The sequence below is a fragment of the Symphalangus syndactylus genome, chromosome 22 (genome assembly GCF_028878055.3).
Source record: "Symphalangus syndactylus isolate Jambi chromosome 22, NHGRI_mSymSyn1-v2.1_pri, whole genome shotgun sequence".
Lineage (NCBI taxonomy): Eukaryota > Metazoa > Chordata > Mammalia > Primates > Hylobatidae > Symphalangus > Symphalangus syndactylus.
In genome coordinates this window covers 10,940,027-11,081,737 of record NC_072444.2, presented here as the reverse complement: position 1 = coordinate 11,081,737, position 141,711 = coordinate 10,940,027, and the positions used below count along the sequence as shown (strand labels likewise).

The window sequence follows — 141,711 nt, the reverse complement described above, 5'->3', positions numbered from 1 at the left end:
AGTGCTGGGATTATAGGCGTGAGCCCCTGCACCCAGCCCACACCTGGCTAGTTTTTGTAATTTTATTAGAGAAAGAGTTTCCCTATGTTGGCCAGGCTGGTCTCGAGCTCCTGGCCTCAAGTGATCCGCCGGCCTCGGCCTCCCAAAGTACTGGGATTACAGGTGTGAGCCACTGTGCCCAGCCGTCATATGGTTATATTTTTCTGATAGTATAAATGACTTGGCCTCAATGTGCTATACCTGGGCTCCTAGTGGGGTGAGCTTGTTTTCAAGAAGTGTTTGGGATCATTCTTTTTTTTTTGAAATGGAGTCTTGCTCTCTCACCCAGGCTGGAGTGCAGTAGCGCGATCTCGGCTCGCTGCAAGCTCTGCCTCCCAGGTTCACGCCATTCTCCTGCCTCAGCCTCTCCGAGTAGCTGGGACTACAGGCGCCCGCCACCACGCCCGGCTAATTTTTTTGTATTGTTTTTTTAGTAGAGATGGGGTTTCACCGTGGTCTCGATCTCCTGACCTCGTGATCCGCCTGCCTCGGCCTCCCAAAGTGCTGGGATTACAAGTGTGAGCCACCGCGCCTGGCCTTTTTTTTTTTTTTTTGAGATGGAGTCTTGCTCTGTTGCCCAGCTTGGAGTGTAATGGCACGATCTCAGCTCACTGCAACCTCTGACCCCCAGGGTTCAAGTGATTCTTGTGCCTCAGCCTCCCAAGTAGGTGAAATTAACGGCGCCCACCGCCATGCCCAGCTAATTTTTTTGTATTTCCAGTTGAGACAGGGTTTCACCATGTTGGCCAGGCTGGTTTCGAACTCCTGACCTAAAGTGATCCACCCACCTTGGCCTCTCAAAGTGCTAGGATTACAGACATGAGCCACCGCATCTGGCCTGGGTTCACTCTTTGGATGACAATTGAAAGCTTCTCCATAAATAATTCATTTTCTTTTTTTCCTTTTTTTTTTTTTAATGGAGTCTCGCTTTGTCACCCAGGCTGGAGTGCAGTGGCGCGATCTCAGCTCACTGCAACCTCCGCATCCCGGGTTCAAGCAATTCTCCGGCCTCAGCCTCCCGAGTAGCTGGGATTACAGGCGTGTGCCACCTCGCCCAGCTAATTTTTGTATTTTTAATAGAGACAGGGTTTAGCCATGTTGGCCAGGATGGTCTCAATCTCTTGACCTCGTGATCCACCCACCTGCACTTCCCAAAGTGCTGGGATTACAGTCGTGAGCCACGGTGTCCAGTCAAATAATTCATTTTCGGCCGGGCGCGGTGGCTCACGCTTGTAATCCCAGCACTTTGGGAGGCCGAGGCGGGTGGATCACGAGGTCAGGAGATCGAGACCACAGTGAAACCCCGTCTCTACTAAAAATACAAAAAATTAGCCGGGCGTGGTGGCGGGCGCCTGTAGTCCCAGCTACTCGGAGAGGCTGAGGCAGGAGAATGGCGTGAACCCGGGAGGCGGAGCTTGCAGTGAGCCGAGATTGCGCCACTGCACTCCAGCCTGGGTGACAGAGCAGACTCCGTCTCAAGAAAAAAAAAAAAATAATAATAATAATTCATTTTCTACACTTTTCCACACAGATGCTAAAAGCTCAACAACTTGAGTTTGAGTTATTTGCCTTCTCTTTGTTCAGTTGGCATTTATATTATATGTCCCTAAAGAGAGAATTTGATTGGATTGATTTGCCATTACTTAATATTGAGTGCTGCTTTTGAACAGCTATTCTTTGAAGTTCAAAAAATCCTATTGCCTCAGTGGCAGTAGGTAGCTTGCACATAGTGGCCTTTGACTTATGTTTAAGCTACTGGTTAATCAGCTGTGATAGCTGGGTTTGTTTCATTCAAAACAGGTTGTATGAGTCATCTCACTTGAGCAAGAACAGTATCTCACTTTACCTAGAAGGGCGCCATGTACATGGCAAGCCCAGTTGGCTGCATGGACTTCATTCAGCTGTTCCAGAAAAGTGTTCATATCCTTTGTCTCAGTAATTCTACATCTGGGAATCTAATCTAAGGAAGTAATCTTTAGGAGACAGTATAGTAGAGTGGTTAAGAACATACATGTTTGGGCTGGGTACGCCCCCCTCCCCCCAAAAAAGAAAAAAAGAACATACATCCTTTGGAGTCAGACACATTTAGAATCGAATCCCAAATGGAAATGTAGAATAAGTCACTTCTAGAGTTTTATTTCTCTGCTCCTCAAGTCATGCCTATGCAATTTTTTTTTTTTTTTTTTTTGAGACTCAAAGTGGATCTCACTTTGTCCCCCAGGCTGGAGTGCAGTGGTGCGATCTCAGCTCACTGCAACCTCCACCTCCCAGGTTCAAGCGATTCTCCTGCATCAGTCTCCAGAGTAGCTGGGATTACAGGCATGCGCCACCATGCCTGGCTAATTTTTTGTATTTTTAGTAGAGACGGAGTTTCGCCATGTTGCCCAGGCTGGTCTTGAACTCCTGAGCTCAGACAATCCACCCGCCTTGGCCTCCTAAAATGCTAGGATTACAGGCGTGTGCCACCACACCAGACTTAAATATATTTTTAATGTTTTAATGTTTAATTTTTATGGATACGTAGTAAATGTACATATTTATGGGGTACATGAGATATTTTGATACAGGCAAACAAGGTGTAATGATCACATCACAGTAAATGGGGTGTCTATAACCTTAAGCACTCATCATTTCTTTGTGTTATGAACATTCCAATTGTATTCCCTCAGTTATTCTTTCTGTTTGGGGTTTTTCTTTTGAGATGGAGTTTTGCTCTTGTTGCCCAGGCTGGAATGCAATGGTGTGATCTCGCCTCTACTCAATCTCCACTTCCTGGGATCAAGCGATTCTCTTGCCTCAGCCTCCTGTGTAGCTGGGCTTACAGGCACCCGCCACCACGCTCAGCTAATTTTTGTAATTTTATTAGAGACAGGGTTTCACCATGTTGGCCAGGCTGGTCTCAAACTCCTGACCTCAGGTGATCACTTGCCTCAGCCTCCCAAAGTGCTGGGATTAGAGGTGTGAGCCCTTATGCCTGGCCTCCCTCAGTTATTCTAAAATGGAAACAAATTATAGCTGACTATCATTACCCTGTCGTGCTATCAAATACTAGATCTTATTCATTGTATCTGACTGTATTTTTGTACATGTCTTGTTTTTGAAATGTTTCTTCATTGGGAAATAATTCACACACCACAAAATTCACTCATTTAAAGTGTACAGTTTTATTTTTTGAGACAGAGTCTTGCCCCGTCGACCAGGCTGGAGTGCAGTGGCACAATCTCGACTCACTGCAACCCCCTCCTCCCAGGCTCAAGCCATCTTCCCACCTCAGCCTCCTGAGTATCTGGGACGATAGGCACACACCACCACACCTGGCAAATTTTTTAATTTTTTGTCAGAATGAGGGTTTTGCCACATTGCCCAGGCTGGTTTCAAACCCCCGAGCTCAAGTGATCTGCCTGCCTCAGCCTCCCAAAGTGCTGGGATGACAGGTGTGACCCACCGCACTAGGCCTACAGTTTTTTTTTAAAGAGACAGGCTCTTACTCTGTTACCCAGGCTGCTCTTGAATTCCTGGCCTCAAGTGATTCTCTCGCCTCAGCCTTCTGAGTAACTGGGATTACAGGTGAGAGCCACCACACCTGGCTAATGGTTACAGTGTAATAATTTTAATATATTCACAGAGTTGTGCGACTGTCACCACATTTTAGAACATTTTAATCATCCCCAAAAGAAACACCCTGCCTGTTAGTCACTCCCCATCCTGTAGAACCAAATTCATTTTGTCTCTATGGATCTATTCTGGATTTTTCATATAATAGAATCTTACAATATGTGGTCTTTTGTGACTAGATTCTTTCATTTAGCATGTTTCCAGGTTCATCTATGTTACAGCATGGATGAACCAATATTTGATTTCTTTTCTTTTTTTTTTTTTTTCTTGAGACAGGGTCTCATTCTATCGCCTAGGCTGGATGGAGTGCAGTGGCACAATCATGGCTCACAGAAGCCTCCACTTCCCCGGGCTCAAGCAATTTTCCTACCTCAGCCTCCCAAGTAGCTGGGACTACTGGCGCACAGCACCACACCTAACTAATATGCATATATATATATACATATATATATACACATACTATATATATACATATATATATACACATACATATATATATACATATATACACACACACACACACACATATATATATATATATATATATATATATATAGTATTTCTGGTAGAGATGGGTTTTCACCATGTTGCCCAGGCTGCGCAGCTAATTTTTAAATTTTTTGTAGAAATGAGTTTTCACCACATTGCCCAGGCTGGTCTTGAACTCCTGGGCTCAAGTAATTCTGTTGCCTCGGCCTCCCAAAGTTCTGGGATTGGAGGCATGAGACACGTTGCCCAGCCTTGATTCTGTTTTACTGCTGAATAATACACCATTGAATGAATATACCACTTTTATTTTCTTTTTCTTTTCTTTCTTATTTTTTTTTTTTGAGATGGAGTCTCACTCTGTTGCTGAAGCTGCAGCACAGTGACGTGATCTTAGCTCACTGCAACCTCCGCAATTCTCCTGCCTCAGTCTCCCAAGCAGCTGGGATTACAGGCATGTGACACCACGCCCAGCTAATTTTTGTATTTTTAGTAGAGACGGGGTTTTGCCATGTTGACAAGGCTGGTCTTGAACTCCTGACCTTAGGTGATCCACCCGCCTCGGCCTCCCAAAGTGCTGGGATTACAGGCGTGAGCCACCACGCCCGGCCTACTTTCAATGATCTATTTGATAGTTGATGAACATTTAGATTGTTTATAAATAACACTGCTGTGAACATTTATGTACAACTTTTTGCATACACATTTTTCTGTGGATACATGCTTTTATTTTTGTAGAAATACCTCAAAGTGGAATTGCTGGGTCATAGTGTAACTCTGCTTTTAACTTTTTGGGGTATTGCCAAACTGTTTTCCAAAATGCCGCACCGTGTTACCTTACTACCAACAAAGTATAAGGGTTCCAAATTCTCCACATCTTCATCAACACGTCTTTCTTGATTGTTTGTGGGGTTTCTTTGTTTTGTTTTTGTTTTCGAGTCAGGCTAGAGTGCGGTGGTGTGATCACAGCTCCCTGTAGCCTAGAACTTCCTGGCTGAAATGACCCTCCCACCTGAGCCTCAAGTACCTGGGACCACAGGTGTGCGCCACCACATCTGACTTTTTAAAAACTTGTTTTTGAGGCTGGGCGTGGTGGCTCACGCTTGTAATCCCAGCACTTTGGGAGGCCGAGGCGGGCGGATCACAAGGTCAGGAGATCGAGACCATGGTGAAACCCCATCTCTACTAAAAAACAATACAAAAAAATTAGCCGGGCGTGGTGGCGGGCGCCTGTAGTCCCAGCTACTCGGAGAGGCTGAGGCGGGAGAATGGCGTGAACCTGGGAGGCGGAGCTTGCAGTGAGCCGAGATTGCACCACTGCACTCCAGCCTGGGCAACAGAGCGAGACTCCGTCTCAAAAAAAAAAAATTCCAAAACATTTCTGGTCCCAAGCATTTCCAATAGGAAATTCTCAACATGTTTCTGTCTTTTTTTTTTTTTTTTTTTGAGACAGGGTCTTACTCTACCACCCAGGCTGGAGTGCACTCTTATCACTCTTGGCCTGTAAAGCCTAAAGCCTAAAATATTTACTATCTGCTTTTTTCTTTTAAGACACACGTGTGTGTTTACACACACACATACATTTACATACACACATACAGTCTCGCTCTGTCGTCCAGGCTGGGGTGCAGTGGTGTGATCTTGGCTCACTATAACCTCTGCTTCCCAGGTTCAAGTGATTCTCCTGCCTCAGCCTCCCAAATAGCTGGCATTACAGGCACCCGCCACCATGCCTGGCTAATTTTTGTATTTTCAGTAGAGCCACGGTTTCACTATGTTAGCCAGGCTGGTCTCGAACTCCTGACCTCAGAGGATCCATCTGCCTCGCCTCCCAAAGTGTTAGGATTACAGGCGTGAGCCATCCTGCCTGGCCACTATCTGCTTCTCTTTTTTTTGAGTAGTCTTGCTCTGTTGCCCAGGCTGGAGTGCAGTGGTGCAATCTTGGCTCACTGTAACCTCTGGCTCCCGGGTTCAAGCAATTCTCCTGCCTCAGCCTCACTAGTAGCTGGGATTACAGGTGCACATCACCATACCCGGCTAATTTTTGTATTTTTTGTAGAGACGGGGTTTTGCCAGGCTGGTCTCGAACTCCTGCCTTCAGGTGATCTGCCTGCCTCAGCCTCCCAAAGTGCTGGGATTACGTATCTGCTTATTTATTTAAAAAATTTGCTGACCCCAGGTTTAGAGGAGTTAGAGACAGCTTCCTAAAGGGGTGATATTAAAGATGAGACAAGGGGACACCATAGGAGCACTTCTGAAAGAGGTGCAGCATGAGAAAAGGTATGAAGAGATATGTTAGTAACATCCTAGAGAGGAGTCACTTATTGAAGTAAAAACTGCACTAGGTTAACCCCACTCTCCATCACTGCAGCTTACAACTACAGGACCTGAAGCAACAAGACACTGACAGGAAAGCACGAGACACAGCATCAAGATGGTAGCACAGCTCACGGCCCACATCCCCACTCCCCTCCTCCTCACACAAAGCCCCAAAGCAAATCTTTGCATGATGAATTATTACCATTTGTAAACTTTTAGTTAACTGAGTTTTGACCACAACTGAGTTTTGGTTCCAACTTTGATGAGGCAGAGGGCCTGAAGAAAGGATGAGCTGGCCACATGCAGTGGCTCATGCCTGTAATCCCAAAACTTTGGGAGGCCGAAGCAGGCAGATCACCTGAGGTTGGGAGTTTGAGACCAGCCTGACCAACATGGAGAAACCCCGTCTCCACTAAAAATATAAAATTAGCCAGGCGTGGTGGCACATGCCTATAATCCCAGCTACTCGGGAGGCTGAGACAGGAGAATCACCTGAACCCGGGAGGCGGAGGTTGCAGTAAGCTGAGATCGCTCCATTGCACTTCAGCCTGGGCAACAAGAGCGAAACTCTGTCTCAAAAAAACATACATATTTTTAGTACAGACGGGGTCTCACCATGTTGGCCAGGCTGATTTCAAACTCCTGACCTCAAGTGATCCGCCTGACTTGGCCTCCCAAAGTGCTAGGGTTATAGGTGTGAGCCACCACACCCGGCTGGACACTCAATTTTAAATGATGTTACATTTTAAAAATTGGGTACATTGGTTTTGGGGGTTTGCTTGAGACAGGGTTTCTCTGTAGCCCAGGCAGGAGTGCAGTGTCAAGATGTCGGCTCACTGCAACCTCTGACTCCTGGGCTCAAGCAATCCTCCCACTGGCTGACGCCACCACACTGTGCTAATTTTGTAAGTTCCTTTTTTTTTTGTTTGTAGAGACAGGGTCTCACTATATTGCCCAGGCTGTTCCTAAACTCCCTGGCTCAAGTGATGCTCCCACCTTCACCCTTCAAAGTGCTGGGATTACAGGTATGAGCCACCACACCCCACCGGGTACGCTGGTTTTAGTTATGTTGGTTTTATTTATTTAATTAATTTATTTGTATTATTATTATTTTTTGAGACAGAATCTCGCTCTGTTGCCCAGGCTGGAGTGCAGTGGCTCGATCTCGGCTCACCACAACCTCCGCCTCCTGGGTTCAGACCATTCTCCTGCCTCAGCCTCCTGAGTAGCTGGGACTACAGGCATGTGTCACCATGCCTGGGTAATTTTTGTGTTTTTAGTAGAGACCGGGTTTCTCCATGTTGGTCAGGCTGGTCTCAAACTCCCAACCTCAGGTGATCTGCCCACCTTGGCCTCTTAAAGTGCTGGGATTACAGGCTTGAGCCACCATGCCTGGCCTACGTTGTTATTAACTTAAAGCTGAAATAACTTAAAACTACAAATTGGGTCTTTTTTCATATCAGAAAAACAAAAGCCCACTGTGTTTGGAAGCCTCCCCGTAATCTTACCAGGTTTCTAAACTATTTTTTCTTTCTCTCTCTCTCTCTCTCTCTTTCTCTCTTTGTTGTTGACAGATTCTCGTTCTTGTTGCCCAGGCTGGAGTGCAGTGGCCCAATCTTGGCTCACTGCAACCTCCACCTCCCGGGTTCAAGTCATTCTCCTGCCTCAGCCTCCTGAGTAGCTGGGATTACAGGCACCCGACACCATGCCCAGCTAATTTTTGTATTTTTAGTAGAGAGGGGGTTTCGCTATGTTGGCAGGGCTTGTCTCAAACTCCTGACCTCAAGTGATCTGCCTGCCTCGGCCTCCCAAAGTGTTGGGATTACAGGTGTGAGCCACTGCGCTGCACCTTTTCCTGGTTTTAAATGATCCTTTCGCCTTGATCTCCCAAAGTGCTGGGATTACAGGGTTGAGCCCCCTGTCCAGCTATTTAGATTTAGGATTGAAAGGACTAATCGTCTGAAATCAGAAATTAGGAGGACCTAAAAAATAGAAACAACGGAGAACTTTTTATGGGACAGAGTGACTCTGTCGCCCATGCTGGAGTGCAGTGGCACAATCTCAGCTCACTGCAACCTGCGCCTCCCAGGCTCAAGCGATTCTTATGCATCAGCCTACCAAGTAGCTGGGACTACAGGTGCATGCCACCACACCCACTACGCCCAGTTTATTTTTGTATTTTTGTAGAGATGAGGTTTTGCCATGTTGCCCAGGCTGGTTTGGAACTCCTGGGCTCAAGGTAATCACCCTGCTTGGCCTCCCAAAGTGCTGGGATTACAGGCATGAGTCACCGCACCCAGCCAATCAAAGGAGAAGGTTGGTGGAAAAAGTTATATCTAGCTAAATTGTATCAGCAAAAAAGTACTATGTTGGCCAGGTGCAGTGGCTCACGCTTGTAATCTCAGAACTTTGGGAGGCCGAAGTGGGTGGATCGCTTGAGGCCAGGAGTTGGAGACCAGCCTGGGCAACATGGCAAAACCTCGTCTCTACAAAAAATAGAAAAAATTAGCCGGGTGTGGTGGTGCACAACTGTAGTCCCAGGTACTCGGGAGGCTGAGGCAGGAGGATCGCCTGTGTCCAGGAGGCGGAGGTGGCAGCGAGTTGAGATCGTGCCATTGCACTCCAGCCTGGGTGATGGAAATAAAACTCTGTCTCAAAAAAGACAACAATAACAAAAAGAAAAGGACTATGTTAACGTCTCGATTTTCTATAGAAGGTAATTTATCCAACAATTTAGGGTATCAGTAGGGGAATTGAGAATACTAGAGCAATTTAAAAAGACCATTGAACTGCTTGAAAAGCTAATACTATTCACTTCTAGGAAAGACTGTCAGATTCAAAGCCTATTTGCTCTTACTTTACACAAAATGCTAATAAATTTTGTTACCTAGTTTCCTAGGACACAGATTAGGAAGAGAATTGCTAAAGCCAGGCACCCAGGAAGTAGCAAGAGGTATTATCTAATATCTTAACAAAGGAAGGGATAAAACAGAAAGAAAATTATTGGAAGAAAATAAAAGAACTCAAAATCACACTAGCTTTGGATCATTTTGGGTAGGGCAAAAAGCATAGCATATTTTAATATTTCTCAGAGATGCATTACTTTGGAGTTTCGTTCTGAATGCTAATAATGACCAAGAAAATAAGAAGAGTTTAAATTATATTTGCTATACATTTCAAGAAGGCAGGGATCTATTTTATTTAAAATAATTTTTCATTAAAGGCATATTTTAAAACATTTTGTACTGAAAGGGATTAGTTTTAATTATTTAGAAAATGAATTCAGGCTTTTCACATTTTCCAAAGGTGTCAGATAAATGAAACCTTACTAAATTATGATAGCAAAGTCAGAGACATTGCTTAGCAATTGTTTAGAACTATAGCACACATATATGGCATTGCTTAGAACTATACCATACATATATGCTAGAGTTTAAGCGTTTAAGAGGCCAGGCGCGTGGCTCACGCCTGTAATCCCAGCACTTTGGGAGGCCTAGGCGGGCGGATCACGAGGTCAGGAAATTGAGATCATCCTGGCTAACATGGTGAAACCCCATCTCTACTAAAAATACAAAAAATTAGCTGGGTGTGGTGGTGGGCGCCTGTAGTCCCAGCTACTTGGGAGGCTGAGGCAGAAGAATAGCGTCAACCCGGGAAGGCAGAGCTTGCAGTGAGCCGAGATCGCGCCACTGCACTCCAGCCTGGGCAACAGAGCGAGACTCTGTCTCAAAAAAAAAAGAGTTTAAGAATTTAATAAGGTCATGAAATCCATTAATGGTATGGTTATCACTTTGGGACACTTCTGAGGCTCTCAGAGAGTTATTGGAAGGTCAAAGTAAGATGAAGGCAGAGGATTCTGTGAGGCTATCAGCCAAGACCACCTGAGCCCATCTGCTTTTCTTCTGTTTTTTGTTTTGTTTTGTTTTTTGTTTTGTTTTGTATTTTTGAGACTGAGTCTCACTCTGTCGCCCAGGCTTGAGTGGAGTGGCACGATCTCGGCTCACTGAAACCTCCACCTCCCAGGTTCAAGTGATTCTCCTGTTTCAGCCTTCCCAGTAGCTGGGATTACAGGCACCCGCCACCACCTCCAGTTAATATTTGTATTTTTAATTGAGACAGGGTTTCACCATTTCAACGAGGCTGGTCTCAAACTCCTGATCTCAAATGATCAGCCTGCCTCAGCCTCCCAAAGTGCTGGGATTACAGGTGTGAGTCACTACACCCAGCCCATCTGCTTTTCTTCTTTGCTGTCTAAGACAGCAAGGTGTTTCTTGCCTGTTTTACTTAGGGGTAACAGAACTCATCAAGACACACTGAGGGACTCAGCCAAGCATACCACAGGTCTTAGGGCTGCAGTCTACTGTTACATTTCCTTACCTAGAAGCTAAACCCCATGGGAGCTGGAACCTTGTCTGTCTTGTGTACAGCACAAGGCTAGCATGTGGTAGTATACAAACATTTCTCGAATAAATATCATAGAGTGGCAATGAGAGTCAAAGTACCTGGAGACTTAATTTGGAAAGCTTTTCCCAGGAATAAGAGCACGAAGTGGAGATATATGGGCTACTCAGGGAGTTCAGGGTAGTGCATGATAATCTGTAATGGAACTATGCGCCCCAGAATGAACTTTGACAAGGTCCCAGATTGAGGCATGAACATTTAGGGAAAGTATTTTCATTACTATGCTAGTTTTTCTTTGGGACTGATAATTTAAGTATGTTTCTTAAAAATTTGTGTTTGGGTAGCTTTATTTATTCAGGAAGAACATCTTAATTTTTTTGGAGAACAGAAAACCTTTTCCTTGTTTTGCCGTTCAGTAGGGCAGAATGTTTAGACTGATTCTTTTTTATAGAAGTAACTGAAGCATACCCGAATGTCTAAGTATACAGTTGTACCCCTCGATGTGACAAGAGAAGACAATCCAGGTGGAAATGAACAGTGAGAGACGTGTAGGTTCCCTATTCTTTGAGGAGTAGCATAGGGAAATGAAAGTGAACTGAGGAGAGGAAGAGAAGTGGAAGCTGAAGAAACAGCCAAGAGAATCAGGAAGAGAGATTTAAAATCACGCTCCTCTTGAGCTCCAAGTGCATTTGCGCATGCTTCTTTCTCTGCCTCTTGGTTGTTTGAAGGTACCAGGCATGAGTTCCCACACAGCACACCCTCGACCTCTCCTGGTCACACTCTGTCATGAGTCACAACCTTGACTGTGAACACAGCAAAGAGCAGGGTTCTCAGGGAGGAAGACAGTGCCTGACCCACAGTGTCCACTACTTCAAGAAATGGGCATAAGGTGGCAGCACTGGTAGCACCTGCAGGTGTCTTGGAGAGGAAGCTTGGCCAAGGGCCAGCTGCATTTAAGCTGCTAAGTCCCAGGGAGAAAATGGAAAAAAAGAACTCTGCTAAAGTCCTCCTTATTAGGGTAGTCAGTAACGGGAGGAGAAAGGCTTCTCGTAGGGGAGCGATGGTACTCAGGAGCTCCGCTGGGAGGAGTGGGTGAGAGGGTCACATTGCTGTCTGGCACCCACACACCTGTTGGAAGAATATTACCACTTACGAGAAAGGATTGAGACAGGTGAACAGCATGGATGAAACTTGAAAACAGTATGCTAAGTGAAAGAAGCCAGTCACAAAAGACTGCATATTATATGACTCCATTTGTAAAAAATGTCCATGAATACACAAATCTGTAGAAACGGAAAGTAGATATTTTTCTTTCTTTCTTTCTTTTTTTTTTTTTGAGATGGAATCTTACTCTGTCACCCACGCTGGAGTGCAGTGGTGTGACCTCTGCCCATTGCAACGTCTACCTCTTGGGTTCATGCAATTCTCCTGCCTCAACCTCCCAAGTAATCAAGATTACAGGTGCCTGCCACCACACCTGGCTAATTTTTGTATTTTCAGTAGAGATGGGGTTTCACCATGTTGGCCGGGCTGGTCTCAAACTGCTGACTTCAGGTGATCTGTCCACCTCGGCCTCCCAAAGTGCTGGGATTACAGGTGTGAGCCATCGCCCCTGGCGTACAGAAAGTAGATTAATGGTTGCCTAGGGCTTGAGGCTGGGGAGAATGGGGAGAGGAGGCTAAAGGGTATGGAGTTTCTTTTCAGGATGATGAGATGTTCTAAAATTGATTGTGGTGATGGTTGCATAACTCTGAATATGCTGAAACCATTGAATTGTACAATTTGATGGGTGAATTTTAATTATATTTCAAAGCTGTCATAAAAAATGACTGACGAACATTTGTTTAAAAATCAGACAGTAAAGGTTATAATGTGAGTGCATTCTTACCATCTTTCCCCTCCCTGGTCCTATGAATGTGGATGGCCACAATGGGAGTAAGAGGCATCCCTCTTCGTGGAACCACCCATCTTTTTTTTTTTTTTTTTTTTGAGACAGGGTCTCGCTCTTTTATTCTAGGCTTACTATAGCTTTCACCTCCTGGAATCAAGGGATCTCCCACCTTAGCCGCCTTAGTAACTGGGAGGGAACCACCCATCCTTGAGACAGTGCCTCTCAGCTGCGTGCCGTGGCCCATGCCTGTAATCCCAGCACTTTGGGAGGCCGAGGCGGGCAGATCACGAGGTCAGGAGATTGAGACCATCCTGGCTAACATGGTGAAATCCCGTCTCTACTAAAAATACAAAAAATTAGCTGGGCGTGGTGGCGGGTGCTTGTAGTCCCAGCTACTCGGGAGGCTGAGGCAGGAGAATGGCATGAACCCGGGAGGCAGAGGTTGCAGTGAGCAGAGATCACACCATTGCACTACAGCCTGGTGACAGAGTGAGACTCTGTCTCAAAAAAAAAAAAAAAAGACTGTGCCTCTCAAACTATGTTATTTTAGAGACCAGGTCTCTATATAACTGTTGGCCAGAGTAGTCTTAATCTCCCGGCCTCAAGCAATCCTTCTGCCTTGACCTCCAAAAGTTCTGGAATTACAAGCATGAGCCATCACACCTGGCCAGGCTTCAAACTTTAATTTGCAGAAAAATCACCTGGAATATTGTCAAAATGTAGATTCTGTTTCAGAAGGTCTGAAGTGGGGCCTGAGATTGTGCATTTCTAAGATGCCCCAAGGTGATGTTTAACCTGCTAATCCTAGGATCACACTCAGAAATGAGAAGCTCTAAGAGACCCAAAGAAATTATATTCTTTGATTGGGATCAGTACACACACACACGCACACACACACGCACACACACACACGCACACACACACAGATGCTTCTACTAACAGTTAATATTAGTACCTTGAAAGAGTACATTTCTAACATTATTGGATTTATTGCACATTTTTATTGAAAACCTCAGAATTCGGCATTTACGAGAGCTGAGTTTGAATCTTGACTCCATCATTTACCAGTATTGTAACCTTGAATTACATAATCTATATGAGCCTCAGTTTCTTTGCTTATATAGGACATAATAATGCCTCTCATTGGATTTTTGTGAGTATTAGAGACTATATAGCACACACATAATAGTCACTTGTGAGATAGCTTCTATTATTATTATTATTATTTGAGATAGGGTCTTGCTCTGTCACTCAGGCTGGAGTGCAGTGGTGCAATCATAGATCACTGTAACCTCAAACTCCTGGGCTCAAGCAGTTCTGCCTCAGTCTCCCCAGTAGCTGGTTCTGCAGGCATGAACCACCATGCTGGGCAAATTTTTTGATTGTGGAGATTAAGTCTGGCTATGTTGCCCAGGCTGGTCTCAAACTCTTGGCCTCAAGCAATCCTCCTGCCTTGGCCTCCCAAATTGCTGGGATTATAGGCACGAACCACCATGCCTGGCCCAAGATAGCTTCTATCATTGTGGCAAAATTTGTGTGAGATGAAGGATCTACCACGCTTTCCTTTTCATGTTATATTACTCCATATTTTCTTTTAAATCTTCTGAATCTCCCAAATCTTGAAATTTTGGTTGTGTAAGAGATGCTTCCCTAAGATATTTTTTCTTCATTCATTTGAAGACATCACTGTCATTTAGACCTCTAGTAGTATCTATATGGAATATAATTTTTTTTCTTCTGTTGAGATGGCGTCTTGCTCTGTTACCCAGGCTGGAACGCAGTGTCAGGATCTGGGCTCACTGCAACCTCTGCCTTCCAGGTTCAAGTGATTCTCCTGCCTGAGCCTCCCAAGTAGGTGGGATTACAGGGGCCCACGACCACGCCCGGCTAATTTTTGTAGTTTTAGTAGAGATGGGGTTTCTTCATGTTAGCCAGGCTGGTCTTGAACTCCTGATCTAAGGTGATCTGCCCACCTCGGCCTCCCAAAGTGCTGGGATTACAGGCATGAGCCATCACATCCAGCCTGTATCACTTGGAACCAATGTATTATTTGGAACTAATCCAAATAAAAGACAACACACACCTATGTGTGGGTGCGGTGGCTCATGCCTGTAATCCCAACACATTGAGAGGGTGAGGCAAGCAGATCACTTGAGGTCAGGAGTTCAAGACCAGCTTGGGCAACATGGCAAAACCCTGTCTCTACAAAACATACAAAAATTAGTCAGGCATGGTGATGTGTGCCTGTAGTTCCAGCTGCTCCAGAGGCTGGGGTGGTAGGAGCACTTGAGCCCAGGATGTTGAGGCTACAGTGAGCCAATATCATGTCACTACACTCCAGCTCGGGCAACAGAGTGAGACCCTGTCTCAAAAAAAAAAAAAAAAAAAAAAAGGGCCCAGCTGTAATCCCAGCACTTTGGGAGGCTAAGGCAGGTGGATCACCTGAGGTCAAGACGAGCCTGGCCAACATGAGGGAACCCCATCTCGACTCAAAATACAAAATTTAGCCAGGCGTGGTGGTGTGTGTCTATAATCCCAGCTCCTCAGGAGGTGGCAGCAGGAGAATCGCTTGAACCTGGAAGGCGGAGGTTGCAGTGAGCTGAGATCATGCCACTGCACTCCAGCCTGGGCAACAGAGCAAGAGTCTGTCTCTAAATAAATAAATAAATAAATAAAGTGATTCAAAGTAAAAGTTTAGGCCGTGTGCAGTGGCTCATGCCTGTAACCCCAACACTTTGGGAGGCCGAGGCAGGTGGATCACTTGAGATCAGGAGTTCAAGACCAGCCTGGCCAACAAGGTGAAATCCCGCCTCTACTATTTTTTGTAAAAATACAAAAAAATTAGTTGGGCATGGTGGCACATGCCTGTAGTCCCAGCTACTCAGGAGGCTGAGGCAGGAGAATCGCTTGAACCCGGGAGGCAGAGGTTGCAGTGAGCCAAGATCGTGCCACTGCACTCCAGCCTAGGCAACAGAGTGAAACCCCATCTCAAAAAAAAAAAAAAAAAAAACAAAGTAAAAGTTTAGAATATTCAGTAAGGATCCAGTTGCAGTGGTTCACACCTCTAAGCAGGAGGATTGCTTGAGGTCAAGAGTTTGAAACCAGCCTGGGTAACATAGTGAGACCCCATCTCTACAAAAAAACAAACAAAAAAATTAGCCCTGTGTGGTGGTGTGCTCCTGTAGTCACAGCTACTCAGGAGGCTGAGGTGGGAGGGATCACTTGAACCTAGGAGGTTGAGGCTGCAGTGAGCCATGATCACGCCATTGCATTCCAGTCACTGCACTGCAGCCTAGGTGAAAAAACGAGCCCCGTCTTAAAAAAAAAAAAAAAGGCCAGGCACGATGGCTGACACCTGTAATCCCAGAACTTTGGGAGGCCGAGGCGGGCAGATCACGAGGTCAAGAGATTGAGACCATCTTGGCCAGCACAGAGAAACCCTGTCTCTACTAAAAAAAAAAAAAAAATTAGCCGGGCATGGTGGCACTCACCTCCAGTCCCAGCTACTCGGGAGGCTGAGGCAGGAGAATCACTTGAACTGGGGAGGTGGAGGATGCAGTGAGCCAAGATCATGCCATTGCACTCCAGCCTGGGCAACAGAGACAGACTCTATCTCAAAAACAAAACAAAACAAACAAAAAACAAAACAAAGAAAGAAAGAAGGAAGGGAGGGAGGGAGGAAGGAAGGAAAGAAAGAAGGAGAGAAATTCAAAAAGGAATTTTGGTCTCTGATTTTTAAGTGTAAAGCTGAAATAATTCAACAAAATTTATTTTTATTTTTGTTACAAATTCTTTCATACTTAGTTACATTATTGCGGTTTACAGCCTCTGTTGTTTTCCTTTTCCTTTACAGGTACACCAGGCGAGTTCTCCTAATGCCTGGCCCTCAGGGAAGCTTATAGAGTGAGTCAATTTGGAAAACCCTGTTTTGGAACTGAGTTGCTCCTCAATAGCTCCCCATGGAAGAAGGATTCCTAGTACTGTACATCACTGGCACACAACTTGGTCTGGAGTGAGGACTGTGGCTTCCTTCTTGAGGCACTCTGACCCAGGAGATTCACAGACTGGAGCACCAGGTGATCACCCAGGCACCTTGTCCTCCCATGTAATACTTGGGCTAGTTTCCTCTAAGTGTTATAAAGACAGACCCAAGAGGCTGCCCAATTTGTTTGCTTCCATTTTGTTGTTATATTCTTTCAACTTTTAGGCTGACCTTCTCTCCCTGATTTTCCTAGTCTAGGGAGGAAAATGTGACATATACCGTCACAGGCAAGTTTCTAGCACACCATGTTAGTGAAATGTGCTGCTGCTGCTTCTTTTTTTTTTTTTGAGACGGAGTCCTGCTTTGTCACCCAGGCTGGAGTGCAATGGCCTGATCTCAGCTCGCTGCAAACTCCGCCTCCCAGGTTCAAGCTATTCTCCTGCCTCAGCCTCCTGAGTAGCTGGGACTACAGGTGCACACCACCATGCCTAGCTAATTTTTTAGTAGAGATGGGGTTTTACCATGTTGGCCAGGATGATCCACCTGCCTCAGCCTCCCAAAGTGCTGGGATTACAGGGGTGAGCCACCACGCCCAGCCTGCTTCTTCCTTTTTTTATTTTTTATTATTATTATTTTTTTGGAGACGAGTTTCACTCTGTTGCCCAGGCTGGAGTGCAGTGGCGCAATCTCAGTTCACTGCAACCTCTGCCTCCTGGGCTCAAGTGATCCTCCTGCCTCAGCCTCCTGAGTAGCTGGGACTACAGGCACATGCCACCATGCCTGGCTAATTTTTGTATTTTTGATACAGACGGGTTTTTTCACCATGTTGCCCAGGCTGGTCTCGAACTTCTGGACTCAAGTGATCCAACCACCTCGGCCTCCCAAAGTGCTGGGATTACAGGTGTGAGCCACCATGCTGGACCTTGCTTTTTCCTTTTAAAATAATTTTTCAATATACTTTTATAAATTTTACTTCTTGCCAACAACTTTCTATTACTGTGTACCCAGCACTACCCATATGAATGCCTAAGCAGTATAGAAACTTAAGAATTTGTTTTCTTCTCTTTTCTAAATTATTAGGAGTCTAATGCTGTCAACTGGTAAATGTTTAGAGTTTAAGGTAAACATCACATAGTTAACAAATACTTTTACAAATACTATAACAGACAATTGGGTTTGGGGCCAGGCACGGTGGCTCACACTTCCAATCCCAGCACTTTGGGAGGCTCAGGCGGGCGGGTCGCTTGAGCCCAGGAGTTCGAGGCCAGCCAGGGCAACATGGCAAAAACCTGTCTCCACCAAAAATACAAAAATTAGCTGGGCGTGGTGGTGTACACCTGTAGTCCCAGCTACTAGGAGGCTGAAGTGGGAGGATCGCTTGAGCCCAGGAGTTTGAGGCCAGCCAGGGCAACATGGCAAAAACCCGTCTCCACCAAAAATACAAAAGTTAGCCAGGTGTGGTGGTGTTCCTTGTAGTTCCAGCTACTAGGAGGCTGAGGTGGGAGGGTTGCTGAGCCCAGGAGGTAGAGCCTTCAGTGAGCTGAGATCATGCCACTGCACTCCAGCCTAGGTGACAGAGTGAGACCCCATGTCAATTTAAAAAAAAAAAAAAAAGAAAAAAAAAAAAAAGAAATAAAAAGAAAATTGAGTTCGGAGATGCCATTTTTTAAAAACTTTTTTTTTTTGGAGACAAGAGTCCCACTCTATCGCCCAGGCTGGAGGGCAGTGGCACAATCTGGCTCACTGCAACTCCCATCTCCTGAGTTCAAGTGATTCTCCTGCCTCAGCCTCCTAAGTAGCTGGGACTACAGGCGCATGACACCATGCCCGGCTAATTTTTGTATTTTTGGTAAAGATGGGTTTTCGCCATGTTGGCCAGGCTGGTCTTGAACTCCTGACCTCAGGTGATCCTCCCACCTCAGCCTCCCAAAGTGCTGGGATTACAGGCATGAGCCACCGTGCCTGGCCTAAAATCTTTTTCTTTTTTTTAAATAGAGAATTCTGTTGAACACATATTTTCTTTTCTTTTTTTTTTTTTTTTTTGAGACGAAGTCTCGCTCTGTTGCCCAGGCTGGAGTGCAGTGGCACAATCTCGGCTCACTGCAAGCTCCACCTCCCAGGTTCACGCCATTCTCCAGCCTCAGCCTCTCCAAGTAGCTGGGACTACAGGCGCCTGCCACCACGCCCGGCTAATTTTTTTGTATTTTTAGTAGAGACGGGGTTTCACCGTGGTCTCGATCTCCTGATCTCGTGATCCGCCCGCCTCGGCCTCCCAAAGTGCTGGGATTACAAGCGTGAGCCACCGCGCCCGGCTGAACACATATTTTCAAACTTGAAAAATAAAACAAGGGGTCTACATAGTCAATGCAGCTTTGAATACTTAAAATTTCTTCAGGTAACTGTTCTGCTTTGTGTCGCTGCTAGGTGAGGCACTCAAAAAGGCTGAACTGAAGGAATGAACTACCTGAAAGGGACAGCCACACTTTTATGGAGTGAGGAAGTGCTGCTGGTTGCCGGTCTGGGACTTCCCAGGTCACTAATTTTGAAACCCACCAAACACTGATCTAAAGATCAAATTCTAGGCTTTCAGTAGGAAGGATTGAAAGATTGGAAGACTTTATTCTCTTTCCTCATTGGAAGACTTTACTCTGTTTCCTCACCTAGCACCAGGATTCTGTTGGGGAGTCCCAATGAAATGGACTCTGAGTGGGGCTTGCTCTTTCCTTTCTCATCTGTCCAATTAAGGAAATTATTTGATTTGGCGCATCTTAGCCATTCATTTTGGTGGACAGATGTTTCTCTTGTTACAAAGACCGAGGACCATTCTAAACCCAGAGTCAGCTGAATCAGTAGAACAAATATCTCATGATTCCACATAGCTGCCTTAGGAGCACTGGATTTTAAACCATGCAGGAATCCTTGGCATGAGCACTGTTATGTACAGGAGCCTGAGTTTGAGAGCATACGGTGTGGTATAAATTGTACATTGTGGACATTTTTGTGCTATTTAGTCCAAGCGTAATCACCCAGTGTGAGAGCCTAAGTGACCCTGAGACAAAAAAAAAAACAAAACAAAACAAAAACAAGAAAAAGTCCCGGCGCAGTGACTCTTGCCTGGAATCCCAGAACTTTGGGAGGCCAAGGCAGGCGGATCACAAGGTCAGGAGTTCGAGAGCAGCCTGGCCAACATGGTGAAACCCCATCTCTACTAAAAATACAAAAATTAGCCGGGCATGGTGGAGGTTGCAGTGAGCTGAGATCGCGCCACTGCACTCCAGCCTGGGTGACGGAGCAAAACTCTATCTCCAAAAAAAAAAAGAAAAACAAAAAAGAGAAGAGAGAGAAGGACAGGGAAGAGCAGAAGAGGAGGATAAGTTACTTTAATTATCTTATCCTCTACGAGAAAAAAATGACTAATGTGTAAACCTGAGTATCAGAGTAGTAATAATGTTGATATTAATACCTTTGATAATTATGCCAGTGACCTCGAAGTACAAAAAAAACCTCATTATTTTCCTTGTACTCACCAAAATCTCTTTAAAGTCCCATAAAATAGGAGTTGCCATGTCTTCAGTTTTTCCTTGTTTTTCTTCTCTTTGTTCATGGGCTTTCTTGGAAAATGAGGGGTTTTTGTTTTGTTTTGTTTTGTTTTTTGTTTTCAGACTGAGTCTTGCTGTGTCACCCTGGCTGGAGTGCAGTGCTGCGATCTGGCCTCACTGCAACCTCCTCCTCCCAGGTTCAAACGATTCTCATGCCTCAGCCTCCCAAGTAGCTGGGATTACAGGTGCCTGCCACCAAGCCCAGCTAATTTTTGTATTTTTAGTAGAGACGGGGGTTCACCATATTGGCCAGGCTAGTCTTGAACTCCTGACATCAAGTGATCAGCCCACCTCAGCCTCCCAAAGTGCTGGGATTACAGGTGTGAGCCACCGGGCCTGGCCTGTTTTTTTTTTTAAAGATGACATCTCCATGTGTTGCCCAGGCTGGAGTGTGGTAGCTATTCACAGGCACAATTATAGCGAACTGTAGCCTTGGGTTCCAGGCCCCAAGCAATACTCCCACCTCAGCCTCCTGGGTAGCCATGGTACCTGACAAAATGAGGGATCTTGATCTTAGTGCTAGGAACTTATAAACAAATATTGAATCCAACAGGCTTGTACTATTTGGGAGGTATGTTTTTCCTTTTAGGTAGATATCAGCTTATAATGTACTTTAGGGGAGGTACAACGGTAGTGTATATTCAATGTTGTATATCATAGCAGAGTAATTATAAAAGGATCTCCCATTTATAGTAAACTGAATGAAAGGATTGACATCCCAAACCAAAAGTGGAAAATGGCAAACTGGTTTCAAAATATCACAGTGAAGAGATGGCTATTCTACTGGAGGGGACCCTCTGCTCTGATGCTTCTAAGCAGACAAAGTCCTTACAACTGGATTTTGTGAGTCTATTTAAAATCCTGGTTATTACAGTTTATAAATGGATACAGCCATTTGGAAACCTGACTTAGAATGAAAGTCTAGACATTTGTCTCAAAAGTAGAGCTAGCTCTCAAACTATATGCTCCTTGCTTTGAATACTGAGTAGGGCATAAGCCTTGAACTTTCCTTTCCTCATCTCCTACTCCCACTCATTTCCAAGAAGAACACCTCTGTAGAGTTTTCATCTGTCTTTGTAGTACTCCGTTCCTGTAAGTTCCTTCTCCACGTTTTTGCTCTTTCATTTAGTTTGGAAAATGGCAGTGTGGAATATGTTTGGTATAACCTTAATCCTGGCCAGCATCTCTGATCCCTAAAAAAAAAAAAAAGTGTGTATATATATATATATATATATATATATATATAGAGAGAGAGAGAGAGAGAGAGAGAGTGTGTGTGTGTGTGTGTGTGTTTTCTAGGGTTAAAAAGACAGAAGTAAAAACCTTGAACAAAATAGAAAACAAACCTCCCTTATTATCCAGGTCCCCTGCATATTTTTAGTTGTTTAGAAAATGTTTCTCCTGGGTCGGGCACAGTGGCTCATGCCTGTAATCCCAGCACTTTGGGAGGCCAAGGCGGGTGGATTACCTGAGGTCGAGAGTTTGAGACCAGCCTGACCAACGTGGAGAAACCCCGTCTCTACTAAAAATACAAAAATTAGCCTGGCAGGGTGGCACATGCCTGTAATCCCAGCTACATGGGAGGCTGAGGCAGGAGAATCGCTTGAACCCGGGAAGTGGAGGTTGTTGTGAGCCGAGATCGGGCCATTGCACTCCAGCCTGGGCAACAAGAGCGAAACTCCATTTCAAAAAAAAAAAAAAAAAAAAGAAAAGAAAATGTTTCTCCTGTTGTTCCTGTTAAATATTTCTCATATTTTGGCATCACACACAAAAATATGATGCCAGAGGTTTGCGTGCATGTGTGTGCATGTGTGTGGTGGAGATGAGGGGGAGACTTGGTCCTATAGCACGATGTGCAATGGTGAAGAACCTACTAAATTAATCTTCACATTAGCAGATCACTGAGAATACGAATCACTCACAGGCAGTCAAAAGGTGATGTCAGTGAACGGTTATGGCACAGCCTGACTGCTCCTGTTTGACGCTGCATTTAGTCCTAGCACTACTGCTATTGCAGGGCTCTCCTATGAATTTTATTGTGGAATTTCAGAAATTTCTACTGCCAGTTGGGTGCAGTGGCTCATGCCTGTAATACCAGCACTTTGGGAGGCTGAGGTGGGAGGATCATTTGAGCCCAGGAATTCAGATCAGCCTGGGCAATATGGCGAAACCCCGTCTCTACGAAAAAATTTTTAAAAATTAGCTGGGTGTGGTGGCGCATGCCTGTAGTCCCAGCTATTAGGGAGGCTGAAGCAGGAAAACCACCTGGGTCCGGGGAGGTCAAGGCTGCAGTAAGCCATGGTCGCACCACTGAACTCCAGCCTGGGCAACAGAGTGAGACCCTGTCTCAAAAAATAAATAAACTAAAATTCGACTGCCAAGTAGTAGCTAAATGTAATTTCCCCCCCAACCCAAGACACAGTCTTGCACTGGGGTGCAGTGGCACTATCTCAGCTCACTGCAACCTCTGCCTCCTGGGTTCAAGCAATTCTCCTGCCTCAGCCTCCCAAGCAGCTGGGATTACAGGTGCCCGCCACCACGCACAGCTAATTTTTCCATTTTTAGTAGACAGGGCTTCACCATGTTGACTGAGCTGGTCTCAAACTCCTGACCTCAGGTGATCTGCCCGACTCAGCCTCCCAAAGTGCTGAGATTACAGGAGTAAGCCACAGTGCCTGGCGCTAAATGTAATTTCTATAGCATTAATAAGTATTCCAGGAGGTAGTTAAATCAAGGAACAAGGTACTTAATGAAGTTTTAAAATACAGCTTTGGAATGGTTATTATTAGCAATCGTCATACTTTTAATTTCTAGTTGAAAGAATAACAGGCTCACAAAAATTTCAAAGCCTTAGGAGAAGACCGATTTTGGTGGAAATTGGGTCAGAAGAGCATGTGCAACTCAAGGATTGCTGAGGATGAACAAGTGCATAGGGTAAAGTTGCTTCATCATGAAAGGTGAGTATTTAGGGTAGAGACTGTGGTCTTGGTCTACATTACTTGGTTAAGCTTATAAAATGGTTTCTGTTGACCCTCTCTACAATCAGTGACAAATTGTACTAATAATGATAGACTCCTGAAAACCCTCAGTAGCCAATCAGGTTGCAACCTCCTTCACCTTGAAGCTTTTTCCTAGAGAATATTTTCTTTCTGAAGGCTGTGTGGTACCTCCACTCTCCTATGATTCCACCTTGGAAGCACTGGCTACTACTTCATAAAGAACTGGAAGGTACGTGTGGTGGAGTCAACTAGAATTCCTCTTTTCTAAACACTTTGGACTTCCAACTTTATCTGGGCTAAAGGGGCAAACACATTAGCCACAAACTCGGGTTTCTGTTCGACAGAGTATCCATATTTTATTTATTTATTTATTTATTTAATTTTTTGAGACGGAGTCTCGCTCTGTCACCCAGGCTCGAGTGCAGCGGCGCGATCTCGGCTCACTGCAAGCTCTGACTTCTGGGTTCACGCCATTCTCCTGCCTCAGCCTCCTGAGTAGCCGGGACTACAGGCGGCCACCACCACGCCCGGCTAATTAGAGTATCCATATTTTTAAGTAGCTGTGAGTGATTAGGAGAAAACTACTCCAATGAGCTCTTGGGCTTTGTTCTGAAGTCGAAAGGGACTAGTAAAAATGTGTAATCTCCATCCTGGTTTTGGTGTTTGGGGCAAAAATAGTGCCTAGTGTTGCACAGCACTGTGTGCTCTTGAGTGTACTTTGCGGATGAGTTATATTAATGAATACACATTGTGGTAGAGGTGTGTGTGTGTTTCCGTGCTTTTTTTTTTTTTTGGAGACAGAGTCTCATCCTGTTGCCCAGGCTGGAGTGCAGTGGCGCAATCTCGGCTCACTGCAACCTCCGCCTCCTGAGTTCAAGCGATTTTCTCCTGCCTCAGCCTCCTGAGTAGCTGGGATTACAGCTGCCTGCCACCATGCGCAGCTAATTTTTGTGCTTTTAGTAGAGACGGTGTTTCACTATGTTGGCCAGGCTGGTCTCGAACTCCTGACCTCAAGTGATCTGCCACCCTCGGCCTCCCGTGTTGCTTTTAAATGGCTTGTTGGATAGGCTTGATGAAGTGTGCTGGATTATTTCCTCCATTGTCTCCTGTTCCCTCCCTCCCACAGCAAGACTAGAAGAGCAACAACATACTTCTATATAGGTCTCTAGTAGTCTCTTTGGAGGGGTAGGCCAATAAGAACCAACCTGCTGGTCCCTACCCCCAACCCCTCTGGTGACTTCTGAATCCGGTTTCAATATTGTTAAATTTCAGGGAAGAAAGTGATAATGTGGAAAAGTGCCAATACTCAGTCTGATTTTTCCTGGCAGCTTTCCCTTGGTGTCATTGGTAAGTTCTGCATTTCACTGGAGTGGAGTGCCACACTGCTACTATGACTATAGTAGTCACTCCCACGCCTGACTTTTTGGTTTGGTCCATTTTATCTTTGGGAATAGGCATTTTCTGTAGGGATAGATGGGTTTAAACCCTATTAAAGCTAGTCAGAATGTTTTTCATTAGGGGCCACTCAATTCCTGTCTTATACCTAATAGATTTCTTTGGATTTTCTTTGATTCTTATACAAAAACATCCAGTATCATCACGCTGGAGGATTCTCTTGAGGTGGTTGCTTTGCAGAGAACACACAGCACATTTGCTTTTTTAGCCACCTATCCTATTTCATAGGACTGCATGCCAGCCTCCCTCCATTTTGTCTGTGTTTACACTGTTTTTTTCTTCTTTTTCCAACTCTTCTACAGAACTTGTGTTGGAACAAAAGACTCCATTCCAGATCCATTCCAGAGTTGCTGTGAGAAACTTTCCCACTGACTCTTTTTCCTAACTCAGTAAAATGGCAGTGTAAGAAAGCTTTATGCAGGCAAGGGCTGAAAGAAATCTCCACCTAGAATACAGTGTTTGATTTTTCCTTCTGATTTTCTTGTCAACTCTCAAAAACTTCCCTTATAATCATATTATATGTGTGAAATTTCCCTAGGTTGGTTTTAGAGAAGAAAACAAAACAAAGGCAGCCTACATTGGTTTAACATGGGAAGTCCAAGATAACAGACTTTTCCTGTTCCTGGGCAATAGCCTTCTGTGCTAAGATTGGTGACCTTACCTTGGTAATATTGTTGGTGCTTAGCCTTCCAGATCTAAAAACAGCTTAGTGTAATAAGTACCAAGTAAAAAATTGTTACGTTTCTCTTTTGATTGACTATGAAGAGGCTATCAAGATGTTTGTTTTGTTTTGTTTTTTGTTTTTTGAGATGGAGTCTCCCTCTGTTGCCCAGGCTGGGGTGCAGTGATGACATCTCAGCTCACTGCAACCTCCGCCTCCCGGGTTCAACCGATTCTCCTGCCCCAGCCTCCTGAGTGACTGGGATTACAGGATGGTGCCACCACGCTCAGCTAATTTTTTGTATTTTTAGTAGAAACGGGTTTTCACTGTGTTAGCCAGGATGGTCTCGATCTCCTGACCTCGTGATCCACCTGCCTTGGCCTCCCAAAGTGCTGGGATTACAGGCGTGAGCCACCACGCCCGGCGAAAGCCTCTTTAAGTAGGTTTTTCATACAGTATTTTTTGTATTAGTTGGTGAATACAAATCTTCAATGAGCTCAGCAGAAATAAGAAATCCAAATTCCTGATCTGCCCAGTGGTTTTATAAAACCCCAGTCCCGTTTTTTTGTTGTTTTTAAAAAATATATTAGTAGTAGCTTTACTCAGTCTTTTCCACAAAAATAAGCTCACTGGTCAGCAAGCTCACCAGTGAGACTGGTGAGTAAGGCTGTACTTGGGAGAATATGAAAGCCTTGGTATCTTTTTCCTTATATTAGACTGGCCCTGGGTGTTATTTTTGTTTGAAACCTGCCACAAGCCAGACCAGCCTGGACTTTTACTTATTTTATTTTTTATTTTAGTTTTGGGGGAGGTGGTGGTGAGGGTAATTTTTATTTTATATCGAGACAAAATAAGCGGGTTGACTTACGCCTGAGGCTTTTTTCACAGCTACTTTGGGGGAAAAAAGTCTCATTCAGAAATTAACATTTCTCAAAATGTGTTCCTTATTCTGAAATATAAATGACCCTAAATTGCTTAAGAGTTTGAGATGAGTGGGGAAAAGATCTAGAAAAGCATTTATTGTGTGCCCACCAAATTTGAGGCCTCCTGGTTTGCTCCTTTGGGATTCTAGGTCCTTGGCAGGCACAGTTTTACCGCGAAGAGCCATTCCGAGTTCATTCCATTTTTCTCCGTGTGTGGATCCAGTTCGTATTTTATAGCTCCCGTCTGGGAGCCGGTAACATAATGAATTGCCTTGACTCTCGCTTCAATCCACTTTCCTCGCTTAATATGCAGCCCAAAGTTTTGCAGCTCGCTGTCAGATGGTAGTGCTAGACTTTCACACCGATCCCAAAGCCTCCGCTGGGGCTGTTTCTTAACACGGAGTTACAAACTTTGAGAACAGACAGCTCCAGACGGAAATCCACACCAGGCTTTGAACTCTGCTTCTGGCTTCCGTCAACTGACATAGTTGCCCTTTTGCTCAAACTCGCAGCTCCAGTTCGCACTCGAGAGAGCTCTGCCGGGTGTCTGCTGCTGTGCCGCGGCGGGAACGTGTGGGGGCAACAACCTGGCGCTCCAGCGATTCTCCACGCCTTAGTTAGGAACCTAAGCAAACCCTCACTAGGGTCCCTGGGCTTAAGACGACTTCTCCCATAAGGATTGGGTGGAGGAAGGAGCCGAGCCCGATCTTGTTTGTTTTGAGTTTTGTATTTCAGACATTTAGGGGAAGCAAATTGCGAGAGAGGAAGGGCTGTCTTCCCTGCAAACGTTTCCCTCTCCTAGCAAACCCTCCAGGCCTCGGTTCCACATTTTGCAGTTGACTCTCTGGATTTTAATAGGTTGTTCCCTTGTCCTCGGGCCCAATCCATGCACACTGTGCAGCCGGATAAAATGGGAGCACATCCTCTGCCATTTTCAGCCGGTTTGTCCTGGCAGCCCTGCCCCCTTCCTTGGCTGCTCTGCCGCTGGAGTTAATACGCCCAGAAACTCTGCCTGATCCTCCAGGCCGCAGATCCAGTCCGCGTTTGCTAAGTGCCGTGCGGTCGGGGACGGCGATAAGAACTCTCCTGTGAGGGAGAGCTAGCGAGACTTTAGTCCGGTTTCCATGTCAACGATTCAGTCCATATTTGCCATCAGGCTGTTGGCCGAGGCGCTTTCGCGAGGGTAGCGCTGTCCTAGTCCTAGTTCTCCAATCTGCGCCGGGATTCCTGAGCTGCCTGGGTGTGGGGTTAAAAGGCAGGGGCCGTGGGGGAGAAAACTCCACCGAAGGGAGGACCCACTGCCCCCAGCCGGGGTCTCGCTGCTCGGGCCAGCCACGTGCCCAGCTCCTCCCCTCCCCCCCTTTCCCGTTGCCACTGCCCCTAGGGAAAGCTGATGGGCCAGTTTCTAAAAAAAGTTCCCTCAGCCCAACAGTTCCTGGGATTGTGGTGTGGGGCTCTAAAGGTAAAAGTGGAAGAGAACCCTAGTGAATTAAAAAAAAAAAAAAAAAAAGTAGAGAAATTCCACATTATGTCCTCCAACTCAGGTGGATAGATTTTTGTGCACTTTACCTTATTGCTAGAGAAAAATGGTGGCTGTTTTCAAAACAGCTTGCCCACGTGTAGGGAAGGAGATTTTTGGCGCTTTCCATATTTCACAGCCATTGAAGAAAGGGGATGAGGGCTTTCTTTGGAGAGAAATCCATTCTAGCTTCCACATTTTCACTGGGCTCCAGGTTTCCCATTACACCCCAGCTCTGAGGAAAATGGCAGAGTAATTGCGTGTAAAAAAAATCCTCATTTGTGTGCAGGACTCAGGACTGTTTGCCAGCTCAGGGGCAGTTGATTAAATAGCCAAGCTCTATTTATGAGGCAGCCTATAATTTGGTTTCTAGGACCTAATGCACCGGGGAGAGTTTGTTGCCCCTGAGGACTGCGAGTGAAAAGAGGGCACTGGCCCATACCAGTCAGTCGGATCTTCTTGGTAGGCTGGTTTGGTTCTTGGCTTGAGGCCGGGGGAGGGGAGAAGAATAAAACTGTGGGATTTTTTTTTTTTTTAAATCTCATCACTCTTAGATTAACAGGAAGGTTTTGCCTTTTTGGTGTAGAATGCACTAAGTTTTCTTGGGGAGAGAAATGAGTTCAGGCTTTGGAATTATTCATAGTGACCAGGGACATTGCCAGCACTCCGGGGCCCTGCATAATCTAAGATAATGGTCCTGTGGCCACGAAGTCTCCCTTTACAAAATCTGAGGGGGAAAAGAGATGCTGGTGTCTAGGAACACTGGCCTGGGCCTTTCCCAAGGCAGCCTTGGGTCTGGTGAGGAGCTGGAATCCCCTCTGGCTTTTGTAGCCTGTCATATCAGAACATTCCAAGTAAATCTGAGAAAGAAAAGGCTGCTGCTGGGATTTGGTGGGGCCTGTAGATCAGGAGAACACTGGAGCTTTCTGTGTGTGTCGATCTTTTCAGATAAACCTGGTCTTTTACCCAACTCCAGCCCAATCGGGGTCTCTTAAGAATGTAACGGTAAACTTTAAACAATCTTTACGCTACAGGATAGAAAACAAATCTGAGAAGCATCCATTTTCTAAGTGACTTGTTGGACTGTGCCTTTTCTTCAAGGAGAAAATGGTTTCCATTTTCTGCATCTCTCTTCTGTAATGGTTTGAACACTCAGGTTCCTGCAGTCCCTGGAGCCTCTTCTGTGGGTTTTCAGTATTAGAAGGTACTGTCTTTGGAGACTGGGGCTACTGGTCATTGTAGGCTAAGTTTTCTTAAGAGGGAGTGAGAAACTTAGGTTCTGCTGCTGGGTAACTGTTCTATGCTCCTAAAGCAACTTCAGTGGCCTCCATTTTAAGTCAGTGGTGGATGATCAGTTTTGACTTCAAATCCATTTTGATATTCTGATCCCATTGTTGAATGTGCTCACAACTTGACTTTTTTTTTTTTTAAAGGCAAGTAGACCGAAGGCAGCTTTGGTGACTCCACTTCTTTTTAAAGTCACCCTCCTCTGCCCTCTGACTTTAAGTGACAGGCAGTTCCCTCCCCTCTCTTTCAATTCTGTAAAATGGGGATAATCCGGACCTCATGCCCCCAGAGCCTTGTAAGGACCGGCTAATGAGGGCAGGCGAGTGGGAAACGAATCGTCTGAACAATGATCAGTCATTCCTTCGGGCTTGCAAAGAGGGTAAAAATGGTTGGGTCTTTAGCGGGGTCCGTAGAAGGCTTTGAAGACGAAAAGTGCTGTAGAGGTGCTAAGCAGCAGCCAACGGACCGGGCCCGCTGCCAGGGGGTCAGGGCTGGGCCGAGGCGGCCGCGGTCTCAGGCTCTGGCCAATTTTGCAGCCACGGGTAAAGTTCACGCTGCCCGCTCCCCTCGGTACGGCCGGGAGGGGACAGACCTGGATAGGGACGCCGGGAGGGAGGCGGCGCAGGCTCCAGAGATGCGCGGGCTCCGGGCCGGGTTTTCTCCGAAGCCTTCGGCGGCGGCGCTGCCTAGCGAAAGCGGCTGAGGGCCTGCCGCCGCCGCGGCTTGTTCTCTCCCCTCCTCCTTTGTGAGGGGAAGGGAGCGAGTCCGTTCCACGGCCTGCGCCCGCTCCGCTCTCCACTCCGGGTTTGCCACACGGCCGCGACGGCGCTGGGTAAAATGGCAGTGCTGAGCCTCGTGTCGGAGTGAGGGGGACTCGGAGGAGAGTGGGGCGCTCTAGTCGCTCAGTGCGGCCGACCTCTTGCTCGCCCGCCCGCTGCTGCGCAGCAGCCTCGACCCAAGCCGCGGCTGGCGAGGGGAGGCAGGGCGCCCGGCTCGGCCCGCGCTCTGACTCTGGCTCCCAGCGCTCCGGCTGCTGCCGCGCGCCCTCCAGCCCGCCCGTCCCGGGTCCCCCTCCCCCCGCTCCCTCCCTCCCTGCCCCCTCCCCCTCGCCTCCCTCCCTCCCTCCCTCCCTCCTCCTTTCTCCGGCAGCAGAAAGCGGAGAGTCACAGCGGGGCCAGGCCCTGGGGAGCGGAGCCTCCACCGCCCCCCTCATTCCCAGGCAAGGGCTTGGGGGGAATGAGCCGGGAGAGCCGGGTCCCGAGCCTACAGAGCCGGGAGCAGCTGAGCCGCCGGCGCCTCGGCCGCCGCCGCCTCCTCCTCCTCCGCCGCCGCCAGCCCGGAGCCTGAGCCGGCGGGGCGGGGGGGAGAGGAGCGAGCGCAGCGCAGCAGCGGAGCCCCGCGAGGCCCGCCCGGGCGGGTGGGGAGGGCAGCCCGGGGGACTCGGCCCCGGGGCGGGGTGGGAGGGGGGGAGACGACGAAGACAGGGCCGGGTCTCTCCGCGGACGAGACAGCGGGGATCATGGCCGCGCAGGTCGCCCCCGCCGCCGCCAGCAGCCTGGGCAACCCGCCGCCGCCGCCGCCCTCGGAGCTGAAGAAAGCCGAGCAGCAGCAGCGGGAGGAGGCGGGGGGCGAGGCGGCGGCGGCGGCAGCGGCCGAGCGCGGGGAAATGAAGGCAGCCGCCGGGCAGGAAAGCGAGGGCCCCGCCGTGGGGCCGCCGCAGCCGCTGGGAAAGGAGCTGCAGGACGGGGCCGAGAGCAATGGGGGTGGCGGCGGCGGCGGAGCCGGCGGCGGCGGCGGGCCCGGCGCGGAGCCGGACCTGAAGAACTCGAACGGGAACGCGGGCCCTAGGCCCGCCCTGAACAATAACCTCACGGAGCCGCCCGGCGGCGGCGGTGGCGGCAGCAGCGATGGGGTGGGGGCGCCTCCTCACTCAGCCGCGGCCGCCTTGCCGCCCCCAGCCTACGGCTTCGGGCAACCCTACGGCCGGAGCCCGTCTGCCGTCGCTGCCGCCGCGGCCGCCGTCTTCCACCAACAACATGGCGGACAACAAAGCCCTGGCCTGGCAGCGCTGCAGAGCGGCGGCGGCGGGGGCCTGGAGCCCTACGCGGGGCCCCAGCAGAACTCTCACGACCACGGCTTCCCCAACCACCAGTACAACTCCTACTACCCCAACCGCAGCGCCTACCCCCCGCCCGCCCCGGCCTACGCGCTGAGCTCCCCGAGAGGTGGCACTCCGGGCTCCGGCGCGGCGGCGGCTGCCGGCTCCAAGCCGCCTCCCTCTTCCAGCGCCTCCGCCTCCTCGTCGTCTTCGTCCTTCGCTCAGCAGCGCTTCGGGGCCATGGGGGGAGGCGGCCCCTCCGCGGCCGGCGGGGGAACTCCCCAGCCCACCGCCACCCCCACCCTCAACCAACTGCTCACGTCGCCCAGCTCGGCCCGGGGCTACCAGGGCTACCCCGGGGGCGACTACGGTGGCGGGCCCCAGGACGGGGGCGCCGGCAAGGGCCCGGCGGACATGGCCTCGCAGTGTTGGGGGGCTGCGGCGGCGGCAGCGGCGGCGGCGGCCGCCTCGGGAGGGGCCCAACAAAGGAGCCACCACGCGCCCATGAGCCCCGGGAGCAGCGGCGGCGGGGGGCAGCCGCTCGCCCGGACCCCTCAGGTACACAGCTGAGTGGGGGGGGGCTGGGGCGATCGTGGTCCTGGGGGTGGGTGGCGGCTGCGGTGAGCGGGCCACAGCCTTGGGCTCCCCTCAGTCCCGGGCCCCCACTGCTGGGGAGCTGCCATTGTCTGGCTCTTCTCTCTTAAAATGGCTGCCTGTCTGCCTTGCTCTCCTTCCCTCCTTCAGCCTTTGTGTCGGGCTTTCCCAGAGGTGTCTGCTCCTCTTTTTCCTCTCCCCTGGTCCTTTCGAACTCTAGGGGTCTTGGTGGGGTGCAGGGCAGAGTGTGCGGGGAAGGGCCTGGTCCCGGGGGTGAGGGGGTGCTGGGGGCTCAGGTTAGGAGTGTAGGCAGTGGTAGGAGCCCAGGAGTTGAATGAAGGTTCCTTTGCTCACCTGCCGCTCCTCTCCGTCCCCCGACCTTCCTCTGGGCCGCCCCCCATCTGTGCTTTCAAAGAGGGCCCCTAGAGCTTGGGGGGACCTCGAGGGGAGGGCAGGGGACTGCTTGGGAGCTGCTAGAGGCCGGCTGCGATTCACCTAGGGCAGCCCGGGCCATCTCTTGTCTTAGGCTCCGCCGGCCCAGTGGCCTGGGCTTCTCCCTGGAAGTGCTGGTAAACAGCTGAGTGATTGGAGTAGTAAGTGCAGATTGCTTTGGTTTGGGATTTGAATTATGGAGGTAAAATCCTTCTGTCAAAGCCAGGAGACAGTTGGTCTTAGGTTGACATCCTATCTGTGATCTGATTGGCTCCCCATCTCCTGCTCTTGGCCATTTATAATTGCCTCTGATGTAATGGTACAACAATCCTGATGAGCTCATAAACTTTTACACTCTGCTTTTCTGCCAGTGATAACCCAAACCATCGCTGCCACTATCTGCCTTTTATTCCAGAGCTGAAATTGGCTGTGACCTTGAGGAGGGAGGTTTAAGTAGCAATAGTGTATCAGCAGGAGCAAAGCCTGAGACAGCCTGCCCTTGTTACATTGTGCCCGAAACAAAAGAGGAGGCAATGGCATTTTGCTTGTACCTTGGATTTATTTTGCTTGTTATGTTTTATGCAGCCTGAAATGAATTCTGTGTTGTCAGAACAGTAGCTGAGTTTTTTCTCTACAATGGGTTTGCTGTTTGTTTTGGTTTTGTGACTTTCCTGATGGTATAAATGACTTCTTTGATGGCTCTGAAGATGCATTTGTCTTGAGTAATTTTGACACTGGTTGCTTTGCAGAATTGAAATGATTTTACTGGGCTTTTTATTGAGTGGCAAATGTGGGATCTTTATGGGGGGGGAGAAAACAGTTTTTGTTATTTTTTTTTTAGAACTGGGAGCTTTCTGAGGAATTTTGTATTAGGTTCAAGCGTTCTGTTTTAAGGAAGGCTGGCCTCATTCTTTGTTTACATGTTGAATCTTGTTAACACTTTTGTTAATTGAACTTTGGAATAGCAGCTTAATTTAGAGAGAAGCTGGTGTCTTTCATGATCTTGAGGGACTTTCTCCTAAAGGCTTGGTTTGGTGAAATTGTTTTTTCCTGGAATAAAAAAAAAGTCTAGTTTTCTGTTTTGTCATCAGTCATTTTAAAGCTTTGAAATAGAGACTGGCCAGTTTATTCCTTTGCGTTTTAATGTATGTTCCACTTTTTTTCTTGTCTTCCAAGATACGAAGATATGACCTAGAATGACACTTAAGATTTGCTTAGAAATTGCAACTTCTAAGTACCTTTTTATACTATTCTATCTTGTTTTATTTTGTTGCTTTTCTTCCATCTTCATCATGCTCTGTCAGCAGTGCTTTTGGTCAGGGATATTGAGTATTCTGTGGAGTCATACATGTTTTCAAAGAGGGGGAAGCTCCATTCATCCCCTCCCAAACCCCTTGCGCTTTTGTGCTAGGAGGAAATTTTGTTCACTTACTAGCTGTATTCCCAGCCCATCCTAGAGCTACTTTACTACTCTTCCTTTGAGCTGGGCATTTTGAAATTAGCTGTGTTAGATGGTGGGCTTGGAGCTCTGTGCCTAGATTCTACATCTTCCATGATGTTCTGCATCTGGACAAGAAGTAGGGAAATGTTACATTGTTTTTCTAGTGTCTGGAGGAAAAGTTTTGTCTTAAAAGACAGCATCCTCTTGTCTCTGGGTCATCCTATAGTCTGAACCTCTTTCCCCTCATTCCCCTTGTTTTGTTTGGTTTTGGCTGAAAATTTTACCTCTTGAAAACTATTAGAATAAGTCATTTGGGGTGGTAAGTCAGGGTTCATTTAAAAGCAAAATTGATTTGAATTCTGCTGGTTTGGAAATACTTAGTCAAAGTTTTTAAAGAAAAAGCCAACTCTTTTGGTATAATGATTTCTGTTTTTCAGTCATTAAATTATGGAACACTTTCTGTGTAGATGATAGGAGAATAGATACAGTCCCTGTTTGGAAGCCTGTCTGTGCTGCCTTTGCATGAATTTTCTCATTTCTTTTATTATCACTAGACCCACACAACATAGATTCCTAATTAATTTCGGCTCAGTTGTCTACTCCCCAGAGATCCAGGGAATGGGCTGGTGAGCATTCAGTTGTGTAAGAGACAGTGCAGCTTCCAGTTTTATGGACTGCTTCAGGTGTGTGGTAGTAGTTTGGGTGAGAGTTGTAGGTTCAGACTTTGTTCTGAATTCCTCTTTGCCACTTGAGGATAAACCTCTTTTCAGACCATGATGCTCTGCTCTTGAACATTCTTAAATTAAAAAGTCTTGGTCTGTCCCCATCTTTCCCTGGCCCAGTCTTAGATTAAGAATATTTTGTAGAGACTTAATTAACACAGCTAAGGTGATAACGTTTTCATTTGACTCTGCGCTTATGAAATAAAGATTAGGTAAGTGTGTGTATTGTGGCTATGTCTTTTTCACAGGAGCTGGGAAGATCTCAGACAAACTTTTACTTTATTCCTTTTCATAAGTAGTGTATCTCAAGTGTTGAATCCCGGTACTGATGATAGTTTTAGGTTATTTACACACATGAAGTTGATTTAAGGCTTTTTATTGGGACGCTTTTTAGCAATAATACTTTGAGAGTAGTACCAGTTTACCAAGGTAAAACATAAAATACAACAAATAGTCCAGGAACAAGTTGGATTTGATTGTAGAAGTTTGGTTGTTAGTTTCTACTATGGAAACATCAAATGATATTTCTGACTCCTGGGAAACAGATACAGGAATCCTAGATTTATTATGGGAATGCCTACTGGCAGAAATTCTAGGCTGGCTGAAATACAGGACTCTTGGAGCTCTCTCAAGTAGGAGGGACCAGGAAAACCACACTGAGATGGCACTTTAGTTGTGGGGGTTTCATGTTTCTCTACCGTTCATGAGAGAACTGGGGTGATGAGGATTGAGATGGTGGTGTGAGAACAGAGAAAGCAGCCAGGACCAAGTTTGGCTTCTTGTGTATTGGGCCCTGTGAGGACTTTTTAGGTTCCTTTCTTTGTGTGTGACATGAGTAACCATGACAAGCAGCACCTGCTGAAATAGGATGTCTTGGATTGTATTAAACATTAATATGTTGGATTGACTCCTGTAGGTGTAATGTCTACAGTAGGCCTTTTGCAAAGAGGTTAGTGAACTTTTTTAAAATGTGGGAATAAGCTAACAAAGTAATGGGCAGGGCCCTTTCCTGTTCCTGCCCCTCAAAAGGTTGTATTGATTGGCTTCAACTCTCAAAATTCTAGAAGCAACTGAAGCTTGTAAATACGGTAAAAATGTGGTATTCAAATATATTGGCACCGAGTAGTTCTTTTCTGCCAGTGAGCTGTAATACCTGGGGCTTGAATGGAGTCCTGATTCCTGTGGCTTTTATCTCTGGGTTTTTTGTTGTTTAGATTGGTCATTATCATTACTGACGCACACTTAAGTTGTTATTACTGATGCATACTTGAGTTGTGTGTTGCATTAGTGGTAAAGAGCACAGGACTCACAACAGGAGGAGGAAGGAGGAGGTTTAGGTTCCACATACAGCTCCAGATTAAGCTGTGTGACCCTGGGCAGGTCATTTGCTTTCTCTGTTTTTCATTTTCTCCCTCATCAATAAAATGAAGTTGGTCTGCATGACCTTCTCACTCTAAGATGCTACACATCTGTGCTTCCATAGCTGGCTTGTTATGAGGGCAGCTTTCTGTACGTAAATCAGGGGTCTCTCTTCCCCTGGGCTGAAGGAACTCAAAGCTATTTTCTCCTGGGATTCACAGGAACAAGCTCTGAACAGTTGGGTGCCATTGTGGTCTGTGGACCTTTACAGAAAAAGCTCTACCACACTGTTGCCTTGTAACTGTTAATCTGTTTGTCATTAGTCATTCCACCTGGCTGGTGGTTTTAAAACACTAAATAGTCATTGGAAAGTTAGGTAGATGTCATTAAAGCAAAACTTGAAAAATAGTTGCTTCAGGATCCCCAGGAGGCTTTTGCACTTGGGGTTGGGGTGAGGAATGGATATTCATAAGTTCAGTGTTAATATTCTGCTGCTTTTGGGGAGGGGTAGGGAGAGAGAGGCAGCATTAAGCTCTCCAGACTCCCGGTGTTTGGGCAGGTCTGGGTCTGGTTTGGGCAGTTGGTTGTAATCTGAGTGCCTGGACTTGCCCTGTAAGTTTTGCTGAGAGAGAAGCAAAAGTTCCTGAGACTGGAAGAGGAAAAGCTGTGTTTCAGGGTCAATTTTGTAGGTGCATTTGTTGTTTCTCATAGCTATGGTTTAAAAAACTACATGGTGTGCTTTGCACGTGGTCCTGGAAATGCTATTCTTTCTCTTCTCCAGTACACCTGAATTTCTGTTCTTTCTCTTCCTGGCTTAGTAGTTTAGAAGTGTAATTTAAGTATATTAGAGGAAGGAAGCTTCCCTTTATAAAGGAGGGAAAAAGGCAGAGGGAACAGTGTTTGATAATTCTCTGCTTGATACAGCATCTTCTATCGTCTCTGAAGGAACCAAATGTTTCAGAGCTTTGTGTAAATACTTGCTGAGCTGTCAATATGTACCCAGGAGGTTTCTGTAGTAAGATGTAAACTGTTCTATAGAATGTTTGACAGGCAAATTAATGAACAGTTTTTGAGCAAAGATAGTGCTAGCCTCCTCATGTGGTGGAGTAAAATAGCATTGGGGAAAAAGACTTGGGGATAGGAAAAGGGTAGTCTTGGGGGGCAGTGAGTGTGGAGATAAGAAGTGATCTAAAAAAAAAAATTGAAATGGAAAGATGCTGCCCTGGCAGTGAAACCTCTGTGGCCCTGGCTGCATGCTAAGTTCAGGGCATGTGGTATCCTGTTAAAGTCAATTGCAGTTTTGTAGTGAAAATAGAAGTTTGGAAAGAAGATCCTAACTGTCAATAGTAAGGTAAGTATTACCCCCAGACACTTGGCTTATGAGACTTTGAGGTTTAAAGGGTAGTTTGGTGAGATTATTTTTGGCTTGGGTTTGCATTTCTGGAATATTCGAAAGGAGAAAAAAGATACTGCAGCTTGAGTGTCATCTTTATCCTCACTTTTGCTGTTGGACTTGGGATTATAAGTCCACTACCCAATGGCCTGGGTTTATTTACACAGTTTTTATTGGACTTCTGTGCATCACTTATGATAAAATTAATATGCCTTTACACCCTGTTCTTGGGTCAGTACAAAGTCCAAATGTTTGGGGACTCACTGCATCTTATTTGAAGGATTATGTGAGTAGATACAGTCTTTGTTTTTGAAATTGCCATTTTAGGATTAAAAACATATCTGGGCTCCTTCAGTGACACATTGTTTTTATGAAAGAAGAAGAAGAATCTATGAATATTTTAGCTGTCTTGTCTGTGGTCCTCTTCTTTGGTAGCCTTGTGAGATGACCAGATTTGCCTTCTCAGAATGTTTTTTAACTAGATTCATTGACTCTGACACCAGTTTTCTTTATAAGAAGTGTTTTTTAGACCAGAGTCCTGGAAGTGTCCTTTTGACTTAGCTGTTTATATAGTAGCAGGGAATATGAATGTAATTATGGTCCTGACTATGATTTTTAGGTTCAGCTAACTTACTACCAAAGGCTATCAGCTTGTTTTAATACAAAACACAAAAACTTGGATTGGCACTGACATAGGTTGCTTAATATTGCGTGGTCTTTTCCCAGTATGTTGGTAGTGAGGGTATTAGGAACTTCAGACTTATTGCTGAGAGCATTGTTTCTAAGTCAGAGAGATCTGGAAATTCCAATGGGGATGGGAAATAGCCCTGTGTGATTACACCAGCTAGGTACTAGGAAGAGATTTAAAAGGTAGAAACAATATCTCCTTCAGAGGCATTTAGTTTTCTTAGGCAGGATGCTTATGTGCACACATCTGGAAAACTTGAAAAGCAAGGTTTCATAAATGGATATAGACCACACTAAATATGTGAGCTGAAGGAATTAGAGGAAAAAGTTCAATCAGTTTGGCAGGGTTAACCTGGGACAGCTTTTCAGAGGCTTTTTTTGTGAAGCTAAATGTTCATGAAACTTAGAATACTAATTTGCCTTTTCATAATGCTATTCTTAAGTTCCATGGGTTTGATAGAATCCACATTGCACATCCATCTCCAGACCAGTAGTCATCTCAGTGTTCCAATGACTTTGAGAATTTGGAGTCTAATCGTAAAACTCCCTGAAAGAGTGGTTCCAGGGTCTTAGTGGTTCTTGTGGTCAGGTAGAGCCTTTGGTACAGAGTGTTAAGTTCTTGGCTAGTTTAGGGGCACTTTTCTAGTAAATTTGGATTTGGAAGGTCATGTCACCTTCAGAGTTGTGTGCCCTGGACAGCTCTGTAGTAATGGTGGTTCAACTTTGTTGGTGAGTCTGGACCTTTTCTGTCTTGGCAGAGTTAGTTGACCTTTCTTAAAACAAGAGCGATGAAGTACCTGTTGGGACTCTTAGGCTGCTATTTCTGAAGAGCTGGGAGCTGTGCTCAAGTCAAGTTGCTTGTGTTAGACCTTATGTTGAGGTTGATGGGTTAGGTAAGTTACTCACATATGCAGTCTGCCCATTTATTCATAGAAATGGCCTTTAATACTGTTTTTGGCCAGGCGTGATAGCTCATACCTGTAATCCCAGCACTTTGGGAGGCCGAGGTGGGAGGATTGCCCAAGCCCAGGACCAGCCTTGGGACCAGGCTATTGACATAGCGAGACCCCATCTCTACAAGACACAAAAATTGCTGGATGTGGTGGTACGTGCCTTGTGGTCCCAGTTTGCTGAGAAAGCTGAGGCAGGAGGATCGCTTGAGCCCAGGAGATTGAGGCTGTCGTAAGCCATGGTTACGCCAGTGCACTCCAGCCTGGGCAATAGAGCCAAGACCTTGTCTCAGAAAAAACAAAAAGAAAAAATTGTTTTTTATTAGATTACTATGGCCAAGCAGCTAACAAATGCTACTCACCAATGCTTAATCCTTGTGGAGCCTCTGGAATATAGTGATTTTGGTTTCTTTACTTGCTGGTCCATCTATGGTTGGGCCTTGGCACTTCACTGGTCAAGGATCATGAATGGATGCTTAACAGCTGAAGTTGAATGGCGTGTCCAGTGCCAGGCCACTGTAATGCTTCTACCTGGAGAAGGATTGGTTACACTGCTCCAGTACAGAAGTACTGCAGTCTTTTTTTTCTTTTTTTTTTTTTTTTTTTTTGAGATGGAGTCTCACTCTGTCACCCAGACTGGAGTACAGTGGTGCAATCTCAGCTCACTGCAAACTCTGCCTCCCAGGTTCAAGCGATTCTCATGCCTCAGCCTCCTGAGTAGCTGGGATTATAGGCTCCCACCACCATGCCCAGCTAATTTTTGTATTTTTAGTAGAGGTGGGGTTTCATCATGTTGGCCAGGCTGGTCTTGAACTCCTGACCTCAGGTGATCTGCCCGCCTTGGCCTTCCAAAGTGCTAGGATTACAGGTGTGAGCCACCGTGCTCGGACATTTTTTTTTCCCCTCAAATAATAGTCCATGACCTGCTGAAAGTACTGGAGTCTTGGATAAACATTCTAGTTTAGAAATACTGCTTCCACTTTTTTTGCCTTGCCATTTTGGCATTTTGCAAAAGTGGGTTTTCAGTTACTCAGAATTGGGCACCATAGTTAACCTCCTATGGATTACAGGTATTTAGGGGCTTGAACTCTGATCAATCCCAGGTTTTAGAGGAATCCAAGTTTGGGTGAATATTGACTTAATAGCCTTGAGTATTCTTCCTGAAATTACCCCTCCTCTCCATTTAAATGGATGAAATTAGTTTTTTACTGAATGTGAAGGGACATCTGAATGAACTTCTGTTTGTTTTTGTTAGTCACTTGTGCATAGCTGGAATATTATCTTGGGACAGGTTGAGTCTTTATTTCCCAGTGGCTTCTGCATTTTCTAAGGGTGGACTGGAATGGGAAGAAGTCTAATGCCAAGAATGCATTCCAACATGCTGCAGAGTAGGAAATTTGATCCCTAAAATGTTGACTTAGTGTTGGTTATGGTACATATTAGAAATCACCCAGTAATCCAGGACAGATTTTTGTCACCCTCCAGGAAGTTATGTTGATACAAATACTAAGGGGCTTTGGGTACTGAGCTAAGTGCTCTGCAGGCCCAAAGCGCTGCTTGAATTGCTACCCATATGAAGAGGAAATGTGCCATGTGCCTTTTTTTCTCTCTTTTGCATTTGGGCTTCCTTATGGCTTTGTTGCTTTTATGTTCCCAAGTCTGCAAAGTTAGATATTAGACTTCCTCCTCCCTTGGCACTGGCACATTCATGATTTTCCATGGCTCATCACTAGCAGCCAAGATTTTTGTATGCTTTTCTCTCTTAAACTTGTTCGTTTTCAGCTTGCTTGTTTATAGGCATCTCTGTTAAAAGGAACCCTTCTTTCCCCTTAAGATCTAGCACCAGGGGAGCTTGGGGGTTGGTGTGATATCAGTCAATTAAAAGCCCATTTGGAGTGTGCTTGGTGTTTTTATTTTGCCTCATGTTTTCTTTGAGGTCACAACATGCTTGCCGGGCATGAATGCCTTTGGGCCCAGCTGTTTACTCTCAACTGCCGTGTACTTTGACTTTAAGAAAAGTGCAAGTTCAGCCACGTGGTAGAGGATTAAAGGCCACATAGTGTTGGATGCTTCCTTTTGGAGGAAACTGATATATCTTTGGGCTCTTCTTGCCCGGTGATTTCTCCTGTCTGGGGTAGACATTATTGCTTTCTGTTGTCCTTAGAGAACAGGGCAGAAATGCTGGGAATTGGTTTATTACTGTCTCTCTTTGGCAAATATGTATGTCTTTTTCTCTTGCCCTTTGGACCACATTCTGTTCTGGTCCTAAGGTGTTGGAGTTCGCAGGTTGATCTAGCGTTATGTGAAACTCTTGGTAATTTAGGTTTGGATAACTGGCTTCTAGTCTCCAGATTTCTAACATTTTGCTTGTTTAGGAATTTAGGCTGCTAAAGAGAACCATATTACAAAGCTTTTGGAGAACAATTCTGTAGGTAGTTTATCTGTTCTTGGGTCACAGATCCTCACCAGGATCCTCACTTTTTTTTTTTTTTTTTTTTTTTAGACGGAGTCTTGCTCTGTCGCCCAGGCTGGAGTGCAGTGCAGTGGCGCGATTTCAGCTCACTGCAGTCTCCGCCTCCTGGGTTCAAGGGGTTCTCCTGCCTCAGCCTCCTGAGTAGCTGGGACTACAGGCATGCGCCACCACGCCTGGCTGATTTTTTTTTTTTTGAGATGGAATCTTGTTCTGTCGCCCAGGCTAGAGTCCAGTGGTGTGATCTCAGCTCACTGCAACCTCCGTCTCCCAGGTTCAAGTGATTCTCCTGCCACAGCCTCCCGAGTACCTGGGACTACAGGCACCTTCCACTGCACCCGGCTAATTTGTGTATTTTTAGTAGAGATGAGGTTTCACCATGTTAGCCAGGCTGGTCTCAAATTCCTGACCTCGTGATCTACCTGCCTTGGCCTCCCAAAATGCTGGGATTACAGGCATAAGCCACCACGCCCAGCCTAATTTTTTTATTTTTAGTAGAGATGGGGTTTCACCATGTTGGCTAGGCTAGTCTCGAACTCCTGACCTCCGGTGATCCGCTGGCCTTGGCCTCCCAAAGTGCTGGGATTACAGGCGTTAGCCACTGTGCCTAGCAAGGATCCTGACTTTCAAATGATGGCCGCCATGCATTTGAGTACTTATTATGTGCTAAGCATTATGCTTAGTCCTCTTGATGAATTTCCTAATTTAATCTTCAAAACTGTATAGGAGGTGGGTTCTATTATTAATCTTCCTACTTTACAAATGGGGAAATAGAGTAAGATAAGAAATTTGCCCTAGGGAAAATAGCTGGTAAAAGGTAGAGTTGGGTTTGTCTGACAAGGTAGACAAGGTTTGTCTGACTCTTCAAAGGTATTACAGTCTAAAATACTAATTTTGCTTCTCCAAAATAAATTACTCAGGCACCAAGATTGTTTAGGACATTATTTTTACAATAGCCTGAAACTCTTAAATGAGGTGAAAGACTGAAAAGCCATTAGTTAGAATTTGACATCGTGCCTAGAGCTCTGTCCTGTCAGTCCTTTCCATCCCTTCCATTTAGGGTTTTGTTGTTTTGGATTTCTGATGAATGGCCATGGCACTTGGTTTATAGCTGCCTTGTGATTCCATTGGTGAGAACTGGCAGCATCCGGTCCTTTGGTCCCCGGTCCTCTCTTTCTCAACAGGGATCTTTGGGGTTGAGAGTGAGATTCAGGCTTTAAGATACAGTCCTTCACTTTTTTTTTTTCTTTTTTTTGTGAGACGGAGTCTTGCACTGTTGCCCAGGCTGGAGTGCAGTGGCGCGATCTCAGCTCACTGTAACCTCTGCCTCCTGGGTTCAAGTGATTCTTCTGCCTCAACCTCCTGAGTAGCTGGGACTACAGGCGCCCGCCACCACGCCCAGGTAATTTTTGTATTTTTAGTAGAGATGGGGTTTCACTGCGTTGGCCAGGCTGGTCCTGAACTCCTGACCTTGTGATCCACCCGCCTTGGCCTCCCAAAGTGCTGGGATTACAGGTGTGAGCCACTGCACCCAGCCAGAGTCTTTCACTTTGATCTGAGTGAAAGTGACTTGAATTATGAAAATATATGCAGAGTGATATTACTTTTCCAGAAACTTGGAGAACTTGCTGAAGAGGCAGGGATTATTGTCTTTTTTTTTTTTTTTTTTTTTTTTTTTTTTGAGACGGAGTCTCGCTCTGTCGCCCAGGCTGGAGTGCAGTGGCGCGATCTTGGTCCACTGCAAGCTCCGTCTCCCGGGTTCACGCCACTCTCCTGCCTCAGCCTCCCAAGTAGTTGGGACTACAGGCGCCCGCCACCACGCCCGGCTCATTTTTTGTATTTTTAGTAGAGATGGGGTTTCACCATGTTAGCCAGGATGGTCTCGATCTGCTGATCTCGTGATCTGCCCGCCTCGGCCTCCCAAAGTGCTGGGATTACAGGCATGAGCCACCGCGCCTGGCGGATTATTGTCTTAATTTGCCACTTGGGGGAAATGAACACATAAAGTCGAGTGCCACATACAAAGTTTCACAGCAGAGTCATCTCTTAAAACCTAGGTTTAAAGTTCTCTTAGGGCACTATGACTTTAGCTAAGTCACTTCTCTGAATCTGTATTCTCAACTATATAATGAGGAAAAATATATACCTGAAGCTATAGTAAATATTAGATATGTGAAAGTACTATTCGTTTATCAGATACAATTCTAACGTGACTCCTGACTGGTCAATCCCACAACTATCTCTCCCACTCTCCAACCGTCCTTTTCAGAAGCAAGCTTCCAGGAGAGTTGATACCACTATTCCCACCTTCCTCCTATGCATCCACCAATCTACCTCACATTCTCCTCCCCTGCACCCAGCACCCCTGGAATGCTACCACCCTGCTCCAGCCAGGAGGCCAGAAGGGTGACGTAGGAAGATGGCAGCACTACCATGGAAGTTCTCGACAGCACCCCCAACCCAGGACCCCAGGTTCCCACTGGCCCTGCTTCTCAATTCAGGAGAGATAGAATTGAGTGGTTAAAGCTAATATTGGTCTTTACCGAATTCAAAATTTTCCCTAGTTTTTAGCTACATCTGAGTTATTGTAATGCTTTTTTTTTTTTTTTTTTAAACTAAAATTTGTTTAGAGACAGGGTCTTTCTGTGTTTCCCAGGCTGGAGTGCAGTGGCTATCCACAGGCACAATCATAGCCCACTCTCAAACTCCTGACCTCAAGCAATCTTCCTTCCTCAGCCTCCCAAGTAGCTGAGCTACAAGCACGTGTCACTATGCCAGCTATCAGGGCTAGCTTGCTTGCTTTTTTTTTTTTTCCTGAGACAGAGTCTCGCTGTGTCGGCCAGGCTGAAGCGCAGTGGCACGATCTAGCTCACTGCAACCTCCGCCTCCCAGGCTCAAGCAATTCTCCTGCCTCAGCCTCCCAAGTAGCTGGGATTACAGGTATGTGCCACCACGCCTGGCTAATTTTTGTATTTTTAGTAGAGACGAGGTTTCACCACGTTGGCCAGGCTGGTCTTGAACTCCTGACCTCAGGTAATCCACCCACCTCAGCCTCCTAAAGTGCTGGGATGACAGGCGTGAGCCACTGCACCCGGCCTATCAGTGCTTTAAAACACACACACAGGCTGGGTGCGGTGGCTCATGCTTGTCATCCCAGCACTTTGGGAGGCCAAGGCGGGCGGATCACAAGGTCAAGAGATCGAGACCATCCTGGCCAACATGGTGAAACCCCGTCTCTATTAAAAGTACAAAAATTAGCTAGGCGTGGTGGCGGATGCCTATAGTCCCAGGTACTCAAGAGGCTGAGGCAGGAGAATTGCTTGAACCCAGGAGGCAGAGGTTGCAGTGAGCCGAGAATATGCCATTGCACTCCAGCCTGGGCGACAGAGCGAGACGCCGTCTCAAAAAATAATAACACACACACACACACACACACACACACAGCACCTGTTGTTCCAGCTTGAGAAGTGGATTAGTGCAGTGGTTCTCAGTGTAGTCCCTCGCCACCAGCATCAGCATTACTAGGTCCTGTTTAGAAGCGCAGACCCTTGGCCAGTCCTACCGAATCCAAAACTCTGGCAATATGTTATAACAAGTCCTCTAGGCCATTCTGATGCACACTGAAGTTTGAGAACTACTAGATTTATACATTTACACTCAACTGGGCTGCAGAGTATATCCAGATTACCTGAGGGGCTGCTTCTAAGTTATACCATAGATTGATGTTTTATGTGTATGTGCCCTCCCATGAAAAAAGTATTACTGAATGGAGAAAAGGTTAAAATGCTTGAGGCTAGGGGAATGTGTTACTTTGCTTGGACTGCTGTCACAAAATACCATAGACGAGGTGGCTTAAACAACAAACATTTACTTCTTGAAGTCCTGGAGGGTGAGAAGTCCAAGATCAAAATGCTGGCAGATCGGGTTCTTGGTGACAGTCATCTTCCTGGCATGTAGGCAACTGTCTTCTGTCTTCTTGCCGGTCTACCACCCCAATTAGTGCCCTCTTAGCCTCTTATGTCTCTTGCTCTTCTTTTCTTTTCTTTTCTTTCTTTTTTTTTTTTTTTTTTTTTTTTTGAGACAGAGTGTCGCTTTGTCACCCAGGCTGGAGTGCAGTGGCGCGATCTCAGCTCATTGCAACCTCCACCTCCCGGGTTCAAGTGATTCTCCTGCCTCAGCCTCTTGAGTAGCTGGGATTACAAGTCCACGCCACCACGCCCAGCTAATTTTATTTATTTATTTATTTATTTATTCATTTATTTATTTATTTATTTATTTTTAGTAGAGACGAGATTTCACCATGTTGGCCATGCTAGTCTCAAAATCCTGACCTCAAGCCATTTGTCCACCTCAGCTTCCCAAAGTGTTGGGGTTACAGACGTGAGCCAGCGCCCCCTGCTCTTGCTCTTACAAGGGCACTAAGCCCATCATGGGGACACACCCCCATGACTTAATTTAACCCTAATTACCTCCCAAAGGCCCCACCTCCTATTAATAATACCATGACGTTGGAGGTTAGGGCTTCAACATTAATTTCAGGGTTTCAGAAACATTCAGCCAGTAACAGGAGAAGAAAGAAAATACTTCTGAGATGGACCTTTACTATGCAGTGATAAGTTCCAGTCGCAAAACATGTCTGCTTGTTTATAGGACTTGGGGACTCCCTGCCTTCCATTTCTCTTTCTCTTAGTTCTTTGGCAGTATGGCATGAAGATAATCTGGACCTGTGGTCCTGGGATTTTGATGAAGGTGAGAAAGCTATTTTAAGATCTTGACTGGCAGGGCATGGTGGCTCATGCCTGTAATCCAAGCTGTTTGGGATGCTGAGCTGGGCGGATTGCTTGAGCCCGGGAGTTCGAGACCAGCCTGAGCAACATGGCAAAACCGTATCTCTACAAAAACAAAAAAATCAGCCAGGCATGGTGGTGCGCACCTGTAGTCTCACCTACTTGTGGGCTGAGATGGGAGGATCACTTGAGCAAGGAAGGCTGAGGCTGCAGTGAGCCATGATGGCACCACTGCCCTCCAGCCTAGGTGACACAGCAAGACCCTGTCTATATATAGAAAAAAAAAAAAAAAAGGATCTTGACTATGGTGGTCTCCAAGTATGGCCAATACAGTACACTTTTCCAAGAAAGTGATTCTTGAAAATGCCACTTAAAGGTCAGTGCTGGAGCACTAATTAAATGCCATGATGTCCCTTTTGCCTGTGATGGCTGTCTGATCTGAGAACAGGGCATTGGGTGATTTGGTGTTCTCACAGTAAGCCTTTATTGACCTCTCCCTCACCCCCTGCTGCTTACTGGCCAGTCTGAGTTTTGCTGTGAATTCCTTTCTTTGTGTCTCTTGTGAAGTTTTAGTAAATAAACCCTCTAAGTAGGCCGAGAGCAGTGGCTCACATTTGTAATCCCCGTACTTTGTGAGGCTGAGATGAGAAGATTGCTTGAGCCCAGGAGTTCGAGACCAGCCTCGGCAACATAGCAAGACCTTGTCTCTACTGAAAAAAATTTTAAAAATTAGCTGGGCCTGGTGGCATGCACCTATTGTCCCAGCTACTTGGGAGGCTGAGGTAGGAGGATCACTTGAGCCCAGGAGTTAATTGGAGGCTGCAGTGAGACCTGATTGTGCTATTGGACTACATATAGCCTGGGCAACAGAACAAGACCCTGTCTCAAATAAAAATAAAAATAAACCCTCTAAGTAGATTCCTGAACAAGCCACCTCATCTCTGCAGTGAATGAGGACTCTCTGAGGGGTGGACATTTGAGCCAAGACCTGTCTCCGGTTGTATAACGTAATGAATAAGGATTGTGCTTGGCACAGATGTGGGAGTTACAGAAGTGGTCAGGTGATAAATATTAACAGTTTGAAGACCAAGTGAAGAACCAGTGTTCTAATTCATTTGGACTTTATGAACACCTTATGTGGTTTCTCTGTCCTTCCCATTAAAAACAAATATTCTGCTACCAGGCCTCTTTTCCCTCCTGCCTGAGAAGCGTAGCTGTGATCACTAGGACCTAGCTGGCAGTGAAGGCAGTAGTTTCCAGGAGGAGACTACAGTTTAATCTGTGATTTCATATTTGTATGTACAGATGAATACTTTAGTAAGGAATCTTATGTTTGTGTGTGTGTGCATGTGTGTTTTAAACTATCACTTTTAAGCTTTATTTTCTCTGTTCTTGGCTTTTTCTTTTTTCCTTTTTCATTTTCTCCTTTGATGTCTAACTCTGCGTTAGTAGAATGCAGAGCACGTGGAAACTCCAGTAACTACCACACCAGAGCTGGTAAAATGGAGATACAGCCTACACCAGTTTCAGACTAACATCATTTTGGTGAAGATTGATTTTATTTTATTTTTTTTTGGCAGAGTCTTGCTTTGTTGTGCAGGCTGGAGTGCAATGGCATGATCTTGGCTGTCTGCAACTTCCACTTCCTGGGTTCAAGTGATTCTCTTGCCTCAGCCTCCCTAGTAGCTGGGACTACAGGCACCCACCACCATGCCTGGCTATTTTTTTGTATTTTTAGTAGAGACAGGGTTTCACCATGTTGGTCAGGCTGGTCTCGAACTCCTGACCTCAAGTAATCCGCCTGCCTTGGCCTCCCAAAGTGCTGGGATTACAGGCGTGCGCCCAGCCGGTGAAGATTTTTGGTATCTGCTTTCCTTTCTTGGAAAAGCCTGGCTAACTAGAGGGAGGAAATGTCTATGTCTGATTAATAAGTTCCTAAATGGTCCCTACCTCTTCTCATTTCCGACTTTATTGTCTTTGGTCTGGAGACAGATTCCTTCATCTGTTTTTGGGGTTCTGTTGACCCAGGACAGATTTGTAACATTGTTTTTCTTTACAGTTTGTGCTTTCAGTCCTCTGCTTTCCCAGTGCCACTTTGAATTGGCTTCTTTAAAACTCCAACATAAAACCTCAAGTGACCAATATGTGGTCTCATTATGGTATTTTGGGTTAAAATGAAATTAAGATAGCTGGGCTCACCCAGCCAAACACATTCACCAAAGGGAAATTTCGAGGCATCATAGACTGCAAAGGGGGTAGGGAAAAAGAGAGTTAAATGTTGACTAGTTTAGAATGCCAAGTGTCCATCCCAACTTGGTTATCCTGGCCGGAGATGGCAAAGAATAGAGACAATAAGCTTCTGAAAAGACAACTGGTGACTGGTATGGCCCTGTGTACTCCTGGGATAAATCATGAAGTGAGGGTCTCCTGTACATACTTACATAGTTTGTATAGACAGTGGTGTAGATGACGTTGGTATGTACCAGCATACTTTCGGAACTTTGAGAAGAACTATAGAATTTGTAGTACTCTGGTTTTCCATCCAGGGAATTGCTGACCTTAAAACCTAAGGATTTGGATGCATCTATAATCTTTGTTTTGTTTTTTTTTGTTGTTTTTTGTTTTAGACGGAGTCTCGCTCTTTCACCCAGGCTGGAGTGCAGTGGCGCGATCTCGGCTCACTGCAGGCTCCGCCCCCCGGGGTTCACGCCATTCTCCTGCCTCAGCCTCCCGCGTAGCTGGGACTACAGGCGCCTGCCACCTCGCCCGGCTAATTTTTGTATTTTTAGTGGAGATGGGGTTTCACCTTGTTAGCCAGGATGGTCTCGATCTCCTGACCTCGTGATCCGCCCGCCTCGGCCTCCCAAAGTGCTGGGATTACAGGCGTGAGCCACCGCGCCCGGCCTATAATCTTTGTTTTGTTTTGTTTTGTGAGGGAGTCTCGTTCTGTTGCCCAGGCTGGAGTGTAGTGGCGCAATCTCGGCTCACTGCAGTTTCCGCCTCCTGGGTTCAAGCGATTCTCCTGCCTCAGCCCAGCCTCCCGAGTAGTTGAGACTACAGGCGTGTCACCATGCCGGGCTAATTTTTGTATTTTTAGTAGAGATGGGGTTTCACTATGTCGGCCAGGCTGGTCTCGAACTCCTGACCTACCTGCCTCTGCCTCCCAAAGTGCTGGGATCACAGGCATGAGCCACCGCACCACATCTATAATCTTAATAAGGTTGACTATTCCCTGGGCCATTCTTTAACTTATTTAATTGTGCCTGCTATAGTTCAGAGTGGACTTAGGGGGACCTAGTGAAAGACTTTGGGGAAGTAGTCCAAGGCAGCCCTAGGAATTAATGAAATAAACAGTGGCATTGCTGCTGCTGCTTGGTGTTTTTATCAACATACAGTACTTGATTGGATTGATGTAGAAGCATGATGACAAACAGAATCCCAGACTGCATGTAAATTAAGTTCCTACAGCTCAGTGATAGGTCACAGATACCTTCTTTGGCAGGATATAGAAAACTATGTATTAGAGAAATTTAGGATCTTTTTTGTATAACTGAAAGACCAGCCCAAGTTTGCAGTCGTAGATAAAAAGAATGGGAGAAGTTAGAGAAAGGAAACGAGGCTTTGAAGTTTTGTGGCTAGGGGCAGTTTTTACCTTTATTTACTTTGTTTATTTGTTTGTTTTCAGCACTTACCTGCAAATCAGTTTAACATGGAAGAGGGAGGAGTATTTTAGAAACTAGATCAGAAGATGCATTTAGAACAAAAGTTGGAATGTGCATTCCTGTATTCCTCCATGTATTCCTTAAGTGTACCATATCACTTAATGGTAGGTAATGATAAGTAGGGCAGAAAACATCAAAAGGACAGCAATATTCAGTTGGGTATGTGGTCCGTCCATACCAAGGACCTTTGCCTAGTAGAAGCACCAGAGGATGGTCTGTGGGAGGAAGTACCTTTTTCTGATTTCAATCTATATCACCTCACATGGGGAAAAAGTTTCTAATTTTTGAGCATATATTGGGATGCAGTATACCAGTGTGTCTTTGCGTACCATCAAGATTTCTTAGACTTTGATGATATTTTCCGTTTCTCAGGAATTTTTAGGATAAGAGCTTTTTTTTTTTTTTGAGACGGAGTCTCGCTCTGTCGCCCAGGCTGGAGTGCAGTGGAGCAATCTCGGCTCACTGCAAGCTCCGCCTCCCGGGTTCACGCCATTCTCCTGCCTCAGTCTCTCTGAGTAGCTGGGACTACAGGCGCCTGCCACCATGCCCGGCTAATTTTTTTTTTGTATTTTTAGTAGAGACGGGGTTTCACCGTGGTCTCGATTTCCTGACCTCATGGTCCGCCGGCCTCAGCCTCCGAAAGTGCTGGGATTACAAGTGTGAGCCACTGCGCCCGGCCAGGATAAGAACTTTTTAAAGTTCACTTAATTGCCCAGTCCTGTTGTTGAAATGTTGTTTACTTTAAAGCATAAAATATGCTGGGGAGAGTGGCACACGCCTATAATCTCAGCTACTCCAGAGACTGAGGCAGGAAGATCACATGAGCCCTGGAGTTCCAGGCCAGCCTGGGCAATGCAGGGAGACCCGTCTTAAAAAAAAAAAAAAAAAAAACATAAAATAGTTGGGCCTTGCCAATGTAAGAAGTCATATGGCAGAATCTTTTTTGAAAAACCTGTGAGTATCAGGCTGGGAACGGTGGCGCACGCCTTTAATCCCAGTACTTGGGGAGACTGAGGTGGGCGGATCATGAGGTCAGGAGTTTGAGACCAGCCTTACCAACATGGTGAAACCCCATCTCTACTAAAAATAACAAAAATTAGCCGGGAGTGGTGGTGCGCACGCCCATAATCCCAGCTACTCAGGAGGCTGAGGCAGGAGAATCGCTTGAACCCGGGAGGCAGAGGTTGCAGTGAGCCAAGATTGCGCCACTGCACCCCAACCTGGGTAACAGAGCGAGATTCCGTCTCAAAAAAAAAAAAAGAAAAAAGAAAAGAAAAAGAAAAAAAAAACGGTAAGTATCTGCCACATGCTAGATGCTAGTTGCTTACATTAATGCAAAAACAACACTTACTGAGCTTCTACAGTGAATCAGATAGTATGTTATGAACATAGGATTCATAATTCCTGCCTCCATGGAGTACTTTCTAATGGGGAAAAATATGTAAGCCGATAAGCACAAATAACTATAGTTTACAGTTGTAATAAATGCATTGGAGAACCACACAGCTGTTTTTTATTTATTTATTTATTTATTTATTTAATTTATTTTTTGAGACAGTCTTGCTGTCGCCCAGGCTGGAGTGCAGTGGCACGATCATGGCTCACTGCAGGCTCCGCCCCCCCGGGGTTCACGCCATTCTCCTGCTTCAGCCTCCCGAGTAGCTGGGACTATAGGCGCCCACCACTTCGCCCGGCTAATTTTTTGTATTTTTAGTAGAAACGAGGTTTCGCTGTGTTAGCCAGGATAGTCTCGATCTCCTGACCTCCTGATCCTCCTCCCGCCTCGGCCTCCCAAAGTGCTGGGATTACAGGCGTGAGCCACCGCGCCCGGACCTACAGCTGTTTTTTAAAATTTTTATTTATGCTCATCTTGTCTGATGGATGGCTTTGTACTCTTGAGCTCTTAGGATGGGTGCTGGTCAGTTCTGAGTCCCTTTCCCTCTAGGGTCAAGTTTTATAGGAAGTTATCCATTGAGGCATACTGGGCTAGAGTTCATTGTTTCTCAGCAAGGCTCTTCTGTTTTTTTTGTTTTTGTTTTTGTTTTGCGGGGAGATGGAGTCTCACTCTGTCACCCAGGGTGAGGTGCAGTTGTGATCTCAGCTCACTGCAACCACTGCCTCCCAGGTTCAAACCATTCTCCTGCCTCAGCCTCCCGAGTAGCTGAGATTACAGGCATGCACCACCACACCCAGCTAATTTTTGTATTTTTAGTAGAGACGGGGTTTTCCCATGTTGGCCAGGCTGGTCTTGAACTCCTGATCGCAGGTGATCTGCCTGCCTCGCCCTCCCAAAGTGCTGAGATTACAGGGTGAGCCACTGTGCCTAGCCAGGAAGGCTCTTCTTTTTGTGGTGCTATATTGCAGGACATTGGCATCTTGCTCCCCAGGTAATAAATGCCAGCAGCACTATAGAGTTGCTGTGACAACCAAAAAAGGCACTTTCATACATTTATTTCCAAACACTTCTCAGTGGTTGGTATTGCCCCGGTTGAATACTACTGGCTGTGCTGTCAGGATTCTTGGAAGGAGCGTTGAACAAAATCCTCTGGGAGAACAGACTGAAAGTAGGTGGTGCTTGAGACTTGGACTGGCCAACCCTTTTGGTGTCTGACTTGTGTGTTCATGTTTTTTAAGTAGGTATTTTGAAACTGCTCTCAACCCCATTTTGCCATTTCTCTATTGAGGGTGAAGAGAGAGAAGTAATGTCCATTGTGTGTGTACTTTATGAACTGGCACTGTAACAAGCATTTCACGTACTTATCATTTGAACTGTTTTGTATCTTTGTTAAACAGTTTTTAATCCCTGTTTACAGATGGTTCTGGTGCCAAGAGATAAAGTGACTTGCTCAAAGTGGTGTGAAACTATACTTTTTTTTCTTTTTAAAAAAGTACAACCTAAATTTATTTGATTGTCAGTTAACCTCTAGTTGATGACTTTGGGCTTCTGGTCTTAAGTGTATGGGACAGACCTTAATTGTTCTACAAATTTCCAAGCTCTACTGCCAGAAACTTAGCACTTGTGTAGGATGATGATAGCTGACATTCTGGGTGCTAGAGGATACAGCAGTGAATTAAACACACACAGGACACATAGATTAAACAAGATAAATAAGTGAACCATATATATAGTATGCTAGTGATACATGCTTGGGAGAAAAATCAGGAACCAAGTATAGGAGTGTGCAGGGTTAAAATCTTAGATGAGTTCACCAGGGAAGGCCACACTGAAGTGATATTTGACATGAAAGTGAGCTATACTAATATCTGGGTGAAGAAAGTATTCCAGGTGGAAGGATCTGTGAATACAAAGGCTCTGAAGCTAGAGGATGCCCAGCTGATTTGAGGAACAGTTTGTTTGTTTTTGTTGTTACTTATTTTTGTTGTTGTTGTTGTTTCTGAGACAGAGTTTGCTCTGTTGCTCAGGCTGGAGTGCAAAGGTGCAATCTTGGCTCAACGCGACCTCCGCTTCCCAGGTTCAAGCAATTCTCCTGCCTCAGCCTCCTGAGTAGCTGGGATTACAGGCATGCACCACCACACCCGGCTAATTTTTGTATTTTTAGTAGAGACACGGTTTCTCCATGTTGGCCAGGCTGGTCTCAAACTCCCGACCTCAGGTGATCCGCCCGCCTCCGCCTCCCGAAGTGCTGGGATTACAGGCGTGAGCCACCACACCAGGCCGTTGTTTTGTTCTTTATTTACTTTATTCGACCCTGAAGTGTGGTACTACTATCTGTTCTGTTGATAAGGAAACTTGAGAGACAAAAGTTGAAGGCACTGCAGGGGCAGAGCTCTTAAGCCACTGCCTAGAACTGGCCATGTACAGTAGTCCTCCCATATCTGTGCGGGGATATCTTCCAAGACCCCCAGTGGGTGCCTGAAAGTACCAGACCCTATATGTACACATGCGCCTCGGTATCCGTAGGGGGTTGGTTCCAGGACTCCCTGAGGATACTGAAATCTGTGGAATATATAAAATTGCATGGCATTTGCATATAAACCATTAATACATACATTCTCCTGTATACGTCAAATCATCTCTAGATTATACCTCATACAATGTAGATATGTAAGTAGTTGTTATGCTATATTGTTTAGGGAATAATGACAAGAAAAAAGTGCACACATTCAGTACAGGCACAACCATCGTGGGCCTACTAACTACGTTTTTGATCTGAGGCTGGCTGAATCTGTGGATGCAGAACCCATGGATGCAAAAGTTTGGCTGTACTTTGTTTTTCCTATACATGCATACCTATGATAAAGTTTAATTTATTAGGCATAGTAAGAGATTAACAATAACTAATGATAAAATACAACAATTATGCGATTGTGGTCTCTCTCTTTCAAAATATCCTATTGTATGTAATGTTTTCAGATTGTGGTTGACCGTGAGTAACTGAAACCTTGGAAAGCAAAATCAAGGGTAATGTGGGGACTCCTGTAGATCCAAAGCATTTCGGTTCAGCATTAATGGAGAAAGGAATTGCCGGGCCACTAGAGTTTCACTTTCTCTTCTACATTCACCTTTCCTTTCCTGCTTTTGGGCATAGGGGAGCATTTGTTTGTTTTGTATACCTATCTCTATCTCTGCCTACCTGAAATTTATATTCTAGTCAAGGATACAGATAGCAAACAAGATAAATGAGTAAAGCATTAGTATGTTATGATACTTGCCCAAGTGAACCAGAAAAATCTGAGACTGAGTATAGGAATTTGGGAAAGCTTGATTTTGGCTGAAAGTGCTGCTCATTTGGGAATCTGAGGTGCATTTCTAGCTTTTCTCTACTGGCCAGGCACTGCCCTCTTCAGACCATTGTTTGGCTAAGGAAAACGAATGTACATCTGAATTCTAGAGACACTCTGTGCTGGAGATGGATTGGCACTATAACAAGCATTTCACATACTTACCGTTTGAACTATCTCATATTTTTGTTAAACAGTTTTTAATCCCTGTTTACAGATGGTTCTGGTGCCAAGGGATGAAGTGACTTGCTTAAAGTGGTGTGAAACTCTATACTTTTTTTTCTTTTTAAAAAGGTACAACTGAGGCCGGGCACAGTGGCTCACGCCTGTAATCCCAGCACTTTGGGAGGCCGAGGCGGGCAGATCACCTGAGGTCAGGAGTTGGAGACCAGCCTGACCAATGTGATGAAACCTACTAAAAATACAAAAATTAGCTGGGCATGGTGACATGCGCCTGTAATCCCAGCTACTCGGAAGGCTGAGACAGGAGAATTGCTTGAACCCGGGAGGCAGAGGTTGCAGTGAGCCGAGATCACGCCATTGCACTCCAGCCTGGGCGAGAGAGCGAGACGCCGTCTCAAAAAAAAAAAAAAAAAAAAGGTACAACTGGGCTGGGCGTGGTGGCTCACACCTGTAATCCCAGCACTTTGGGAGGCTGAGGCAGGTGGATCACGAGGTCAGGTGTTTGAAACCAGCCTGACCAACATGGTGAAACCCTGTCGCTACTAAAAATACAAAAATTAGCCAGGCGTGGTGGTGCATGCCTGTAATCCCAGCTACTCAGGAGGTTGAGGTAGGAGAATTGCTTGAACCCGGGAGGCATAAGTTGCAGTGAGCCGAGGTCGCACACTGCACTCCAGCCTGGTGACAGAGTGCGCCTCCGTCTCAAAAAAAAAAAAAAAAAAAGTACAACCTTCCAGCTTGGCCAACATGATGAAATCCCGTCTTCACCAAAAATAAAAAAGCCAGGCGTGGTGGCACAGGCCTGTAATCCCAACTACTAGGGTGACTGTGGCAGGAGAATCACTTGAACCCGGGAGGTGGAGGTTGCAGTGAGCTGAGATGGCGTCATTGCACTCCAGCGTGGGTGACAGAGCAAACAAGACTCCATCTCAAAAAAAAAAAAAAAAAAAAGTACAACCTTAATTTATTTGATTGTCAGTTAACCTTTGGCCATGTAGCCCAAATGCTCCCAGACTGGACACGAGAGTCTCTTAAGATTAAAAATACAGATTCCTGGCCGGGCGCGGTGGCTCACGCTTGTAATCCCAGCACTTTGGGAGGCCGAGGCGGGCGGATCACGAGGTCAGGAGATCGAGACCACGGTGAAACCCCGTCTCTACTAAAAATACAAAAAAAAAAAATTAGCCGGGCGTGGTGGCGGGCGCCTGTAGTCCCAGCTACTCGGAGAGGCTGAGGCAGGAGAATGGCGTGAACCCAGGAGGCAGAGCTTGCAGTGAGCCGAGCTCGTGCCACTGCACTCCAGCCCGGGCGACAGAGCGAGACTCCGTCTCAAAAAAAAAAATAAATAAAATAAAAATACAGATTCCTGGCTGGGCGCAGTGGCTCATGCCTGTAATCCCAGCACTTCAGGAGGCTGAAGCTGGCAGATCACTTGAGCTTAGGAGTTGAAGAACAGCCTGGGAACATGGTGAAACCCCATCTCTACAAAAACTGGCTATGATGGCATGTGCTTATAGTCCCAGCTACTCAGGAGGCTGAGGTGGGAGGATCACCTGAGCCCAGGATAGGAGGTTGAGGCTGCAGTGGGCCGTGATTGCACCACTGCACTCCAGCTGGGGTGACAGATTGAGACACCCTGTCTCAAAGAATAATAATAATAATAAAGATTCCTGGCCCAGCCCCCATCCCAGACCTGCTAATTAAGAATCTGGAGGGTAGAATTGGATTGAGTAGCTGAGGAGGTTGAGGTTCAACCTGGTTGATTGTCTTGACCACTCCCTCAGGAAGTTGGTTTGAGAACTGGGATTGGACCCCAGATGTACTTACTGCCTCTCAGTTTACTGCTTTTTGCACCTGGTTGTACTGCTGCCTTTTGAGATAAAAATTTGTAAAGAAGGGGACGTTTAATTTTATGAGATGACATTTTGGTTCTTGTTTCATAGTTTTCTTGGGGTCTTACTATTGTTTTTATAACCTTGGTTTGTTTTTGTTTTGAGACCGAGTCTCACTCTGTCACCCAGGCTGGAGTGCAGTGGTGCGATCTTGGCTCACTGTGACCTCTGCCTCCCAGGTTCAAGTGATTCTCCTGCCTCAGCCTCCCGAGTAGCTGGGACTACAGGCGCGTGCCATCACTCCCGGCTAATATTTGTATTTTTAGTAGAGACCGGGTTTCACCATATTGGCCAGGCTGGTCTCGAACTCCCGACCTCATGATCCGCCCTTCTTGGCCTCCCAAAGTGCTGGGATTACAGGTGTGAGCCACCGCGCCTGGCCTAACCCTGGGTTTTAAGCAGTACCTGAAAGGATTTTTTCCAGAGAAGTTACTTGGTTTCCTTAATGGCTTTTGTAATTTGTTTGAAATAGGGAGAAATTGGTTAAGTTTAGTCTTAGAAAAAAGTGATCTTCATCATTTTAGGAAGAGCATTTTCTCTGGAAATGATGATAGCCACCTGTTACGGAAAATGTGGCTAATGAAAGTGCCCTGGATGAAGAGAGAAGGACTTATCATTTGCTGGGATTCATTAGTTTGATGCTCTAGCTGCTTTATTTGAAGGGCCCTTTCTGGTGCCAAAGAAGTGAAGAAGTATCAGTCACCTGGTTGTGGTTTTTCTGGCATGCCTCTTTTTGGTAGACAGCTGTGAGGTGGTTATTATGGTTGGTTCTCATAATCTGATTGAGTTTTGCTACATGATTCAATGACTCTTCTCCTTTTGGTCTCCTTCTTCTAACCTTAGTGAGTTTTCTCTTATCTTCTGGTCTGGAAGGATAGAGATGGTAGTCTATATATCTCTAAGCCCAGAAGAGAATGAAGCCTTTGTCTTGTTTTACATCACTTTCTAGATGTTCTTGGTTTGACATCTGGTTGCAAGCCCCTTCCTGGAGGTTTGATCAGGCTAGTGCTTCAGGGGATATCACTGGAATGGGCTAAGTCTGCAAAGGGGAATGTGTCTGATCTTCTAGAATGGTTTCTGTAAGCAGAATGGGGTAGATAGAACTTTTCACTGATTTTCGTGGTGGTTTTTTTTGTTTGTTTTTGAGATAGAGCTTCGCTCTGTCACCCAGGCTGGAGTGCAGTGGTGTGATCTCAGCTCACTACAACCTCTGCCTCCCAGGTTCAAGCGATTCTCCTGCCTCAGCGTCCCGAGTAGCTGGGATTACAGGCACGTGCCACCATGCTGGGCTAATTTTTGTATTTTTAGTAGAGACGGGGTTTCACCATGTTGGCCAGCCTGGTTTCAAACTCCTGACCTCAGGCGATCTGCCCCCTTGGCCACCCAAAGTGTTGGGATTACATGCGTGAGTCACTGCGTCTGGCCAATTTTTATTCCACTTGGAAATTTATGGAAGTTTGAAAGAATTTTTAAAAAACAAAACTTTCTGGGGAGTGGTGGTTGCAAACTAGTTGTTGATGATTCCTCTTTCACCAAAGGCAGATGGTCAGTTTGTTTAGAACTTGAATGAACTAGAATGAAGGAATTGTGAAGTAGAAAACTGAGGTATGGTTCCTAGGTTATGAATGAAGAGAATCATAGGTTGAGTGGGTTTGATTCCCTGCGTCAGGTATTGGTATAATCTGATGAGTTTTTTTATTTTCCTGTCATCAGCTTGGCTTCAGGAAATCTTTAGTGTTGTCTCTGTTGAGGCCAAATAGGAGGTTAGAAATCTCTTATTGTCCTAGGTCATATAAACAGTCATGTTTCCCCACTATTTAAAACAAGATGAAGGGAGTCTCCTTATTTTAGGAGGCGGGGGTCTAGGAGTAAAACTTAAGACAAACATGTTTCTGGACAATTTCTCCTCAATTGGGGGCTAGGGGTTCTTGACTAGTCTTCAAAGAAGGCCTGAAATACTAAGGGATAGAGAAAAGACAGGATAAGGGGCATTAGATACAGATGTCTGGCTGGGGAGAGAAGGGACAATGAGAATGATTTATGCTGGTCATTTTATGTACCAGGGTACATAGGGTGATTTTTTTGGTGGAAGCCTAGTCTGTCCTAAGATATTACTCCTGAGATCTAAGTGAGCCACGTGCAGCTGGCAGGAAGCTGAAAGCTGTTGGTTGGGAGAGGCCTTAATTTTTACACTTGCCCCTGCCTGGAATGCCCTGTCACAGGGGAGGGTCCCATACTGGAACTGGATCAACAGCTGCCGCCTGTCCCTGGAATCACAGGAAGCGGAGGACGGGGTGCCTTTGTATAGGGAGCTCTGAAGCCAGACAATAGTTTGTGCTGGCGGGGCCATGTGGCGAGTCATGTGACCTGGGGCTGTTTTCTGCTGGGGTCCTTACCCATCTGTTCTCTCGGCTCTTTCTGGGTTATCAGGCGCCAGTCCAAGTCCTCCCAGGCAGCCAGCTTCATGGCCAGAGATTATGAGCACTAACCTTCCTGGCAGGGGCGGTGTGGCTTCGAGTTTATGCAGATTAGCCATGTGTTTCTCACTTCAAGGCGTTCCACAGGAAAAGCCTTTTCCTGTGTTTGGCTCTCAGTGGGCGGTTCCCAGCTTACTGTACTGGGACTCAGCAAGCAGCAGGCATGCACCAGAGGGATCACAGTACACTGGCCCCCCTCTCCATTCCACCTCCAATGCTACGTCACCACAACACAACCACTCGCGCTCTCATACTGTTGGTGTCATTCATTCGGTGCCAAGATTGCTTTAAAAAATTCCCTTGGCCCCAGTTCAAACAGGAGTACAGCTGGGATGTGTTAGATTTTAGGCAGTCTGCCCTCAATTTGAGATGAGTTATAAATAGCAGTGCCGACTTCCTTAACTACCGCTCTCTGAGGTAAAATGCAGGTTAATTACTGTGGGAATCAATTAGGGGGGTTCTTTTGGTTAAAGAGCCAGGGATGCATTTTTTTATTGTTATTATTAAAAGTCATATAACAAATCTAGCCAGGAATAAATTGAAAGCACAAGGAATAATAATATTTAAATGTCCAAAAGCCAAGGTTATAGTTCTAGGTTTACACTAGCCCCAACTAGTTAGCATTTAGGATGATAAAATGAGTGGTGGTCAAGACTTCTCCTCTCTGATGGACACCTTTTTGGCAGCCCCTGGCCCAACCGTCTCTGTTCTTATTCTTGCTGGCCCTTGGCTTTGTTGAGTACTAAATTTAGCTCCTTAGGGTTGCTGCCTGGTCACTTCTTTCTATATCCTTGGATTGGAACTGGAGCTTTCCTCAGTTGGACTTTTATTTAAATGAAATTATGAAGTTTCTCTTTCCTGGTGCCACTGCCACGTGGTGTGGTACATTTTTGTGAATGGTATATCTCTGCTTAGAAGTTTTGAGTTCTTGGCTCTGTCTTCTCTGCTCTCTCCTCGGTCATGGTCAGATGGAGAGTTTGCAGCTATTTTAATCTGTCAGTTTCACAAAGTGGTTACTTTGGGTTGTAAGACATTTAGCCCAGGTCCACCTTAAAAGTCTAGTCTGTTATTTCAGCAGTTTTTGAGGGTCATTTTGGTTTTCCTTGATGCAATAAGAAGTTGTAAGAGGTTCCAGTAGCCGACTAGTCTGGAGGGTCTTGTAATTTTATTGGCTTGGAGCAAGGGAACTCCCTATGCAAGGGGTCTGTCTGCTAGCTGTTTGTTCTGAATATATTCAGAAGGACAAGCTGCTAGGCATCCTTGCCTTTGATGCCCCTAAACTGCATCTTTTGATACATTTCATTTGGCAGGCAGTTTATAACATGGCCAGTGATCTGGAAGGAGATAAGTGGTAGATGGAGATGAGGAGTTTTCTTATGGCTCTTTCCCCCTTTTTTATTTTTATTTTTTATGAATGCAGGAGAGTATATAGCAGGGGGCCCCACTTTGCTGATCAAGGGGCAGCATTTTCCTCTCAATTATGTGTCTCTGTGGCAGAGCCTTTGCTTTTGAAGTGTAATCACAGTAATCTACTCCTGCGGTTTCCCATTGAAAGGATTTCCTCTGTCTTTCCCAGAGTGGAATCTCTGGCTTTTTGCAGCTAGGGTTTGGAGTTTCCATCCCCTGCCTTGTGCCTGCAGACTGCTGATACTGGCTTTTGTATCTTGAATGTAGGGATTTTTCTGGTCTGAAATTGCTACTTTCCAATAAAACTGATTAGTGAAGATTTAAGGCCGCTTCTCTGTTACGAGAGATTGGGAGATGGCATTTCATCTATAACTGCAAATCACAAATATTTCACGATGGTTTTAAATGTCATAAGTGTGAATTAGGTCCCTGCCCACCTCCCCTTCTGATTTGAGCAGATGTCTAACTTTTACATGAGATCAGAATAATCTGATTGTTTGAACTGAATATGTAGTTTGCCAAATAAGCTGCATATTCTATTGATCATAAGCCTTTTGTGATGGGAGGGAGTCAGAAATCTGATGACCAGAAAAAGGAGGCATACTAATTTTATTTTTAGAATAAAAATTTCTTTGATGTACATTTATTTTTGGTCTACAAAGATTTCCTAAAGTTGAGGTGGGACATTCCTTGAAACCTTTATAGCCCTCATGTAAGTAGCTGTACTCAATTGGGAGTGCAGGTCTCCGTGTGAGAGAGGAAAAGGTGATGTGTCCTTAGCCTTTTGTTTTTAAGCAGTGTATGTGAGGATGCCCCTGCAGTTCTGAAATTCTCTCTGGTATAAACTTTTTTTGTTGTTGTTGAGACAGAGTCCCGCTCTGTTGCCCAGGCTGGAGTGCAGTGGCACGAACTCCGCTCGCTGCAGCTTCTGCCTCCTAGGTTTAAGCGGTTCACCTGCCTCAGCCTGCTGAGTAGCTGGGATTAACAGGCGTGCGCCACCACGTCTGGCTAATTTTTGTATTTTAGTAGAGATGGGGTTTCACCATATTGGCCAGGCTGGTCTGGAATTCCTGACCTCAAGTGATTCACCCACCTCAGTCTTCCAAAATGCTGGGATTACAGGCATGAGTCACCGCACCCAGCCTTGGGGTTTTTTTTTTTTGAGACAGACTCTTGCTCTGCTGCCCAGGCTGGAGTGCAGTGGCGCGATCTCGGCTCGCTTCAGTCTTCGCCTCCCAGGTTCAAGTGATTCTCATACCTCAGCCTCCCGAGTAGCTGGGACTACAGGCATGCACCGCCACACCCAACTAATTTTTGTATTTTTAGTAAAGATGAGGTTTCGCTATGTTAGCCAGGCTTGTCTCCCAACTCCTGGCCTCAAGTGATCCACCTGCCTTGGTGTCCCAAAGTGCTGGGATTACAGGCATGAGACACTGTGCCCAGCCAGGTTATTCTTAAAGTGTACTTGTTCTCCCTTGAATATTCTCATCCTTCTTTCTCCTCTTTCACTTCAGTCCAACTTTTTTTCCACCTTCAAATCATAACCCCTGTGTTAGGGTTAGATTTAGGCTATGACCCTGGCTTTATGGCTAGGTAGTTTGATTTGGGCTTTGTCGCCATAGTGTCTCCTACCCTTTTTTGGAATAGGACAGCATTGCACATTGAACAGTCACTGAGCCCAAGCTCTGTACTTTGGTATTTGGGAGAGCTTTGAAGATAAAACACCTGATCTCTGGCTTCCCAGAAGTCTTGAGAAATGCAGTCAGTTAGTTGGAATAGTTAGCTGCAACCAAGTGTTAAATCTTAGGATGCTAACTGGATTTACAATAGGGCATTTAGAAATATGAGAGATCAAAGTGTGCTGAAGATAGGGGAAGTGGCTTCATTTTGAAAGGTCAAGTTTCTGTTACTAGAAGCTACTGTGGACAGGAGGGCAGGGCAGGGTGCCATTGCATAGAGCTGGGCATGTACAGTGTGTGGGGAATCTTGGAGTGAGACTGAAAAAATGTGGAAAACTGGTTCACATTGTAGAGGGCTTTAGAGCCAGGTAGAAACACTGTTTTATCATTACTGATAATCACTACCATTTATTGGACATTTAAATACCAGCACTGTGTGAAGTGTGTTATGTGCATTTAAAGAACTGATGTGTTCAAGGTAGGATGGTGAGAGAGGTAGGATTTGGACCCAAGTCTATCAAATTACTACACTATGCTCTATGTAGTAATACTGTGCAGGATTTAGTAGTTAGGAAGTTTGGAACTATTATTGACCAGGGAGTGGTGGAAGTGATTTGGGAACAGCATTGTCCTAGAACTGCTCTAACATAATAAGCCACTAGCCACATGTAGTTATGTAAATTTAAATTAATTAAATGTAAATAAAAATAAAAATTTAGTTCCTTAGTCATATTTCAAATGTTGAATAGTTACCCATCACAGAAAATGTTACTGGCCAGTGCTTCTCTAGATCACTGGTTCTTAGCTAATAGTATACACCAGACTCATTCAAAGATCTTAAGGAGGTTGGAGAAGAGCACAAGCCCTTCCAGACCCAGTAAATTGGAATCTCTAGGGAGAGGCCCAGCCATTTGTGAAGCTTCACAGACAATTCTAATCTGCAGCCCTGGTTAATAGCTACTGCTCTAGAAGCTCTATAGTAACCATGGTAATGACTGCCCCTCATGTTGTGGGGAGACCTAGACTGACAGAGATACCCAGAGCAGGCTGATCTCTTTGTTCAACAAAATAGTCTCTCCAGTTGGAGGCCACATGGACAGCAGCTGCAGTCTGTGATGAGATGAGGACCTCAGTGTGATATGTGGCATGATATGGCCATGTAAGGCCCCAAGCTCTTTACAGGAGAGAATGGTGATGTTTTGGCTCCATTGCCAGGTGTATTGGGGAGGACCATATGCTATTTATGAATTGTTGTTAAATTCGAACTTCCTAAGTAACCCTAAAATCTATGTAGCTCTAAAATTATTGGAGCTTCTGATATGGAAGAAAGACTTGGGCAAAAATTGTTTAGTTAGGATTGTTGGAAACAGTACTTTAATACTATTGACATGTAGTAGTGATTTGGGACACAATTTTACTATGATTTTGTACAGTTTAGAAACATGGGGGAGGAGTATTCCCATTATCACTCACTAGTTTAGCTGAGATTTCAGATATAGCCTAAGAAATAACTCTGCTTCTCTTTCTTCCTTTTGATATTAAGAAGAACAGCCTCTGTGGCTTATTGTCTTACCTGTTTTCTTTCATGAAAGCTCTACTTCCTCTACTATAAAACACTTAATAGCATTATTAAAAAATAAACACGGCCGGGCACGGTGGCTCACGCTTGTAATCCCAGCACTTTGGGAGGCCGAGGCGGGCGGATCACGAGGTCAGAAGATCGAGACCACGGTGAAACCCCATCTCTACTAAAAATACAAAAAATTAGCCGGGTGTGGTGGCGGGCGCCTGTAGTCCCAGCTACTCAGAGAGGCTGAGGCAGGAGAATGGCGTGAACCCAGGAGGCGGAGCTTGCAGTGAGCCGAGATTGCGCCACTGGACTCCAGCCTGGGCGACGACAGAGCAAGACTCCATCTCAAAAAAAAAATAAAAATAAAAAAATAAAAAAATAAACACGTACAGAGAACGAATTGTTTGGATGTCCCCTTCCTTTATTTTGGAGGTTTTGTTGTTGTTTAAGGTCTTAACAGCTTAAATTATAGAATAGCTTATTAATCATTGAATAATAGAACTGGAAGGAACCCTAGGGATAACCTAGACCAGTCCTGGGAGGTGGGTTCTAGCAGTCTGTTTTAACAAGCCTTTCAAGTGATTCTGATGCATGCTAAAATCAATGAACCACTGAACTCCTTCATTTGACGGTTAATGGTAGGCCTAGAGTATCAGTATCTATTTCACCCCCAATGTAAGAGCTAGTTTTTAAGTTTTATATCAGACCCATGCCTGCTCTCCATCTTGTGTGTATCTTAAAGGTGCTTAGAGAAACTTCCCCCTCCCCGCACACCACCAATAGATAGATATAGGTAGATATTTCTGGCAGGGGAAAGTGCTCTGGAGCGCCGGGAGGATAAAGGCATATCAAAAAGTGAATGAGCTGATTGAACCTGTTGCTCCACAAAGAGCTGGAAAGAAAGCTGTTTGCATCAAATACCTGTGAATTGAATTTTGAGCTTTCATTACTGGTGCTAGCTGTACCTCTCTGTCTTCTTGTTCTCTTTTTTTTTTAACTTCCATGACAGCCTACCATTGAATCTTCTTGTCTCTCAAAGAGACAAAAGTTCTGTTCTTCTTATATCTTCAAACTCTTGAATATTAAAGGAAATGAGCTTTTCAGTTGAGATGCACAAGGCTCTTAATTCAGAGTTACCATTCCCTCAGCTGTCACTTAACTTCTTTGCTTATTTGGAAGAAAGCATAAATTTAACTGTGCCATAGTGCAAACAGGCTATAGATGTGTAAGGGGAGTTTCCACTATTGGAAGAATAGAAACATCTAGATGTTTGTGTATTTGAATTCCCTGTCATGGTATTGAAGCATCAATTTTGGTGTTTAACAAGGTGATGGCAGTGCATAGCAGCACCGTCCTTTACCAACTGAAGGGCCTTTGTTTACACCTGGCCTGTCCCTTGGATCTCAAGCAGTACCACAGTTACAAAGTAGTTTTTAGCTTTCAAAATGTTTTCACAAATAGGTGGTATTTTCATTTTTCAAATGACAAAATTAGGGTTCTGAGGCGGGTCAGTTGACTTAAAGGTTACTAGATTGGTCTCATTGCTCTTTCAAAGTAACTGGATTTCTTTGTAGCATACAGACTAAAAAAACCTGTGTACTTGGGTTGTATATTCAGTGGCCAGAGGCCATCAAAGCTCAGGTTAATGAAATGCTCTTTATTTTGTAGCCATCCAGTCCAATGGATCAGATGGGCAAGATGAGACCTCAGCCATATGGCGGGACTAACCCATACTCGCAGCAACAGGGACCTCCGTCAGGACCGCAGCAAGGACATGGGTACCCAGGGCAGCCATATGGGTCCCAGACCCCGCAGCGGTACCCGATGACCATGCAGGGCCGGGCGCAGAGTGCCATGGGCGGCCTCTCTTATACACAGCAGGTAGATGGTGATTGTGATTACCTTGATCCTTGTTGCTGTCCAAAATCTGATCTGTGAGCTATAGAATCAGAATGTATCCTTGGCTTCCAAGCCTCTTGACAGGAATGTAGACCTGTTGGCTTAGTTAATTACAGAGTGCTGCTAACAAAGCCAAAACTATAGGCACCGTCCAATGTGTGCTCCAAGGAAAACTACTTACTCCCTGGTCACAGGTACATATCTCTTTTTCTCTTGACCTGACTGGCCAGCTTATACCTAGTGAGTGGTGATCTCTGAATGAGGTGAGATGAAAGGCAGTGGCTGAACACGTAGGCACTGCTACTATTAAGAAAACCATTCGTATCGTGTGCCCTGGGGACGGAAGAGGCCCTTTATGCTTCTCAATACCTTTAACATATTTGCCGTCTGGTTCAAAATGAATGTGACTGGGAGTAGAAGAAAAGGGGAAGATTAAACAGAAAAGATGTTAACAGCATTGATACGAATGTTAAGATTTCCCCTTATCCATCTCCTTTTGTTGAACCATTCACATCATTATCTCTTTATTGTCATTTTTGTATTGATAAAGTTTTCTATCATTTATATTTGAGTGATACTCATACTGAAAATAGTGAGGGAGAGAATATAAAACAAATTTTACTTCTAAGACTTTAAAGCAAAGTACGCCTTTGATATAGAAAATTGTGTCTTTTTTCCAATAGAGGAGAGATGAGGTACTTTTATTTATTTATTTATTTTTGTTTTTTTGCCTGCTTACTAAATGTATCCCCAGTGCCTAAAATAGTGCCTGGTACAAGTAATTGAGTAGGCTGTCAAATATTTTTTCTGAATGAAAACTAAAAGAGAGAACCAAAGTAGCTTAGTGATTTGCACACTGTCTGAATTACTAAACCCTAGGTTTTCAGTTGGTTGAGCCAGGCTGCTATTGACTATTCATTGTGGTTAGGTTACAGATTCCTAACACTTATAAAAACAGTCTAGGCCGTAATAAAAAGAGTAGGCTCACTGGTAGAAACAGCTGCGCTTAAACTTATGTTAGTTGCCCAAATGGTAAATAGTGTAAATTTTCAGTGGATAAATGTAGTCCACTTGTAAACAAACCACCTAAAAACCCAGCTTGGCCATCCTTCCTGGCTCAGTTTAGGCAGGGATGAGAGAAAAACCCTGGGCCTCCTAAGCATGAGGCCTTGCATGCTCGCTTTCTGTACTCATCATCAGTGCATAGCTTCTCACAAAACACTTCATCTTTCCTCATGCAGGAGAGTCAGTGCTAAAAGTATATTTTCCTTTCCTACAGATTCCTCCTTATGGACAACAAGGCCCCAGCGGGTATGGTCAACAGGGCCAGACTCCATATTACAACCAGCAAAGTCCTCACCCTCAGCAGCAGCAGCCACCCTACTCCCAGCAACCACCGTCCCAGACCCCTCATGCCCAACCTTCGTATCAGCAGCAGCCACAGTCTCAACCACCACAGCTCCAGTCCTCTCAGCCTCCATACTCCCAGCAGCCATCCCAGCCTCCACATCAGCAGTCCCCGGCTCCATACCCCTCCCAGCAGTCCACGACACAGCAGCACCCCCAGAGCCAGCCCCCCTACTCACAGCCACAGGCTCAGTCTCCTTACCAGCAGCAGCAACCTCAGCAGCCAGCACCCTCGACGCTCTCCCAGCAGGCTGCGTATCCTCAGCCCCAGTCTCAGCAGTCCCAGCAAACTGCCTATTCCCAGCAGCGCTTCCCTCCGCCGCAGGTAAGATATCCCTGCCTCCTGCCCTTCCCTGTGTGTGACTACAGACAGCTTGGGGATTGGTGTCATGAGAACTTTGCTGTGCAGAGTGGTTCTCTAACGTGCACTTAAAGACCAATTAAACTCTGGGTAAACATGCTAACTGGATTGATTGAACTAATAAAGGCATAACCTCCTTAACTGCATAAAGACCTGTAGCTCTCCTTAATAATGAAGAAATAGGGCAATGGAAAGTTGCATAGATGGATAAGAAATTAAAGATAATAGGACTGGTTTTTTTTGTTTGTTTGTTTGTTTTTTTGTAAATCAACATCAGAACTTGAGCATCCAAGTGAGTTGGTCTTTTTTCAAAACAGTCACTTTGAGAGGCGGTACTGTACATTCACTCCAACTGCCATTCCATTCTGCTATCGCTCAAAATACTTGGATCCCTTCACTGGGAATCGCCACCAGAGCTGATACCACATTCTTTAGAATACTCTCAGTGGTGGCAAATCTTATTTTTTACGGGTGGATTTTGTTTGGGGAAATAGCAAAAATTCATTTGGAGTTATGTCTGGTGAACAAGATGTAGGTAATAGAGCCTAAAATAGCATTTGGGGCTTTATTCTTGTAGAGCCCAAAGAAGAGAGATGACTGAGTGATGACAGGTCCACTAAAAAGTTTATGTATTGGTGGCACTGTTGGAATAAATATCTCATCCCAAGGTGATGTCTTTGAAGGAAGCAGTACTCATTTTAATGCAGAGGTTCTAGCATGATTTTTGTGGTTTCATTGGTCTCAGTCCTTGATAGATTTAACTTGAAGTTGGCCAGACATTAGCATTTAACCCCAAGAAACAGCCCTCTGTAGGTAGCAATAAATGGGTGACAATTCTGTCAGAAAGAGTCCACTGTTGACATTCTTACGAGTCACGGCTTGGATTTTTCTGGCCTTCAGATAATACTTTTCGCAACTGGGCTTTCTCTCACACTCATGAGAGACAGTCCCATAACCCTTTCACAGTGAAGTAAGCTTGCCTGGTTTATCAATACCAGGCCATCACAGCTTTTGTTTTTCTTGTTATAGGAGCTATCTCAAGATTCATTTGGGTCTCAGGCATCCTCAGCCCCCTCAATGACCTCCAGTAAGGGAGGGCAAGAAGATATGAACCTGAGCCTTCAGTCAAGACCCTCCAGCTTGCCTGTGAGTATTTCTGCACCTTCTAGAGAAAGGCGATAGGGGCAGAGAGGAAACCAACGCAAACTAGTTAGTTTCTGGTTAGAAGTTTAGCTAATTTTGACCTAAATGAATAAATTATTTCTTGAATTCAAGGAACTTAAAGGCTGACTTGTAGATGTCTATTCTGTCTCCCTGCCCAGGGAATAGGTTTGTGATCTGTTTAGTTTGTTTTTGTCTTTTTAAGTCTTGTGCTTTTAGACATGGACCCACATGAGGGGCAGAGAAGATGGAGATATCAGAAGCATTGTCTGCTCTCCATCAAAGTTGAGAAAAGTATCAGTTTCTTGACTTTACTCTTACAGGCTTAAGTTTTAGGTTTTTGGCTTAATGTTTAGCTACGAGGTAGGATCCTGGAGCAATTCAGCATGCATTGTCACATTGAGCGTGGCTGGAGCAAAAGCAGTTTTTCTGGTGGTGATTTTGTGTGAATACTTTTTTTTTTTTTTGGTGGAGTACTTGATGCCCAGGTGCTTAGTTATGGAATCAGGTACTTATTTATGGGATGGACTGACCATATCCTGAGAAAGGCAGTATAGTCTAGTGATTAAGAACTTGGGTTCTAGAGCCAGAGTTCCTGGCTCTAGATTCTGCCACCAACTCTGTTTCATAGGGGTGGTGGCAAACATTAAATAGGTTATGAGAGAGCGCACACGAGCACTGCACATTGTAAGCACTCCATAAATGTCAGCCTTTGTAATCATCGCCTCAGAGGGCATTGGAACTGTGCTTTATACCTGAAAGGCAGTTAACACCATACTAGGTGGTTGTAGGAACCTTTACTGTTAGTCTTAGCTCTGTGGGCAATTACTCAGCCTCTGAAAGTTAATCTGCTGGGCACAGAAATAAAATAGGCTACTCTGAAATCTAGTCATCTAGTAAGATGGTGGGTAGCAAACCCACCATGACAAATCCTGCTTCAGTTAGGAAATGGAAATTTAGCCACATACCCAGATAAGAATCTTTTGGAATTTTGACTCTACTTGGACGTAAAGCCTGTGTCTTCATTTATTCTGACCTGAGAGAAATGGTTTCAGGATCTCTAAGAAATAGGCAGAAGGCGGGAGCTCTCTTCACCATGAAGCCTCCCATGGATTCCCCTGAAGGTCTCTGAGACACCTCAATAGGGCAAGGTCTGCAGAGTCCCTTAGTACCTGGTGTTCAGGCTTCTGAGGCCAGAATGCAGATAGGACGTCTGAGACTGTTGACTTTCTCAACTGAGGAATTGAGGGAAGGAAGTGCCTTAATAAAGTGATCACTCTTTGTTCCCTTCTCATTAGTGTCTGTTGCAATCCTTTTCTGCATCCTGAACTTCATTGGAATGTGCTTTTTAACCTGATTCAGTCAGAATGTGTAACCACTCCCTCATCATCTGTGGTCTGTGGCTAAATCTGGGTGAGGTGCTATTGTGTCAAGAACCCAAATCGGTGGATTTCTGTCAGTGCTGTAAGTTGCTTCATTCCAAAAAGTTTTGCTTGCTTCTGGTGACCTTTTGATATATATGTATTTGGCTTTTTTTTTTTTTTTTTTGATCCTGAGAAGGCTTGTATCCAGAGATGCTACATGCCTTGTAAGGGTCGGGAATCTTAAGAACTTCTTATCTGACCCACTGAAGTGAAGGTGAAGGTGTTGGCAGCCTTTTAGGCCCAGGGGATGGTTGTTCCTGGGAAGGCTATCACAAGGAACATTCCCAAGTTTGGGCTTTTTCTAAAGATTCATCCAAATGGGTCATTTGCTCAGTGGTGGAAGCTCCATGTGGGAGGTAAGCTGGCTGGGTTATTGTCATCTTGTTTTTTGAATTGCTTTTTATCCCTTTGCTACTTGGGCAGGCATCAAAAAGTGGTTATTCTTTGAAATTTTGGTTTGATGCCAGATTTGCCTACGCAGGCTAGGAAGCAGCCCCATCTGAAGAAATGAGAAGTTGGATTCCCTACAAGAGCCCTCTCCTTTCTTAACCAGTTGTGTTAAACGATCCCTAGGTTTGCCAGTGCATCCCTTCACTAAACAAATGTTTATGAGGTACCTTTTGGCACCAGAGCAGATTCCAGGCTGGCTGGAGAGCAGCCCCTTAGATTTAACATTGCCCTCCTTACTCATTCACGTTACCTCCCTGGCCCTGAAGGCATTATGATTGTGACCCTTAAATATTACAAAAATTAAATTTTGAGGAGTCTGTGCTCAGCTATTGATGCTAAGCCATTTAGGTGCTATTATCCTGATCACGTTATCCCTATATTTAAACCTCTCAATTATTTTTTCGTTAACCTTAGAATAAAATCCAGAATTTTTTTTTTTTTTTTTTGGGAGAGAGAGAGAGAGTTTCACACTCTTGTTGCCCAGGCTGGAGTGCAATGGCACGATCTTGGTTCACTGCAACCTCCACCTCATGGGTTCAAGTGATTCTTCTGCCTCAGTCTCCCGAGTAGCTGGGTTTACAGGTGCTCGCCACTACACCCAACTAATTTATTTATTTATTTATTTATTTTTGGATACTGAGTGTCACTCTGTCACCCAGGCTGGAGTGCAATGGCACGATCTCAGCTCACTGCAACCTCAGCCTCCCAGGTTGAAGTGATTCTCCTGCCTCAGCCTCCCGAGTAGCTGGGATTACAGGCGCCCTCTACCACACCCACCTAATTTTTGTATTTTTAGTAGAGACGAGTTTCACCAGGTTGGCCAGGCTGGTCTCAAACTCCTGATCTCAGGTGATCCACCTGCCTTGGCCTCCCAAGGTGCTGGGATTATAGGCGTGAGCCACCTCACCCGGCCTAAAATCCAGAATCTTTAATGTTAGACATCAGAAACACAGATTGCTGTTCCCTCTCAGCTCCCATCCCCTGCGTCTTTCTCATTCAGTAGGTCTGGAGTGGGGCCCAAGAATGTGCATTTCTAACAAGTTCCTCTGTGATTCTGTTGCTGCTAAACCAGGGATGGCACTTTGAGAACCTCTACTTTATTCTTTTTTCTCTGCCTTGCTCTTGGCTTTCTTTCGGTTTCTCTAAGGCACCATATGCTATTTTTTGCTTTCAGACCTTTGCACACACCCTTCCCTTTGCCTCATACTTTTCCCCTCAACTCCTCCTGTTCATCTTTCAGACTATATCTTAAAGATTGTTCCTTCAGAAAACTACTACCTAATCAAGCTTCAAGACGCAGCTTAAATAACTTCTATGATGACTTCATTGACTAAAGGCCATTGTTATTTTACCTTTAAAAAAAAGGCCGGGTGCAGTGGCACATGCCTGTAATCCCAGCACTGTGGGAGGCCAAGGCGGGCAGATCACGAGGTCAGGAGATTGAGACCATCCTGGCAAACATGGTGAAACCCCATCTCTACTAAAAATATAAAAAATTAGGCATGGCAGCGGGTACCTGTAGTCCCAGCTATTCGGGAGGCAGAGGCAAGAGAATCACTTTAGAACCTAGGAGGCGGAGGTTGCATCGAGCCGAGATCACGCCACTGCACTCCAGCCTGGGCGACAGAGTGAACTCCATCTCAAAAAAAAAAAAAAAAAAAAAGTATAGCTGGGCGCGGTGGCTCATGCCTGTAATCCCAGCACTTTGGGAGGCTGAGGCGGGCGGATCACAAGGTCAGGAGTTCGAGACCAGCCTGGCCAATATGGTGAAACCCTATCTCTACTAAAAAATACAGAAATTAGCTGGGCGTGGTGGCGGGCACCTGTAGTCCCAGCTACTCAGGAGGCTGAGGCAGGAGAATTGCTTGAACCCGGGAGGCGAAGATTGCAGTGAGCCAAGATTGTGCCACCGCATTCCAGCCTGAGTGACGGAGCAAGACTCTGTCTCAAAAAAAAAAAAAAAAAAAATGACTGGGCACAGTGGCTTGGGAAGCCAAGGCGGGCACATTGCCTGAGGTCTGGAGTTTGAGACCAGCCTGACCAATATGGAGAAACCCCATCTCTACTAAAAATACAAAATTAGCCAGGTGTGGTGGCACATGCCTGTAATCCCAGCTACTAGGGAGGCTGAGGCAGGAGAATCGCTTGAACCTGGGAGGCGGAGGTTGCAACGAGCCAAGATCGTGCCATTACACTCCAGCCTGGAATACAAGAGCGAAACTCGGTCTCAAAAAAAAAAAAGAAAAAATTAATGCCCAGGGTTCACAGAGTTCTGATTTGTTTGATGTGGGGTTTGGGCATTGGTGTGGTTAGCAGCTGTCCCAGGTGAATCTTGATTTGCAGGTAGAGATCTATTCCAGACTATCAGGTTCCTTTCCCATAGTAAACTCTTTTTTTTTTTTTTTTTTTTTTTGAGATGGAGTCTCACTCTGTCACCCAGGCTGGAGTGCAGTGGCACAATCGCAATTCACTACAACTTCCGCCTCCCGGACTCAAACGATTCTCCTGCCTCAGCCTCCCAAGTAGCTGGAATTACAGATACCCACTACCACACCCGGCTAATTTTTGTATTTTTAATACAGACGAGGTTTCACTATGTTGGCCAGACTGGTCTTGAACTCCTGACCTAGGTGATCTGCCCGCCTCGGCCTCCCAAAGTGCTGGGATTACAGGCGTGAGCCACGGTGCCCAGCCTATAGTAAACTCTTAGCACCCATACTTCTTGTTAGTACTTATCTCAAGTATAATTTAAATTACTTACTTAATGCAAGTTCATTGAGGGCTGACCTGCTGTCTTGCTTATTGCTATAGTGCCTGGCATCTAGTTGCTTATTGCCATAGTGCCTGGCATATAGTAGGCTCCAACTTATTGCATAGATGACCCTGAGCAGCATCCATTATAGTGCTCATTCCGGAAGTATACATCTGACAGGAGCAGCTTGACTATATTACCAGAGTCTTGCTCTGTCACCCAGGCTGGAGTGCAGTGGCACAATCTTGGCTCACTGCAGCCTCTGCCTCCCGGGTTCCAGCGATTCTCCTACTTCAGCCTCTTGAGTAGCTGGGATTACAGGTATGCGCCACCACTGCCGGCTAGTTTTTGTATTTTTAGTAGAGACAGTTTCACCACGTTGGCGAGGCTGGTTTCGAACTCCTGACCTCAAATGATCCACCCACCTCAGCCTCCCAAAGTGCTGGGATTATAGGCATCAGCCACTGCGCCCAGCTTCTGTAACTTTTCTTTTCTTTTCTTTTTTTTTTTTTGAGACGGAGTCTCTGTTGCCCAGGCTGGAGTGCAGTGGTGCCATCTGGGCTCACTGCAAGCTCCGCCTCCCAGGTTCAAGCAATTCTCTGCCTCAGCCTCCCGAGTAGCTGGGATTACAGGCACCCACCACCACGCCTGGCTAATTTTTTTGTATTTTGAGTAGAGACGGGGTTTCACCATCTTGGCCAGGCTGGTCTTGAACTCCTGACCTTGTGATCCACCCACCTCGGCCTCCCAGAGTGCTGGGATTACAGGCGTGAGCCACTGCGCCCGGCCCAGCTTCTGTAACTTTTCTTACTAAGACACATTTGTAAATTTAAATTTTGGTCTTGAAAGTATACCTAGGATAGAGTAATGGAAAATGGATACAGGATTGAAAGCTGTGATCTGAAGAGGTTAGCTAGTGCTTCACAAACTTTAGCATGTTAAGAATCACCTGAATTACTGCCTCTGCCTGAGAAATTCTGATTCAGTAGGTATGGGTTGGGACCTAAGAATTTGCATTTCTAACAAGCTCTAAAGTGGTACAGATGCTGCCAGTTCAGAAGACCACAATTGGAATGAGACTGAGGTAGGTAGTAACCTTTTGAAAAGGGAAGGAAAAAAAATTACTAGACTAGGAAGCCACAGCAGTAACTAGAGTAATAGTGGTGATTTACACTATAGTTTGACTCTTGATTATTTGGAAGGCACACTGTGGGTTAAGAATGGTAGAAAGAAAAGAGACTTAAAAGAAACTAGACTGTAGCTGTGGCCTCACTGCAGTTTATTCCTGGGTAGCCTGCCAGTACCACCCTGGGAGCTCCTCTGCTCTATGGTGCTCGTCACTGGATCCCTTCCTTTAGTGGGGCCAGACTTAGTTGGTCACCAAATCTTAGTCTACCACAGAAATGGTTTTTGCTTTTGAATCTGGTTTCCCCTGTCTTTCTCCATGCCTTTTGTTTTTTCAGGTCCCTGTTATCTCTCACCTGGTGTCTTGCCACAAACTTCTGACTGTTCTGTTTCTTTTCTTACTCTTTTCCTTCCAAGTCTGTCCTCAGCATAATCACCAGAGTGATCATCTTAAAAAAAAAAAAAAAAAAAAAAAAAACAAACCTGGCCAAGTTATGTTAATGCTTTAAAACCTGGCTACCTGTTGTCTGTAGATTTAAGTCCAAGTGTGACATACAAGTAAGTTCTTTTGGGATCTGGAGGATGAGGAGAGATGTAGGTAAGTTTCCTGTCCCTGGAGTAAAACCTGGCACCCTTTTTGCTCTGGGTGTTATGTAGAAGACAAACAGACATTTGACAAGGGTTGAACTTGCGTGACTTCTCAGGTCATTTGAACTCTTGGGTCCATGATTCTGAATATGATATGGTTGCTATCCTGAAGGATCCTCCTGTGTTTCATTAGTAAAATAGACATAAAACAGAAGACCATGTGCCTGTATGTTATAATGAGTGCTGTCAGAGTTTGGTGAAGTCACTGATCCATTTATGTCTCAATAGTTGAAGGAAGAAGTCATGTTGACGTTCAGTCAGTATGAGCTAGACGTGGATGTATTTAAGTGGTTACAAAGGGAAAGTCCGGCTTGAACAGAGGCCATGCAGGGATGGGGATGAGGTGCAGTATAGATACTTGGGGGCTGGTCAGCTTCCTGGGGAAAGAAGTAACAGGAAGGAAAGCTAGATCACAGGGATCCTGCTGAGCTTAAGCCATTTAGATCTGATCTTATGGGCTTGCAGATAGGTAACTGGAGCAATCATGTGATAAAACTAATGTTTTACAAAAATGATCCATTAGTTTGTAGTATGCTTTGAAAACAGGAGTCTTAAAGCAGTGGAATAAGTTAAACCGTAAAACTACTTCTGGCAAGAGGTATGGAGTTCTGGTTCTTCTGTCTCATTTGCATAGCCACCTGCTCCCACATGTGGAACATGCAGGAAAGAATACAGGACTGCAAATAAGTGGGTTCTATGGGGTGGAATATTTAAAGAATTTGATTGACTGGTGGGCAGGGGGAGTCTCATTTTTGAGGAAAAGCTAAATTCCATATTTATTTTGTGGAATATAATATAGTAAGATTTCTGAAAACAAATGTCCAGTTGCTAGTTGGAGACAGGAAACTGAAACTTGGGTAAGACCTGAGTCTGGATACAAGTTTGCGAGTTATCTGTGTGGTAGTTAATAGTTAAACCATGGAATGAAGCAGGCCTCCTAAACTGTGGAGTTTAGAGATAGAAGCCAGATGGAGCTCTGGACGATGCCGGAGGCCATCAGGTAGAAGCAGCCATCAGAGAGTTGGAGAGATCGGAGAAGGACCAGGATTGTGTAATATTTCTGAGGGACAGTGTCAAATTTATATTTCAAAGAAAATAGGTAGTTGGATTTGTCATAAAGCATTTTATTGGGATCCTTTTTAGATAAGGAAAAGGCTTGATTTCTGAGAGCTTGAGAAAAGGAAATGAGCAAGGGAAAGGGAAAGAGCACTCTTGAAAGGCACTGAGAAAAAGGAGAGTCTGGCTGAATCAGTCCAATTCCTCCGCTTCATCCCAAAGACCCGCATGTGTATAAGGCAGATGGAAGAGGGAAAAGTGAAGGTGCTGGCAGAATATTAGGAGGGTATAAACAGGCACATCTTTCTGGAGTTGTGAGAAAAAGGAATCAAAGGCATCCACTGGATTAATTTATTTTCTTTTTTTTTTTTTTTGAGACGGAGTCTGGCTCTGTCACCCAGGCTGGAGTGCAGTGGCACGATCTTGGCTCACTGCAAGCTCCGCCTCCCGGGTTCACGCCATTCTCCTGCCTCAGCCTCTCCGAGTAGCTGGGACTATAGGCGCCCACCACCACGCCCGGCTAATTTTTTTGTATTTTTAGTAGAGACGGGGTTTCACCGTGGTCTCGATCTCCTGACCTCGTGATCCGCCCACCTCGGCCTCCCAAAGTGCTGGGATTACAAGCGTGAGCCACCGCGCCTGGCCCACTGGATTGATTTCTAAGGGACACTATACCCTTGGCTGAAAGAAAGGTAATCTTAAAGGCTGTTGTTGAAGATTGGATCATACTCATTTCCTCAGGTTAGGTAGGAGTGAATGTTATTGATGCCAGGAGGGAGGTGGAGAACAGAATTAGGATTTGTAATGTCTATCAAATTATCCCTTGAGTTTCTGAGCCGTTCTTTAGGTTTCATTTAACATCTTAGCTATTACCATTCATATTTTTACTTCTGTAATGCTCTCAGACACTGAGATCTTGGAATTACATTGGTCTAGAAAGAGGAAATGGGAGGGAGCTATGCTGTGCCTGTAGAATCCAAATTTTAGAGGGCAGGATTAAGGCCAGGCAAGGAGCTATAGTCAACATCAGTTATTCTGAAAAGATAGGAATTGGAATGTACAGAATACCCCCCTCCTGTTTTACATATGAAAAACCAAGGGTCAGAATCAAGATTTGAATCTAGCTCTGATATTTCAGGTGAAATATTTCCTCCAGCATCCCACCCAGTAGAGGAAAGACATGGACAATCTGATCCTCTCTTCATTTTTAGGCAAAAGACTCAACTCTTTGCCATTTAGCATTTGCTAGACTTGTCCTAAAAGAAAGAATGTCAATGGATTTCCATTTTACTTCTGTTTTCCGAGACATCCCTGTGATGGAGGCACAGATGAGTTGTGGAAAGAGCGAGTGGTAGGAAAGATAGCCAAACCTATGGGACCTGCTTGGAGGAACTAGCCAACTAAGGAATCACCTCAAACAGTGAACCATTGACTAGAGTTTGGTTATTTGGTTCCTGTGTTGGATGAGAGCAAGCCCTGTTCTGTGTCTGTCTTCTTAGAACACACTGTCCTGGTCAATGCTAACTTTAATCAGTTAGATCCTTGCTACTCAGTGTGGTCCATTGTCTAGAAGCACCAACATCACCTGGAAGCTTGCTAGAAATGTAGATTTTCAGGCCCTATCCTAGATTTATTGGATCTAACTCTGTTAATAAGATCTCTTAAGTGATTCATATGTCTAATGGTTTAGAAGCACAGAGACCCTGAGAGCTGAGAGTAAAATTTTCAAATGAAATATCAAGCTGGTAGGCCAGGCACAGTGGCTCACACCTGTAATCCCAGCACTGTGGGAGGCTGAGGTGGGTGGATCATGAGGTCAGGAGTTCGAGAGCAGCCTGACCAATATGGTGAAACCCCATCTCTACTAAAAATACAAAAATTTAGCCGGGCGTGGGCACGCACCTGTGATCCCAGCTACTCAGGAAGCTGAGGCAGGAGAATCCCTTGAACCCAGGAGGCGGAGGTTGCAGTGAGCTGAGGTCGCGCCACTGCACTCCAGCCTATGTGACAGAGCGAGACTCTGTCTCAAAAAAAAAAAAAAAAAAAAAAATATAAAAAATATCAAACTGGGGACTTTGGAACGTCATAAATTTTACAGATTGTATCCAGTAATATTTAAGTAATCTCTGAGTGTGGGAGACCACCACCAGTTGTTTCGTGCATGTTTTGGGGACCCTAGCTCCCGGTTCCTTACCCAGTTCAGAACCCATAATGGAGCCATCCACAGCTCCCAGCATACCTCTGCAACTTCATCTCCAGCCACTCACTTGTACCTTAAGCTCCTCACAATTCCTGGTCCTCTTGATTAGGATGTATACCTGTTTCTCTTTCTCTCTGTCATGCTCAGCAAACTTCTACTTTGGCTTCAAAATCTAGCTGAAATACCCTCTCTGGGACTTCTTCCCCATTTTCATATTGGCATAGCCTTATGCTGGTACCTCTGCTTGAACTGTATCTGACACCTGTCATGTGCCCAGAACAGGCAGATATTTGTAAACTTTTGTTGAATACCTCCTAGATTCTTGCTACCTAGCTAAGCTTTGGGAGCTAACGTTTTGTTGTTTAGGTTTATTGAGAGGAGTGACAAATCCTCTCAATACATGCTTTAAAAATTAGAACGTTTGGCTGGGCACGGTGGCTCATGCCTGTAATCCCAGCACTTTGGGAGGCTGAGGCGGGTAGATCACGAGGTCAAGAGTTCAAGACCAGCCTGGACAACATGGCGAAACCTGTCTCTATTAAAAATACAAAAATAGCCAGGTGTGGTGGCGGGGGCCTGTAGTCCCAGCTACTCAGGAGGCTGAGGCAAGAGAATCTCTTGAACCCGGGAGGCAGAGGTTGCAGTACTCCATCTCAAAAAAAAAAAAAAAATTAGAACGTTTGAAGGATTTTAATTTTACACAGTTTCTGTTCCCTTTTGTTCATTTCATGATAGAAGGAGAGAGGGCCCACGGTCATTATCTAGGTTTTTGATGGTTGATTTTCAAAAAGATAACAGAAATGTCACTAGCAATTTTGGTAACCAGAGAAGCAGGGTCTTTCTGAGGTTGGTGACCTGTTTTCTTTATAGCTGACCATGTATCTGTGCCTGCTCCCCTTGAATTATAGCCCAGGTGCTCTCTCAGAGTCTCGAAAAGGAAATCCCCACCCCCTCTGTCATATCTGCCCAGACTGCTAAGAGCAGCATGTACCCTGTGCATGTAGCCATCCCTTCTCTAGAACGCTGGTTCTCTGGGCTGGACTGGCCAATCCACTTCTCCATCTTAGTCACACTGCTCCAACCCTGATACTGCCTGCTGCCTGCTTGAGCCTGTGCTGCTTGCAGCAGTACTGTATGCTTGTTCCTGGGCCCATTTCCTGTTTCTATTCTAGTCGCTGGTGGCTCAGCTCTGCTTCCTGCCTGTGTGTCTCACACAGATTCCTCTTGCTGGAACCTTTTGTTTCCTTCGGAACAGCCTCAATCTTTGAAAAGCAACTGAGCCTTACCTCTAGTATGATGGCTCTTGAGTCACTTAGTCCTACAGAGGACTGGCTGGAAGTACCTCCTCCCCATTAAGCACACCATTTGAATTTTACCTTGTTTTTCAGTTTGTCCTCAGCCTTGCTGTAGGAAGCTAAGTTGGGCCAAACTTGTCCTCACTTATTAGTACACAGAGCTGTCAGGACTGGTATGTCCTGATTCTTTTGTACCTGGAGCTTGTAAATGTATTTCCTACTGCTCAAGAAGACACTTGGTATCCTCTCTGGCCCAAGCGTCCCTGAAGCCCAGGTGATACTTATTTTGAGTTGGGCAGGTTATGCCATCCTCAGCAGAATAACAGGCTGCAGAAAACATAGGGATGGAAAAGAAAGCATGTGCTGACTCAACCCTCCATCCTGTGTGAGCAATTCAAACCCCCCACCCACCCCCTCAGAGCTTAGGGTGAGAGAGAGAAAGTACAGTGAGGTTGTAAAAAGGGAAGAAGTGAAGGAGGTTGTCCTGGACAAATGTATTTAAAGGCCTAAGGCTCCCCCCTCTTGCCCATTTCCTACAAAAAATGTGCTTTGTGAATTAATCTTTTCTCTCTTTTACAGCCACTCTTTTGGGATCATTTGATAATACTGAGTCAGAGGATTTCTGTACTGGACCCTAGGTCTAGCTATGTTTAAAAGAGAGAGATTTAATATAGGGAATTTGGGCTTACAACTGGAAGGAGTGAGGGAGCTTGCTCTAGGATTGGCCTCCAAGAAACCAGACCCAGATTTAACCTAGATTTGACCTACCAGGGGAACGTCTATCTCGGAGCTACTATTAGATTGATTGCTCTTGAATCATACCCCTAAACCTGTGATCCAGGATCAGTAAGCTGGAATCAAGAAGCATTAGCTGCTGCTGCCAGTACCAGCACCCAGTTAAGTGGAGGATGGAACCAAAATGCTCCTGCAGAAACAAGTAAAGGAGACAGAAATATGGTCTCTGCTTACTTTGATCTAATCTCATGAGTCAGCTTCTCATTAGCAGAAGCTGAATTGTATCCAAAACCAAGGGATTCTTGGAAATTTCGTTTTTAAGCTTTTTAACTTCTACAATTAGAGAAAGAATAGAATGGAGGCAGCATGAACCAGCCCAACAGAATATTTACAATACTGACACCCCCATTCCTGTCTCCCCTCCCACCCCCGACTTTACATATGAGGAACCTAAGGCCCAGAAAGGGCAAGAGACTTGTCCAAGGTCATTCAGTAAATGAGAACATTGGATTCTGTGACTGCTAGTCCAGTGGTTCTACTGTTGCTTTTACTGTTAGGACCAACTCCTGTACAAGACCAGCAAAAAGATCCTTTAAGGAAAGGAAGGCCGCGGGCGCAGTAGCTCACGCCTGTAATCCCTGCACTTTGGGAGGTCGAGGTGGTGAGATCACCTGAGGTAGGGAGTTCGAGACCAGCCTGACCAACATTAAGAAACTCTTTCTCTACTAAACACACAAAATTAGCTGGGTGTGGTGGCATGTGCTTGTAATCCCAGCTACTTGAGAGGCTGAGGCAGGAGAATCGCTTGAACCTGGGAGGTGGAGGTTGTGGTAAGCCAAGATTGTGCCACTGCACTCCAGTCTGGGCAACAAGAGAGAAACTCTGTCTCAAAAAAATAAAAAAGAAAAGGAAAAATGCCATATTCAGAAAATGGACTTTGCCTTCCGTATTCTCTTTGGAGAAAGGGAAGGAGTTATGAACAGATATGAGGTTGAGATTTCTAGATTTCTAGGCAAAGTTAATGATATTATAGCTTCTGGATTTAGTTCTGTTCTCCAGAAGGATGTAAGAAGCATTTACTCTGAAAGGAAGAATTCTCAAAAACTAGAATGTCCTGATATTCCTTAGTCATCATGGATGAACTCAGTTGTAGTGACAGTGGCCCACCTTCACCTATTCCCCCTTGCCTTTTCTTTTGCCATTGGTGCTTTTCTGTCCAAAAAGATCAACCAAAATCAGAAAACCAGCCCCCATACGTTTGGTTGCCCAGCTGTTTCATGCCTGTCCTTGGGGGAACTTGGGTCTTTTGAACAGGAAATGAGCCAAGTCCACCTAGAAATATTATCTTTGTAGAAACCACTAGGGTCCTTTAAGCCAAGGTGAGAATCTGTTTCTTCAAACTTGGCCCAGAGGGGAGGACCTGTAGGTGTGGAGCTATGTTAACATACCTGGCCAGGCACAGTGGCTCATGCCTGTAATCCAGCACTTTGGGAGGCCGAGGCAGGTGGATCACGAGGTGAGGAGATTGAGACCATCCTGGACAACATGGTAAAACCCTGTTACTAGTAAAATATGAAAAATTAGCTGGGTGTGGGCTGGGCGCGGTGGCTCACACCTGTAATCCCAGCAGTTCGGGAGGCCAAGGCGGGCGAATCACCTGAGGTCGGGAGTTCAAGGCCAGCCTGGCCAACATGGTAAAACCCTGTCTCTACTAAATAATACAAAAATTAGCTGGGCGTGGTGGCAGGCACCTGTAATACCAGCTACTTGGGAGGCTGAGGCAGGGAGAATTGCTTGAACCCAGGAGGCAGAGGTTGCAGTGAGCCATGATCGTGCCACTGCACTCCAGCCTGGTGACAGAGCAAGACTCCATCTCAAACAAAACAAAACAAAAAACAACACCATACCCGATAAATCAAGTGTAGAATTAGCCCTATTGTTTTTTTCTGTGTCTACGACATACTAGAAAGCTGTGATGAAATGGATATGTATTCTGTTGCCATCCCTCTGGGGACCAGTGCTTGGTCTCCTGATCCCCCTACTCCATGGCCTGAAAGTGTTTCATCTTCCCTGCCTGTTACCAGCATAGAATTGGTTGGTATTGTGACATAATCCGATTGCCTTGAGGCAAAGCTTACCTCCAAGCTGCTAGCTTCCTTCCCATTTGACTTTTCCCAAAGAAGCTAAGAATCCATGCCTTTTTGAAGGTGGGAACTAGGGGTTGAAGGCTTAATCTTGAGAGTCAGCGAACCTGTCCCTTAAGGCCAGCTTTGATGTAGGAAGAATATTGAATATTGTTTAATGAGATGGAAATGGGTGAAAGTAATTTTTCCTGACATTTTGGGGAAGGTAAGAGAGAAACCAAATTTAGACTAAAAGGGATCAGTGGCCAGGTGTGGTGGCTTACACCTGTAAGCAGTGTGGGAGGCTGAGGCGGGATTGCTTGAGGCCAGGAGCTGGAGACCAGCCTAGGCAACACGGCAAGATCCCCATCTCTACCAAAAAATAAAAATAAAAAAAATAATTGGCCATGGTGGTGCATGCCTGTAGTCCTGGCTACTTGGGAGGCTGAGGCAGGAGGATCGCTTGAGCCCAGGAGTTTGAGGCTGCATTGAGCTATGCTTGCACAACTGCATTCCAGCCTGGGTGACAGAGCAAGATCCTGTCTGAAAAACAAACAAATAATATAGGTCAGTGTTCAGAGGAACCATTATCAACAATATTTGGATTTTTATCTCTCTTATTTTCTAGAACTTGATTATAGCTCTCCTGTGTTCAGAGTTGTTCTTTTCAAAGTCATTTGAGGTTGTATTCTGGTTTAAGATTCTATCCATTTCTCACTCTCAGATCTGTTTGTTCTACCCTCTCCCCCTAAATATTTGGATTTTATATAGACCAGTAGGCTAAGGTAGGGAAGACCACTGACAAGTATAAATTTAAGAGTTTACAAAACCAAGGAGGCCATCCAGCCCACTAGTTCTAAGCCATGTTCAGCACAGTGCCAACTTTGCCTTCCCTGGCTGTCCTTGCTTGCTTTCTGGTTGCTGTAATTCTGAGGGGCAGCCAGGCTTGCTGTAGAGAGGAGAGCCAGATGATGTGGAAACCTAAGGCAACACCCCCTCCTTGTTACACATCTCATACCCAGAACTCTGCTTGCTTTCTGTGTTCCTTTCCTCTCACTCCCCTTTCCTGCCCTCTTTACTCAAGTTCTAAGATTATAGCTGATGATCTTCATAATAGAACAAACTCTGTTTGGTTGACCTTCCTAACAGGGAATGCTTGGCTTTGAGAAAGTAAGGGGTTCCTAACTTCTTTGCCTTCTCTAGCTTTACAGTGCTCTTATTTCCTGCTGGGATTAGAACAGCCCTATTCCATAAATATGCACTGCTCTTGGCTGCTGTAACTCAGGCCCAGCTCTGACCCAGATTTTTTTTTTTTTTTTTTTTTTTTTTTTTTTTTTTTTGTGTGTGTGTCAGATTTGAGTCTATTAACTAGTGACCCTCAAAACACTTCATACATTTTTGGCCAAAAAGTGGTTACTGACTGGATAAGACAGTGAGAAGCCTTTGGGGGGCAGGGTGACTGGTCAGGCAGGTAGCATGGTATACAGGCCTGATGGGGACTGTGACAAACTGAAAAGCAAGGTTTCAACCAGTTAGTGGCCTATGGGAGTTCCAGAATCATCATCATCTTCTTTTTTATTTTTCTTTTGGAAGAAGTTAGATGCCTGGGGTCTGTATGAGGGTGTTAGGCAATGAATTAAAAAATTATCAGCCAGGCGCAGTGGCTCACGCCTGTAATCCCAGCACTTTGGGAAGCCGAGGCAGGCAGATCACAAGGTCAGGAGATCGAGACCATCCTGGCTAACACGGTGAAACCCCATCTCTACTAAAAAATACAAAAAATTAGCTGGGCGTGGTGGCGGGTGCCTGTAGTCCCAGCTACTCGGGAGGCTGAGGCAGGAGAATGGTGTGAACCCAGGAGGTGGAGCTTGCAGTGAGCCAAGATCGCGGCACTTCACTCCAGCCTCGGTGACAGAATGAGACTCCGTCTCAAAAAAAAAATAATAATAATTCTCTGGGGCCTGTGGGTCTGTCCCTGCAGTGTCTTGTGGACTGCGCCGTGTAGCTTTGGCTCTCTCTTGGATTTACTCCCTTTGAGCTGGTGCCTAGAGTTTCTCCGGGGGTGGGGGACAGCTATGAGGAGCACCTTCTCATCTATCCTTTGCCAGTTCTCATTGTGTTTGGTGTTTGTTTTATTGGTTTGTTGGGGGGTGGCGGGGAGCGACAGAGGAAATGTTGAGCAGAAGCACTTGATGTGATTAAACCTCCGGCTGAGCAGATCTGTGGGAGTAAAATATCGACCCCTGAAAAATCAATGGCTTCTGCAGTGACCCAGCCGCTGTTTGCAGGGGCTCCCACCACAGGAATGCAAGCAGCCCAGCAGTCTTTCTTCTCCCCACCTTTTTACCTGAGCAGTGCCCTCAGTCTCCACCCAAAGGGTCAGACCTGCCTCAAGAGATTTTGCAGAGGTGGGTTAGAACAGCACGTTCTCGTATTTTCACAATTAGATTGAAATTTCTCCAGTGACACAGAGCCCTGCCTCCGGCAGCCTCCTTTCCAGACATTCCTTTTCTGCACTGCTGCAGTTCTAGCAACAGCTCTTACCAAGTTGCCAAGACCCATTCGGGCTTGTACTTCTGAATTTTAAACAGGAGAATCGATTCTCTTGATACCAGCACCCAAGAGCCCCTCCCTTGTGGAGGTCTAGAATTCAGGTACTGGGGTATAGGATGGGGGAATAGAGATTAAGGGAAAGAAAGAAGACTAATAGAGATTGCGTCTAAAGAGGATGCTTTTGAGTAGATAATTCATTGAGCAACATTTATCAAGCATCTTGTCGTTTGTGTGTCTGGCATCTTTCTGGTCACTAATAGCCTGATCTTGCCCTGGTCCCACAGGCTAGTGGAGAAAAAGGGCAGATAGAACACAGTGCCATCAGTCCTGTAACACTGCATCTAGAGGAAGGAGCCTCAGAGGAACTCTGGGCCCTGCCTATAGGGTGTAGAGAACTAGTCCTGTGACTTGGGTCAAAGTAGATGGTTTAATAGAATGGCTAGCAGGTCTCTGCTTGGAGCATGGAGGCTTCTGATTCCTCACTGCCGTCACAAAACTGTTTTCATCTTGGAAGTTCCCAAGGCTAAAAAAACAATTTTAGCCTGTAGTTGTTGTGCCTATAATGCCAATTCTACTCTGGTGGTTGGCAAATCAGCCAGCCTGATGTGTGTGAAAGGAGAGCTCAGTTGCCCTATTGTTGGAGCACCTCTGTGGTCAGAGGGTTGAAGCTTGCTTGGCTTTTAAAGCCTCTAGAAAGGAGCCTTCCCATCTTGTAGCTTGGGGAGTGGGGCCCCTAAACAAAACCCAAACATCCTGCAGTTTGGAAGGGTGGCTGCAGTGCTGGGTGTGGAGGAAAGTGTGTGGGTTTGAAGTGGCCTAAGAGGAGGCCATCTAGAGGCTAGGAATATCTTGATTTTTTTTTTTCTCTCTGAGCCACACCCTTGTGATTGATAAAAGGATTAGAACATATTCAGTTTGAATACCCAGCAGAGACCAGGCTCCTACCTTCATGGGACTTCTTCCTTCATGGGACTTCTGCTTGTTTCCCTACATTCAAAGTCACCCTCCCCACAGCCCTCTGTCCTCTTACACATTAAGTACCCTACAGAAAACCCAGGGGTGAGAAAAAGTACTGTATCCTTTAATTTAGCATAGAAAAATTAGGTTGAAGTTGAAGGTTATCAGTGAAAGGGCTGATTTGAAATAAACGCTGAAAGTTATAGCAAGAGTAATTAGGAAAGAGGGGGGCTGGGCATGGTGGCTCACACCTGTAATCCAAGCACTTTGGGAGGCCGAGGCAGGTGGATCATCTGAGGTCAGGAGTTCGAGACCAACATGGTGAAACCCCGTGTCTACTAAAAATACAAAAATTAGCCGGGCGTGGTGGTGAGGGTCTGTAATCCCAGCTACTCGAGAGGCTGAGGCAGGAGAATCACTAGAACCTGGGAGGCGGAGATTGCAGTGAGCTGAGATTGCACCACTGCACTCCAGCCTGGAGGACAGGGCAAAACTCCATCTAAAAAAAAAAAAAAGGAAAGAGGGGAACACATAGCATCATAGATTTGTAGAGTTTGATTATCTAGTATAAGTCTTTCCTTCAATAAAGGAGTTAAGTGAGCCTCGTGAGGTTAGCCAGTTGAGTCAAGTAGCTAATCACACAGCGTATCTGGTGATATAGGTTGTTGGCCTTACCTCTACTGGAGCATGGAACCCAGCCTTTGATCATGTCAAGCTTCTATTAATACCTTATGGAAAGAGTGTAAAGTAATAGTGGATTTGAACCTCAGGTCTATTTAATAGCTGTCTTTCCTTGGGCAAGTCACTTCTGAACCTGCTTCCTTGTTAAAATGGGGGTAATACCTATATCAGAAGATGATTGTGAAAATTAAATGAGAGTCAACCACTCACCTTAGGGTTGAATATGTGATAGTCACATATTCATGTCAATTCTGCTTCCTTTCAAAAGGAAGATATAAAGGAACTTTATTAACTTTTTCCAACATCCTTTGTATTTGGAGATTTGGTCTCCAGAGCTTTCTTTATGAATTCTGATGTGTATATAGGGGGTTTCCTCTTGGAGATGGGCCCCTGAAAAGCATTCTGGAGACAAGAAGAGTCTTAACCCTTCTCTCCTGTGTCTTCCCCATCAGGTGGCCAAAAGGTATCAGGAAGAATGAATCATTATCTTCAGAACAACAGCCTATTGTAGAAAAAGAGAAGAGGGAGTTTGGTGGGGGATCTCATCCTATGCGATGGTTTCTAAGATACAAACCAAGTTTTTGGAAACTGGACGGGGGCAAGTAGGAAACAGATTTTTCTGAGCCTTTCCTGGAGTAGTTTCTGCTGTTCCAAACCATGGAGGGTAGTCACGTAGGTGATAGGGCTTGGTCCTACACTAAAAGGGTAGTGTCAACCTCTGCATCTTTTCTTCCCCTTCCTTACTACCTGCCTAACTCCTGACCTGGAATTACCACCGGGTGTGAAAGGCAGCCTATTCTGTGTGTTGATTCTTTCTTGGCATTTCAGTTAACATCAGCAAGCCTGCTCTCTAGGCATAGGTGGCAGTTAATCTGTTGGATTGAGACCACTCTGTGGAATAATGTCACAGCAGTTCTGTAACTCTTGGAGTCCCTACCAGTCTGGGGTAGGTCAAATTTCTCTTTCTTACATTTATAGCAAAGACTAAGGAGAAGGCCGGGCGCGGTGGCTCACGCTTGTAATCCCAGCACTTTGGGAGGCCGAGGCGGGCGGATCACGAGGTCAGGAGATCGAGACCACGGTGAAACCCCATCTCCACTAAAAATACAAAAAAATTAGCCGGGCGTGGTGGCGGGCACCTGTAGTCCCAGCTACTCGGAGAGGCTGAGGCAGGAAAATGGCATGAACCCGGGAGGCGGAGCTTGCAGTGAGCCGAGATTGCGCCACTGCACTCCAGCCTGGGCGACAGAGCGAGACTCCGTCTCAAAAAAAAAAAAAAAAAAAAAAAAGACTAAGGAGAAAAAAAGAGAACTTATGACTGAAACTTTATTGTACAAGTGTTCGGTAGAGGTAGCCTTTTCTCTTCTGCTACCCTCAACAAGTTGTTGCTTAAGGAAGGTTTTATGAAAAGCCAAGTCTCCCAAAAACTTACTTGCCTTAAGTAATTAATTTTGTCTCAGTTTTTCTTCCTTAGAGTGTAAGGCTATTGCCTCCTCTCCTACCTTTTCCTTTTCTTCATGGGTTATGTTTCCCAGTCTCTTCTGTGTTCTTCAGGATTTCCTCCCATTCTTCAGCATGAGAGCAGCCTAGGGGCGGGGCGGGGATAGGGGACTGACAAATTACTAGTGTAGATTTGGTCATTACGGAATTTTTTATTCAAGTATTGTCATTTAAATGGAGATGGCTGAGCTGCAAGGTTCCCAGTGCACACACTACAAGCATGTGTGTAGGATTTACCTGGTTCTCATGATGGGTGGTTTACCTGCCAATATCAGCACAACTCAGCAAAAGTTTTTCCCAACTAAATGGATATAAGAACTCCATCTGGGATTCCCCAAGGATTTAGCCAGATTTATGGGAAAACCCTAAATCGGAGCATTGCCATGAGCCTATTCTTTATACTTAACGTGTTGCCATTTAACCTGCTCAGCAAAATGAACTGATGTCATCCTCATGTGGCTCTATTGGGAGATAATTTAAACTTCCCTCCTCTAACCCTGATCTGGTATCTTGCTGCTTAAAAATATTCTTCAGTGGGCAGCCAATTCATCTTAGAACTTGCAGTTTTTCCTGTGAGAGTACCAGCACCCCCACCGCCCCTGCCCCACAAAATAAGGTATGGACTGTGTGATTTCAGGCATGGTTTTGTTGTGGTGTGAAGAGAAGGTGTTAGCTGCTGAGTTCTGTTTGTCAGCAGAGCCTGACAAACTCTTGCTGGCACTCACTAGGGCTGGGCAACCAATCACAGCTGGAACGGGTATCGTCATGGAGTCCCTGTGGGCTTCCTCTATCAGGTCACATCCCAAAATAACACTGGGCAGTATTTCAAGTGAAGAAATGAAGGCTTTCAGGGCTGTAGCCAGCCTGGAGTGTGAGATTCTGTGTGAAATAGTTGGATCTGCTCCAGCGCTTTTGATCTGCATGGTAGATGAGCAATAAAATGCACAAAACACATTGGAAACACGTGAGGAAATTCTCCTGGCCCTGCTGCTTCCTTGGAACTGGTAGGGCATTGAGTGGGCTGATCCTCACCTCCCATCTCTCAGCAGGGTTATACTTGGAGAACAAACCCAGGAAAAGAAATCTTCCCATTACAGGGGCATTGCTACAGTTATTTCCGCAGTCCTTCCAGAAGATGCCTGTTAGGTGGGCTCTTTTGGGAAAATTGAGAACCTGAGAGTCCTGAGATGCCAAGGGCATCCCTCACCAGGGAGAATAGGGGCTTGGATTGATTGAACTTTTTTTTTTTTTTTTTTTTGAGAGACAGTCTCGCTCTGTCGTCCAGGCTGGAGTGCAGTGGCGCAATCTCGGCTCATTGCAAGCTCCGCCTCCTGGGTTCACGCCATTCTCCTGCCTCAGCCTCCCGAGTTGCTGGGACTACAGGTGCACACCACCACGCCTGGCTAATTTTTTGTATTTTTTAGTGGAGATGGGGTTTCACCGTGTTAGTCAGGATGGTCTCAATCTCCTGACCTCGTGATCCGCCCGCCTCGGCCTCCCAAAGTGCTGGGATTACAGGCTTGAGCCACCACACCTGGCCCGATTGAACTTTTTATTAATGATAAATGTGTTGTAGAAAACTGAACTGTTAGGAACATTGAGGTCTGACTCAACAATCAGACGGCTTTTTGTGGAACAAAAGACCTGAAAAACTGGCTTTTTGTAGAGTAGAAAGCAGAGGTGTGTCCTGTGTAATAAAAGGACGTGGAGCTGAGAGCAATATCTGTTCATGTAGATAGAGGGGCAAGACATCTTTCGGAGACTTCTGCCCTTACCACTCCTTCCCATTTCCCAATAAAAATATTTACTATGACTAGCCACTGGGACTGGTGGGTATGTCTTAGAACTTCTGTTGCTGGTATGTTGTTATATCTCTCATTCCAGAATATTGCTGCTGGTTGTTTGACCCTGACTATATGGTGCTAGGGGGGTTTCATGCCTATGCCCCAGGGGTGTCACAGACTTAGATTTATCCAGTCCTCTCTGATTGTATATGTGAGAAAACTGAAGCCTGGCTTGTTGCCAGTTTGCCTAAGGTCACAACTGATAAGTACCAAAAGCTGGGCCTTGGTTTCCTGACACAGAGGCATGACCTTTCTCCTCAGTTCATAAAGTGTCACAACATAATGGAGAAAGCCAGCATGGCCTATGGGGTTCAGCAGGCCCGGGTTTAAAATCTGGCTTCCACCACTTGCCAGATGACCTAAGCATGTAACCCAGTCTCTTTAGGCATCAGCTTCCTCATCTTCAAATTGGTAATGTGGCTGGGTACAGTGGCTCACACCTGTGATCCCAGCACTTTGGGAGGCCAAGGTAGGAGGATTGCTTGAGCTCAGGAATTTGAGACCAGGCTGGGCAACATGGTGAAACCCCATCACTACAAAAATACAAAAAAATTAACCAGGTGTCTGTAGTTGCAGCTACTCTGGAGGCTGAGGTGGGAGGATGGCTTGAACCCAGGAGACAGAGGTTGCAGTGAGCCAAGATTGTGCCATTGCACCCAGCCTGGGTAACAGCCAGACCCTGACTAAAAAAAAAAAAACAAACCAAAATCAAAATGGTAATGGTAGTAGTATCTATAACCAAGAATTGCAGAAAATTGGGTAACTTTGCTAAGTGTCTGGCATATAGTAGATGCTTAAATGGTAGCTGTTGTTAATCGTAAATGATTTGCCCCTTTCTATGCTAACATTTTGGCTCTTAAAATTATTTGAAACCAACTATCCGATGCTGACCAGTTGCCATCTAATGAAAATGACAGTTTGAGAGGTTGGCCTCAAGCCAGCCAAATCAGAGAGATAAGAAGATTAATGTTCTTCCTTCCCCAGTATTTTTCTATACCCAGGCATCTCAGCCAGGTGGGACTACTGTTGACAGTGGTTTATTTAGCACTTTTTCTCCAAGAAGCTCAGGGCACTTTACCAAAAGTGACAGCTCTCCTGAAGAAGGGGAAGCCAACTCTTTGCCAGCCACGGATGCCTCCAGAGTTCTGAGACCCCAGCCCCAAGAGCTGCAAAGGTTTTCTTTAGGCTTCTAGGATCCCTCAGGTGGACCAGGGGCATTCTTCTTTTGGATCTATGGTGAGCCTGGTTTTTTTAACTGAAAGTGTGGCTGAAAGGACCTCCTCAGTTCTTGCCCTGAGCTGATAGGAGTGGTTGGTGGGTTTTGTTTTTGTTTTTGTTTTTGTTTTTTTTTTGGGATGGAGTCTCGCTCTGTTGCCCAGGCTGGAGTGCAGTGGCGCGATCTCGGCTCACTGCAACCTCCGCCTCCCAGGTTCACGCCATTCTCCTGCCTCAGCCTCCCGAGTAACTGGGACTACAGGTACCTGCCACCACACCTGGCTATTTTTTTGTATTTTTAGTAGAGACGGGGTTTCACTATGTTAGCCACGATGGTCTCGATCTCCTGACCTCGTGATCTGCCCACCTCAGCCTCCCAAAGTGCTGGGATTACAGGCGTGAGCCACCGTGCCTGGCCAGGTTTTGGTTTTTTGTTTTGTTTCTTGTTTTTGTTTTTTTTCTTAGCGCTTCAGTACATGTCCGAAGATACACACCAAGGCCAGGGGCAGTGGCTCATGCCTGTAATCCCAGAACGTTAGGAGGCTGAGGAGGGCAGATCGCTTGAGCCCAGGAGTTCAAGACAAGCCTGGGCAACATGGCAAGGCCCCATCTCTACAAAAAAATTTAAAAATTAGCCGGGGGGCCGGGCATGGTGGCTCATGCCTGTAATGCCGGCATTTTGGGAGGCCAAGGTGGGCGGATCACCTGAGGTCAGGAGTTCGAGACCAGCCTGGCCAACATGGTGAAACCCCGTCTCTACTAAAAATACAAAAATTAACTGGGTGTGGTGGCGCACGCCTGTAATCCCAGCTACTCAGGAGGCTGAGGCAGGAGAATTACTTGAACCCAGGAGGTGGAGGTTGCAGTGAGCCAAGATCACAAGATCATACCACTTCCCTCCAGCCTGGGTGACAGACCCAGACCGAGACCCTGTCTCTTTAAAAAAAAAAAAAAAACCCACAAAGATACACACCAAATTGAACAGCGGTTTCTCTATTGAGGGCAACAGAAAGACAGCCATGGGGGACTCTGGCTTCACCTATAATAGCTGAAATTTTTTTTTTCTTTTTTGAGACGGAGTCTCACTCTCTCGCCCAGGCTGGAGTGCAGTGGCGCAATCTCGGCTCACTGCAAGCCGTGCCTTCCAGGTTCACGCCATTCTCCTGCCTCAGCCTCCCGAATAGCTGGCACCACGGACACCCACCACCACGTCTGGCTAATTTTTTGTATTTTTAGTAAAGATGGGGTTTCACCGTGTTAGCCAGTATGGTCTCGATCTCCTGACCTTGTGATCCGCCCACCTCGGCCTCCCAAAGTGCTGGGATTACGGGTGTGAGCCACTGCACCTGGCCCAATATCTGAAATGTTTTTATCATGAGAATGTTTATGTTTTACTTGTATAACAGGAGACAAAAATGATCAAAACAAAACATTTAATTTTTCTAATCCCAGCTACTCAGGAGGCTGAGGCAGGAGAATCGCTTGAACCTGAGAGGTGGAGGTTGCAGTGAGCTGAGATCATGCCACTGCACTCCAGCCTAGGCGACAGACCGAGACCCTGTCTCTTAAAAAAAAAAAAAAAAAAAAAAAAAGCCGAGGCGAGCGGATCACGAGGTCAGGAGATCGAGACCATCCTGGCTAACATGGTGAAACCCCGTCTCTATTAAAAATACAAAAAAAATTAGCCGGGCGTGGTGGCGGGCGCCTGTAGTCCCAGCTACTCGGGAAGCTGAGGCAGAAGTCGCAGTGAGCCACGATAGCGCCACTGCATTCCAGCTTGGGCGACAGAGCAAGATTCCGTCTCAAAAAAAAAGGGGGGGGGGGAATAAAAACGCATAAAGATACGCACCAAATAATTGAACAGTGGTTTCTCTGTTGAGGGCAACAGAAAGACAGCTGTGGGGAACTTTGGTGTGGGGGACTTTGGCTTCACCTGTAATATCTGAATTGTTTTTATCATGAGAATGTTCATGTTTTACTTGTACAACTAAAGACAAAAATAATCAAAACTTTTTTTTTTGAAACGGAGTCTCACTCTGTCACCCAGGCTGGAATGCAGTGGTGCTATCTTGGCTCACTGTAACCTCCACCTCCCGGGTTCAAGGAATTCTCCCTGCCTCAGCCTCCTGAGTACCTGGGATTACAGGTGCCCACCACCACGCCTGGGTTTTGCCATGTTGGCCAGGCTGGTCTCGAACTCCTGACCTCGTGATCCGCCTACCTCGGCCTCCTAAAGTGCTGGGATTACGGACATGAGCTACCGCACCTGGCCAACATACAGTTTTTCAAAGCGATTTGAACTGAACCAAGTTCTCGTCTGATGGGTGGATCCTTGATTGCTATTCTGTTCTGAAATACACTTCTTTTTCCTGTAAGCAGGAAAGTTCTTATTACCAGAAGCTGGCAGTTTGATAAGGAGTGGAGACTGTAGGAAGGAGTGGGTGAGGTGAGGGAACCTTCTGGTCCCTAAAACAGAGCATTGAGCTGTGGAATTTGCTATAGACTGTAGGGCCTAACGAGTGCTCTCTTGAGACCCTTTCTACTTACAGTGGCTCTCCTTGTCATCTTGCTGCCTCTTTTAGTTTGTTCTTGGCTCAGAGGCTAGATGTCCGTGGTATAACTTAGCCATCAAAACAGGGATGGGGCTGGGCACAGTGACTTGTAACTATCATATCAGGAGTTTGGGAGGCCATTGTGGGAGGATTGAGCCCAAGAGTTTGAGACCACCCTGGGCAACATGGCAGAATCCCTTCTCCACACATACACCACAGCCAGACATGGTGGCGCCTGCCTGTACACACACATACAGAGCCAGATGTGGTGCGTGCCTGTAGTCCCAGCTACTCGGGAGGCTGAAGTAAGAGGATCACTTGAGCTGGGCAGGTTGAGGCTGCAGGGAGCTGGCATCATGCCAGTGTACTCCAGCCTGGGGTAACAGAGTGAGACCCTGTCTCAAAAAAAAAAGAACCAAGGATGTAAACCCTCTATCTTGGGATTAACGTGGGGCTCTTCATAGCTCCAAGTACTTCAGTCCTTCGAGAAAGGAAGATGTCCTTTGCTGTTACCTCGTGGTTGGCCTCTTGAAATCATTCTATGCTGGAACGAATTCTCACTGCATTTTTAAAGTATGCTATGGCATACCTGGCCTACTTCTTACCAACAAGAAAGCTAGCATTTTCTGACTTCTCAGCTAACATGGAAAGCTGGACACAGGCACGAATGCACACCTACCTACCTGCCTTCAGAGCAAACTTTGTCTCCAAGAGCTCAGCAGAAATGCTGTCAGCCTAGTGAGGTACCCAAGTGGTTTGTGGAAGGTCCACCCAGCTTGGATACTTGAAGGAGAGCCTAAAAGGTGCCCTCTGACCTCCAGTGTTACTGTCAGATCTTAGGGTCAAAGTCACTTTCAGCCGATCTTTCCAGGGTGAGCTTGTTTGTGTGAGCAGGAATAGACTCAAATAAAACCAACCTGGATCTCCTCCTCCTCGAGATGTGTGGTGTTTTCGGTTTTGTTTTTGTTTGTTGTTTTTGAGATGGTGTTTTGCTCTGTTACCTATGCTGGAGTGCAGTGGTACAATCTCGGCTCACTACGGCCTCCTCCACCCGGGCTTAAGTGATTCTCCCACCTCAGCCTCCCAAGTAGCTGGGACTACAGCTGCACACCACCACACCTGGCTTATTTTTGAGGGTATTTTTAGTAGAGACAGGGTTTCGCCATGTTGCCCAGGCTGGTCTCGAATTCCTGGGCTCAAGTGATCTGCCCGCCTCAGCCTCCCAAAAGGCTGGGACTACAGGCATGAGCCACTGCACGTGGCCCGGTGTGTTTCTTTAAGAGAACACTTTTCTTTACCATTTAAGTATCAGGGTTTTCATCCTTTCTTCAATTACAGTTAGTTGTCAGCCTGAAGTAATGTTGCTAGAGAATGAACATGGGGCAGGGGATGGAGTTAGGGTACATTTTCTGGGGTGAATATTTTTCATATTGAGCTCTTGTTTGCTAATACTGGAGTTTGTTGACCTAGAGTGAACTCTTTATTGATTAACTCAAGACAAGCAAAGCCTACAAATAAATACCAAGTTCTCACTGAAAAACATAAAAGCTGGGAAAAAAAACAGAATTTGTTCAATTGGCAAACATTTGTTGATTACTGTTATAGACCAGGTGTTAGGAGTGTAGTCCCAGACCTTCTTGGCAGTTAAGAAATTGTCTTTCTCATCCAATGTCTCTCTTTCTTACCTCCTACCCCTTATGTTGCAAAGTATGGTGACTTGGAGTGAGTCCTTGGCAAATGGAGGCTATGATAATCTATAATAATAATTATTATTGTAATATATAATAGAAGGAGAGGGGATCTATAAATGTTTCCCAAACTTGTTAACATTCTCTTGTAGCTCCTGGTGCCATCCTGGCAGCATTTTGTAAAGTTTTGCTATTAGAAAAGAACTGAAGACTCACTGAAATAGTTGCTTTCTTATGACTGTAGAAGTTATGACTGGGAAAGAAGACGAAAGTGCTAGATCTGCTTCTGAAGGGATAGAATAGGAGTCAGCAAAACTCAGTCACACCATTGTTCGTATATTGTCTGACTACTATTGCACTATAGTGTCAGAGTTGAGTAGTTTTGAAGGAGGCTTTATGGCCCACAAAGATCTAATATATATTCCACCTGGTCCTTAACGGAGTTTGCCATATGTAAGTTACAGTATGATGACTGGGGCCGGGCACGGTGGCTCACGCCTATAATCCCAGCACTTTGGGAGGCCAAGGAGGGTGGATCACCTGAGGTCGGGAGTTCAAGACCAGCCTGACCAACATGGAGAAAACCCGTCTCTACTAAAAATACAAAAATTTAGCCAGGTGTGGTGGCGCTTGCCTGTAATCCCAGCCACTCGGGAGGCTGAGGCAGGAGAATTGCTTGAACCCGGGAGGCGGAGGTTGCAATGAGCCGAGACGCGCCATTGCACTCCAGCCTGGGCAACAAGAGTGAAACTCTGTCTCAAAAAAAAAAAAATTTAATAAAAATAGTATCATGACTAAAGAACGTGTGTGATGTATTTGCTCTTGGTTATTTAAGGAAAATGCTAAGCAAGTAGTAGGATTATTGAAAGTAGAATTTTTCTGCTTAATATTACTAATCCATGTTCTTATATATATGTTCTAGGATCTATCTGGTTCAATAGATGACCTCCCTATGGGGACAGAAGGAGCTCTGAGTCCTGGAGTGAGCACATCAGGGATTTCCAGCAGCCAAGGAGAGCAGAGTAATCCAGCTCAGTCTCCTTTCTCTCCTCATACCTCCCCTCACCTGCCTGGCATCCGAGGCCCTTCCCCGTCCCCTGTTGGCTCTCCCGCCAGTGTTGCTCAGTCTCGCTCAGGACCACTCTCGCCTGCTGCAGTGCCAGGTACCCTCAAGTGCTGGGCTTTAGGGAGAGGGAAAGGTGACTGCTCCCAGGAATATTAAGGAGCCCTAGTCTTCCACTGGCAGAGAAAGCATCTCTGGCTCATGCCTGCATAGTTTCCCCTTAGCATTTGGAGAAGGGAGATTGGAACCTGTTGGCTTGATCTCTTTGTGGGTGGTACTGGGAGGTGCTTGGCCTCTTCATGAGCCATTTCTAGCTCTGAATTGACTTCCTAGTTAGAATTCCCAGGCTTAGCCATGATATGCTTATGTTGTTCTTTGTCTGGAGCAGGCAACCAGATGCCACCTCGGCCACCCAGTGGCCAGTCGGACAGCATCATGCATCCTTCCATGAACCAATCAAGCATTGCCCAAGATCGAGGTGAGAGCCTGGGTGTTGGGGAGGGGCAGGGAGTTGGGCAGACATTTGAGTGCCCTGTGCAGTAGCTTTTGGAGAGCTGTTTGACTGTGAAGCTTAGGACAATCCCTGCAGCAAATTGTGTTTATGTTCTTTAAAAGTTGACATAATAATTGTACTTATTTATGGGGTACATAATGATGTTTCAGTAGATATAACGTATAGTGATCAGATCAGGGTAATTAACAGATATATAATCTCAAACACTTACTACTTCTTTGTGCTGAGATCCAGCAGCAAATTGTGAAGTTAGAGTGGGCTTGGCCATGTTAGTGTCTCCATTTCTCAGTACTTGTCTGTGTTTTGATGGTTGCCCTGTTACATTTTGCCTCATTTGGTCGGCAGTTGCTGAAGACTCAACATTCGGTCTTCACTCATTAAGTCATTCATTTTGGTTTTTGTCATTGTTCTTTGTCTTTTCAAACCTCCATTTAGTAGAAACAGTTGGCATGCCCTGGTTAATGGTTTATGTCACTCTGAAGGTGCCTAAAATGACACAGCACTATATAGAAAATCAGTTAGAGACTCCGTGCAAGTAGCTGCTAAAGAAAATATAGATGGTTAAGTCCCAGGATAAGGATGGAGAGCATTTGTTCGCATTGTATAAAGCTAATAACTATATGGATACTACCCACAAATAGGTTATATGCAGAGGAACCCCCAGATGCCCCAGTACAGTTCTCCCCAGCCCGGCTCAGCCTTATCTCCGCGTCAGCCTTCCGGAGGACAGATACACACAGGCATGGGCTCCTACCAGCAGAACTCCATGGGGAGCTATGGTCCCCAGGGGGGTCAGTATGGCCCACAAGGTCAGTATACTACCCAGTTAGGAGTAGATAGGGGTGAGAGGAGAAAACAGTTCCTTGTCTGATATGTTGCCATCTAGCTTGTAACCTTGTGAGAGAAGGTCTGTCCTTTGCCTTTAATCCACCCAGCCCAGGCCCTGAAGTAGGGCAAGGCAAGATTCCATTCTGTCTCCACTTACTCTGTCACCATGAGAAAGTCTTTCAATTTCACTGAGCCTCTGTTTCATTTATAAAAATGGAGATTAGGTGTTTACTCCACCATTGAGCACAGACAATTTATACATGGTAGCTATTGGTTATTTTTTTAATTATTTTTAGTGAATAAGTCATAATGGAATAGATCTTTGCTCAAAATTGCAGCCCTAGGCCGATCAAAAGTTGAGAATCTTACACAGAGCATGGAAATAGAAAGGAAGTTATCTTCTTCTGGAAGTTGAAATGCCTGTGTGGCAGCAAAGCCAGCCTTGCTCTGTGCTGCCTTTAAGATGGAGGGGATAACTGACCTGCCTTTACATTGCTTCTGGCATCCCCCCCTTTTTCTCATGGCGATAAAGGCTACCATGAAGTTGATCTCTTTTCTAACCAAAATATTGAATGACATTGTTTGGTGTTCTAGAGTTGAGAGATATTAGTGAGTTGCTAGTGAGTGACTAACCAAGTCTTCTCTTCCTCCCCTCCCAGGTGGCTACCCCAGGCAGCCAAACTATAATGCCTTGCCCAATGCCAACTACCCCAGTGCAGGCATGGCTGGAGGCATAAACCCCATGGGTGCCGGAGGTCAAATGCATGGACAGCCTGGCATCCCACCTTATGGCACACTTCCTCCAGGGAGGATGAGTCACGCCTCCATGGGCAACCGGCCTTATGGCCCTAACATGGCCAATATGCCACCTCAGGTTGGGTCAGGGATGTGTCCCCCACCAGGGGGCATGAACCGGAAGACCCAAGAAACTGCTGTCGCCATGCATGTTACTGCCAACTCTATCCAAAACAGGTAAGGCCTGGGAAGCGGAGAGGGCGTCAGTGCAAGAAAATGTATTATAGACCTACTCAGATTATTGAGATGCTTCTGGACCTAAACCAGGGGGGAAAATGGGTGTGTGTGTATGAAGTGTTAATTCTTACATACCTTAGATGGGTCTGAAATTTCACGTGACTAAACATCATATGTAAAGAGCTTTATAAAAGACAGGTTTTTGGCCAGGCGTGGTGGCTCACGCCTGTAGTCCTAGCACTTTGGGAGGCCAAGGCGGGCAGATCATGAGATCAGAAATTTGAGACCAGCCTGACCAACATGGTAAAACCCTGTCTGTACTAAAAATACAAAAATTAGCTGGGCGTGGTGGCACACGCCTGTAATCCCGGCTACTCAGGAGGCTGAGGCAGGAGAATCGCTTGAACCCAGGAGGAGGAGGTTGCAGTGAGCCGAGATTGCACCACTGCACTCCAGCTTGGGCGACAGAACGAGACTGTCAAAAAAAAAAAGGGTTTTGTGGGGTGTTTTGTTTTGTTTTGGGGTCTTTTGAGACAGGGCCTTGCTCTATTCCCCAGGCTGAATTGCAGTGGCATGACCACAGTTCACTGCAGCCTCGACCTCCCAGGCTCAAGTGATCCTTCCACCTCAGCCTTCTGAGTAGTTGGGACTACAGGCACACACCACCACACCTGGCTAATTTTTTTTAAATTTTATTTATTTATTTATTTATTTATTTATTTATTTATTTATTTAGAGACAATCTCACTCTGTTGCCCAAGCTGGAGTGCAGTGGCGCACTTTCAGCTCACTGCAACCTCTGCTTCCCAGGTTCAAGCAATTCTCCTGCCTCAGCCTCCCGAGTAGCTGGTGTTACAGGCACCCACCACCATGCCCTGCTAATTTTTATATTTTTAGACTGGGTTTCACCATGTTAGCCAGGCTGGTCTCAAACTCCTGACCTCAAGTGAGCTGCCTGCCTTGGCCTCCGAAAGTGCTGGGATTACAGGTATGATCCACCATGGCCGGCCTTTTTTTTTTTTGTAAGAGAGATGGGGTCTCACTATGTTGCCAGGGCTAAAGACTGCTTATTTTGATGTGCAAAATAAGTGTTCGGAGTAGGTGGTTTAACTTCTATCAGTCAACTTTTTGGTTTCCAAAAAGATTCTTAATGATACATATGTCTTGGATCTTTGGTGTTAGCAATAGCAAATGGTAAGCTTGTGGTTTGCCATTTCTCCTACTGTTTTATGTGGTCCTACGTGTTGACTCTGGTGCGAGAGTGCAGAAGGCTTATGGGATTAGGTTTAACGACTTCTTTGGCTACTAAATCTTACTGAGTTGTTGATGAACCAAGGTAGAATAGGGCGATTGACTATAAAGAGGTAGATTTGGTAGAACTTCACAATGATGGAAGTGCAAAGTTTGCATTAGGCCCCTCAAGAAATAATGCAAAGCCACCTCTGGGTGCTATGCTGAGGGTTCCAGTCTGGTTGGGATTTAGCATGACGAAAAGTGGTACAGTTCGGCATTTCATCTATGCCTTTTGCCACAGACAGGGCCCTTAAATGGAAATACAACTTGATTTTGGAGGTGGATTTGAGGAAGGCAGTACTTAAAGGACACAGCAGGGCTCTGCTTCAAAGAATTGTACCCTTTGAAATTGAGCTATTGTGGCCGGGTGCGGTGGCTCACTCCTGTAATCCTAGCACTTTGGGAGGCTGAGGCAGATGGATCACCTGAGGTCAGAAGTTCAAGACCAGCCTGCCCAGCCTGGCGAAACCCCATCTCTACTAAAAATACAAAAAAATAGCCAGGCATGGTGGCAGGCGCCTGTAATCCCAGCTACTCACGAGGCTGAGGCAGAATTGCTTGAACTCGGGAGGCGGAGGTTGCATTGAGCCGAGATTGTGCCATTGCACTCCAGCCTGGGAGACAAGAGTGAAACTCCATCTCAAAAAAAAAAAAAAAAAAAATATTGTCCAGGCACGGTGGCTCACCCCTGTAATCCCAGCATTTTGGGAGGCTGAGGCAGGCGGATAACGAGGTCAGGACATCAAGACCATCCTGGCTAATAATGGTGAAACCCTGTCTCTACTAAAAGTACAAAAAATTAGCCGGGCGTGGTAGCAGGCGCCTGTAGTCCCAGCTACTTGGGAGGCTGAGGCAGGAGAATGGCGTGAACCCAGGAGGCGTAGCTTGCAGTGAGCTGAGATCACGCCACTGCTCTCCAGCCTGGGCAACAGAGTGAGACTCCATCTCAAAAAAAAAAAAGAATTGAACTATTGTTTGCTATCTAGAGCTTGAACTCTCTTAGTATCTTTCATGGGAGGTAGAAGATAAGAAAATCTGGGTGTTGGCCGGGCTCAGTGGCTCATGCCTGTAATCCCAGCACTTTGGGAAGCCGAGGCAGGTGGATCACCTGAGGTCAGGAGTTCGAGACCAGCCTGACCAACGTGGAGAAAGCCCGTCTCTACTAAAAATACAACATTAGCCGGGTGTAGTGGTACATGATTGTAATCCCAGCTACTCGGGAGGCTGAGAAAGGAGAATTGCTTGAACCTGGGAGGCGGAGGTTGCAGTGAGCCGAGATTTCGCCATTGCACTCCAGCCTCGGCAACAAGAGTGAAACTCCGTCTCAAAAAAAAAAAAAAGAAAAAATCTGGGTGTTAGCTGGACATGGTGGTGCATGGCTCATAGTCTTAGGCACTCAGGAGGCTGAAGAAGGCAGATTGTTTGAGCTCAGGAGATTAAGGCTGCAGTAAGCTATGATCACACCACTGCACTCCAGCCAGGGTGCCAGAGCAATACCCTGTCTCAAGAAAATAAAGAAAAATAATATCTGGATGTTGCATAGTTCTAGTTTGGGGACCCATAAATGTTTTCCTTTTAATCCTTACTAGATGATCACAGCACTATTTGGCTCAAGTTCAAATCTAAAAGCTCAGAGTCTAACCATTGTCTCTCTCACTTTCCATCTTCTTCCTTAGGCCGCCAGGCTACCCCAATATGAATCAAGGGGGCATGATGGGAACTGGACCTCCTTATGGACAAGGGATTAATAGTATGGCTGGCATGATCAACCCTCAGGGACCCCCATATTCCATGGGTGGAACCATGGCCAACAATTCTGCAGGTAAGAGCTAGTCATTCTCACTAGGGATTTCTTCAAGAGTCACATCACAGCTAAACTTACTGGACTTGAGAATTTTTTTCTCTTTTACAGGGATGGCAGCCAGCCCAGAGATGATGGGCCTTGGGGATGTCAAGTTAACTCCAGCCACCAAAATGAACAACAAGGCAGATGGGACACCCAAGACAGAATCCAAATCCAAGGTAGCGATTTTTGTCTTGACTCCTTTCAACTTTGTGTCCTATCTTTTTCAGTGATAGGAAGGAAAAAGAAAAGAGAGTGATAAGATCCCAGCCTTTTATGACACCGGACTAGGTAGTCTCTGAAAAAGCTGCTGTTGCCTCCTCTTACCATGAAGGGTCCCAGAATAATAGCTCAGTGAGTTGGGTCTGGTTTGGTCTAAGGGATCCTGGTAAATAACATAACATTCTCACAGCTGTTTGTTATGGGGGAAATGTTAGACCCTGCAGCATCAAACTCTCTGTACTGTTTGGCAGGTGCCTTCTCTGAAACCGTGCCTCCTGTACTCAAGCATTGATAGATGGGGTGTGCCATGGGCAACTAGTTGCTCTTCTCTTCCTGAACCTCACTCATAGCAGCAGGAATGGTACCCTGTGTTCTGTAAAGAGGGAGATAAGGCAGATGAGGCTTGAGTCCTTGGCTTCCCTTAGGTTGGTCCTGGGTGTGCTGTTAGGCTGTGCGGTAGTAAAGGGTCCTACTCAGCATTTGGGTCATTTGAAATATTTCTGTCCTTGGCCATACCTCACTTTCCCTATCTATATACATAGGGAAAATTAAAATCATAGCTGTTAACCTCTTGTGAGTCTTCACCTCTGGCTCCCAGCCCTTTTGACCATCTTCCTGTCTTGTACAGGATGATATCCAAAGCCCTTCAACCAGGTGGGAAACACTTCCTTTGTTTAGAAGAGGCAAAGAGTTTCTTTTCATTTTAGTCCATCCCATTGCCTCAAGATCGTGTTGTGAGTTTTTCGATTTCTCTAAAACATAGTACCTAAGTATGTTCAGGCTCCTGGGTAGTAGTGTGGGAGCAGTAGTGGCTTTGATGTCAGGTGGACAAGGATTTGATACTCAGCCTGCCACTTAAAAGCTGTGAGATCTTAGGTTTTGCCTCCTGGTGCCTGCTTCCTTATCTTTAAAAATGGGGATAATTTTATAATACCTAATATATAAAGGCATCTAGCATAGCACCCAGTACATAACATATATTCACCGTTAGCTTCCTTCCTTTATAGGAAAAAAAAATTTGGTTCTCTTTTGGCCCTTCAACCTTATGAAGGTAGGGCAGGTGTTAGTGACCACCCCAGAGTAAGAAGCATTAACACTGCTCCAGTCAAGAGACTTCTGAGACCCTTAGCATAGGCTTTGAATCTGACCCATTCCTATGAATTTTGACCTGAACCTTCCAGAAATCCAGTTCTTCTACTACAACCAATGAGAAGATCACCAAGTTGTATGAGCTGGGTGGTGAGCCTGAGAGGAAGATGTGGGTGGACCGTTATCTGGCCTTCACTGAGGAGAAGGCCATGGGCATGACAAATCTGCCTGCTGTGGGTAGGAAACCTCTGGACCTCTATCGCCTCTATGTGTCTGTGAAGGAGATTGGTGGATTGACTCAGGTGAGTGGGCGCCTGACACTTGACTGCCCCTGTGGTTTCCACAAACCCCTTTCTAGGTACTCACTGGCTTCACGTGGTACCATGCATCCCACAGGGACATCATCTTCTCATGCTTTCTGAGTCGAATATTGATAGACCGGGGAGCACAGGTTTCCCAGAAGATAAGACAGGAAGCAGAGACCTCCCTGGTAGTATGAGGTATTAGCAGTAAGTTTACCGTGTATCTAGGGTCCCATTGAGGTGTAAAGCTAGGGAAAGTCTGTGGACATTCTGATTCCATGGGAGGCAATTTGGCATAGTAGCAAAGACAGGATTTGGAGAGATGGACCTGGTTTTGAATTGCTTCTTGGCCACTTATAACATATATGACCTTAAGGTGTGTAACCACTCTGAACCTTAATTTCCTTATTTGTAAAATACAAACAGTATGTAACAGTATATAACCCACTAGACTGTCAAAAGTTAGAAATAACTTTGGCTTTCAGCAAGGTTTCTGCCACATAAATCGGCCTGCAAGATGGTACAGAGGCAGCCAGAGTAGAAGCAGATCTTCCCATTCCTGGAAGCTTCCCAGTAGAGATAGGATTTCAGGAACTGCTTAGTAGAAATAGTTTATAATAAAGGAAGAAGTAGTAGGAAATTATGTGTTTAGTTATTCTGTATGGGAAACTTAAATGAAAACCTGAATTGGACACCACCCAGAGCTTGCGCCTACTCTGATACCTTACAATTTTGTAGACTCAGCCCAGGAGGCAAACAGGTGAGGCAGCACAGACAGACAGCAGACTGTGCCTTGCAGAGTTCTCTCCTGTGTGTGTTCTGTAGTCACCAGACCAGAAGCCTGCTGTTGGATCAGTTTGTGGCTGAGCTCGGGGAGGCGTGGCAGGGAGGGACTTATTCCAAACCTTCTAAATCAGAAGAGGAAAACAGCTGTCACCAGCAGAAAAGAAAGTGGTTGGAATGAAGCCAGCCAACAGTCAGTTATGAATTCCTTCTCCCTTCAGGCTTTATTCCCCTCCCCCACAAAGGAAAACAAAACAAAACAAGACACGTGCATACTGCCACATAACTGGCATGAGAAGCAAAGCCACGGAAGGCTTTTGAGGTGACTCCATGCATATTCCTGCCATTCTCCCTAATACTCAGATCTCATAGTCAAGCCTTCCCTGCCTATAGGGAAAGGGAGCATTGGGTTAGGTTTCGCTCACTTCTGATTGGGTGGGCTTCAGGGTTCACTGAACCTAGGATGAGATACAGAGAGAATTCTAATGCCTGAGCCTGTCTTCCAGATTGCAAAAGGATGCAAACCTTTAAAATGCCGTGATTGTAATTGAACTTTTATAGAGACAGTGATAATTCAGGGGCAAAAGAGTGCTGTTTATAAGTTAGTTTGTGAAGGCTCCAAGAAAGCAAAGCTGAATCTTGAGCTTATCTAAAGGATTAGTAGGGTTTAGGTGGAAGAGTGGCCAATCCAGTAGACTGGCCTAGATGCCACGGAGATGGGAGAGGGTCTGGATATTTACCACCAAGGCCATCTCCAACAATGAAGACTTAGCTCAGGTGTTACCCACTCTAAGAAGTATTCCTAGTCACCTCTGCCCCTCTAGGTTGTCCCCCTCTTGTGCCTCTTTAAACTCTTCTTTCTAGTATCATGGGTACCATATCAGCAGACATTACAACCTATCGAACTTCCGTTGTGTATAGGGACTGGAAAACCCTTGTTCCCAGGCCTTGAGGGAACAGGCTTACCATATGGTAGATGAATAAGCAAAAGAATACATAAAGAAGGAGACTTGTCCAGTTAGAGCAGAAAGACTAATTGTAGGGAGCATCTGGGGAATGGGCTTGGTCAATGTGCCCTGAAGCTGAGGGAAGGAGGCAGAACTGTAGGTTGGCTGCTGGGGAGGTACAAAAGTCATAATAAGGCCCTGGGCCAGGCACAGTGGCTCACACCTGTAATCCCAGCACTTTGGGAGGCCGAGATGGGCGGATCATCTGAGGTCAGGAGTTTGAGACCAGACTGGCCAACATGGCCAAACCTTGTCTCTACTAAAAATATAAAAATTAGTGGGGCGTGGTGACAGGCACCTGTGGTCCCAGTACTTGGGAGGCTGAGGCAGGAGAATCGCTTGAACCCGGGAGGCGGAGGTTGCAGTGAGCCGAAATGGTGCCACTACACTCCAGCCTGGGTGACAGAGTGAGACTCTGTCTCTAAATAAATAAGACCCTGAACACCCGGACCATCAAGACAGTGACTGGTGAGGGAGGAGGGACCTGTGGTTATTTGTCAATGAGATATGTAGGGGAGCAGTGGCACAAGAATGTCAAATTTGCAGGGAGCACCACCCCAAGAAAAAAAAATCAGATGTGTAAATCCCCAGTTTGACAAAGCAAGTCAAGCAGAGTGGTCATTGATATTATCCTGAGTCTCCATTTTATAAAATGTTAGTTTTTATTAGTGCATCTAAAATAGGATTTAGGGCCAGGCGTGGTGGCTCACGCCTGTAATCCCAGCACTTTGGGAGGCTGAGGCGGGTAGATGACTTGAGGCTGGGAGTTTGAGACCAGCCTGATCGACATGGTGAAACCCCGTCTCTACTAAAAATACAAAAATTAGTCAGGCGTGATGGTGCACGCCTGTAATCCCAGCTACTCGGGAGGCTGAGATAAGAGAATCGCTTGAGCCCGGGAGGCAGAGGTTGCAGTGAGCCAAGATCGCGCCACTGCACTCCAGCCTAGGCGACAGAGCAAGATTTATTTTTTCTGTCTCAAAAATAAATAAATAGGATTTAGATATCCAGATGATTTGTACACCACTTTTCAGCAGTGTACTAAAAAACCGGACTCTGAATTCTGTTCCAGTAGTAATGTGAAATTTGCCCTGTTGTGAATAAGCACAGTCTGATAGTTGCAGTGGAACATCCTGAGGGTAAAATGAAGCCAGCTGCAGATTTAACACTTCTTATGGACTATCCACCAAGCAAGATTAACTTTTTCAATTACCTAAGAACTGTGATTCTACAAAGATGAATACCTTACAGCCTGATGGGGCTTGGGGCTTATGGGCAGGAAAACCAGGCGGGAGATAAACCCCGACTCCTTTGGTTTGGTTATACAGGTCAACAAGAACAAAAAATGGCGGGAACTTGCAACCAACCTGAATGTGGGCACATCAAGCAGTGCTGCCAGCTCCTTGAAAAAGCAGTATATCCAGTGTCTCTATGCCTTTGAATGCAAGATTGAACGGGGAGAAGACCCTCCCCCAGACATCTTTGCAGCTGCTGATTCCAAGAAGTCCCAGCCCAAGATCCAGCCTCCCTCTCCTGGTAAGGATGGGGTCAGCGGCCCCACCAAGGCTGAGAGGGCCTGTTGCCCTAGCCTCTTATTCAGGATATGAATAAGAGGCTTATCCAACAGGATATGCCAAGGATCTGTGCTCTGTCTTGCCCTACCACAGGGTTTAACAGGTTGGCTGACTAGAGAGTGGGCAGTGGAAACTCCCTTGGGAGGTACTCTGCAGCAGCCCTTAAGTTTTAATTTTTGTTGTGCAGCTGGCAACTTGCCAAATGTTTGTAAACTGGTGAATGAGAGAGGCACAAGAGGAGTTGGGGGAACTGACAAATGGCAGCAAGGCAGGGCCATCTGGGAGCTTTGGCCCATTGATGTCAGCACCTTAGAATGCAGCTCAGACTAGAGCCCTGAATTCCCCAGGTTGCTGAGATGGTAATGAATGGGAAGGAGGGAGTGGGGAAGGGATATGAATGGAACTCCCTGTTGGGAGTGCCTCTGTTCACCCTCCTTTCTGAGAGGAGGCTGAGGCCTAGGGTGAGCCTAGAGAGGGAAGAAGGCCAGGGTGCCTGGAAGGTGGGTGTAAACACATGTGCCCTGGTGTTGACCTCTGAGGGTGTAATGAGTGCCTGAGATGACTCATCAGCTGGGGAGGCCTCAGCAGTGGGATATCTACTGCTGGGAATGGTAACTATTGGAAACATTAATTACTAGTAGTTTTGTACTCATCAGCTTAGAAGAACATTCGAAGTTGAGGGGTGACACCATGCTGGATGCTTTAGAACAGGAACTCCTAGACTCCTAAAACACGTCCCAGATTTGGGACCCCCTCCCCACCCAGGATTTGGGAGGCTCTGACTGGAGCTCATGCACCAACATTACAGGGTTTAGTAGGTTAGACAAGGTCCTTTGGAGGAGTGAAGATAGCCAGGGAACCTGGCAGTGACTCAGGGAATCACCAGCATGGTGATGTCGTGGCCACATCACTCCTCTTTTCTACATGTAAAACAAAAACAGAGCTACAAAACCCTCAAATTCCCGTCTTTATGACCTGGACTTGTAGATCCTCTGCTAAGAAGGGTGATCAGGCTTTAAAGGCCTTAGGAAGAACTTTCCCAAAGAGATTCTGGGTCATTCGTGTGTTTATGTGAGAGTTAAACACTTTCATGCCAAGCAAACTGCTCAACTTGTATCTCTGTCCACAGCGGGATCAGGATCTATGCAGGGGCCCCAGACTCCCCAGTCAACCAGCAGTTCCATGGCAGAAGGAGGAGACTTAAAGCCACCAACTCCAGCATCCACACCACACAGTCAGATCCCCCCATTGCCAGGCATGAGGTAAGGCCAAGAGCAGGGGCAGATGGTTGGGAGGATGGCTGGAGATAAGTGCATGGGAACTCCTTGCAGCCCAAGGGTGGTCCTTGCCTCTGCCTTCCCAGCCAGTGACTCCTGTGTGTCCTTTGTTATATTGGAGGAATTGGTTTATTTGTGGTTTACTTGGTTTTCCTCACTCTGGAGCAGGAGCAATTCAGTTGGGATCCAGGATGCCTTTAATGATGGAAGTGACTCCACATTCCAGAAGCGGAATTCCATGACTCCAAACCCTGGGTATCAGCCCAGTATGAATACCTCTGACATGATGGGGCGCATGTCCTATGAGCCAAATAAGGATCCTTATGGCAGCATGAGGAAAGGTGACTGATCTGATTGCTATTTGAACTTGTGCTCGAAAAGACAGGGCCAGTGAAATGGGGGGAATTCTTGAGAGTGGCTGAGGGTTCTTGTGGAGCCATCCTCTGAGATAATGCATTTCCTGCCCTAACTACCCCTCTTCATCCTTACCTCCTTTCTTGTCTTCTCCTTGGCTTCACCTTGTCATCCCTTAACAAGTACATGCTTTTCGCTGGTTGGGGCCTCTTTAGATCTCTGTTTTTAACTTGTCTGGAAAACGATGAGATCAAACCTGAACTCTGAAGAGGGCCTGGGTCTTTGGAGCAGGCAAAGGGTAGATTACCAGGCTTGCCAACTTAGCAGTTTGTTCACTGCTTGCCTTTCTACACTCAGCTCCAGGGAGTGATCCCTTCATGTCCTCAGGGCAGGGCCCCAACGGCGGGATGGGTGACCCCTACAGTCGTGCTGCCGGCCCTGGGCTAGGAAATGTGGCGATGGGACCACGACAGCACTATCCCTATGGAGGTCCTTATGACAGAGTGAGGTAAGCATGACCCCAGCTCCTGTCCACTCCCCCAGCACCCTGAAGCTATAGTGGGCTCAATCTGCCTCTCCAATTTTGTTTAGGACGGAGCCTGGAATAGGGCCTGAGGGAAACATGAGCACTGGGGCCCCACAGCCGAATCTCATGCCTTCCAACCCAGACTCGGGGATGTATTCTCCTAGCCGCTACCCCCCGCAGCAGCAGCAGCAGCAGCAGCAACGGTGAGTAAAGCCTGGTCACGGTGCTGCTGTGGATCGGGCTTCGCCACTGCCCATCCTGATCCTGTGTTTCTTTGCCTCCTATAGACATGATTCCTATGGCAATCAGTTCTCCACCCAAGGCACCCCTTCTGGCAGCCCCTTCCCCAGCCAGCAGACCACAATGTATCAACAGCAGCAGCAGGTGAGGAGGGTGGCTGGGAATAGACTGGCATGCTGGTTCGCCTTGAAAGCTAGTTAGTACACTAATCTAACGTGTTGAAGTCTAAGAAGCTCACTTTAGATATTTTGGCATTCTTCTCTCACCTTACTGGCCAGTCCTGCCTGAAAAGCCAAGTCACCAGTCTCTTCTCCATTTGGAGTTGGAAAGGGCTAGAAATAGACCTTATTTTGATTTTTAGGTTTTGTATATTTTTCTGCTTAAGCAAGGGAAGGGAAGAAAGAGTGGTGGTTGCTTTTGGAAGCAACTTCAAAAGACAATTTGTTAATGTGATTCCCATGTTTTCTTGGAGTCTGTGTCCACCAAGCATCTGGTTGTAGCCGTCTTGGCATCTGTGGGCTTTATGTCCCTGAGTGCAGAATATTAACTTCCCCTCTGCTTGTCTCTGCCTTAGAATTACAAGCGGCCAATGGATGGCACATATGGCCCTCCTGCCAAGCGGCACGAAGGGGAGATGTACAGCGTGCCATACAGCACTGGGCAGGGGCAGCCTCAGCAGCAGCAGTTGCCCCCAGCCCAGCCCCAGCCTGCCAGCCAGCAACAAGCTGCCCAGCCTTCCCCTCAGCAAGATGTATACAACCAGTATGGCAATGCCTATCCTGCCACTGCCACCGCTGCTACTGAGCGCCGACCAGCAGGCGGCCCCCAGAACCAATTTCCATTCCAGTTTGGCCGAGACCGTGTCTCTGCACCCCCTGGCACCAATGCCCAGCAAAACATGCCACCGCAAATGATGGGCGGCCCCATACAGGCATCAGCTGAGGTTGCTCAGCAAGGCACCATGTGGCAGGGGCGTAATGACATGACCTATAATTATGCCAACAGGCAGAGCACAGGCTCTGCCCCCCAGGGCCCCGCCTATCATGGCGTGAACCGAACAGATGAAATGCTGCACACAGATCAGAGGGCCAACCACGAAGGCCCGTGGCCTTCCCATGGCACACGCCAGCCCCCATATGGTCCCTCTGCCCCTGTGCCCCCCATGACAAGGCCCCCTCCGTCTAACTACCAGCCCCCGCCAAGCATGCAGAATCACATTCCTCAGGTATCCAGCCCTGCTCCCCTGCCCCGGCCAATGGAGAACCGCACCTCTCCTAGCAAGTCTCCATTCCTGCACTCTGGGATGAAAATGCAGAAGGCAGGTCCCCCAGTACCTGCCTCGCACATAGCACCTACTCCTGTGCAGCCCCCCATGATTCGGCGGGATATCACCTTCCCACCTGGCTCTGTTGAAGCCACACAGCCTGTGTTGAAGCAGAGGAGGCGGCTCACAATGAAAGACATTGGTAAGGAGATTTTCCTCATTCGGTTGCCTAATCTGCCCCTTTCTATCTTGTCCATTGTTCCCTCCATCTTACTATTCTGGATGAGGTTGAATCTGGTCCAGTGTTGACTAAAATAGAACCAAAGAACTTTGGAAAAGGAAGAAATAAGCTAACTAAAGGTTTTCCTTCAAAACATTGCCATGCAATGAAGTCCTAGACAGACAGCTTAGAACCCATGAGGGGCTGGTGTGTGTCATCTCCCAGACAGAAACTGCCTTCCACCTTGTGTTATCTTCAGAGTAGCTTCACTGATGGGGCAGCCCTGGGAGTGTCTCTAGCCAACCTGGGCTTGGTGGATGGACGACATGGAGGTTTATTTCAGGAACCCCGGAGGCATGGCGGGTAATGATGTCCCTCAAGTCTGGTCTCCTGGCAGAGAGCACATGGGCATTAGATACCATCAACATCCTGCTATATGATGACAACAGCATCATGACCTTCAACCTCAGTCAGGTGAGTATCAGTGCCTGGGGAAGATTGAGAGGGTTTGGGATCTTCTTAGTGTAGACAATGGGAATGTCTCATCTTTAGCCACCATGGTCTTTCTCTTTCTCTCTTGTAGATATCTTCCATGCCAGTACTTTGCTTCCTTTGCCTCTGGGCACGGGCCCAGGATTTTGAGAGCAATAATGATTTGTTTACATGATAACCTTAACACAGGATTGACTTCAAAAGGAATTTGGGAGACACTTTGTGGTATTAGTAAGAATGCAGATTCTATTGATGCCAGTGGGGACACCACATTTTCTAGAAGAATCTGTGTTTTTTTGTTTTTTTGATAGAGATAAGGTCTCACTATGTTGCCTAGGTTCATGAACTCCTGAGTTCAAGTGATCCTCCCAAGGTGCTAGGATTACAGGCATGAGCCACCCAGCCCCAGCCTGAATCTGTGGTCAAATTTTTTTCAGTGAGCAGAGTATGTTTTTTCCATTTCTCCCTTTCTTCTCTGAACAGTAGGGGCCTTTGTTGATCCCGGTTTCCTTAGATAGAGAGTGGATGGGGGATTTGGTTGTTTAACAATATTCTTTTTTTTTTTTTTTTTTTTTTTTTTTTTTTTTTTTTTTGAGACAGAGTCTCACTCTGTCGCCCAGGCTGGAGTGCAGTGGTGCAATCTCGGCTCACTACAAGCTCCACCTCCCAGGTTCACGCCATTCTCCTGCCTCAGCCTCCCAAGTAGCTGGGACTACAGGCGCCCGCCACTACACTCGGCTAATTTTTTGTATTTTTAGTAGAGATGGGGTTTCACCGTGTTAGCCAGGATGGTCTCGATCTCCTGACCTCGTGATCCACCCACCTCGGCCTCCCAAAGTGCTGGGATTACAGGCGTGAGCCACTGCTCCCGGCCCTACAATATTCTTACAAAGCTGATTCTTCAGACCCACTCTCCATAGGATGTGCACACTAGTGGAGGTGCTGGAAAGAGTTTGTGCTGCATCATCCAACTCTTTTTCTTTTGATCATCTTTAGTACCTACCAACCTGTATATCAAGGAGCTGACTTATTAATAGTTACCATTTATCATACTCTTATTTTGTGCCAGGTCCTTAATATTTTGTTTCATGTCATCCTAGCAACAGCCCTCAGAGACAGGAGATATGGCCATTTAGGGATGAGTAAATAGGCTCACAGTCTTATCCTTGTTGAGGTTCACATAGCTGTCAATAGAATCTATCTGATTCCTAAACCTGATTTTATTTCCATTGCATAATATTGCCTACCATGAGAAAGGAAAAATTTTGATAGAGCAATTTTCGTATGCCAGGTATTTTACATCTCCCATTTACACCTCAGAACAACCCTGTAAAGTTTAGGAATTTTTATCATTTTATACAGCTACTTCCTGGAAAAGCCAGAATTTTTTTTTTAAGAGACTCTGGCACCTAGGCTGGAGTGTAGTAGTGCCCTCATGGCTCACTGCAGCCTCAAACTCCAGGGCTCAAGCGATCCTCTTGCCTCAGTCTCCTGAGTAGCTGGTACTACAGGCAAATGCCACCATGTCCAGCTATCTATTTATTTTTATTTTGAGACAGGGTCTCCATTACTCAAGCTAGAGTGCAGTGGTGCAATCACAGCTCACTGCAGTCTCGACTTCCGAGACTCAGGTGATCCTCCCACCTCAGCTTCCCAAATGGCTGGGACTACAGGTGCGTACCAACATGCTCATGCTCAGCTAATTTTTTTTTTTTTTTTTTTGAGAGATGGGGCTTCACCATGTTGCCCAGGCTGATCTCAAACTCTTGCGCTCAAGTGATTCACCTGCCTCAGCCTCTCAAAGTACTAGGATTACAGGTGTGAGCCACCATTCCAGGCCCCGGCTAACTTCTTTATTTTTTGTAGAGGCAGGGTCTCACTATGTTGCCCAGGCTGGTCTCAAACTCCTAGGCTCAAGTGATTCTCCCACTTCAACCTTCCAAAGTGTTGGGATTACTGGCTGGGCGCAGTGGCTCATGCCTGTAATCCCAGCACTTCAGGAGACCGAGGCAGGAGGATCATTTGAGGTCAGGAGTTTGAGACCAGCTGGTCAACATAGTGAAACTCCATCTCTACTAAAACTACACAAATTAGGCTGGGCGCAGTGGCTCATGCCAGTAATCCTAGCACTTTGAGAGGCCAAGGTGGGTGGATCACTTGAGGTTAGGAGTTCAAGACCATCCTGGCCAATATGGTGAAACTCCGTCTTTACCAAAAATATAAAATTTAGCCGGGCCTGGTGGCACACACCTCTAATCCCAGCTACTTGGGAGGCAGAGGCAGGAGAATCACTTTGAACCCAGGAGGCAGACGTTGCAGTGAGCTGAGATCGCGCCACTGCACTCCAGCCTGGGCAACAGAGCAGGACTCTGTCTCAAAAAAAAAAAAAAAAAAAAAAAAAATACACTCACACACACACTCTCTCACACACTAGCCCAACGTGGTGGCAGGCACCTGTAATCCCAGCTATTTGGGAGGCTAATGCAGGAGAAAAATCGCTTGAACCCAGGAGGCGGAGGCTACAGCCAACTGAGATCACACCACTGTACTCCAGCCTGGATGACAGAGTGAGACTTCGTCTCAAAAAAAAAAAAAAAAAAAAAAGTATTGGGATTACAGGTGTGAGCCACTGCTTCCAGCCCCTAGATCTAATTCGAAAGTCCTTATTTTTTTTCCATCTGCTCTACTGTTCAGCCAAAGGTTGTGACTGGAGAGGAGTGTTTTCTTCTAGAGGTAAATAAATGGCCTATATATTATCCAAGGTGGAATTTGGGTCTCTGTAGCACCAGCTTGGACCAGTATTTGGAGAGCTGAAGCCTCGTCCCACTCTTTATGCTGCAAGATCCATGGAGTTCCAGCCCCCGGACTAGTGGGGAGCTTGGAGAAGAGAGCCATGAACGTCTGCCCACATTGCATTCTCTTCTCTTAGCTTGAGTCACCATGCCTAAGCTTGGGTTCCACTTGGCAGTGAGATGGAGAGAGTGTCCTAAAAGAGATAATGGCAATGACCACCAGGTTGAAAACTGGCCTGGTGAAGAAAAGCAGAAGATTGATTGGGAAAAGAGAAGGCTAAGGGATGATTGGCCCTGGTGGGTGAGGTGCAAAGCTGTTGGCTAGTGTTCCTGGAGATAGGCTTACATGAAGGTAGGTTGGGCAGAAGAAAGAACTTTGTGTTGGGCGTAGAAGAGATTAAGATGAACAATTTGCTCTGTGGAGAACCTTTGGGAAAGGAACAACTCTGCCTCTCCCAACTGATAGAGAAGACTTGGGGAGGTCTCTCAAGTCAAGAATTCTGTTCTTAGGCCACTTTTCTCCCTTAATTAATTTCCTGTTCTTTCTCTTTTTAGCTCCCAGGGTTGCTAGAGCTCCTTGTAGAATATTTCCGACGATGCCTGATTGAGATCTTTGGCATTTTAAAGGAGTATGAGGTGGGTGACCCAGGACAGAGAACGCTACTGGATCCTGGGAGGTTCAGCAAGGTGTCTAGTCCAGCTCCCATGGAGGGTGGGGAAGAAGAAGAAGAACTTCTAGGTCCTAAACTAGAAGAGGAAGAAGAAGAGGAAGTAGTTGAAAATGATGAGGAGATAGCCTTTTCAGGCAAGGACAAGCCAGCTTCAGAGAATAGTGAGGAGAAGCTGATCAGTAAGTTTGACAAGCTTCCAGTAAAGATCGTACAGAAGAATGACCCATTTGTGGTGGACTGCTCAGATAAGCTTGGCCGTGTGCAGGAGTTTGACAGTGGCCTGCTGCACTGGCGGATTGGTGGGGGGGACACCACTGAGCATATCCAGACCCACTTCGAGAGCAAGACAGAGCTGCTGCCTTCCCGGCCTCATGCACCCTGCCCACCAGCCCCTCGGAAGCATGTCACAACGGCAGAGGGTACGCCAGGGACAACAGACCAGGAGGGGCCCCCGCCTGATGGACCTCCAGAAAAACGGATCACAGCCACTATGGATGACATGTTGTCTACTCGGTCTAGCACCTTGACCGAGGATGGAGCTAAGAGTTCAGAGGCCATCAAGGAGAGCAGCAAGTTTCCATTTGGCATTAGCCCAGCACAGAGCCACCGGAACATCAAGATCCTAGAGGACGAACCCCACAGTAAGGATGAGACCCCACTGTGTACCCTTCTGGACTGGCAGGATTCTCTTGCCAAGCGCTGCGTCTGTGTCTCCAATACCATTCGAAGCCTGTCATTTGTGCCAGGCAATGACTTTGAGATGTCCAAACACCCAGGGCTGCTGCTCATCCTGGGCAAGCTGATCCTGCTGCACCACAAGCACCCAGAACGGAAGCAGGCACCACTAACTTATGAGAAGGAGGAGGAACAGGACCAAGGGGTGAGCTGCAACAAAGTGGAGTGGTGGTGGGACTGCTTGGAGATGCTCCGGGAAAACACCTTGGTTACACTCGCCAACATCTCGGGGCAGTTGGACCTATCCCCATACCCCGAGAGCATTTGCCTGCCTGTCCTGGACGGACTCCTACACTGGGCAGTTTGCCCTTCAGCTGAAGCCCAGGACCCCTTTTCCACCCTGGGCCCCAATGCCGTCCTTTCCCCGCAGAGACTGGTCTTGGAAACCCTCAGCAAACTCAGCATCCAGGACAACAATGTGGACCTGATTCTGGCCACACCCCCCTTCAGCCGCCTGGAGAAGTTGTATAGCACTATGGTGCGCTTCCTCAGTGACCGAAAGAACCCGGTGTGCCGGGAGATGGCTGTGGTACTGCTGGCCAACCTGGCTCAGGGGGACAGCCTGGCAGCTCGTGCCATTGCAGTGCAGAAGGGCAGTATCGGCAACCTCCTGGGCTTCCTAGAGGACAGCCTTGCCGCCACGCAGTTCCAGCAGAGCCAGGCGAGCCTCCTCCACATGCAGAACCCACCCTTTGAGCCAACTAGTGTGGACATGATGCGGCGGGCTGCCCGCGCGCTGCTTGCCCTGGCCAAGGTGGACGAGAACCACTCAGAGTTTACTCTGTACGAATCACGGCTGTTGGACATCTCAGTATCACCGTTGATGAACTCATTGGTTTCACAAGTCATTTGTGATGTACTGTTTTTGATTGGCCAGTCATGACAGCCGTGGGACACCTTCCCCCCCCCGTGTGTGCGTGCGTGTGTGGAGAACTTAGAAACTGACTGTTGCCCTTTATTTATGCAAAACCACCTCAGAATCCAGTTTACCCTGTGCTGTCCAGCTTCTCCCTTGGGAAAAAATCTCTCCTGTTTCTCTTTCCTCCTTCCACCTCCCCTCCCTCCATCACCTCACGCCTTTCTGTTCCTTGTCCTCACCTTACTCCCCTCAGGACCCCACCCCACCCTCTTTGAAAAGACAAAGCTCTGCCTACATAGAAGACTTTTTTTATTTTAACCAAAGTTACTGTTGTTTACAGTGAGTTTGGGGAAAAAAAAATAAAATAAAAATGGCTTTCCCAGTCCTTGCATCAACGGGACGCCACATTTCATAACTGTTTTTAATGGTAAAAAAAAAAAAAAGAAAAAAAATACAAAAAAAAATTCTGAAGGACAAAAAAGGTGACTGCTGAACTGTGTGTGGTTTATTGTTGTACATTCACAATCTTGCAGGAGCCAAGAAGTTCGCAGTTGTGAACAGACCCTGTTCACTGGAGAGGCCTGTGCAGTAGAGTGTAGACCCTTTCATGTACTGTACTGTACACCTGATACTGTAAACATACTGTAATAATAATGTCTCACATGGAAACGAGAAAACGCTGGGTCAGCAGCAAGCTGTAGTTTTTAAAAATGTTTTTAGTTAAACGTTGAGGAGAAAAAAAAAAAAAAGGCTTTTCCCCCAAAGTATCATGTGTGAACCTACAACACCCTGACCTCTTTCTCTCCTCCTTGATTGTATGAATAACCCTGAGATCACCTCTTAGAACTGGTTTTAACCTTTAGCTGCAGCGGCTGCGCTGCCACGTGTGTATATATATGACGTTGTACATTGCACATACCCTTGGATCCCCACAGTTTGGTCCTCCTCCCAGCTACCCCTTTATAGTATGACGAGTTAACAAGTTGGTGACCTGCACAAAGCGAGACACAGCTATTTAATCTCTTGCCAGACATCGCCCCTCTTGGTGCGATGCTGTACAGGTCTCTGTAAAAAGTCCTTGCTGTCTCAGCAGCCAATCAACTTATAGTTTATTTTTTTCTGGGTTTTTGTTCTGTTTTGTTTTCTTTCTAATCGAGGTGTGAAAAAGTTCTAGGTTCAGTTGAAGTTCTGATGAAGAAACACAATTGAGACTTTTTCAGTGATAAAATCTGCATATTTGTATTTCAACAATGTAGCTAAAACTTGATGTAAATTCCTCCTTTTTTTCCTTTTTTGGCTTAATGAATATCATTTATTCAGTATGAAATCTTTATACTATATGTTCCACGTGTTAAGAATAAATGTACATTAAATCTTGGTAAGACTTTTGTGAAGCTTTTTATTGTTTTCAAACTAAAACTTGACCTTTTGTGGGGGGGCAAGGGGGTAGTCCTGTTTTTGCAAAGCTCCCTTAGTGTGAGATCTCCCCTAAATAGTGGCATCCTGGACCCTGTCATTTATTTACTATATTCCGAAATAAGACAACCATTTATCTGGAGGCAACCTCCAACTTAATCACTTATAATATCTCTGGACTGGCTCTTTTCCCTGACTCCAGACTAGAGCATTCAGCCACCTTCTTGTCATCCCTGCTTGGAAGTTTACTTTGAACATGCCAAAGCTAAAATGTCCTGTCTTCCCCACTAGAAACCTGCTTCTCCCATAGTTTTGTTTTTTTTGTTTGTGTTTTCCTTTTAGTAAATGGCAACTCCATTCTATCACTTGGCCAAAAAAATCCTTGACTTCTTTCACTTCCACATCCAATCTGTTAGCACTCTTCATAAAATAATCCTCAATCCCACACTACTGTAGTTCAAGATACTGTCATATCTTGGATTCTCCAAATTGGCCTCCCTGCTTCTGCTTTGCCTGGTTGAACCTATTCTCAACAGAGCAACCAAAAGGACCCCTATAAAAGGTAAGTCAGATCAAATGCCTTCAGCGCTTCTGACTCTGAGTAAGTAAAAATCCAGACTCTTAAAAAGTGGCCTACAAGGCCCTGAGTTATCTAGCTTACCTCTACCTTTCCTGCACCATCTGTCTTGCCCATTGTTCACCCTACTGTACAGAGATGTTTCCGCCTTGGAGTCTTTGTACTTTATACTCTCTCACCAAATAACTGCATGGCTCAAGTGCTCGACTGCTTCAAGTCTTTGTCCAAATATATAAGTAAGGCCTTTCCTGGTCACCTTAGAATAGCAATCTCTGCCCCCCGCTACGTTTCCCTTGTCTGCCTTATTTTTCCTGTGGCACTTGTTACCGTCTGGCCTATTGTATGTTGTACTTACCTGTCACCTTCCACTGAAATGTAAACTGTGAGGGTGGTGGGAGGGGTGTTTTGTTCACTGCTGCATCCCTGTGCTAACACACAGCCTGGCACATAGCATCTACTTAAGTAGTAGTTGAATGATACTGTCGATGTTGGCTAGATGCAGTTGATTTTATGAGGCTAATGTCACAACATATAGTTTCTCTGTTCACCCCCTTAGGGAAACAATAGAGAAGCCTCAAGTTCCTCAGGAGAAATCAGAAGCAGTAAGAGAAAAAATGCTATCATTGTGGACACTTAGAAGTGAAATTTGAAACAAGAAACAAGTTTTCTACTGTGTACCTACTTACATTCTGGACATAGCACATCACAATCCTACAACAACCCTGTGCCTGTGAAGTCAGTATGTGGCTCCCATTTTACAGTTGAAAGAGGCTAAGAAAAGTGAAAGGCTTTTTAAGTTCATACACCAAGCAAGTTCCACCTGACTCCAAGGATCATGCTTTTCTTAATATGTCACACTACCTCCTTTCTGGATGAGAACCCAACCAGGAGTAAGGGATCCAGCTGTGGAGCTCAGCAAGCAAGATTGGCTTTTATTGTCTTTAGCACGAGGTAAAGTTGTCCTCAGAATTTCAATCAAGTGTTCATCAGACTAAGTGTGGCTGTTAATATTTGGGTCAGGAACAGGATTTGAATAATTAGTATTTCTCAACTGAGAGAGGAAAACCTTTGTAACCAAGATGCCTTCCTAGGATTCTTCTAGAAAAAGGTAAATGGGAAGCTTTTCATATCTACAATTTTGGTAAGTAATATTGTTAGTGGCTATTTTTGTTGTAGGCCTCGAGCTCCGTTTGCTAATCTAGAAAGTGCATATCTGGGCTGTGTGTGGAGCATTACCTAGGAGTTCGGTTTCCTGGGTTCCTTTCATCTGCTCTCCTGCAATGCAGGGAGAGCCTAGCCTGGTCTCCAGTTTCTGACTGGAGTTACCATGGCCAAGAGAACTGCTGGCCAGTGAGCTGTGAGTAATTTGCTTTTGAGAAGTAAATAGAACCTAGCCAGCAGAGAACCCAGGGGTGTGGCCAGTAGTTCTTTTCCCAGGCTCCTCCCTCCCCACCCCCCAAATGACCTTAACCTTCTTTCATGGCTGGAGAGCAGCCAAGTCCAGCCTAAACAATACTCTCAACCTCATTGGCTCTTTTGCCTTGCAGCCACTGCCACCCCCAAGTGGCTAAGGCCTTCCCACTAGGCCTCTCAGTGGGGTCAAGGTTTTCTAACCACTGAAAGGCAAACACTGAAGGAATGGTGAAAAATATCTAGTGACCATGGGCTTTAAATGATGAGTGTTTGGCTACTGCAGTTGGAGGCAAGGTAGAGTCTTTGTCCTTGGGTGGATGGGCATCTTCAAGTGATCGGGCAGAGGCCAAAAAGGATGCTTTTGGTATATGAGACCCGACTGGTGTCACCCCAAGTGTCAGGATGGATGTAAATGTCACCCAGCATCCTTGGAAACTGCCAATGAGTGCCTTTTATCCACAGCAAAAAGAAGTAGCATAAAGTTCTGGTAAAGTACAGCAGGCCAGTATGGTCACTTTCGCCCCACAATGGCATGACATCAGAGCCAGCATCCCAGATTAGTATCAGCTATTCCAATCCCATAGGACTGGGGCCATGGAAAGTTTAGCTTCTAGAAACTGAACTGCTGAGAGTAGTTGGGCTACTTACTGGGCTGGTCCTCTGCCCAGCCTGGGGCCAAGGCCACCTCCAGAAGTGGAGGCAGGAGCAAGGCAAGGCAGCTACAGAGAGAAATGAATTGTCAGTTGCTCCAGGGAAGTGAGTGTTCTGTGAGAACCACCTAACTTCCTTCTCTACAACTTCAGTGGGAAAATCACTTTTTTATTCAGTGAGTTGTAATAGCCCATCTTTATTGAGCATTGTATGCCAAGCACTATAAATCCTATGAGGTAGATATCATCTCCACCAGGGCAAGGATTGTTTCTGTCTTGCTCAGTGTTGCATCTTCATCCCATCACATAGTAGGCATTCCTGTACTGTTGAACAAATCAAACGGATAAGATAGGAATTTGATGGAGGAAAGAGTAGGTCGGAGCTGTTAAGACTTGGTGTGCCCATCTTAGCACAGCCCGTAAAGACTCTTAGTCATATGGGAAAAAAGGAAGAGAGGGAAAGAGGTAAATCTGTGAAAGATTAAAATAGTGTGGAGTGGGAGAACCAGCCTGGGAGGCTGGAGACCTGAATTCAAGTCCCATTGCTACCACTAGCTATGTGACTTCTTGCCAGTCACTTCCCCTTTGTGATCCTTAGCTCCCTCATCCATAAAGTATAGGTATAGGATTAAAGAAATTGATTTATTGACCAGATCTTTATTGAAGACACACAGTGTGCAAGGCACTGTTCTAACACTGGAAATACATTGGTGAACAAAAGCCCTTGCTCCTCCATTACACTCAGAAGCTTACATTCCAGAATAGGGAAACAGACATTGAAACAAGTAAAATTCATGGACAGGACAAGCAGATGGCAGTAAGTGCTATGAAGAAAACAGAGGCCGGGCGCAGTGGCTCACACCTGTAATCCCAGCATTTTGGGAGGCCAAGGCGGGCGGATCCTTTGAGCCTAGGAGTTCCAGACTAGCCTTGGCAATATAGTGAGACCTCATCTTTAAAAAAAAAAAAAAACAACAGAACAGACTGATGGGATAGTACAGGGAAAGCCTCTCTGAGGACGTGACATCTCTCCTAAGACCCAAACATAATGGGCTAGCCAAAGGGTGGTCTGGAAGTAGAGTGCTTCAAGCAGGGAAAATAGCAAGAGCAGAGCCAGGCAAGTTCAAAGAACAGAAATGATGTAACCCTCTTAAATCCTAAGCTTCTACAATAGTAATGCATTGCTTGCATTGTTCTGGTTAGGGATTTGTATGTGATATTGTTTCTTGGTGATGTGGGATATGTGCTTCTTAATGGAAGTGGCTGGGAAGTGTGGAGTCTTTCTGGAGCCTGGGATATGGCTCTTTCTCACTTGCTTTCCACAGTTCTGGTGGCTCAGCTGGCTCCCTGGGTAGATGCAGGCTCCATCTTAGCTGCAGACTCTACAAGAACACTGAGAGGCTGCCTCCGCCACTACTCAAAGGCTTGGAGCCCCAGAATCCCCTCCTATCCCACCTAGCCTTCTTCCAATCTGAAACCAGGGAGTCAGGGCTTTGAGAGCACAAGATTCAGCTTCCTTGTTTTCCTGTCAGAGCAGAAGTCAGAAAATGAAACAGGAAACAGAGCGGAAGAGGAGGGGGTTGGGTAGCAGAGAAGGAAAAGAGAAATTGCAGGAAAGTACAGCTGAAAATCTGGATAAAGTTCTACCTCTACAGGGTGACAGCTGAGCTTTTAAAAAACATTGACTTGTCTTTAGAGACCCCTGGCCTTTTTACAAATAGATTTTTGAGAGAATTTGATGTGGACAGAGGGAGCCCTGAGAATGCATGTCTTTTTCCCCTTGTGAATTTACAGAGCAAGGACAGTTCATTTCTCAGTTTTGTCTTTGCAGAGAGTGCTGCTTGGAGCCTCATGGTGGACTTCTAGAGATTCAAGTCACAGCCTTAGGCCCCAGTCACAAGTGTGCCCCCAGGCTTTGCCACGTTACTCACAGGCCTCTGGAGCTGAGAACAAGTGCGTGGCACTGAAAAACCTGGGGGAAGGGCCATGAAACTCCATTTTTCCCCCTTCTCCAACACACAACGACTAAATATGCTTTGCATTTTCTCCACCTTGCACACAACAAATATCTGAAGGCAATTTAGGTCTCAGGGCCTGAAATGAGTTATAAAGAGTCAAGAGATACAGTCCCAGGCCCCCACAGACTGATGTGGGCTGGTCTTCGCCTGGAGAGGTAGCAACCATCTCTTTGTTCCCACCCACATGAGTAGCTGTTGCAGAAGATAAACCCCTCCCTGAGCCAGGCTGTGGCCAGAAGCTAACCCGGCCCCTGGCTTCGTTTGGAGGGCAGATAACTGAAACCACATAAGGCTTTGGAATCCTGAGAAACAAGAAATCCACCAACGGAGAAGGATTTATCATCTGTTTCCTTTAAGGAGGGTGCAAAGTTGTTCTAACAGTTTCCGTTACAAGGGTACAAACTGGCCGCTCCCCCCAGTAGACAGTTTTGTTGAGTTCGCCTCTTTTTTTTCTTCTTTTTTTGGCCCCACTTCCTATGAGAGAAACTGCTTGGGTGAGGGAGGTGAAAGGGGCCCTGGAGGGTGTTCTCTGAGGTGTTCCTCACCATCCTCATTAGCCACCTGAGGTGGGGCTGAGGACTGAAGTAGGACAGAAGGTCTCTGGTAGCTAGAGGTGGGGAAAATCAGGGGGATCCCCCACTTTCTTCACACCCAAGACGCAGGGTGCCGCTGCCGGCCACAGAAACCCCAAGAATGCTTTTCTTTGGCTATTCAGAGGACATCTATTGTGTGTCAGGCCCTGTGCTGAGCTGTTGTTGCCTGACAGCAGGAAGAGCGCGGCTCTGGCTTCTGTGAAGAGGCTGCGAGTCAGCCCCCGACTACAAGAGCCTCGGCCCACGCCGGGAACTCAGTGAACGTCAGCGGGAACTGGGGCAAGAGCACTGACTCTGAGACAGCAGCCTCGGCTCACTATTTGAAGGCGGGGTGGCGGGGGGCCTTGAAGGACAGCGAAGTACGAGAGAACTCTTCAGGTGTCTCCACGGTGGGAAGGTGCTACGAGGCGAGGCGCCGAGCAGCGGCCCCCACCCCGCTCGCCCGGAGTCAACATGGCCGCCGCGAAAGGAGGCGGGGCTGCTCCAAGTCCGGGCAGGAGCGGGGCGGGGACGCCGTCGGCGGAGCCAGCGCGCAGGCGCGGGCCGCGTGGGCCCCGGATGGAGGAGCTGAGGTTCGGTCCCCGCCGGGGAGGTCGGGACGGGCAGGGGCTGAGGACCCGGCGTCAGCTTGGGAGCCCTGGAGTTCTGGCGGGAGGGAAGCTGTCAAATGGAGGCCGGTAGAAATGAGACAGAGGCCCGGAGAAGCGGGGAGCCCCGCCCCTCCGCCATAACAGCCTCGGGCACCGCCTCTTCCTTTCCAGCCTCCTGCCCTCGCCTGCTTCCGGCCCTGGGGCCTGGTGGAGTTCCGTAGGCTCCCTCGGGAGTGGTCCTTGGGCTGTGGCCCCTCTGGGGTGAGCGTAGATGATTAGTACCCAGAAGGGACTGTGTCCCAAAGGAGCCGGCCAGAAACGGGCTGCGGACACGGCTGGGCTCACCGAAGGCAGCCCCTATCTGGGGATGGCCCACGAGGCCTTTGGCTCTGAGGACCCTGGGTCAGAGCGACTTCTCCAGCCCGCGCAGGGGGTGTTGGTCTTACTCAGAGGGTCCAGAGCTGCAGTTCAACAGGATGTCCGAGATTCTCAGATAGGGCCCAACTACCCTAAGCATAGCCAGCAAGGGCAGGCTGTGGCATGGAAGTACTGGGCTAGGCGTTTGGGTGACCTGAGTCATAATCCTGGCTCGGAATGGGCGCATACCCTTTGGCGAGGGATGCGGGCTGGTACCGTGAGGTTTAAGAAGCAAAAAACATGACAGCCTCTTTAAGTAGCCCTGGGTACGTCACTTGACCCCAGTGAGCCTCAGTTTCCATACCCATAAAATGGCGATGGTAATTATACTGGCCTCACAGTATCTGATGAGATCTCTGGAGCCTATTTATCTCACGGGAAAATTTTTGAAGAGTGAAACTAGTTGATCTGTAAGTGTCCTGCCAGTTAAGAGTCTGTGATTTGGCAAAGGGGTTGTTGGGAAGTGAGGTGGGCAATTAGCTGAGAGGGAGAATTGACTAGCTTTGTTTTTACTTGGTTTACCTGTAAGCAAAGTGTGGGCTACACACATCTATAGTCGCTGAGGCTAAAGCTTGTTGACTCGAGAGAGGAGAGGAAGAAAGCAAGCATGGTCAAGTGGCAGAGGTGGGTTAAGTGCTTTTCTGATCCCAGCTTCTCTTCTGCATGCGCGTGGGAAGCCAAGGAAGAGGAAAAAAGAGTGAATTCGCCCTAGGATAGGGGAGGAGTAGCCGTGTGAGGTTGGGTATGCCCATTTCCGTGATTTCTTTCGATTCAGCGAGTCATACGTTGGAAACGTTTAGATTCACAAACTACCGTTGCTGTCTGGGGCTTTCAGAAGCTTGTCTTTGAACTGAATTTTCGTGAGCCAACCGGTGTGAAATTGGGGGCCCCTCCCTTCCTCCAGGCCTCCTGGCGGTGGAGTAAGCAGCAGGCGCCCTCTTGTGCCAAGGAAAGAGTATTGTTGCCATTGGCCAACTTGGCTCCCTTTCTGGGGAAATTTTATTTTCCTGTGGCTTCTGTGACTTTGTCGTCTTGCTCTTGACATGAGATATGGTGGGAAGAATACTTGGGGCAGTGATTTCATATCTAGAGTCAGTGAACTGCTGATGCTGTATCCTGTCCCTACCACTTCCATTCATTCAGAACACAGGTTTAAGATGCCTGTTTGTGTTCTAGGCCCTGGCATATAGTTGTGATGTAAAGCCCCTGTCGTTAGCAACTTAAATAAGCAATAGCAATAACGGCAATAGGCAGAATGTAATGAGGGCATAGCACACTGTCTAGTGAGGATCAGAGAATTCCAGAAACAAGTGATACAGGTTTTTTAGGTATTCGCCAGATAAGAGAAGAAAAAGAGTCTTCCAGCCCTCCTCCTTAAATTTCTCAGTTCAAATTTTTTTTTTCCTTTTAGGCATAGTTCTTCATCCCAAATTGATGAGCTGCCTCTGATGCCTTTGCTTTCCTTTTGAATTTGCCAGGCTGGTGTTTGAAAGTTCTTGAGGAGCCTTTATGACTTCTTTTAGCCCAAGGAATTATAAAAGATGCCTTAAGGTGCATTCCCTGTCTCAGAGTGGCTTTGCGGTTGTTTGTACATTGCTACCATCCCAACAAAGAGATGGCAAATAACAGTTTTCTCCATCCCTGGTAGTCTACTCTGTCTTCACCCTCAGTTTGTTTCAGCAGTGTGAGCTGGCTGAGGTCCTGCTGAGTGGTGGTTTTCTTTTCCTTCCCCACTTAATTTAACAGACCAGCTGAACACACATCAGAGAGCTAAGCTAGAGTGTGGAGTCATTATGGTCTTCCAGTATGGTTTTATGCCCCACTTTGGGGACTCTGGTTTGGGACCTAGTTTATTATTCTGGGCAAGAGGAAAAGGGCACACACCAAATAATAGCAACCACAACACAGATTTGAGTAGAACTTCACACTTTGGTCTGTTTCACCATCATGACAATTTTGTGAGATAGGAAAAAAAAAAAACAAAAAGTCTGCTCCCATTTTTTATATAAAGAACTGAGGCTCAGAGGGACTAATGAGAGCTTGTAAGTGACAGAGTCAGGAGTTGAACCCAGATCTTTAGTTCCTGCAGAAGTGCATTCAATAGGCTTTAAAAGATTTTCTGTGACCTTAGCTTTCCAGCTACTTGCTTAGCTGTATGGAACTTTACCGACGACAATTCAGCGCTTCAAAGTGACACCTACTGAACCCATTTGCTGTCAAGATGCTTTCCCCTCGGCCGGGCGCGGTGGCTCACGCTTGTAATCCCAGCACTTTGGGAGGCCGAGGCGGGCGGATCACGAGGTCAGGAGATCGAGACCATGGTGAAACCCTGTCTCTACTAAATGTATAAAAAAAAAAAAATAAGCCGGGCGCGGTGGCGGGCGCCTGTAGTCCCAGCTACTCGGAGAGGCTGAGGCAGGAGAATGGCGTGAACCCGGGAGGCGGAGCTTGCAGTGAGCCGAGACTGCGCCACTGCACTCCAGCCTGGGCGACAGAGCAAGACTCCGTCTCAAAAAAAAAAAAAAAAAAAAAAAAAAAGATGCTTTCCCCTCATCTGGGAAGTTAGGTGGTTGGTTAAGTTTGTCATAGTAATTCTGAGAGGGGAGGTTCCAGTGAAGAATGCTTTCAAGAATTTGCTTTCACTCGATGTGTGACATTTTCCTCCTTTGGGGTTTACAGGCCTGAGGGAGCTCAATCCTGGTAGCAACACCCCTGAATTCCTGGTGGTAAGAGGATGTGGCCCCAGGACCCATCCCGGAAGGAGGTGCTGAGGTTTGCAGTCAGCTGCCGTATCCTGACTCTGATGCTGCAGGTCGGTCTCCCATCCTTTGTCCTGAACATGCCATTGCTACATGACTGGACTAGGCAATAAGAAGAGTCCCCATCTCCTTTCCACCTCTCAGGTGTGCCCCTCTGTGTGGTTGGAACCACAGAGACATAGACTTTAGAGCTGAAAAGTGGTCAGGAATCTTAGAAACACGGTCTGTTAATCTTGTTTTACCCATGAAGCAGCAGAGGCCCAGAAAGGTTAAGTGACATCCCCAAAGCCACATAGCAAGATAGAGAAGGGCTGGAGTTTGACCTCATGTTTCCTAATTCCTGAGCTAGTGGTCTCTCCAACAGACTGTGATGTTCCGTAATCAGAGATGCTTATAGGGTGGGACAGCTCAAAGTATTGCCCTGTGTCCCCCCTACTAGGAGACTGAGCATTGTATCAGTTGAGTGGGAGAAACATGGCAATGTGCAAGTCCTGAGACCATCTGGATATATAATGGTTCCCCCTGTTCCCCCGAGTGCCTCCCCTTCCTGCCTCACCCACACACAACTTTCAGTGCACTTGCCCATGTGCAGCTCCCTTTTCCCTCTGAGGCTCCCCTTGATACACATTTTAATAAAATATCATGTATATATGAATTATTTGCTGCCTAGCACAGTGCTTGGTGCCTAGCTCAGTATGTTCACAAATGAATAAATGTTGTTGAATGTATGTCAACACCCTAGGGGTGTTAGATTCACATAATGATGTGTGCCTTTTATCCCTGTACCATTCTCTCTGAGGCTCATAACTGGTCCCTTTGTGGAAACTTTCCTCTCTCCTTCCCCACTATATAAGGCATAGCAGACTCTGCTGGGTTTCGAGATTAGTTAAACGTGTCCACCTGCAGGCTAGGGCTGTTTATCTGTGACTGTCACTCCTGTCCTGTTTGTTTTTACTGTTTGAAGTGGCCTGATAAGGAAACTGACCAAAAAGTTAAAAAGCCTTAAAAATGGGGCTATGCTCCTGTTGCCAGTCTAGGGAGACTTACTCAGTGATGTCTCTCAACCAGCATCAGCTGGGTTACTGGCAGAACCAAAGGAGCAATGCTGCAAGTCAGCATCCAGGATAGGGAACCGGGACAGCTGGGTTCTAATTCAGGTGGTAATTTTGTTTTATTTTTTATTTTTTTTTTTTGAGACGGAGTCTTTCTCTGTCCCCCTGGCTGGAGTGCAGTGGCGCGATCTCGGCTCACTGCAAGCTCCACCTCCCGGGTTCACGCCATTCTCCTGCCTCAGCCTCCCAAGTAGCTGGGACTACAGGCGCCTGCCAACACGCCCGGCTAATTTTTTTTTGTATTTTTAGTAGAGATGGGGTTTCACCGTGTTAGCCAGGATGGTCTCGATCTCCTGACCTTGTGATCCGCCCACCTCGGCCTCCCAAAGTGCTGGGATTACAGCTTGAGCCACCGCGCCCGGCTCAGGTGGTAATTTTGGAAACAGTATATTTCCTCTAGGCAGTTCATTCAACCACCAAAAATGTTTAAAGTACCTATTGCGTTCCAAGAACTGTGCTAGGTGGTACGTGTAAAAAGACATGGTCTCATTTCTCTTAAGTAGCTGATGATCTAATAGGGCAAAAAGACTTTTTTTTTTTGAGACAGAGTCTCGCCCTGTCACCCCAGGCTGGAGTGCAAAGGTGCGATCTTGGCTCACTATAACCTCTGCCTCCCAGGTTTAAATGATTCTCCCTCCTCAGGCTCCCAAGTAGCTGAGGCGCCCACCACCACACCCAGCTAATTTTTGTATTTTAAGTAGAGACGGAGTTTCACCATGTTGGCCAGGCTGGTCTCGAACTCCTGACCTTGTGATCTGCCCGCCTTGGCCTCCCAAAGTGCTGGGATTACAGGCGTAAGCCACCGTGCCCGGCCAGCAAAAAGACATTTAACAGTAAATGCGATTTAATTATCATCCCTCTACCTCCAACGCTCAAGCCATCAGATTATATCCCTAAGTTACCCTTCGTTGCTGCTGTCATCTCTGTCAGTGACAGCTAGTCCTTGACGGTTTTAGCTCCTGGTTCATTGTCACTCTTCCCAGCACTACTTCTATTGATTGCCTGGTGATTTCATTATTAATGAAGATGATGTGTGCAGTGTCCTAAAAAGAGTCTATCACTTGAGTGTGAGTTCTGGGGAAAGGGTGTTAGAGATTTGAGGAAAGAGAAAAACATGTAACATGTAACAACTTGTTTTCCTAAATGACAACTCAGAAAAATAGAAGGCATTAGAAGAGACCTTCCATATATGCGCCCATCACATTCTTCAGCCTACCTATGTCTGCACCTTTGTGCTTTCAGTACTGAAGGTTGGATGAACCGTCCGTCCTCTTCTCTAAGGCTGGCTCCTCTACCTTTGTACCCTTTTTGCCTACTCAGCAATTCTCCCCTCTCTCCTGCATACCCTTTTACTGGGTTATTTCCACTAGCATACAAACCTTTACCTCCCACCTTAAAGTTTTCTCTTAACCCCACATTGTCGTTCACCTACTGCCCCATTTTTCTGCTTCCCCTTATGGCAAAACTCCTCAAAGTTCCTTTTCTCCCATTCTCTGTTGAACCCAGTCTAGGCAGGCTTCTCTCTCTTCCACTCCACTGAAGTAGCCCTTGTCAAAGTCACAGTTACTTTCACATTGTTAAATCCAGTGGTCACTTTTCAGCCCCCATCTTACTTGACCTACCAGCAGCATTAACAGAGTTGATCACTCCTTTTCTTCCCTTGGTTCTAATGCTCTCCTGGGTTCCCTGCCACCTCACGGACTGTTCCTTTTTTTCTTTATTGCTGGATTTTCATCCTCTTTCTAGCCTTCAGATGTTAACATGTCCAGGGTTCAGTCCTCAAGAAGAGTTCTGAGTGTTTTTGAAACAGGGTCTCATTCTGTCACCCAGGCTGGAATACAGTGGCACAATCATGGCTCACTGCAGCCTCAACCTCCTGGGCTCAAGCAATCCTCCTACCTCACCCCCCGCCAAGTAGCTGGGACTACAGTCATGTGCCACCACACCCAGCTAATTTTTATTTTTTTATTTCTAGTAGAGACAAGGTCTTGCTACGTTACCCAGGCTGGTCTTAAACTCCTCGGCTCAAATGATCCTCCCACCTCAGCCTCCCAAAGTGCCAGGATAGCAGGCGTGAGCCACTGTGCTCAGACTTTTTTTTTAGTTTTTATAGAGACAAGGTCTTGCCATGTTGCCCAGGCTGGTCATGGACTCCTGGGTTCAAGTAATCCTCCCATCTCATCCTGCCAAAGTGGGGATTACAGGCATGAGCCCGGCCTTCTTCCTCATTTTATTAAATGGCAATTCTTTTCTTCCAGTTACTGAACCAAAATTCTGGTTTTTCTTTACTCCACAGGCCCTCTTCAATGCCATCATCCCAGATCACCAGGCAGAAGCCTTCTCTCCTCCTCGCCTGGCCCCCTCAGGCTTTGTGGACCAACTCGTGGAAGGTCTTCTGGGCGGCCTGTCTCGCTGGGATGCTGAACACTTCTTGTTCATTGCTGAGCATGGCTACCTGTATGAGCACAACTTTGCCTTCTTTCCTGGTTTCCCCTTGGCCCTGCTGATGGGGACTGAACTGTTGAGACCCTTACGGGGGTTACTGAGTCTACGCAGTTGCCTGCTGATTTCGGTAGCATCACTCAATTTCTTGTTCTTCATGTTGGCTGCAGTTGCACTTCATGACCTGGGTTGTCTGGTTTTGCACTGTCCCCGCCAGTCCTTTTATGCAGCTCTGCTTTTCTGTCTCAGCCCTGCCAATGTCTTCCTGGCAGCTGGTTACTCAGAAGCTTTGTTTGCCCTCCTGACATTCAGTGCCATGGGGCAGCTGGAGAGGGGCCGAGTCTGGACGAGTGGACTCCTCTTTGCCATTGCCACTGGGGTACGCTCCAACGGGCTGGTCAGTGTTGGCTTCCTCATGCATTCTCAATGCCAAGGCTTTTTCTCTTCTCTTACGATGCTGAATCCTCTGAGACAGCTCTTTAAGCTGATGGCCTCTCTGTTTCTGTCGGTGTTCACACTTGGCCTTCCCTTTGCACTCTTTCAGTATTATGCCTACACCCAATTCTGTCTGCCAGGCTCAGCCCGCCCCATTCCTGAGCCTTTGGTACAGTTAGCTATAGACAAGGGCTACCGGATTGCAGAGGGAAATGAACCGCCTTGGTGCTTCTGGGATGTTCCACTAATATACAGCTATATCCAGGATGTCTACTGGAATGTTGGCTTTTTGAAATACTATGAGCTCAAGCAGGTGCCCAATTTTCTACTGGCTGCACCAGTGGCTATACTGGTTGCCTGGGCAACTTGGACATACATGACCACCCACCCTTGGCTCTGCCTTACACTTGGGCTGCAAAGGAGCAAGAACAATAAGACCCTAGAGAAGCCCGATCTTGGATTCTGCAGTCCTCAGGTATTTGTGTACGTGGTCCACGCTGCAGTGCTGCTGCTGTTTGGAGGTCTGTGCATGCATGTTCAGGTGAGGTGAATTCCTGACTGGGATAAGGATGTGAATACAGGCAAAACCCCTTGGCTAAGGACAGGGAAGGCAGCTAACATCTCCCATTTGAATGATCCATACTGAATTTATTCATTCAATGACTATTTAGGGTTATTCTTTGTGCCAGACTCTGGGTCAGACCTCTAAGGATGAAACATGAATAAGACAAAATTACAGCCAGGCACGGTGGCTCACACCCATAATCTCAGCAATTTGGGAGGCCGAGGTAGGTGGATCACGAGGTCAGGGGTTCAAGACCAGCCTGGCCAAGATGGTGAAACCTTGTCTCTACTGAAAATACAAAAATTAGCCGGGCGTGGTGGCAGGCACCTGTAATCCCAGCTACTTGGGAGGCTGAGGCAGAGAATTGCTTGAGCCCGGGAGGCGGAGGTTGCAGTGAGCTGAGATTGCACCACTGCACTCCAGCCTGGGCGACAGAGTGAGACTCCATCTCAAAAACAAAAAAAAAATTACTGCCTTGGGGGGGTCTCATGGTATAAATAGGAGGACAGACATTTGACATAAAATTATAGTACAGTGGGATAGAAAGGGGAGTGCTATTTTGAGATTTATTTTATTTTACTTTATTTATTTTATTTTTTTAAAATTTTTTTAGATGGAGTCTCGCTCTGTTGCCCAGGCTGGAGTGCAGTGGTGCAATCTCAGCTCACTGCAACCTCTGTCTCCTGGGTTCAAGCGACTCTTCTGCCTCAATCTCCCGAGTAGCTGGAATTACAGGCGCCTGCCACCACCACCTAGCTAATTTTTGTATTTTTAGTAGAGATGGGGTTTCACCACGTTGGCCAGGCTGGTCTCAAACTCCTGACCTCAAGTGATCTGCCCGCCCCAGCCTCCTAAAGTGCTGGGATTACAGGCGTGAGCCGCCACGCTCGGCCTGAGATTTTTTTTTTTTTTTTGAGACAGAGTCTTGCTCTGTCGCTCAGGCTGGAATGCAGTGGTGCGATCTCAGCTCACTGCAAGCTCCACCTCCCAGGTTCACGCCATTCTCCTGCCTCAGCCTCCCGAGTAGCTGGGACTACAGGCACCTGCCACCATGCCTGGCTAATTTTTTGTATTTTTAGTAGAGACCGGATTTCACTGTGTTAGCCAGGATGGTCTGGATCTCCTGACCTCGTGATCCACCCGCCTCGGCCTCCCAAAGTGCTGGGATTACAGGCACAAGCCACCGCGCCCGGCAAGATTTTTTTTTTTAAAGCTCAGATAAAGTATTTTTTTTTTTTTTTTTTTTTTTTTTTTTTTTTTTTTTTTGAGACGGAGTCTTTCTCTGTCCCCCAGGCTGGAGTGCGGTGGCGCGATCGCGGCTCACCGCAACCTCCACCTCCTAGGTTCACGCCATTCTCCTGCCTCAGCCTCCCGAGTAGCTGGGACCACAGGCGCCCGCCAGCACGCCCGGCTAATTTTTTTGTATTTTTTAGTAGAGATGGGGTTTCACCGTGTTAGCCAGGATGGTCTCGATCTCCTGACCTCGTGATCCACCCGCCTCGGCCTCCCAAAGTGCTGGGATTACAGGCTTGAGCCACCGCGCCCGGCCTTGCAGATAAAGTATTATGGAGGCAAAGAAGAAGTAGGTAACTCACTGGAGTACTTGAGAAAGGCATCATATTTCAGCTGGGTCCTGCAGAATGAGATTTTCCATGTAAGAAGCAGAGGAGAAACATTCTAGGTAAAAGGAAGGGCATATGCAAAAACACGAGGGTTGTGAAAGGACCTAATTGGACTGAGATACAGTAATAAGCATGCAGGATATCTCTGGGATCTTTTTCCCTAATACACAGTTATATCCATATTGGTTCTTGACTGTTGACTTCTGGAGGTTCTCAACTCAGGCAGGCCCCCAACTTCCAGAGGAGATACCTTAACCAATGTTTTGGGTGGTGGCGGTGGTGATAGAGAGGGATGGGAAGGGTTTGATCTTATATCTGATTTTCTGTTCTTGGCTGTGGCCCCACCCTGGGGACGTCTTTTTTCCTCATACTGACCTCTTAGCAGTTTCTTCCTGTTGGAGTCGCACACTGGCTGTTTCTAAAATTCTCCAAGCTGTATGGATGAGAGACACAGAGGAAATAGAAAGTAGCATTCTGTGTTTTTAGCTAGATTAAATCGTAGAATGAGTGCCAGCAAAGCTTAAAGTTTCCAGGTTAGCTGAGGGAGGCCATTTGGAAACTTGTTTCTGAACTCCAGTAGGAGAGAGAATGTTCAAGCAATGGGTCTTCTGCCCATTTCCCTCTGTTTTGCCATCCCATGGGATAAGGGAACCACCTCAGGTTCCCAATCCCCAAATCAATATCACAGAGTTTAGAGTCCAGGCCCTGGGCTAAAATTAGACCCCATAGAGTTTCTAGTATTAATTGGCCCATTATTTTAATAGTAATTAATGTAATTAGTCTGTAGCTATGTTTATTTGTAACATGGAGGATGCCTGTCTGCTGTACATACATCTTTCTAAGACAGATCCTAAGCTGTGTTCAATTTCTTTTCCAGTGTAATACATTTCTAGTCACGGGACCGTAGTTCACCCAGCAGTAGAGAAGTCCCCAAGCTGGTCCAGTTTGAGTCAGTGACATTCCAGTAAATGTCTGGATATTCCCCTCTCATGATTTCTAGGTTCTCACCAGGTTTTTGGGCTCCTCCACTCCTATTATGTACTGGTTTCCAGCTCACTTGCTTCAGGATCAAGAGCCGCTGTTGAGATCCTTAAAGACTGTGCCTTGGAAGCCTCTTGCAGAGGACTCCCCACCAGGACAAAAGGTCCCCAGAAATCCTATCATGGGACTTTTGTATCACTGGAAAACCTGTTCTCCAGTCACACGATACATTCTAGGCTACTTCCTGACTTACTGGCTCCTGGGACTACTCCTACATTGCAACTTCCTGCCTTGGACATGACCTGGACTCTCCAGGGACAGGCTGGAAGCCAACTTAACCCAGGGGTCTGAAAGTAAAAATACACATTGGAACTGCCTCTGCTGCCCTGGGATCATTACTGTGTCCATTATAATCTTTCTCTTTCTCTTTGAAAGCTGGTCAGCAATGGGAGAAGTATCAGCCACTAGAGAGCCCCTTCTGGTCCTGGCTAGGGCAAATTTTAGATAACTATTTTCTCTGTAAGTGAAGATTGTCTTATTCCAAGTCTAAAATACACCTGGATCTGTCTAGTCAATCAACATAGCAGAGACAGTCTTAAACCCACCATTCACCTGTGTGTAAATTTAAATGTCAATTTATTGAAGTGTAAATTTCATCAAAGGCATTAGCTGACAGGCTGGTAACAGTCCACACAAGATGATACAGGCCTGAACAGTGTAGTGGCAGTAGTAAAGTGGGACCATTTTTTCCAAATGGGACATTGTTTCTGATGTTTTTTTTTATGATTTGTGCATGTATTTTTATTTATATGAAAAAATCTTACAAAGATATGCAAATTAAACTTCTTTCAGTTATACATGCAATGAATTGCCTTTTTAAAAATAATACAGGCCAGGCACGACGTTTCACACTGTAATCCCAGCACTTTGTGATGCCAGCTCTCAAGTGATCTGTGGGCAGATCACCTGAGGCCAGGAGTTCAAGACCGGCCTGGCCAACATGGCAAAACCCTGTCTCTACTAAAAATACAAAAATTAGCTGGGCATGGTGGTACACACCTATAATCCCAGCTACTCGGGAGGCTGAGGCATGAGAATTGCTTGAACTTGGAAGGCGGAGGTTTCAGTGAGCTGAGTTTGCGCCACTGCACTCCAGCCTGGGCAACAGAGTGAGGCTCTCTCTCAAAAAAAGTAGAAAATAAAAATAATACAAATCTTTCCATGCTGTTCCCTTCTTGTGGCAAAAAGTAAAATAATTTAAAAAATTAAAATAATATAAATCAGTTGGGGGAAAAAAGGGCAAGAAGAAGGCATCAGGAACCCTGGATTCTAGTCCTCTCAGTAAAACCCCATTTACCAGCCATGTGCCTTGGCAGAGTTTTCAGAACCTTAGTTACCACCTCTGAAACCATGGGAAATGATGATATTCTTCAGGGGGTGGTGGTGAACGATGCAGTCTCTTGTAGGTCCCTTTCTGCTCTAAGATCTTAAGAACTGCCTTAAACAACAGAATCACCCCAGTCTAAACGCTAATATAGAGGCTTAAATGTATGATTTTAGGAGAAAATACCCAGTTCTCCTGTTTTCAGCAATTAGAAGAAACTCCTCCTCCACCGAGTGCAACTCTTGGGAGTAACTTAGGTGGTCTTTCCTTTCAATGAGGGAAAGCAGTGACATCTGGCAGATAAGGCACCTGTTGTGCCATTCTCAGGTGCCTGCTTACTTGATCAGTAGACATGGGTCAGAGGCGCCAACACGGCGGCAGGAATTGGTAAATTGTACGTAAGTCCAAGGTGGAATGAAATGGTATCTGCCCTGCTTCCTGGCCCCCGTTTGGTCATAAGCCTATCACTATAATGGTAGTAAGATCATTGACCCCTGCTGAGCTACTTTTGCCCATTCCTTGAGCCAGATGAGAGTTTGGCTCTGTATCATCCATCACCTCTTTAATTTCCCATTTAAGCCAAAAAATCCAGTAAGCAGAAACTCTTCAAAACAGATGGGTAATCATAAGCAGCTTTTGGAGAGCCTCGAGAATTGGAATTTTGACACAGTCCCTCTGACCGTGACAGCTAAACTTGCCAGCTGAAGGGAAGCTCCTGGCTGAGCCCCAGCACCCTCTGTTGGAGCTTCTGGTCAGCCTGGCCAATAAGCATTTCCCATCCATCGCCCCAGCACGAGGACAGCTGAGAGAATTTGGTCCAGAGTCAAATGCTTCTGAAAATGTACACACAGATCAGGGCAGCCCTCTGCCTTCTGCCAAGACACCGAGTGCCCTTCTTGGCAAACGATGATCACCCCTGCCCTAGTGTCCCTCCCATTAGTTGGCAGAAACTGTTCCCTTTCTCCTTGCCAACAGCTGCAAATCCAGAGTCTTCCACCTTGTGTGCAGGAAGTGTTGGGGTCCTGTTTCAGCTCTTTATTGCCAAGGTAGGAGCACTGGGTTCTTCGCTCTCCTCTTTGCCTCCTTTTGGGGGATAATCAGGACTGATTATTCCTCTACTGGAAGAGGTGACTCACACCCCACAGAGGAGGTGTGATGTCACTGCTCTGGCAGTCTCAGTTTAACCTTCACACTAGATCTCATCATGCCCAGAAACCTTGTAACAGGAGCCCAGCTAGGTGGGCTCACCTGGCGTGAGCTGGACAAGGTTTTCTCTCTGACTTTGCAGGGATTTAGTCGTTCTCTAAGGATCTAAGGAATGGGCTGATTTTATGACCAGCAGCTGTCCTTTTACCATCCTATTAACAGTCTCTTTAATAGTCTGGGAGAGGGACATGAAGGGCCCAAGGCAGGAAGTTTCCTGTTTACCCTTGAGGCCTAACAATGCCACAGCTAGGTGGGGTGTCTACAGTTTCAGAGAAAAGTCATTTCCTTCTGAGACCCTGCTAAAACAGAAACCAGACGCCGCAGCCTCACGTACCTAGAAGTAGATGCTTTTTTTTGTTCTTTAATGAAGGTGGGAGGAGAGTGTTTGACATACCTTTACCAGTCCTCCTGGAGAAATGTTACTTTTCTTGAATAGACCCTCTCACTGTCATCTGAAAATGTAATATGTGCAGGCTTAAGGGATTTGAAACTGATTGATTCTTTCAGTAATTGTTTATTAATGCCTATTTTAGGGGAATAAAGATGACTCAGCTATGCCTCCTGTCCTCAAATAACTGTCTAATAGAGTTGCTAGCAGACACAGAAACATTAATCAAGGCAGAAAGCAATAAATTCTGGGGAGTGAAAGGACACTGAAGCTTCTTGCTCTATATCTCACTACTTGAATTTTTTTTTTTTTTTTTTTTTTTTTGAGACGGAATCTTGCTCTGTCACCCAGGCTGGAGTGCAGTGGCACGATCTCAGCTCACTGCAACCTCCGCCTCCCTGGTTCAAGCAATTCTCCTGCCTCAGCCTCCCAAGTAGCTGGGATTACAGGTGCCCGCCACCACGCCCAGCTAATTTTTGTATTTTTTAGTAGAGACGAGGTTTCACCATGTTGGCCAGGCTGGTCTCGAACTCCTGACCTCGTGATCCGCCCTCCTTGGGCTCCCAAAGTGCTGGGATTACAGGCGTGAGCCGCTGTGCCCAGCCCTACTTGAACTTTTTATGATTAGAATGAATTCAGGTTTTATTTGTGCACTTAGAAAAAGGTAAGTGAGGCACAGAGCATGTACTCTGTAAGTTCACACAAGATGGAGATCCCTTCCAGCTTGGGATACCTGAAAAGACTTCGTGGACAAATGATAGTTGAGCTAGACTTTGAAGGATAGGTAGGATTTGAAAGTTCAGGGTAGAGAATGAATATAGAAGGCAGGAAATGGAACAGGATAGGACAGGAAGAGCCCAGTGTGAGTGGAGCTGAAGTCTTAATCTAGGATTTGAAATCAGCCCCAAGCCCAGCTCTACTGTGTACTAACTGTGTAAACTTGAGCCAGATACTGACTCTCTAAGCCTCAGTTTACTCCTCTGTAAAATGTAGATAATAATATCTAGCTCATAGATAAAAGAATAATAACATCTCGTAGGGTGGTGGTGGGAATTAAATGTTACCATATGAAAAGTGTTGACAACAGTGCTAACAAAGGAATAGCTGCATTTTGGACATGTTGGGTTTACGATGCCAAGCAGCACATTTATTTGCCAGGAAATGTGGAACTGGAGACCAAGAGAGTGGTCAGGGAACCACGCACACAGACATGGTAATTACAGCAGCCATGCTATTGGATGGGATTGTCAAAAAAAGAGTGTGGAGAGAGAAGAGAGAGGGGCTGTAAGAGTTTGGGTAGGTTGGCCGGGCGCTGTGGCTCACGCCTGTAATCCCAGCGCTTTGGGAGGCAGAGGCGGGCGGATCACGAGGTCAGGAGATCGAGACCATCCTGGCTAACACAGTGAAACCCCGTCTCTACTAAAAATGCAAAAAATTAGCCGGGCGTGGTGGCGGGCGCCTGTAGTCCCAGCTACTCGGGAGGCTGAGGCAGGAGAATGGCATGAACCCGGGAGGCGGAGCTTGCAGTGAGCCAAGATTGCGCCACTGCACTCCAGCCTGGGCAACAGAGCGAGGACTCTGTCTCAAAAAAAAAAAAAAAAAAAGTTTGGGTAGGTGGCTCAACCTCTCTAAGCCTGTTTTCTCATCTACGGGGGGGTGATAGCATCTACCACATGGGCAGTCATGAAGATAAAGCACTTAGCACAGTGCCTGTACGGCAAGAACTTCATGAATGGTAGCTATTTTATTATCATTATTATCATTAAAGGACCAGAAACAAATTGTACCATTGGCGGAAAAGAGAGTTTCAAGGCCAGGCACAGTGGCTCATGCCTGTAATCCTAGCACTTTGGGAGGCTGAGGCAGGTGGATCGCTTGAGCCCAGGAGTTTGAGACTAGCCTAGGCAACATGGTAAAACCCCATCTCTACAAAAAATACAAAAATTAGCCAGGCATCCTGGTGGGCATCTGTAGTCCCAGCTACTCGGGAGACTGAGGTGGGAGGGTCACCTGATCCCAGGAGGTCAAGGCTGCAGTGAGCAGTGATCACTGCACTGCACTCCAATCTGGGTGACAGAGTGAGACCCTGTCTCAAGAAAAAAGTTTCAAGAAGAAAGAAATGGTTAGCAGGGTCATATGCTGTTAAGGAAAGGATGAGAAAAACTACTGAATTTAGGGATTAGGGATATTATCCAAGGTGGGCTAACGGCGATACCAAACAACTGCCAAAACTCAGTGGCTTAATAATAAAAGTTCCTTTCTTTTTTACTTCATAGTCTAGTGCAGGTTTAGGAAGGGAGGTCTGTTCCGCCCAATTATTGGGGACCCAGTCTTGTCCATTTTGTTACTGTCCTGCTCTAGCTCAGAGTCCTCTACTCCCGGAAAAGTGTTTTTTTTTTTGTTTGTTTGTTTTTTTGAGACGGAGTCTCGCTCTGTCACCCAGGCTGGAGTGCAGTGGCGCAATCTCTGCTCACTGCAAGCTCCGCCTCCTGGGTTCACGCGCCATTCTCCTGCCTCAGCTCCAGAGTAGCTGGGACTACAGGTGCCTGGCACCATTCCCGGCTAATTTTTTGTATTTTTAGTAGAGACGGGGTTTCACCGTGTTAGCCAGGGTGGTCTCGAACTCCTGACCTCGTGATCCACCCAGCTTGGCCTCCCAAAGTGCTGGGATTACAGGCATGTGAGCCACCGCGCCTGGCTACTCCCAGAAAAGTTTTAAGGAGCCAGCCTGGAAGAGTCAGCACATCATTCAATTCCGCTAGCTAGAACTTAGTCACATGGCCATGTCTAACCGCAAAGGAGTGGGGAATTAGGTTCCTAGATAAAATACAGCATGCCCAGTTACATTTGAATTTCAGGTAAACAAGTTATTTTTCAGTATAATTACATTCCAAATATTGCATGGGATGTACTTCTAAGAATTTCTTCCTTGCTTAATTGAAATTCAAATGTAACCAGCATCCTGTATTTTTATTTTCTATATCTGGTAGCCCTACTGGGAAGTGAAGTCTGGCTGTGAGTTCAAGAAGAGAACACAGATAATTGTATGTTACAGTCTGCCTTTGTGAGCCAAATACCTGTTTCTCTTCATAGAATACACTTACTCCTGCCCAGGGGAAATAGCCCCAAATCCCATCTAGTCACTGTATTCAGCTCAGAGTCTCTCAGTCAGCTTCAGTGTGGTTCCTTATGGTGATTTGTGAACTGAAAAAGGAAGATATCTGCACTTCACAAACATACCCAGTATACATTGGTAGAGCAAGAAAAGGATAACCTCAATACAAACTCCCGTTCAGAAAAGGAAAGCATGGAAGAAGTGCCACAGTCACTGGTCCAAAGCAGTTTTGAATTCCCACTGCTCAGGTAGGTCAAAGCCCCCTTCCCTGGACTGCAGGGAGTTCCTGGATTAGAACTTGACTTTTGTTTTTTTTTTGTTTTTTTTTTTTTAAGAGACAGGGTCCACTCTGTTGCCCAGGCTGGAAGGCAATGGTGTGACCATAGCTCACTAGCTCACTGTAATCTCAAACTTCTGAGCTCAAGGGATTCTCCCATCTCAGCCCCTCCCAAGTAGCTGGGACTACAGGCATGTTCCACCACACCCGCCTAATTTTTGCCATATTTTACAGAGATAAGGTCTTGCTATGTTGCCCAGGCTGGTCTTGAACTCCTGGCCTCAAGTAATCCTTCTGCCTTGGTCTCCCAAAGTGCTGGGATTATGTGCATGAGCCACCACACCCAGCCTAGACCTTGTTTTTGTTATGGGATGGACTTTTTTTTTGTTTGTTTTGTTTTGTTTTGTTTTTGAGACGGAGTCTCGCTTTGTTGCCCAGGCTGGAGTGCAGTGGCGCGATCTTGGCTCACCACAACCTCCACCTCCTGGGTTCAAGTGATTCTCTTGCCTCAGCCTCCAGAGTAGCTGAGACTACTGGCATGCACCACCATGCCCAGCTAATTTTTATATTCTTAATAGAGATGGGGTTTCACTATGTTGGCCAGGCTGGTCTCGAACTTGTGACCTTGTGATCCCCCCGCCTTGGCCTCACAAAGTGCTGGGATTACAGGTGTGAGCTACTGTACCCGGCCTGGGATGGACTCTTTTGTCCATTGTTCTCCATGACTCCTGGATGTGACTTTCTAGGAAGTTCTTCCTTGCCTTTTTAAAATTTTATTTTGGGCCGGGCGCGGTGGCTCAAGCCTGTAATCCCAGCACTTTGGGAGGCCAAGGCGGGCGGATCACGAGGTCAGGAGATCGAGACCATCCTGGCTAACACAGTGAAACCCCATCTCTACTAAAAATACAAAAAATTAGCCGGACGTGTTGGCAGGCGCCTGTAGTCCCAGCTACTCGGGAGGCTGAGGCAGGAGAATGGCATGAACCCGGGAGGCGGAGCTTGCAGTGAGCCGAGATCGCGCCATTGCACTCCCGCCTGGGAGACAGAGCAAGACTCCGTCTCAAAAAAAAACAAAAAATTTTATTTTGAAGAGACAGTGTCTCACTCTGTTGCTCAGGCTGGAGTGCAGTGGCAGGATCATAGCTCACTGCAGCCTGAAAGTCCTAGACTCAAGCGATCTGCCTACCTTATCCTCCCAAGTAGCCCCAACTACTACAGGCACACATTGCTATGCCTGACTTCTTCTTTGTTGATTACTCTTCATGGCCACATCTGAGATTGGCTTTGGGGAATATGACCTTCTCCTTTGAGAATTATGACCAATCTCCTTGGAGAATGCTCAGGTTTCACCAAGCCACTTCCTACTGGTGAAAACAAGGGAGCCTAAAGTTATTTTAAGTCTCAACTAGTCAGACTGTGTATG

At 46.3% G+C, this 141,711-nt stretch overlaps 3 protein-coding genes across 17 annotated transcripts; 2 read left to right on the top strand and 1 right to left on the bottom strand.

Annotated features, from left to right (window-relative positions):
- Positions 1 to 25,481: 25,481 nt before the first annotated feature.
- LOC134735662 (translation initiation factor IF-2) lies at positions 25,482 to 30,697 on the bottom strand. Its single transcript, XM_063632104.1, has 2 exons — positions 30,444 to 30,697; positions 25,482 to 30,264 (listed from the first exon to the last, which is right to left on the bottom strand). Exons 1-2 carry the CDS (start codon positions 30,695 to 30,697, stop codon positions 29,574 to 29,576), a joined length of 945 nt encoding a protein of 314 aa, XP_063488174.1. The 3' UTR covers positions 25,482 to 29,573.
- Positions 30,183 to 117,716, top strand: ARID1A (AT-rich interaction domain 1A). Of its 5 annotated transcripts, none has more exons than XM_063631368.1 (20): positions 30,183 to 30,395; positions 65,451 to 65,663; positions 66,961 to 67,413; positions 68,479 to 68,595; positions 96,331 to 96,571; positions 96,860 to 96,949; positions 97,627 to 97,794; positions 98,473 to 98,785; positions 101,755 to 101,900; positions 101,991 to 102,100; positions 103,325 to 103,534; positions 106,653 to 106,860; positions 108,028 to 108,160; positions 108,344 to 108,516; positions 108,887 to 109,037; positions 109,121 to 109,258; positions 109,343 to 109,439; positions 109,870 to 110,761; positions 111,123 to 111,253; positions 114,619 to 117,716. In XM_063631368.1, exons 2-20 carry the CDS (start codon positions 65,463 to 65,465, stop codon positions 116,350 to 116,352), a joined length of 5,706 nt encoding a protein of 1,901 aa, XP_063487438.1. In that variant the 5' UTR covers positions 30,183 to 30,395; positions 65,451 to 65,462; the 3' UTR covers positions 116,353 to 117,716. The 5 variants fall into 5 exon arrangements, with proteins under 5 accessions (XP_063487438.1, XP_063487437.1, XP_055117155.1 ...); XM_063631367.1 differs by having other exon boundaries at positions 108,341 to 108,516; XM_055261180.2 differs by having other exon boundaries at positions 30,183 to 31,832; positions 108,341 to 108,516; positions 110,521 to 110,761.
- Positions 117,717 to 122,628: 4,912 nt separating this feature from the next.
- PIGV (phosphatidylinositol glycan anchor biosynthesis class V) lies at positions 122,629 to 134,782 on the top strand. 11 transcript variants are annotated; one of them, XM_055261189.2, is made up of 5 exons: positions 122,633 to 124,412; positions 124,532 to 124,626; positions 126,682 to 126,814; positions 130,170 to 131,291; positions 133,938 to 134,782. In XM_055261189.2, exons 3-5 carry the CDS (start codon positions 126,737 to 126,739, stop codon positions 134,217 to 134,219), a joined length of 1,482 nt encoding a protein of 493 aa, XP_055117164.1. In that variant the 5' UTR covers positions 122,633 to 124,412; positions 124,532 to 124,626; positions 126,682 to 126,736; the 3' UTR covers positions 134,220 to 134,782. The 11 variants fall into 11 exon arrangements, 10 of the variants coding, with proteins under 10 accessions (XP_063487565.1, XP_063487564.1, XP_055117163.1 ...); XM_063631492.1 differs by having other exon boundaries at positions 123,552 to 123,846; XM_063631497.1 differs by having other exon boundaries at positions 123,554 to 124,412; positions 133,815 to 134,782.
- Positions 134,783 to 141,711: the final 6,929 nt, after the last annotated feature.

What these genes read in the sequence shown, in the direction of transcription:
- ARID1A (XM_055261177.2), top strand. Translation starts at nt 30,696, where the DNA reads ATGGCCGCGCAGGTCGCCCCCGCCGCCGCCAGCAGCCTGGGCAACCCG. An exon ending in CTCGCCTGCTGCAGTGCCAG is followed by an intron (nt 96,572 to 96,859) that starts GTACCCTCAAGT and finishes TGTCTGGAGCAG; the next exon opens with GCAACCAGATGCCACCTCGG. An exon ending in CAGCAGCAGCAGCAGCAACG is followed by an intron (nt 109,259 to 109,342) that starts GTGAGTAAAGCC and finishes TGCCTCCTATAG; the next exon opens with ACATGATTCCTATGGCAATC.
- LOC134735662 (XM_063632104.1), bottom strand. Translation starts at nt 30,697, where the DNA reads ATGATCCCCGCTGTCTCGTCCGCGGAGAGACCCGGCCCTGTCTTCGTC. An exon ending in GCTCAGCTGCTCCCGGCTCT is followed by an intron (nt 30,265 to 30,443) that starts GTAGGCTCGGGA and finishes GGGGGCAGGGAG; the next exon opens with GGAGGGAGCGGGGGGAGGGG.
- PIGV (XM_055261188.2), top strand. Translation starts at nt 126,737, where the DNA reads ATGTGGCCCCAGGACCCATCCCGGAAGGAGGTGCTGAGGTTTGCAGTC. An exon ending in TCCTGACTCTGATGCTGCAG is followed by an intron (nt 126,815 to 130,169) that starts GTCGGTCTCCCA and finishes TTTACTCCACAG; the next exon opens with GCCCTCTTCAATGCCATCAT. An exon ending in GTCTGTGCATGCATGTTCAG is followed by an intron (nt 131,292 to 133,937) that starts GTGAGGTGAATT and finishes CATGATTTCTAG; the next exon opens with GTTCTCACCAGGTTTTTGGG.